Source organism: Coregonus clupeaformis, chromosome 8 (assembly GCF_020615455.1).
Source record: "Coregonus clupeaformis isolate EN_2021a chromosome 8, ASM2061545v1, whole genome shotgun sequence".
Classification (NCBI taxonomy): Eukaryota; Metazoa; Chordata; class Actinopteri; order Salmoniformes; family Salmonidae; genus Coregonus; species Coregonus clupeaformis.
Window position 1 is genome coordinate 20,684,730 of NC_059199.1, and position 144,179 is coordinate 20,828,908.

The window sequence follows — 144,179 nt, forward strand, 5'->3', positions numbered from 1 at the left end:
CGTTCATCTTCAGAAGTTGCTTTCATATCAGCGCATCAAATTTGTTAACATTTCAACTGTATTAAATGAATTTATTTTCAATTCCACAAAAAACACCCATAAAAATAAAGTTATTTTCCTTCGCTTTCTTGTGATGTTAGTGTCGAGACGGTGTGTTAAATTGCTGACGAAGCTTTACCGTTCTTATAGATTCAACGGAAAGCCAATGTATCCCATTGAGCCCATTTGAGCCATTACCAGGGTGTGCTTGACAGGTCATTGCAAACATTTCCGCGGTCGTAATGTTAACGTGAAAAAAATGACAGGCACAAGCAAGAGTATGAGATTCGCAGGAGTAAAATGAAAGCAGTCAATCCAGCAATCCAGCGAGATTACACCCCTCAAACTGAGGAAATAGATGCCTGAAAAAGACAGATCCTCAGGTGGGCGGGGCATGCACGTTGCTATATTAATGTGTTACTGTGATGATTGACCTAAATCCTCGGTCACATAATCTAAAGCCATGCCTTATTATAAATATTCAGACATTGATTAAGAAAACCTTTTATGAGAAACACATTCATTGATTGTAATAATGTGGGGTTAGCGATGCTTTCGATGTGTTGAGTGTTAATGACCTGTGAAAAGAGAAGAGAAACATATATGAGGATCAGGATAGATGAGGATCCCAAATCACCAGATAACTCCTCCTTTACCCCCTCCAATGAGCAATGCAACAGTTTTGTTGAATTTTTTTCAATTCAAAATCAAGGACATCTACTACGCTGTACAATCTACACCTTGCTTCGGACCTGCCTCTGCTTCATACTGAACCTCCCATCTGCAGTTTCAACAAATTCTTATTGACAAACCTCAACATCTGTCTCTGAAATTGTCAAAAATATGAGGTCTACTACCTGCCCCTTGGACCTTATTCCCACAGCACTCATAAAATACAGCCTCACTCTTCTCAGTCCAACCATAGCCATAATCATAAATGACTTAATTCAGGCACTGTGCCTAATTCCCTGAAAACTGCCTCCATTAACTAAACTTGAAAAAACCTGGACTGGACCCCAACACCCTAAGCAATTGCAGACCAATTTCCAACCCGCCCTTTCTATCAAAGGTCCTTGACCGTGTGGTTTCAATACAGCTACAGAACTACCTTCAAACCAATAATCTGCATGAACCCTTCCAGTCCGGCTTCTGTGTATGGCACAGTACAGAGACAGCCCTGGTAAAAGTAACAAATGACTAGTTGATGGCAGCTGATAATCGTGACACCAGCATCCTTTTAATTCTGGACATGACAGTAGCCTTTGACACAGTGAATCATTAGATTCTCATCAGACTTAAGAACTTGCACAGCACTCGAGTGGTTTGGCTCCTATCTGACTGACAGACAAGAATTTGTGACACTTATTATTATTCATTATAAATCTAACCCTGCCACAGTCACTCAAGGGGTCCCATAGGAATCTGTTCTAGGGCCACTCCTGTTCTCTAGTCTATATATAGTGCATTTGGAAAGTATTCAGACCCCTTGACTTTTTCCCCATTTTGTTACGTTACAGTCTTATTCTAAAATTGATTAAATCGTTTTTCCCCACTCATCAATCTACACACAATACCCCATAACGACAAAGCAAAACCAGGTTTTTATAAATGTTTGCACATTAATAAAAAATAGAAAACAGGAATACTTATTTACATTACTATTCAGACCCTTTGCTATGAGACTTGAAATTGAGCTCAGGTGCGTCCTGTTTCCATTGATCATCCTTGAGATTGGAGTCCACCTGTGGTAAATTAAATTGATTGGACATGATTTGGAAAGGCACACACCTGTCTATATAAGGTCCCACAGTTGACAGTGCATGTCAGAGCAAAAACCAAGCCGTGAGGTCGAAGGAATTGTCCGTAGATCTCCGAGACAGGATTGTGTTGAGGCACAGATCTAGGGAAGTGCACCAAAACATTTCTGCAGCATTGAAGGTCCCCAAAAACACATTGCCTCCATCATTCTTAAATGGAAGAAGTTTGGAACCACCAAAACTCTTCCTAGAGCTGGCCGGAGAAGGGCCTTGATCAGGGAGGTGACCAAGAACCTAATGGTCACTCTGACAGAGCTCCAGAGTTCCTCTGTGGAGATGGGAGAACATTCCAGAAGGACAACCATCTCTGCAGCACTCCACCAATCAGACCTTTATGGTAGAGTGGCCAGACGGAAGCCACTCCTCAGTAAAAGGCACATGACAGCCCGCTTGGAGTTTGCCAAAAGGCACCTAAAGACTCTCAGACCATGAGAAACAAGATTCTCTGTTCTGATTAAACCAAGATTGAACTCTTTGGCCTGAATGCCAAGTGTCACGTCTGGAGGAAACCTGGCACCATCCCTACAGTGAAGCATGGTGGTGGCAGCATCATGCTGTGGGATGTTTTTCAGCGGCAGGGACTGGGAGACTAGTCAGGATCGAGGGAAAGATGAACGGAGCAAAGTACAGTGAGATCCTTGATGAAAACCTGCTCCAGAGCGCTCAGGACAGACTGGGGTGAATGTTCGTTTTCCAACAGGACAACGACCCTAAGCACACAGCCAAGAGAATGCAGGAGTTTGCTTTGTCATTATGGGGTATGGTGTGTAGATTGATGAGGGAAAAAAACAATTTAATCCATTTTAGAATAAGGCTGTAACGTAAAACAATTTGGAAAAAGTAAAGGGGTCTGAATACTTTCCGAATGCACTGTACACACTGCCACTTGGTATACTAATCTGAAGATTCTGACTAAACTTTTTTTATTTTTTTATGCTGATGGCAAAAGGGGACACAGACTGTAACAAACAAAATGACTGTCTAGATGCAATCATAAGATGGATGTAGTTGAACTTCCTAAAACTTAATTGCAGCAAAATAGAGATTGTTTTTATTGGCTGTAAGAGTGCACAGAGCAAGATGAGCACATTCTCCATTTCTCTGGATGATGACACCTTCACAGCTTCCCCCACTGCCAGAAACCTTGGTATAATTTTTACTTTAACCTCTCATTTGAAGCACACATCTGCAACTTCAGGAAAGTGTGTAACATCGCTCAAATCAAGTCGTTCTTGTCCACTGCGGCTGCTGAGAAGCTTGCGCATGCCCTGGTAACAACTCGCTTGACTACTGTAATCCCAGTAAGGCTCCTGTCTCAACTCCAGATGATCCAGAACGCAGCTGCCAGGATGCTCTCACAAACTACTGGGAAAAAAACACATCACCCCTGTTTTATTCAACCTCCATTGGCTTCCTGTTCAATACAGGATAAAATGTAAGATTATTCTGCTCACCTTTAATGCCTTCAAGGTGATGCACTAAATACATATGCCAGCTTCTAGAGAACTATTCCCCAGCATGCACACTATGATCATCAGACTCAAACAGCCTGGTCACGCCAGCCACAAACCTGTGCAGCATGGGTGACAGGGCCTTTTCACATGTGGCCCCAGCTCTGGAATGCCCCTACCTACAAATTGTAATTTCCTTGTTTAAAACACAACTAAATACCTAACTATTCAAGCTAGCTTTTTATGTTTGATCGCTTAATCTGATTAAAGTCTATATTTTGTATTAGTAGTAATGTTTTTTTCTACTTTTTGATGTATTGTTGATTAATTATTGTCACGACTCCCTCCGAAGCTGCCACCTCTCCTTGTTCGGGCAGGCTTCGGCATTCGTCGTCACCGGCCTTCTAGACACTGCCGCTCCTCATTTCATCATTCCATTGGTTTGGTCTTGTTCATTACACACACCTGGTTCATATCCCCTCATCAGTACCTGTATAAGTGTTCCCTCTGCCCCTTTGTCTTTGTGTGTGATTGTTTATTGTGAGGATAGTGAAGCTCAGTGGAGCTCCTTGTATTTTGTATTGCCGGGTTATTTTCCCTGTGTGCCTTGTTGGTTCCAGTGCGCCTGTTTTGCACACTGGACTGTTTTGACGCATTACTGCGTAACTCTGTTTTCCGGAATAAATCCTGTTATTTCTGTGATTTACCCTCCTGCGCCTGAGTCCTTCAACTCACCCATCACAGAATCACACACCCGCCATGGAGTCAGCAGGAGAGGAGCACATGCCTGGAGTCTTGGCACGGGTCCGGGAGTATTCGACGATGCTAGCCAGCTTGGGAGAGGAGAGGAGTCCAATGCCTGGAGAGGAGAGGACCCAATCTTTTGGGACCAGCTGGCCGACCGGATCCAGCCACCCACACCCCAGCACCCAGAGGGATCCATATATCCCGACCACCGGATTTCGACGGGACAGCTGCTCTCTGCCAGGGATTCCTCCTACAACTGGAGTTGTACTATTCAAACATCAGCCCGTCTCCATCGGAGCGGGAGAGGTGTCCGCCCTTGTTTCCTGCCTCTCGGGGAAAGCCCTAGAATGGGCCAACGCGGAGTGAAGGAGGAGCCGCGTTGGACAACTACGGGGAGTTCGCTAGCCTCGTTCGGGCCGTCTTCGATCACCCGCCCGAAGGTAGAGAGGTGGCCGAGCGGCTGGTCCACCTGAAGCATGAGACGAGGACCGCGCAGGACTTCGCCCTGGAGTTTCGGACTCTAGCGGTTGGGTCCGGGTGGAACGAGTGGGCCCTCATCGACCACTTCCGGTGCCATCTACAAGAGGACGTCCAAACAGAGCTAGCCTGCCGGGACACGATGTTGTCCTTCAATCAACTGGTGGACATGGTCATCCGGTTGGACAACCTGCTGGCTGCTAGAGGACGTCCTGGAATGGGCCTGCCCATTCCACCCCCTCCCCAACCCGGATCACAAGCTGATGGAGCTGTAGTGGAGCGGCGATCCGGGATAGCGGAGGACGACAGCGCCAGTGTCACTCTAGTTGCACAAGAGGACATTCTCCTCCCCGCTGTCGTCTGCGTTCTTTTGGGTCTGGAGGCGGCAGGCAGGGCACTCTTGCATCACTCCAGGTATCGAACACCCACACTTGTTCAGAGCCCTCTGCTGCGCACTGTACCCTACACATCCACTTTCCTGATTACACAGTAGTTCCCCAGTGTAAGGCGTTGGTCGATTCAGGCGCAGCTGGGAACTTTATGGACAGATCATTTGCACATACAGTTGAAGTCGGAAGTTTGCATACACCTTAGCCAAATACATTTAAACACAGTTTTTCACAATTCCTGACATTTAATCCTAGTAAAGATTCCCTGTCTTTGGTCAGTTAGGATCACCACTTTATTTTAAGAATGTGAAATGTCAGAATAATAGTAGAGAGAATGATTTATTTAAGCTTTTATTTCTTTCATCACATTCCCAGTGGGTCAGAAGTTTACGTACACTCAATTAGTATTTGGTAGCATTGCCTTCAAATTGTTTAACTTGGGTCAAACATTTCAGGTAGCCTTCCACAAGCTTCCCACAATAAGTTGGGTGAATTTTGGCCCATTCCTCCTGACAGAGCTGGTGTAACTGAGTCAGGTTTGTAGGCCTCCTTGCGCGCACACGCTTTTTCAGTTCTGCCCACACATTTTCTATAGGATTGAAGTCAGGGCTTTGTGATGGCCACTCCAATACCTTGACTTTGTTGTCCTTAAGCCATTTTGCCACAACTTTGGAAGTATGCTTGTGGTCATTGTCCATTTGGAAGACCCATTTACGACCAAGCTTTAACTTCCTGACTGATGTCTTGAGATGTTGCTTCAATATATCCACATAAGTTTCCTTCCTCATGATGCCATCTATTTTGTGAATTGCACCAGTCCCTCCTGCAGCAAAGCACCCCCACAGCATGATGCTGCCATCCCTGTGCTTCACAGTTGGGATGGTGTTCTTCGGCTTGCAAGCTTCCCCCTTTTTCCTCCAAACATATCAATGGTCATTATGGCCAAACAGTTCTATTTTTGTTTCATCAGACCAGAGGACATTTCTCCAAAAAGTACGATCTTTGTCCCCATGTGCAGTTGCAAACCGTAGTCTGGATTTTTTATGGCGGTTTTGGAGCAGTGGCTTCTTCCTTAATGAGCGGCCTTTCAGGTTATGTCGATATAGGACTCGTTTTACTGTGGATATAGATACTTTTGTACCTGTTTTCTCCAGCATCTTCACAAGGTCCTTTGCTGTTGTTCTGGGATTTATTTGCACTTTTTGCACCAAAGTACGTTCATCTCTAGGAGACAGAACGCGTCTCCTTCCTAAGTGGTATGACGGCTGCGTGGTACCATGGTGTTTATAATTGCGTACTATTGTTTGTACAGATGAACGTGGTACCTTCAGGCATTTGGAAATTGCACCCAAGGATGAACCAGACTTGTGGAGGTCTACAATTTATTTTCTGAGGTCTTGGCTGATTTCTTTTGATTTTCCCATGATGTCAAGCAAAGTGTCACTGAGTTTGAAGGTAGGCCTTGAAATAGATCCACAGGTACACCTCCAATTGACTCAAATGATGTCAATTAGCCTATCAGAAGCTTCTAAAGCCATGACATCATTTTCTGGAATCTTCCAAGCTGTTTAAAGGCACAGTCAACTTAGTGTATGTAAACTTCTGACCCACTGGAATTGTGATACAGTGAAATAATCTGTCTGTAAACAATTGTTGGAAAAATTACTTGTGTCAACACAAAGTAGATATCCTAACCGACTTGCCAAAACGATAGTTTGTTAACAAGAAATTTGTGGAGTGGTTGAAAAATGAGTTTTAATGACTGCAACCCAAGTGTATGTAAACTTCCGACTTCAACTGGCGTCAGGGGTTCATACGTCCCTCCACTTCGCCCGCCTCCTCAGGTTTATTTTTTGTGAAGAAGAAAGACAGAGGTCTGTGCCCTTGCATTGATTACCGAGCACTGAACAAGGGGACAATACGTTATAGTTATCCTCTACCCGTCATTCCATCTGTGATCGAGTCAATGCATGGTGCGAGCTTCTTCACAAAATTAGATGTCCGGAGTGCGTACAACCTGGTGCGTGACCGAAAAGGGGACGAGTGGAAGACAGCATTCAGCACAGCCACTGGGCGTTACAAATACCTGGTGATGCCGTACGGTTTGATGAATGCTCCATCAGTCTTCCAGTCCTTCATGAACGAGGTGTTTTGGGACATGCTTGGTCGAAGTGTAGTGGTCTACATCGATGACATTCTGGTGTTTTCCGCTACGCACGGCGAGCATGTGTCCCTTGTTCGCAAAGTGCTGGCCCGACTGTTGGAACATGACCTTTATGCCAAGGCAGAAAAGTGTCTGTTTTTCCAACAGTCTGTCTCCTTCCTTGGATACCGCATTACCACATCAGGTGTGGAGATGGAGGGAGATCGCATTTCAGCCGTGCGTAATTGGCCGACTCCAACCATGGTTAAGGAGTTGCAGCACTTTATTGGCTTTGCCATATACTATCGGAGGTTTATCTGGGGCTTTGGCAAGGTCGCAGCTCCCATCACGTCTCTGTTGAAGGATGGGCCGTCCCGGCTCCGCTGGTCTGCTGAGGCTGACAGGGCCTTCAGTAACCTGAGGATTCTGTTCACCTCAGCCCCGGTACTGGCCAATCCCGATCCATCACTACCGTTCGTAGTGGAGGTGGATGCGTCCGAGGTAGGGATAGGCGCTGTCCTGTCTCAATGCTCAGGCACGCCACCGAAGCTCCGCCCCTGTGCCTTCTTCTCCAAGAAGCTCAGCCCGGCAGAGCAGAACTATGACGTTGGTGATCGGAAGCTGTTGGCTGTTATCCGAGCCCTGACCATGTGGAGGCACTGGCTCGAGGGGGCGAAACACCCTTTCCGTAACCTGGAGTACATCCTGGCAGTGAGAAGGCTGAACCCTCGCCAGGCCAGGTGGGCCCTATTCTTCACCCATTTTGATTTTACTCTATCATACATCCCGGGTACGAAGAACGTGAAGGCAGACGCACTGTCACGGCTGTACTACACAGAGTAGAGGCCCATAGACAACACCCCCATACTCCCGGCCTCCTGTATTGTGGTTCCGGTAGTATTTCGTTACACCCACAATAACATCTGCTAAACACGTGTATGTGACAAATAAAATTTGATTTGATTTGAGTAAGGCACCTAGGCACCTCCCAGCAGGTAAGTTACAGCCCTTACCAGTTCCACAACGGCCATGGTCCCACCTTTTGTATTGACTTTCTCACTGATCTTCCCCTCTCTAAGGGTAACACCACCATCCTGGTCGTTGTGGACCGCTTTTCAAAAGCGTGCTGCCTCCTTCCTCTGCCCGGTCTCCCCACGGCCCTGCAGACTGCGGAGGCCCTGTTTACTCACGTCTTCCGGCAAAAGTGTCTGACCGGGGTCCCCAGTTTACATCCAGGGTCTGGAAGGCGTTCACCCCGAGAGTAATGGGCAGGTGGAACGGGTGAATCAGGATGTGGGTAGGTTCCTGCGGACTGGCCGGGGGAGTGGTCAGTGTTCTTGCCATGGGCAGAATATGCCCAGAACTCTCTTCGCCACTCCTCCTCTAACCTATCGCCCTTTCAGTGTGTTTTAGGTTATCAGCCGGTTCTGGCATCAGAGCCAGACCGAGCTCCTTGTATTTTGTATCGCCAGGTTATTTTCCCTGTGTGCCTTGTTGGTTCCAGTGCTCCTGTTTTTCGTAACGTCTGAGATCCCCAGAGATTGCAAAGCTGCCGCGGTCATCCCCCTCTTCAAAGGGGGTGACACTCTAGATCCAAACTGTTACAGACCTATAGCCATCCTGCCCTGCCTTTCAAAAGTTTTTGAAAGCCAAGTTAACAAACAGATCACCGACCATTTCGATTTACACCGTACCTTCTCCGCTATGCAATCCGGTTTCCGAGCTGGTCATGGGTGCACCTCAGCCACGCTCAAGGTCCTAAACGATATTATAACCGCGATCGATAATAGACAGTACTGTGCAGCAGTCTTCATCGACCTGGCCAACGCTTTCGACTCTGTCAACCACCGCATTCTTATTGGCAGACTAAATAGCCTTGGTTTCTCAAATGACTGCCTCGCCTGGTTCACTAACTACTTCTCAGATATAGTTCAATGAGTCAAATTGGAGGGCCTGTTGTCTGGACCTATGGCAGTCTCTATGGGGGTGCCACAGGGTTCAATTCTTGGGCCGACTCTTTTCTCTGTGTATATCAATGATGTTGCTCTTGCTGCTGGTGACTCTCAGATCTACCTCTACGCAGACGACACCATTTTGTTTATATCTGGCCCTTCATTGGACACTGTGTTAACTAACCGCCAAACAAGCTTCAATGCCATTCAACACTCCTTCCGTAGCCTCCAACTGCTCTTAAACACTAGTAAAACTAAATGCATGCTCTTCAATCAAACGCAGCTGGCACCCGCCCACCCGACTAGAATCAGTACTTCGACGGGTCTGACCTAGAGTATGTGGACAACTACAAATACCTAGATGTCTGGTTAGACTTTTAACTCTCCTTCCAGACTCACATTAAGCATCTCCAATCCAAAGTTAAATGTAGAATCGGCTTCCTATTTCGCAACAAAGCCTCCTTCACTCATGCTGCCAAACATGCCCTCGTAAAACTGACTATCCTACCGATCCTTGACTTCGACAATGTCATTTACAAAATAGCCTCCAACACTCTACTCAGCAATTGGATGTAGTCTATCACAGTGCCATCCGTTTTGTCACCAAAGCCCCATATACTACCCACCACTGTGACCTGTACGCTCTTGTTGGCTGGTCCTCACTACATATTCGTCGCCAAACCCACTGGCTACAGGCCATCTATAAATCACTGCTAGGCAAATCCCCACCTTATCTTAGCTCATTGGTCACCATAGCAACACCCACCCTTAGTAAGCGCTCCAGCAGGTATATCTCACTGGTCATCCCCAAAGCCAACACCTCCTTTGGCTGCCATTCCTTCCAGTTCTCTGCTGCCAATGACTGGAACGAACTGCAAAAATCTCTGAAGCTGGAGACTCTTATCTCCCTCACTATTTTTAAGCATCAGTTGTCAGAGCACCTTACCGATCACTGCACCTGTACACAGCCCATCTGAAATTAGCCCACCCAACTACCTCATCCCCATATTGTTATTTATTTTGCTCATTTGCACCCCAGTATCTCTTTGCACATCATCTCTTGCACATCTATCGTTCCAGTGTTAATACTAATTGTAATTATTTTGCACTATGGCCTATTTATTGCCTTACCTCCAGAACTTTCTACATTTGCAAACACTGTATATATATTTTCTGTTGTATTTTTGACTTTATGTTTTGTTTTCCCCCATCTGTGTTGTTGTTTTTATTGCACTGCTTTGCTTTATCTTGGCCAGGTCGCAGTTGTAAATGAGAAATTGTTCTCAACTGGCTTACCTGGTTAAATAAATGTGAAATAAATAAATAAAATAAATAAAAGTGTTGGGAAAAGGGGGAAAAGAGTAGCTTGGTTGTGTCACGTCTTTTCATCTCTACCATTGTCATACTGATGGACGAGTAGATGTCTATTGGGTAAGGTCAACTGCCAGGTTTACCAAAAGTATCTTAAAGACATCCTCCAGTGATTTTCGAACTTTTCCTGTTGAAAAGTGATATCCCAAGTATAAATACACTAAAGTACACCCACTAAAGAGCAAAATAGTGTTTTTTAGACAACTGCAAACTTCAAGGAGTAGGGCATTCAAGAAGTTGGTTTGATGGGAAGTCATGATGCCATCGGCCTCCCCCTTGCTTGAGAATAAATAGAGGAGCAATAGAGAGCAAAAAAGGAAAAGGCCCACCCCCTCACTTGTGCTATGTAATTTACAGTACCTGGACCACCTATTGAGATGTGAATTTTGTTAAGTAAATCAGTTGTTAAATGAGGTGAAAAGACTGGAGTGCCACTTTAAGGCTAAGTTCATCGTTAGAGCCTTCGTAAGAGCATCTTTACATTTCCGAGTCGTTTCCCAACACAGTCTTTATTAATGTTGCACTTGAAATCGCTCTAAATCGAACGCCTGCCACAGAGCACTCTTAGAACAGCTAAGTGCGTCGTTAGATCACTGGTTGCCCACTTTACACTCAGAAAATCTATGCTAAATATAGAATGAAGACGTTTATCTGTCTCTCTGTGACCGCCGAAAACTTAGTTTAAATAGCCTAAAAAGTTTGCAATGTTATAAACAAGCGAAGCAAGGATACATTTTTTTAAATGAAAACTGAAATAATAAAACTGAAGTATTATGAAATATAATCCAGTGCTGTGAAAAAGTATTTGCCACCTTTCAGATTTTCTCTATTTTTGCATATTTTTTATACTGAATGTTATCAGATCTTCAACCAAAACCTAATATTAGATAAAGGGAACCTGAGTTTACTAAAAGAATGTAGCTAGATTATTTATTACTTTCAAGTTGATTTATGTATGCACGCATGACTGTAAGTCGCTTTGGATAAAAGCGTCTGCTAAATAGCATATTATTTATTTACATGTATTTATTTTATATTCCGGACTCCAACATTGCTCATTCTAAAATATTGACCATTCTGATATTTCTTAATTTCTTTCTTTTTACTTTTTGGATGATGTGTGTATTGTTTCATATTGCTAGGTAGGCTATTACTGCACTGTTGGAGCTAGAAACACAAGGATTTCACTACACCTGCGATAACATCTGCAAATCTGTGTACGCGACCAATAAACTTTGATTTGATATACACTACCGGTCAAAATTTTAGAACACCTACTCATTCAAGGTTTTTCTATATTTTTTACATTGTAGAGTAATAGTGAAGACATCAAAACTATAAAATAACACATATGGAATCATGTAGTAACCAAACAAGTGTTAAACAAATCAAAATATATTTTATATTTGAGATTCTTCAAATTTGCCTTGATGACAGCTTTGAACACTCTTGGCATTCTCTCAACCAGCTTCCCCTGGAATGCTTTTCCAACAGCCTTGAAGGAGCTCCCACATATGCTGAGCACTTGTTGGCTGCTTTTCCTTCACTCTGCGGCCTGACACCATGTCAATTTGGTTGAGGTCAGGGGATTGTGGAGGCCAATGGTAAATTTAAAACAGTTACAGAGTTTAATGCTTGTGATATGAGAACTGAGGATGGATCAACAACATTGTATTTACTCCACAATACTAACCTAAATGACAGGGTGAAAATAAGGAAGCCTGTACAGAAAAAAAATATTCCAAAACATGCTCCTGTTTTCAAAAATGAACTTTTTGTCCTCTCTAACCTGGTGGTCCCTGCACGCACGACTCACGTGGAGTTCCAGGTCTCCGGCAGCCTCTGGAACTGCCGCTCTGCGGCCAACAAGGCAGAGTTCATCTCAGCCTATGCTACCCTCCAGTCCCTCGACTTCTTGGCGCTGACGGAAACATGGATTACCACTGAAAACACTGCTACTCCTACTGCTCTCTCCTCGTCTGACCATGTGTTCTCACATACCCGAGAGCATCTGGTCAGCGGGGTGGTGGCACAGGAATCCTCATCTCTCCCAAGTGGACATTCTCTCTTTTTCCCCTGACCCATCTGTCTATCTCCTCATTTGAATTCCATGCTGTCACAGTCACTAGCCCATTCAAGCTTAACATCCTTGTCATTTATCGCCCTCCAGGTTCCCTTGGAGAGTTCATCAATGAGCTTGACGCCTTGATAAGTTCCTTTCCTGAGGATGGCTCACCCCTCACAGTTCTGGGTGACTTTAACCTCCCTACGTCTACCTTTAACTCATTTCTCTCTGCCTCCTTCTTTCCACTCCTCTCCTCTTTTGACCTCACCCTCTCACCGTCCCCCCCTACTCACAAGGCAGGCAATACGCTTGACCTCATCTTTACTAGATGCTGTTCTTCTACTAATCTCACTGCAACTCCCCTCCATGTCTCCGACCACTACTTTGTATCCTTTTCTCTCTCGCTCTCCTCCAACACTACTCACTCTGCCCCTACTCAGATGGTAATGCGCCGTCGCAACCTTCACTCGCTCTCTCCCGCTACTCTCTCCTCTTCCATCATATCATCTCTTCCCTCTGCTAAATCCTTCTCCCTCCAATCTCCTGATTCTGCCTCCTCAACCCTCCTCTCCTCCCTTTCTGCATCCTTTGACTCTCTATGTCCCCTATCCTCCCGGCCGGCTCGGTCCTCCCCTCCTGCTCCGTGGCTTGACGACTCATTGCGAGCTCACAGAACAGGGCTCCGGGCAGCCGAGCGGAAATGGAGGAAAACTAGACTCCCTGCGGACCTGGCATCTTTTCACTCCCTCCTCTCTACATTTTCTTCCTCTATTTCTGCTGCTAAAGCCACTTTCTACCACTCTAAATTCCAAGCATCTGCCTCTAACCCTAGGAAGCTCTTTGCCACCTTATCCTCCCTGCTGAATCCTCCTCTTCCCCCCCTCCTCCCTCTCTGTGGATGACTTCGTCAACCATTTTGAAAAGAAGGTTGACGACATCCGATCCTCGTTTGTTAAGTGAAATGACACCGCTGGTCCTGCTCACTCTGCCCTACCCTATGCTTTGACTTCTTTCTCTCCTCTCTCTCCAGATGAAATCTTGCGACTTGTGACGGCCGGCCACCCAACAACCTGCCCGCTTGGCCCTATCCCCTCCTCTCTTCTCCAGACCATCTCCGGTGACCTTCTCCCTTACCTCACCTCGCTCATCAACTCATCCTTGACCGCTGGCTATGTCCCTTCCGTCTTCAAGAGAGCGAGAGTCGCACCCCTTCTCAAAAAACCTACACTCGATCCCTCCGATGTCAACAACTACAGACCAGTATCCCTTCTTTCTTTTCTCTCCAAAACTCTTGAGCGTGCCGTCTTTAGCCAACTCTGTTGCTATATCTCTCAGAATGACCTTCTTGATCCAAACCAGTCAGGTTTCAAGCCTGGTCATTCAACTGAGACTGCTCTTCTCTATGTCACGGAGGCTCTCTGCACTGCTAAAGCTAACTCTCTCTCCTCTGCTCTTGTCCTTCTAGACCTGTCTGCTGCCTTTGATACTGTGAACCATCAGATACTCCTCTCCGCCCTCTCCGAGTTGGGCATCTCCGGCGCGGCTCACTCTTGGATTGCGTCCTACCTGACCGGTCGCTCCTACCAAGTGGCGTGGCGAGAATCTGTCTCCGCACCACGTGCTCTCACCACTGGTGTCCCCCAGGGCTCAGTTCTAGGCCCTCTCCTATTCTCGCTATACACCAAGTCACTTGGCTCTGTCATATCCTCACATGGCCTCTCCTATCATTGCTACGCAGACGACAAACAACTAATCTTCTCCTTTCCCCCTTCTGATAACCAGGTGGCGAATCGCATCTCTGCATGTCTGGCAGACATATCAGGGTGGATGACGGATCACCACCTCAAGCTGAACCTCGGCAAGACGGAGCTGCTCTTCCTCCCGGGGAAGGACTGCCCGTTCCATGATCTCGCCATCACGGTTGACAACTCCGTTGTGTCCTCCTCCCAGAGTGCAAAGAGCCTTGGCGTGACCCTGGACAACGCCCTGTCGTTCTCCGCTAACATCAAGGCGGTGACCCGATCCTGTAGGTTCATGCTCTACAACATTCGGAGAGTACGACCCTGCCTTACACAGGAAGCGGCACAGGTCCTAATCCATGCACTTGTCATCTCCCGTCTGGATTACTGCAACTCACTGTTGGCTGGGCTCCCTGCCTGTGCCATTAAACCCCTACAACTCATCCAGAATGCCGCAGCCCGTCTGGTGTTCAACCTTCCCAAGTTCTCTCATGTCACCCCGCTCCTCCGCACACTCCACTGGCTTCCAGTTGAAGCTCGCATCTGCTACAAGACCATGGTGCTTGCCTAAGGAGCTGTGAGGGGAACGGCACCTCTGTACCTTCAGGCTCTGATCAGTCCCTACACCCAAACGAGGGCATTGCGCCCCCCTACCTCTGCGGAAGCACAGTTCCCGCTCAGCCCAGTCAAAACTGTTCGCTGCTCTGGCACCCCAATGGTGGAACAATCTCCCTCACGACGCCAGGACAGCGGAGTCACTCACCACCTTCCGGAGACACTTGAAACCCCAGCTCTTTAAGGAATACCTGGGATAGGATAAAGTCATCCTTCTATCCCCCCTTACCCCACCCCAAAGAAAAAATAAAATAAAAGAAATAACATATTGTAAAGTGGTTATCCCACTGGCTATAAGGTGAATGCACCAATTTGTAAGTCGCTCTGGATAAGAGCGTCTGCTAAATGACGTAAATGTAAATGTAAATGTTATGTTGGGGTCAAATCCAACACAACACATCACTGAGTACCAGTCTTCATATTTTCAAACATGGTGGTGGCTGCATCATGTTATGGGTATGCTTGTCATCGGCAAGGACTGGGGAGTTTTTTAGGGTAAAAAGAAATGGAATACAGCCATAAGCACAGGCAAAATCCTAGAGGAAAACGTGATTCAGTCTGCTTTCAGCTGGACAATAACCTAAAACACGTAAAAATATACACTGGCGTACTTACCAAGACAACATTGAATGTTCCTGAGTGGCCTAGTTACAGTTTTGACTTAAATCGGCTTGAAAATCTATGGCAAGACTTGAAAATGGCCGTCTAGCAATGATCAACAATCAACTTGACAGAGCTTGAAGAATTTAAAAAAGAATAATGGGCAAATAATGTACAATCCAGGTGTGCAAAGTTCTTAGAGACTTACCCAAAAAGACTCACAGCTGTAATTTCCGTCAAAGGTGCTTTTATAATGTATTGACTCAGATATTTCTGTATTTCATTTTCAATAAATTTGCAAACATTTCTAAAAACATGTTTTCACTTTGTCATTATGGGGAATTGTCTGTAGATGGGTGAGAAAAAAATCTATGTAGTTAATCCATTTTGAATTCAGACTAACACAATAAAATGTGGAATAAGTCAAGGGGTATGAATACTTTCTGAAGGCACTGTACATAATAGGCTACAGAACATGTATTCTCTTGATGGGAAAACGGTATTGTGTAAAAAAAGGGATTTTTAAAAAGATGACTGAATAACCATGAATCATTTAAAAGCAACAGCGAGCTCTTCAGCCTATATTCTGGAATCATTTTCAGCACGGGACAGCTCCTGTAACGACACAGTTAAGTTTAACTTTGTAACGAGTGCACTGCGTGGTGTTTTGGGAAATGGGTGTGACATCTTCGCCCGTTATTTTTACGATGCATCGTTAAAGCCAGACTCAGTAAGTCCCAAATAAAATATAACTTTTTCTTTGGTTTAATATACAGTGGCTTGCGATAGTATTCACCCCCTTTGGCATTTTTCCTATTTTGTTGCCTTACAACCTGGAATTAAAATTGATTTTTTGGGGGTTTGTATAATTTGATTTACACAACATGCCTACCACTTTGAAGATGCAAAATATTTTTCATTGTGAAACAAACAAGAAATAAGACAAAAAAAAACAGAAAACTTGAGCTTGCATAACTATTCAACTATTTTCATTCAGCAAGGGATTGAGAATATATTTTCCTAGTGCAACACTTGCTAGTTGGACCATATACAGTGAAGGAAAAAAGTATTTGATCCCCTGCTGATTTTGTACGTTTGTCCACTGACAAAGAAATGATCAGTCTATAATTTTAATTGTAGGTTTATTTGAACAGTGAGAGACAGAATAACAACAACAAAATCCAGAAAAACACATGTCAACAATGTTATAAATGGATTTGCATTTTAATTAGGGAAATAAGTATTTGACCCCCTCTCAATCAGAAAGATTTCTGGCTCCCAGGTGTCTTTTATACAGGTAACGAGCTGAGATTAGGAGCACACTCTTAAAGGGAGTGCTCCTAATCTCAGCTTGTTACCTGTATAAAAGACACCTGTCCACAGAAGCAATCAATCAATCAGATTCCAAACTCTCCACCATGGCCAAGACCGAAGAGCTCTCCAAGGATGTCAGGGACAAGATTGTAGACCTACACAAGGCTGGAATGGGCTACAAGACCATCGCCAAGCAGCTTGGTGAGAAGGTGACAACAGTTGGTGCAATTACTCGCAAATGGAAGAAACACAAAATACCTGTCAATCTCCCTCGGCCTGGGGCTCCATGCAAGATCTCACCTCGTGGAGTTGCAATGATCATGAGAACGGTGAGGAATCAGCCCAGAACTACATGGGAGGATCTTGTCAATGATCTCAAGGCAGCTGGGACCATAGTCACCAAGAAAACAATTGGTAACACACTACGCCGTGAAGGACTGAAATCCTGCAGCGCCTGCAAGGTCCCCCTGCTCAAGAAAGCACATATACATGCCCGTCTGAAGTTTGCCAATGAACATCTGAATGATTCAGAGGAGAACTGGGTGAAAGAGTTGTGGTCAGATGAGACCAAAATGGAGCTCTTTGGCATCAACTCAACTCGCCGTGTTTGGAGGAGGAGGAATGCTGCCTATGACTCCAAGAACACCATCCCCACTGTCAAACATGGAGGTGGAAACATTATGCTTTGGGGGTGTTTTTCTGCTAAGGGGACAGGACAACTTCACCGCATCAAAGGGACAATGGACAGGGCCATGTACCGTCAAATCTTGGGTGAGTATTCCAGCATGACAATGACCAAAAACACATGGCCAAGGCAACAAAGGAGTGGCTCAAGAAGAAGCACATTAAGGTCCTGGAGTGGCCTAGCCAGCCTCCAGACCTTAATCCCATAGAAAATCTGTGGAGGGAGCTGAAGGTTCGAGTTCCAAACGTCAGCCTCAAAACCTTAATGACTTGGAGAAGATCTGCAAAGAGGAGTGGGACAAAATCCCTCCTGAGATGTGTGCAAACCTGGTGGCCAACTACAAGAAACGTCTGACCTCTGTGATTTCCAACAAGGGTTTTGCCACCAAGTACTAAGTCATGTTTTGCAGAGGGGTCAAATACTTATTTCCCTCATTAAAATGCAAATCAATTTATAACATTTTTGACATGGATTTTTCTGGATTTTTTTGTAGTTATTCTGTCTCTCACTGTTCAAATAAACCTACCATTAAAATTATAGACTGATAATTTCTTTGTCAGTAGGCAAACGTACAAAATCAGCAGAGGATCAAATACTTTTTTCCCTCACTGTTTGTGTGGAAAACATTTAATCACAGGTAACTAGTTAGCTAACTTGTTTAGTATAGTCTGTTTGTAAGTCCACTCACTACTTGTAGCTGTATAGTCTGTTTGTTTGTGTTGTTGGTCTTGGCTAGCTGAATTTTCCGGTCGGTAGATAGCTAGCGCTCACTTACGTGGCTGCAGCTAGCGCTTCAAGTACTAGTGTTAGTTCACGAAATACAAAAAAAAGGGGTGTGTTGTGGAATTATTTGAGATACTCTTTATAAATTTGATGCAAGTACTCAGGACCGCCATTTCGAGTAGCTAACAGAATTATGGCGTTGCGTTGCGTACGTACGTAAGGTATAAATTCAGATTCAACTTTCCCTCTTGCAGTACTGTCACAATGAATTTTCGGTAATCAAACAACAGCACAGACTTTAGCCCTAGTCAGTTCTACACTGTATCTGTTTGGTAACACTTTGTCATTCACAATAATACAGTGTAACGACTTTTACAGGCCAGGTATTTTTCTGACGTTGAAATTCTTGGGCGGGCCACCTAAGCATTTTTTCGGGTTGCCTAAGTCCAAACTGTAATGTTTTCATTTACATTTTTTAATACATTTTAGGGAAGGAAAAAACCCTTTCACTTAAATGACTTTAAACAAGATATAAAGTATGTAGAAAAGATAATGGAGCTACAGTTGAAGTAAGAAGTATACATACACCTTAGCCAAATACATTTAAACTCAGTTTTTCACAATTCCTGACATTTAATCCTAGTAAAAATTCCCTGTCTTAGTTCAGTTAGGACCTCTTTATTTTAACAATGTGAAATGTCAGAATAATAGTAGAGAGAATGATTTATTTCAGCTTTTATTTCTTTCATCACATTCCCAGTGGGTCGGAAGTTTACATACACTCAATTAGTATATGGTAGCACTGCCTTCAAATTGTTTAACTTGGGTCAAACGTTTCGTGTAGCCTTCCACAAGCTTCCCACAATAAGTTGGGTGAATTTTGGCCCATTCCTCCTGACAGAGCTGGTGTAACTGAGTCAGGTTTGTAGGCCTCCTTGCACGCAAACGCTTTTTCAGTTCTGCCCACAAATGTTCTATAGGTCAGGGCTTTGTGATTGCCACTCCAATACCTTGACTTTGTTGTCCTTAAGCCGTTTTGCCACAACTTTGGAAGTATGCTTGGGGTCATTGTCCATTTGGAAGACCCATTTGTGACCAAGCTTTAACTTCCTGACTGATGTCTTGAGATGTTGCTTCAATATATCCACATAATTTTCCTTCCTCATGATGCCATCTATTTTGTGAAGTGCACCAGTCCCTCCTGCAGCAAAGCACCCCCACAGCATGATGCTGCCACCCCCGTGCTTCACGGTTGGGATGGTGTTCTTCGGCTTGCAAGAACCCCCTTTTTCCTCCAAACATAACGATGGTCATTATGGGCAAACAGTTATATTTTTGTTTCATCAGACCAGAGGACATTTCTCCAAAAAGTATGATCTTTGTCCCCATGTGCAGTTGCAAACCGTAGTCTGGCTTTTTTATGGTGGTTTTGGAGCAGTGGCTTCTTCCTTGCTGAGCGGCCTTTCAGGTTATGTCGATATAGGACTAATTTTACTGTGGATATAGATACTTTTGTACCTGTTTCCTCCAGCATCTTCACAAGGTCCTTTGCTGTTGTTCTGGGGTTTATTTGCACTTTTCGCACCAAAGTACGTTCATCTCTAGGAGAAAAAACGCGTCTCCTTCCTGAGCGGTATGACGGCTGCGTGGTCCCATGGTGTTTATACTTGCGTAGTATTGTTTGTACAGATGAACGTGGTACCTTCAGGCATTTGGAAATTGCTCCCAAGGATGAACCAGACTTGTGGAGGTCTACCATTTTTTTTCTGAGGTCTTGGCTGATTTCTTTTCATTTTCCCATGATGTCAAGCAAAGCGGCACTGCGTTTGAAGGTAGGCCTTGAAATACATCCACAGGTACACCTCCAATTGACTCAAATTATGTCAATTAGCCTATCAGAAGCTTCTGAAGCCATGTCATCCTTTTCTGGATTTTTCCAAGCTGTTTAAAGGTACAGTCAACTTAGTGTATTTAAACTTCTGACCCACTGGAATTGTGATACAGTGAATTATAAGTGAAATAATCTGTCTGTAAACAATTGTTGGAAAAATTACTTGTGTCATGCACAAAGTAGATTTCTTAACCGACTTGCGAAAACTATAGTTTGTTAACAAGAAATTTGTGGAGTGGTTGAAAAACGAGTTTTAAGTGTATGTAAACTTCGGATTTCAACTGTATATGTTTTTTTAATCATCTTTGAGAACTAACAATCACCAAAATAAAAGCTAAACAGTCAGAGAGAATTTCAAATTCCAAAAACAATTAATTTAGTAGTATATATTTTGTTATTATGTTTGAGCAAATGAACACCGGATTAGCCATGGCAAAAAGCCTAGAATTGCAGGAAATTATCTTTAAAACTGCAAATTTTTCTCTCAGCTCTGTGACAGAATATGTAGAATCACATGAAATTTGCTTTAAAATGGCAAAAAAACTCTCACCGCTGCATGGAGACATTTTAGAAAATGTTCTAAAATTCAGCTGCCACGGTGGGCCGACCATGCCCCCTGTCACACCCATCTTCTCCCACTGCCGGCCACTTGGCTTCCTCTCATCACCATATGCTTCACATCCGGTTAAATGAAATATCTGGTTTAGTGTTTAATCTGTGCCACCATGACAGCCATGACTTCTCTCGCGTCCTGTTACGATCATGTGAGACATCACAGCAGTTTCCCAGCCAATCAGATCTCTCCACTGATGTGGATGAGCGCTTGTGAAATTTGCTGATGTAATACGGGCTTTATAAATACATTTTATGACATTATACTGTTTAGACTTCAACGTTTTGTATCACTTTTATATAATCTGTTTTATTGTAGGAGGCTCTCATGACTTCCACACCTTGTATTTAATTACATTAAAACACTCACTATCTATTAGAGTATCAGTGTTGCAGTATCGTATAATTTCCAGCAGGTGGCAGAATTATACAACTAACTGATTGCAAAACTTCAAAGCTAGAGAGTGCGTGCGTGTGTGAGAGAGAGAGTTAAGAAGATTGTGCTGTTGTTATTTTGATGATAAAGATCTGGGGACAAGGTGTGTTGAGTCTGCTGAGAGGAGAGAGATTATGTTAACTGTAGAAAGAATGCGATATTATGTGATACTGCAACACTGAGAGCTTCAAGTTCCTTGGTGACCACATCACCAACAAACTATCATGGTCCAAACACACCAAGACAGTCGTGAAGAGGGCACGACAAAGCCTATTCCCCCTCAGGAGACTGAAAAGATTTGGCATGGGTTCTCAGATCCTCAAAAAGTTCTACAATCCTGACTGGTTGCATCACCGCTTGGTATGGCAACTGCTCGGCCTCCGACCGCAAGGCACTACAGAGGGTAGTGTGTACGGCCCAGTAGATCACTGGGGCCAAGCTTCCTGCCATCCAGGACCTCTATACCAGGCGGTGTCAGGCCCTAAAAATTATCAAAGACTCCAGCCACCCTACTCATAGACTGTTCTCTCTGCTACCGCACGGCAAGCGGTACCGGAGCGCCAAGTCTAGGTCCAAAAGGCTTCTACCCCCAAGCCATAAGACTCCTGAACAGCTAATCAAATGGCTATTTGCATTGACCCCCCCTTTTACGCTGCTGCTACTCTCTGTTTATTATCTATGCATAATCACTTTATCTCTACCTACATGTACATATTACCTCAATTTCATCGACTAACCTGTGCCCCCGCACATTGACTCTGTACCGGTATCCCCTGTATATAGCCTCCCTACTGTTATTTTATTTTACTGCTGCTCTTTAATTATTTGCTATTTTTTATTTTTTACTTAACACTTTTTTTTTTCTTAAACTGCATTGTTGGTTAAGGGCTTGTAAGTAATAATTTCACTGTAATGTCTACACCTGTTGTATTCGGCGCATGTAGCAAATCAAATACAAATACAAATAATTCCTGTGTGACATCTTGGTGAGAGACACAAGCACAAGCCTTAGTCCTTGATCATGACTCTTAGTTCCATTACAATACACATAAGAGTAATTGGACGAAGGTGTTTTCTGTACTGGGGGAGTTGTTTTAAGAGCCCGACACTCGATCTGAACATTAACACACATCGCTTGCGGTACAGTTTTGGAAACATAAGGACCTATCGTTCAATAATTTTCAAGAAACAAAAGGTTACATTGATACACACCTTTATAGGGTTAGGATTAGTGTTCCGACACAGCCATATCTCCAAGTTACAGCGCATGTTTACGGAAGACAGACAGAGGGACCATTTGTGCTAATTAGCTATTTAGCATGCTCCGAACACCTGTGTATAATGGAAACATGTTATCACAAAAAAATTCTGTCAGCTGCCACTGTGATAAAGCTGGTTATAACAGTGCACAGTAAGTGTATGTTTTGCATTTGTGAAATTATTCAGATGTGATTTGAAGGTAAAGGGCTTCAAGTTTCTAGAACTGTATTGCAATTGAGAACTGATTCACATGTGTTTGGCTGTTTTGGCTGCCAGAGCCTCCTTGGACTTCAAGGAGTAACGGTAGGCGTACATCTCGGGCTATGTCTGTCTTTCCAGCAACCTGGGTGGTGGACAATGGCATTTCAACCATGTCAACACATGAAAGATCAATGTAGATCTATTATTTGGAAATGGACTCTGAATTCAAATGCACAAAATATAGCAATGCTATTTTTCTTTTGAAAGAATAAATAAACATAACAAACAAGTCAAATGTGTGTGTGTGGCCCTGCAAGCTAGCAGTTCAATGATGCTGCTGTTGTCCCCATCACTGTCAAACTGAGTGCAAAATGAAAAGAGAGAGAGAGAGAGAGAGAGAGCGAGAGAGCGAGAGAGAGAACAACACAATTAGACCCAACCAAATCATGAGAAAACAGAAAGAGAATTACTTGACACATTGGAAAGAATTAACAAAAAAAAACAGAGCAAACTAGAATGCTATTTGGCCCTAAACAGAGAGTACACAGTGGCAGAATACCTGACCACTGTGACTGACCCAAACTTAAGGAAAGCTTTGACTATGTACAGACTCAGTGAACATAGCCTTGCTATAGAGAAAGGCCGCCGTAGGCACACCTGGCTCTCAAGAGAAGACAGGCTATGTAAACACTGCCCACAAAATGAGGTGGAAACTGAGCTGCACTTCCTAACCTCTTGCCAAATATATGACCATATTAGAGACACATATTTCCCTCCGATTACAGAGATCCACAAAGAATTCGAAAACAATTTAGGTAAACTCCCTTATCTACTGGGTGAAATACCACAGTGTGCCATCACAGCAGCAATATTTGTGACCTGTTGCCACAAGAAAAGGCCAACCAATGAAGAACAAACACCATTGTAAATACAACCCATATTTATGTTAATTTTTTTCCCATTTGTACTTTAACTATTTTCACATTGTTACAACACTGTATATATATACATAATATGACATTTGAAATGTCTTTATTCTTTATTCTTTGGAACTTCTGAGTGTAATGTTTACTGTTAATATTTATTGTTTATTTTACTTTTGTTTACTATCTACTTCACTTGCTTTGGCAATGTTAACATATGTTTCCCATGCCAATAATGCCCTTAAATTGAATTGAATTGAGAGAGAGAGAGAGAGAGAGAGAGAGAGAGATAATTGAATTGAATTGAGAGAGCGAGAGATCATTGAATAGAGAGAGAGAGAGAGAGAGAGATAGATAGAGAGAGAGAGAAAAAGAGAGAGAGAGAGAGAGAGAGAGAGAGAGAGAGAGAGAGAGAGAGAGAGAGAGAGAGAGAGAGAGAGAGAGAGAGAGAGAGAGAGAGAGAGAGAGAGAGAGAGAGAGAGAGAGAGAACAACATAATTAGACCCAACCGAATCATGAGAAAACAAAAAGAGAATTACTTGACACATTGGAAAGAACTAACAAAAAAACAGAGCAAACTAGAATGCTATTTGGCCCTAAACAAAGAGTCACAGTGGCAGAATACCTGAGAGAGAGAGAGAGAGAGAGAGAGAGAGAGAGAGAGAGAGAGAGAGAGAGAGAGAGAGAGAGAGAGAGAGAGAGAGAGAGAGAGGAGAGTCAGGCCGCTCATTATGCACGCTCTTTATGCATGCCAGACTGCGCAAGGACACACGGCACAATGAGGAAGAGGGAGCGGCGGGTGGCGACAAGCGACGGACATTACCGAAACGTTTTCAGAAGTTATAACTTCTTTCGAGACTATCAGATACTTTTTTCGTTTCAAATCTCTCTTAATTGTATTAAACTACTATAAATGACTCGGAACGTTGAGAAAAGCGCATGGCTTGCGGAAGTAAGTAAAGTTGAGTTGAAGGAAGTTCAGACGGAGAATAAAAAATAACCGAAGAATTGACTGCTGTCAAATTCTCGGGACGGGGTCCGAAGTTGGGAGATGGATACCCACGTAAAAGAGGGACAACTTTACGTTCAACACCAGAAATTTGGCAAGGTAAGACGAGAAAATATACTCAACCTATGTAGTTTGAACTTGTCATCATAGCCTATTCTGTTTTTCAAGTTAAAGAGGAAAAATACAGAATGTCCCTGTTTGGAATATATATATATAAAAAAGACGTTAATCGCTGACAATTCCAAGCACGGGGTGGATGGACTACTAGGGACCGTTCTTCCATGTCATTAGAAATAGCTCACATATTAATCCAATTACAGTAAGCTATTGTGGTCCTCTGTAGCTCAGCTGGTAGAGCACGGCGCTTGTAACGCCAAGGTAGTGGGTTCAATCCCCGGGACCACCAATGCACAAAAAAAAATGTATGCACGCATGACAGTAAGTCGCTTTGGATAAAAGCGTCTGCTAAATGGCATATTATTATTTATTGTATCCAGCCGAGTTCAAAGGCCCAACCCGACCATTCTGCAACACTTACAAGTTGTAGCCTCCTTCAGAGATCTTGTTTTGATATTGTGCACAGTCCTATTGTCAAAGAAGTTCCACATCAAGGGGAAGTTGAGAAGGGACCATTTTAGAAGGGACCCTCTGATTTAGCCTATTGCAACTCAGCATCAATGTTTTGACATGCCTACTATGGCCATCAACTATTTTAACTGCAACTGACTGGATGGGTTTAACAGCAGTCTGAACTTGAACTTATAGCAGCCTATCAGTGTTTCTATTCAATCAGTGTTTGAAGTGCAACATAAAAAAAAAATCCTGCAGTATCAGCTGCAAGTTTAGTAGGCCTATCAGTGTGTGTGCGTGCGTGTTTGTGTGTGCACGTGGAAGCCATAACACAATCATATCATCTCTCTCTGTCTCTATGACAGAGGCTGCTGGTTGGTCACATGGTTGGGGCCTACAAAGTTTGTTGTCCTCTGTCTCTGTCTCTCTCTCTCTCTCTGTCTGTCCTACTAGTACACATACCAGTGTCTCTCAAATGGTGGGTCCATTGGTGGACCATGGTCTATTATTTATCGGCTGTGTGGGTTATAACTGGGTTACTCTACCTTTGCCAAACCTTCCACATTAAAGATGGTGTGAAACAGGGTGGATTGTGTAAGCATTAGGTTTGTTTGTGACTAGAAACACACACACACACACACACTTCGGCACTTCCACTTTCAAGGTCGGAAAATGTGACAACTGTGTACTAGCAATAGTCTATGGCCGACCGCAGGTTCCTAAGTTAATTTATGACACTTTCTGAAAACAGCCTATATGTGCAGCCTACAGACCACTGCTCAATTCCCTTCTCAAAAATAAAAGTGATATGCATAGGTATATTTAAACCACCTGTCAAAGACATCCAAATACACTGTACAAGAAACAGAGATGCCTTGTGGTTTTGTCTTGCCAGCTAGGCTTCTATGGATCAATGCATGGTTGTTTAAACTGAGAGACTAGGAAAAGAGTACAGCACAGTATCAAAAACAACACAATCACTCAAAACTATCAACTATTTCATACTTATGCAATCAGATAAGGATGCTATGCTTTGACTTACTGATACAGTTGAAGTCGGAAGTTTACATACACCTAGGTTGGAGTCATTATCCAGGCTCTGTCGCAGCCGGCCGCGACCGGGAGACTCATGGGCGGCGCACAATTGGCCCAGCGTCGTCCAGGGTAGGGGAGGGAATGGCCGGCAGGGATGTAGCTCAGTTGATAGAGCATGGCGTTTGCAACGCCAGGGTTGGGGGTTCGATTCCCACGGGGGGCCAGTATAAAAAAAGAAAAAAGAATAATAATAATATGTATTTACTAACTGTAAGTCGCTCTGGATAAGAGCATCTGCTAAATGACTAAAATGTAAATGTAAAATTAAAACTCGTTTTTCAACCACTCCACAAATTTATTTTTAACAAACTATAGTTTTGGCAAGTCGGTTAGGACATCTACTTTGTGCATGACACAAGTAATTTTTCCAACAATTGTTTACAGACAGATTATTTCACTTATAATTCACTGTATCACAATTCCAGTGGGTCAGAAGTTTACATACACTAAGTTGACTGTGCCTTTAAACAGCTTGGAAAATTCCAGAAAATGATGTCATGGCTTTAGAAGCTTCTGATAGGCTAATTGACATCATTTGAGTCAATTGGAGGTGTACCTGTGGATGTATTTCAAGGCCTACCTTCAAACTCAGTGCCGCTTTGCTTGACATCATGGGAAAATGAAAAGAAATCAGCCAAGACCTCAGAAAAAAAATTGTAGACCTCCACAAGTCTGGTTCATCCTTGGGAGCAATTTCATCCTTGGGAGCAACGCCTGAAGGTACCACGTTCATCTGTACAAACAATAGTACGCAAGTATAAACACCATGGGACCACGCAGCCGTCATACCGCTCAGGAAGGAGACGCGTTCTGTCTGCTAGAGATGAACGTTCTTTGGTGCGAAAAGTGCAAATAAATCACAGAACAACAGCAAAGAACCTTGTGAAGATGCTGGAGGAAACAGGTACAGAAGTATCTATATCCACAGTAAAACGAGTCCTATATCAACATAACCTGAAAGACCGCTCAGCAAGGAAGAAGCCACTGATCCAAAACCGCCATAAAAAAGACGAACTACTGTTTGAAACTGCACATGGGGACAAAGATCGTACTTTTTGGAGAAATGTCCTCTGGTCTGATGAAACAAAAATATAACTGTTTGCCCATAATGACCATCGTTATGTTTGGAGGAAAAAGCGGGGACTTGCAAGCCGAAGAACACCATCCCAACCGTGAAGCACGGGGGTGGCAGCATCATGCTGTGTGGGTGCTTTGCTGCAGGAGGGACTGTTGCACTTCACAAAATAGATGGCATCATGAGGAAGGAAAATTATGTGGATGTATTGAAGCAACATCTCAAGACATCAGTCAGGAAGTTAAAGCTTGGTTGCAAATGGGTCTTCCAAATGGACAACCCCAAGCATACTTCCAAAGTTGTGGCAAAATGGCTTAAGGACAACAAAGTCAAGGTATTGGAGTCGCAATCACAAAGCCCTGACCTCAATTCTGTAGAAAATGTGTGGGCAGAACTGAAAAAGCGTGTGCGAGCAAGGAGGCCTACAAACCTGACTCAGTTACACCAGCTATGTCAGGAGGAATGGGCCAAAATTCACCCAACTTATTGTGGGACGCTTGTGGAAGGCTACCTGAAATGTTTGACCCAAGTTAAACAATTTAAAGGCAATGCTACCAAATACTAATTGAGTGTATGTAAACCTCTGACCCACTGGGAAGGTGATGAAAGAAATAAAAGCTGAAATAAATCATTCTCTCTACTATTGTTCTGACATTTTACATTCCTAAAATAAAGTGGTGATCCTAACTGAACTAAGACAGGGAATTATTACTAGGATTAAATGTCAGGAATTGTGAAAAACTGAGTTTAAATGTATTTGGCTAAGGTGTATGTAAACTTCTTACTTCAACTGTAAGTGAAATAAGAGACAGTGTTGGCTACAACCCAATTTCCTCTTGTTACTCATTGCTTAACATCAATAGAGCATTCAGGCCTAAAACTAGAGAGCGAGAGAGTTGCACAGATATGGGTAGACGGGGAATACAGAAGATAGCCCTATTTGGTAAAAGACCAAGTCCATATTATGTCAAGAACATTTCAAATACGCAAAGAGAAACAACAGTCCATCATTACTTTAAGACATGAAGGTCAGTCAATACGGAAAATGTCAAGAACTTTGAAAGTTTCTTCAAGTGCAGTCGCAAAAACCATCAAGCGCTATGATGAAACTGGCTCTCATGAGGACCGCCACAGGAATGGAAGACCCAGAGTTACCTCTGCTGCAGAGGATAAGTTCATTAGAGTTACCAGCCTTAAAAATTGCAGCCCAAATAAATGCTTCACAGAGTTCAAGTCACAGACACATCTCAACATCAACTGTTCAGAGGGGACTGTGTGAATCAGGTCTTCATGGTTGAATTGCTGCAAAGAAACCACTACTAAAGGACACCAATAATAAGAAGAGACCTGCTTGGGCCAAGAAACATGAGCAATGGACATTAGACCGGTGTCCTTTGGTCTGGAGTCAACATTTTTGATTTTTGGTTCCAACCGTAGTGTCTTTGTGAGACGCGGTGTGGGTGAACGGATGATCTCCACATGTGTAGTTCCCACTGTAAAGCATGGAGGAGGAGGTGTTATGGTGTGGGGGTGCTTTGCTGGTGATACTGTCTGTGATTTATTTAGAATTCAAGGCACACTTAACCAGCATGGCTACCACAGCATTCTGCAGCGATAAACCATCCCATCTGGTTTGAGCTTAGTGGAACTATCATTTGTTTTTCAATAGGACAATGACCCAACACACCTCCAGGCTGTGTAAGGGCTATTTTACAAAGAAGGAGAGTGATGGAGTGCTGCATCTGATGACCTGGCCTCCACAATGCCCCGACCTCAACCCAATTGAGATGGCTTGGGATTAGTCGGACGGTAGAGTAAAGGAAAAGCAGCCAGCAAGTGCTCAGCATATGTGGGAACTCCTTCAAGATTGTTGGAAAAGCATTACAGATGAAGCTGGTTGAGAGAATGCCAAGTGTGTGCAAAGCTGTCATCAAGGCAAAAGGTGGCTTTTTGAAGAATCTCAAATATAAAATATATTTTGATTTGTTTAACACTTTTTTGGTTACTACATGATTCCATATGTGTTATTTCATAGTTTTGATGTCTTCACTATTATTCTAAAATGTTAAAAATACTAAAAATAAAGAAAACCCTTGAATGAGTAGGTGTGTCCAAACTTTTGACTGGTACTGTACATTCTAAGTGATTTCAATGGGTCTCTCTCAATTCTGATTGTTTTATACTGTTCAATTAAATCTCAACCAAAAATAATTTTCTGCACCCATTTCAGATCATTTACACACTGTCACGTAGGGCTGCACAATATGAGCAAAACATCTAGGCCTTATTTTTAAACAAATGTTGCAATAGCTATTTCACTAGTGATTTAGATCAAAACACTTGGGTGAACTGTTGGAATCATGAACAATTATTATTATTCTAATTCTATATAAATTAAGTGGGCACTTTGAATACAGTGTTGTAGGAGTTATTTGGACAGGGTAGGAGCCAAAGTGTTGGTCAGTGTTTACTAGGGGACCCTATAATCTTTGGCTACATCAATTGTTTTCTCTTAGCTACTCCATGTAGATAACATATTCATGCTTTGCCTATCCCTCTTTGATATTTTGCACCCCAATACCTGTCAGACATGCTTTTAAGTTATATAACCAGTTGGTCCCTCAGGTCCTCTGGCACTGGCCTTTTAACCTGAAGTCTAGGACCAAGAGGCATGGAGAGGCAGCCTTTAGTTATTATGTACCTCAGCCTCTGGAATAGCCTGCCAGAGAAACTGGGGGGCTGAAACTGTAGACATATTTGAACGAGATCTTAAAACACATATTTTTTGCTTTGCTTTTCCTTAGGGTGCTTTTTAGTTGTTCAGTTTGTGTCATTCTTTAGTTTTTATCTTATGTTTGTTGTGTAGTAAATACTTCAGCTTTTATGTTCATTGTTTATTATAAAAAAGAAAACACAATCCTGTAAAGCACATTGCATTGCATTTCATGACTGAAATGTGCTTGATTTTATGATTTGATTTCACAAACAACATGTTGATTTAGGCCTACACCATCACTGGTATCAGGCTGAATGGTTAGCAACGTTTTCTCTAACTCAGTACATTTATTAGCTAGCAAGCTAGCTAGCCTGCTAACTAGCGATTAGCATTAGCGGCTAACACGATTTAGCCACAACTTGCTAAGAAAAGACAAACTAGCTGTTTGTAGATGTAAGAAACACAAACTAATAGTGTAATTATAGAACGCTTGTGGATTTATATTAAGATGCAAAGTGAAAACAGCATCATAGTCATCAACATTGTTGCATGTGCTGCATTGACCATGCAGACTGAACGCAAGTGTCTCGTGGTCGAGCAACAACAAATGTGCTCCTTGAATGACCGGGGGCAGGGCAAGGTTTGTGTGGAAAGCGGCATAGAGAGGGAGAGAGAGAGTGGAGAGAGATTACTCAAGTAGCGGAGTAAACTATAAAAATGGATGTTACACACGCCGTATCACATTTAACAAACCAAACATTCAAATACCATTATAACCTCATCAAAAAAAGAAACGTCCTCTCACTGTCAACTGCATTTATTTTCAGCAAACTTAACATGTGTAAATATTTGTATGAACATAACAAGATTCAACAACTGAGACAGAAACTGAACAAGTTCCACAGACGTGACTAACAGAAATGCAATAATGTGTCCCTGAACAAAGGGGGAGGTCAAAATCAAAAGTAACAGTCAGTATCTGGTGTGGCCACCAGCTGCATTAATTACTGCAGTGCATCTCCTCCTCATGGACTGCACCAGATTTGCCAGTTCTTGCTGTGAGATGTTACCCCACTCTTCCACCAAGGCACCTGCAAGTTCCCGGACATTTCTGGGGGGGAATGGCCCTAGCCCTAGGCCTCACCCTCCGATCCAACAGGTCCCAGACGTGCTCAATGGGATTGAGATCTGGGCTCTTCGCTGGCCATGGCAGAACACTGACATTCCTGTCTTGCAGGAAATCACACACAGAAAGAGCAGTATGGCTGGTGTCATTGTCATGCTGGAGGGTCATGTCAGGATGAGCCTGCAGGAAGGGTACCACATGAGGGAGGAGGATGTCTTCCCTGTAACGCACAGCATTGAGATTGCCTACAATGACAACAAGCTCAGTCCGATGATGCTATGACACACCGCCCCAGACCATGACGGACCCTCCACCTCCAAATCCCGCTCCAGATATACGTGGTCTGCCACTGCGAGGACGATCAGCTGTCCGTCCTGTCTCCCTGTAGCGCTGTCTTAGGCGTCTCACAGTACGGACATTGCAATTTATTGCCCTGGCCACATCTGCAGTCCTCATGCCTCCTTGCAGCATGCCTAAGGCACGTTCACGCAGATGAGCAGGGACCCTGGGCATCTTTCTTTTGGTGTTTTTCAGAGTCAGTAGAAAGGCCTCTTTAGTGTCCTAAGTTTCATAGCTGTGACCTTAATTGCCTACTGTCTGTAAGCTGTTGGTGTCTTAATGACCGTTCCACAGGTGCATGTTCATTAATTGTTTATGGTTCGTTGAACAAGCATGGGAAACAGTGTTTAAACCCTTCACAATGAAGATCTGTGAAGTTATTTTGATTTTTACGAATTATCTTTGAAAGACAGGGTCCTGAAAAAGGGAAATTTTTTGCCAAACCGGTCCGTGCATCAATACCGGTATATAGTCAAATACGGTATACCGCCCAGCCCTACTGCTAACATTATGTTATGTTAGCATTTCACGAGTCAGCCAGTTACTATCAACGCCTAGCTTACAGCTACATTAAAGTAAACCAACGTTTTTGAAATACATAACCACACCTAACCAGTTATCAAATAATGTTAAATGCAGTTAACGTTAGTTATTTTAGCTAGCCAGCTAACATTACAACAATGAAGACCAGCGAGCACAGGCAGTAACGCACAGAACATAACTAAAACAAAACGCTCCAGTAGATAAAAAAAGCAAAGAGAGAGCGGAGACAAAAGAATGGCGCCGGAGGAGATGGCTGCCGTTTTACGGGCTCCTAACCAATTGTGCTATTGTGTGTGTTTTTCCGCATTATTTGTAACTTATTTTGTACATAATGTTTCTGCCACCGTCTCTTATGACCGAAAAGAGCTTCTCGGGGACATAGGTCAGGGTGCCTTGTAAGGCTCCGATGGCGAGTGGGTAATCTGCCTCTACCATCAGTCCTAATAGCCAACGTACAATCATTGGATAACAAAATAGACGAACTACGATAACGGATAGCCTACCAACGGGACATTAAAAACTGTAATATCTTATGTTTCACAGAGTCATGGCTGAACGACAACATGGATAACATGCAGCTGGCGGTATAAACGCTGCATCGGTAAGATAGAACAGCTGCCTCTGGTAAGACAAGGGATGGCGGTCTGTGTATATTTGTAAACAACAGCTGGTGCATGAAATCTAATATTAAGGAAGTCTTGAGGTTTTGCTCGCCTGAGGTAGTGTATCTCATGATAAGCTGTAGACCACACTATTTACCAAGAGAGTTTTCATCTATATTTTTCGTAGTTAATTTACCACCACAAACTGATGCTGGCACTAAGACCGCACTCAATGAGCTGTATAAGGCCATAAGCAAACAGGAAAACGCTCATCCAGAGGCGGCACTCCTAGTGGCCGGGGACTTTAATGCAAACTTAAATCTGTTTTACCTCATTTCTGCCAACATGTTAAATGTGCAACCAGAGGAAAAAACACTCTAGACCACCTTTACTCCACACACAGAGATGTGTACAAAGCTCTCCCTCGCCCTCCATTTGGCAAATCTGACCATAACTCTATCCTCCTGATTACTGCTTATAAGCAAAAACTAAAGCAGGAAGCACCAGTGACTCGGTCAATTAAGATTCTTCCGATGGCATTGAGGAGTACACCACATCAGTCACTAGCTTCATCAATAAGTGCATCTGACGTCGTCCCCACCTTGACCGTACGTACATACCCCAACCAGAAGCCATGGATTACAGGCAACATCCGCACTGAGCTACAGGGTAGAGCTGCCACTTTCAAGGAGCGGGACTAGAACCCGAACGCTTATAAGAAATCCCGCTATGCCCTCAGAGGAACCATCAAACAGGCAAAGCGTCAATACAGGACTAACATTGAATCGTACTACACCGGCTCTGCCACACTGATCCTCAACACGGGGGCCCCTCAGGGGTACGTGGTCAATCCCCTCCTGTACTCCCTGTTCACCCATGACTGCATGGCTAGGCCAGGCACGACTCCAACAGTGGTAGGCCTGATCACCCACAACAATGGGACAGCCTATAGAGAGGAGGTCAGAGACCTGGCAGTGTGGTGCCAGGATAACAACCTCTCCCTCAACGTGATCAAGGCAAAGGAGATGATTGTGGACTACACGAAAAAGAGGACAGAGAAAGCCCCCATTCTCATCGACGGGGCTGTAGTGGAGCAGGTTGAGAGCTTAAAGTTCCTTGGTGTCCACATCACCAACAAACTATCATGGTCCAAACACACCAAGACAGTCATGAAGAGGGCATGACAAAGCCTATTTCCCCTCAGGAGACTGAAAAGATATGGCATGGGTCCTCAGATCCTAAAAAAGTTATACAGCTGCACCATCGAGAGCATCCTGACTGGTTGCATCACTGCCTGGTATGGCAACTGCTCTGCCTCCGACCGCAAGGCACTACAGAGGGTAGTGCGTACGGCCCAGTACATCACTGGGGCCAAGCTTCCTGCCATCCAGGACCTCTATACCAGGCGGTGCCAGAGGAAGGCCCTAATAATTGTCAAAGACTCCAGCCACCCTAGTCATAGACTGTTCTCTCTGCTACCGCACGGCAAGCGGTAACGGAGTGCCAAGTCTAGGTCCAAAAGTCTTCTTAATAGCTTCTACCCCCAAGCCATAAGATTCCTGAACAGCTAATCAAATGGCTACCTTGACTATTTGCATTGTTGCCCCTCCACCCCCTCTTTTACTCTGCTGCTACTCTCTGTTTATTATCTATGAATAGTCACTTTAACTCTACCTACATGTGCATACTACCTCAATTACCTCGACTAACCTGTGCCCCCGCACATTGACTCTGTACAGGTACCCCCTGTATATAGCCTCGCTACTGTTATTTTACTGCTGCTCTTTAATGATTTGTTATTTGTATTTTTTAGTTATCTATTTTTTACTTAACACTTATATAAAAGCGAGAGTCAGGGAGAGAAGGACTTCCGATGTGAGAAGCCTAGCTATTTTAGCCAGCTAACTAGCCTTGCCAGCTAGCATATAACTGTAGAGGAAACTTCTGCCAGATATCAAATGTAAAAATGTCAGACAAAAGCAGCGACTCTGACATAGCAGGAACTCTTTTTCCCCTGGGCCTGACCTTTTTACAGAATGTGATGAAGACGAGGTGGTGCTAGAACAAGCAGCTGAGGCAGGGATCATTTTCCCGTTTCGATTTGAGACCGAAGAAAGGCACCAAGAGTGTACTGGTGCTGAACTTGTAGTGCAGGATGTGGCTCCTCATGTGGGGAATGTTGATTGGTAATGTGGCTAGCTACTTTTCTACTGAGAATACACCCTATAATGTCACTTCCTTTGTAACTACGGCTGAACCACGTACAAATAACTTGTTGTAGGTGCTCATGCAGCAGGTGTATTCCCATGCCGACAGCCATGGAGTATGTGTGTACCGGCAGACAACGTCCATGATGACAGAGGAAGGAGTGGGTTGTATAACGCAACATTCTGGCTTCCCCACGGCCTGGGTGTCAATATGCTGCACACGGCCTACAATACCTACCGGCAGGACTACGCCCAGGATGCTGACAGAGTCCATACTAAACACAAGTTAGTTCATCTATAAATATAATCCTTACTAATCAAATGCAATCAAATAATGTTACACCCAGTGTATTCGGAAAGTATTCTGACCCCTTCCCTTTTCCACATTTTGTTATATTACAGCCTAATTCTAAAATTGATTTAATCAATACATTCATTGCGCTATAACGGTGACAAATGGTGTCCACAAACTGTTAGGGCCTACATAATGCTGTCCCAACAGCAGAGCTGGCTATCAGCGGAGCCTTGTCTGACAGCGAAACAGTTCATTCAGCCTCATTTACTTCCTTTTAAAGAAACATAGCTGATATGGCTGACTTCCTTAAACAAATTTGGTTTCTACTGACAATTGAAATGTACAAACTATGGCATAAAGGGACGACGAGCGGATAAGAGGCAATCCGTAATTTCAATTAAGATATTAATGAGCGAGCTAGGATGGATGTAGTCAATATAACTATTTGTTCAGCACTTTTGAAATGTACAGCGACTGAATTCAGAACATGGTGTGGTGACGTGACTTTCATTAATATGATGGCCGTTATTTATCGAATCAACTAACTATGTTTAATTGTTACTCGATTAAATTAATCATGTAACAAATGAACTCATTAGGATTTGGGGCACCAGGGAAGAAGTTGTTTAACGAGTTACCATCTCCCGAATTAAACTCTTAGAAGATATATGTATATATATCACTTATTAATCTTTACCTCTTATCAGTCTCATTCTGAACGTTGCATACTCCTTGATATCTGCAAGAACCCTAACCTTATTGATGAATCAGCAATACACAAATTGGCTTAATTATTTATTTACTAACTAACTAAATAATAACACAGAATACATAAACACACACATACGGTATAGGTTATTGATTACTAAAGTAATACAATGAAAACAGGTCCCTAGTGGACTAACAAAAGCATGACTGCTTCGTTATCAAAAGGGAGGGGTCAGAAAGAGAGAGGAAGAGGGAGAGACAAAGAGAGATTCAAACTTATCGCTTATACATTTGGAAACTACGCTCACAGAAATCAGAATACTTAGCACCCTAACCACTGCCCATTCGGATAAGAAATGCAATGTATACATTTACGTGTAGATGTCTTTGTTCGTCGTCTATCTCTGTTGGACTCGATCGATCCTTCTATGGGAAAGGGATCGATCGAGTTGGCTTTAGTGTCCCTTTTCAGTGTAAGGCTCGGCTTGTCCACGAGAGGTCACAATGTCCTTCTTTGTAGAGCTTCTCAGGTTGTGAAGTGTTTGTTAGAATAGATACTTCAGTTGCACCAATGGTTGTCTGAGATGAGCTTCTCCTTAATTCCCACCTCGTGTCTTCAGTCAAAGTTCGAGACTACTTTACATGTACAGCTGCAGACTGAGATGATAAGGTCTAGTGCATTGTCTTCTTCTTCACCTCGTGTAGAGGTTGAGAGTTTCAGAGTTTCCCACCATTTTACACGCCAGTAGCAACCCGGCAATGTTCTGGTCTGAGAGTTTCAACCATTTGTAACGTTTAGCTCACACCTCACGTCTGCTGGTCTTTCTGGTCTAACCATTTTAAGCCGTGTAGCCACAGCTCCACGCATCCTGGTCTGAGAGTTTCAACCATTTCGTAACGTTCAGCTCCCGCTGCATGTCGGCTGGTCTGTAGAGGTTCAACCATTTGTAACGTGAGCTCGCGCTTCACATCGACTGGTCTAATGTACATTTTTGTTACCAAGGCTTTTATACTCGGGTAAAAAGGGGGCATTCCATCACGACGACACAATGTCTGTGCTCACTTGGGCGGGGTTACTGACTGGGCAAAAGTTTATATAAAACAATTATCTCATTAGAAGAATAAAATCACATTGCTATCTTCACAAAAGTACTCTCATACTTATTCATATATTTTGTACAACATTTAGATGTAAACTTGATAAGTTGAATGTGTACACTTTCAGAGGTACAGTTATTTATTCATACCATCCTTAATGACATCACAAAATAATAAACAATATGAAAGGTTTATTCTTTAGGTCCCCACTGACCATTCCAAACATTTGGATGTCAGAAATAATGTTCCAATGTCCTTTTATTGACGTAAAAGTTTTGGCAGCAAACGTATCTCTGTAACAAATAGATTTCTTTCCCAATACTGCAGGGCAAGAAAGACCTGTTTGCGGCACACAATTTAAGGGTGTTAAGGTGTCAAAACTGGCACAACTCCCCCCTCTCCTCTCCTGTGTGAGAGACGGGGGGTCTGGCTGTCTGTCAGCCATTTGCCAATTTGATCTGGCACCTTTGATCCTCACTGAGGAGAGAGTCTAGACAGTGGGCCATTCTTACATTATTCTCCCTGTACACCAAGTCAGAACCGTAGGATAAATAAAGGGGGCATATAAGCAGACAATGAAAGCTCTTACAATATTCTATGACATTTCTCTAAAACAGGCTATAGGCTACATGTGTACCACCAAGTCAGAACAGTAGACTAAGTTTGGAGGGGGAATGGGACCAAATTATTAGGGTGGGCTATTAACAGCTTACTACACAACATACACTTAGTATTACTTTCTTAGCTACAGTATACATATCTCCCTGGCATATTACATCATTTATGCAGCAGTATAAAATAAATATTTGGACTCACCTTGTTGTGCTGTGCTCACTTGAACAGGAAGGTGGCGCGGCGGTCCTTCGTGGGCAAATTTTGTCATCAAACTTTGTCATCAAAGTCTGGTATTCTCTGGATTTATGGTGCTTTCAAGACAACTGGGAACGTGGAAAAAAACAAGGTTGAATCATGACGTCAGTGAGATTCAGTTCGGAGCTCTAGAAAGAGGCCCAGAGTTCCCAACTTGGAATTCCGAGCTGGATGAACGTACTAAACGTATTTTCCCAGTCGGAACTCGTTTTTTTCCTGAGTTCCCAGTTGTCTTGAACTAACTGAAGTCTGAGATTTCGCAGTTCTGAGTTTCCAGTTGTTTTGAACACGGCAGAAGTCATGCTGGATTGGCAGCATGGCCAATGTATTCAACCTCTTCTGGCCCATCGTGTTGAATGTTTATCCTTTTAAGCTTGGAAACGAGACCCTTAAACCCAGACTTGGACCACACACCCACTCCACTGAATAACAGGTTACTGATTGCTTTGCAATGCTTGCAGTTAGCCACTGATTCCTTCCAAACCACTCATTGTTGAATTTGCGATTTCCAACTTGTTGTGTAATAATTATGTCCAATGGCCGATGAACTCTGCCCCACCTGCCCTGAATGACGTGTCGCCACTGGTTACACCACTCCCATACCAAAAGTAATACACTTTTCCCATTTATTTTTAGAAAGTTCAGACACGTTGCCTACAGGCAGTTCGTCGGCTGAGATTGGGGCTATCTGGGGCGGTACAACCGTGTGTACAATTCCAGCTTGTGCAGTCAGTGGGATAACAAATAGGTTCCCAAATGAGGAGAACCTGTTACCATAAAAATAATTCTAACACTTTTTTAAACCTTTTTATTAAGAGGTATAAAAATATATGTTATACCAATACTGGTACATCACTTTTGTTATGGGTCTTTTTTTATCTGTCACATTCCACTTTGGGGTCACAGTCCCCATAATAATGATAGTTCATAGATGATAACAATAATACAATTTAAAAATACAACAAATAATTATATACATTTGTATATATTTCTTTATGGAGGTTGAGTTCCACTCTGAAATATTGGCTGCAGCAGCAGAGACACGCAGCGCTTGGTGTGAGGAGTGTCAAGGAGCCCAACATCCGATGAACAGAGAACGCGGGCGGGTGTGTAGGTGTGGAGTTAGGCTTGTTACAGGCTCAAAGTGCTGCTTTCACTTATCCAATTATTTCAGCTCAGTCATGGTAAGTGAACAAGGACAGAGGGTACAAGGGAACAACTCTGTGTAACAAAACCCTAATGAACAGTTACAGCTCTACCCTTGCAAACAGACAGAAATCAGCTTAGGGCTGAATGCAGGTGTGTTGATGGCAGCGTGAAATAAGAAGGCTGATGTTGGACTGAGGTGGTATTCAGGTTCCTAGAGGAAGAGGTAGGGAGAAAGAAAGAAACATAAATTAGAATGCTACTCAAGTTACGGCTGGGCGATATATATATCATTAATTTTTGAATTTGTTATAGCGCGATATTCCTGTATCGCAAGAATCATAGTTTTATTAGCATTTTTTTTGTTTTTATGGTTGTTCTGTGTCTTTTTGGTCTCGTCTCCTTCGCTCCTTCTGTGCTGTGTGCACTGTGCACCTTCTCACATGCACAGACACTAAGCCCCTCCCCCTACCACTCACAACAATGAAAGATAACTTATTTCTCTCTGACAACAAGCAGTTTAAAGTCACTATTTGCATTTGAGGTTTGGTCTAACATAATTGGTCATTTGGACATAATTTTACTGTAAAAGACGAGAACTTAACCTTTCTAACAATACCCTTTTTGTCTTAACTCCCAAAATGTAGAACAGAGCAGAACTTACTAAATCAAGAGCATCAATTAACATGATTGTGGAAAATTAATGCTCAGTTTGTCACTCGCTGCATTGTAGCACCATGTACCGCTAGCAGCAGTTTAGCCACAGACAGTTATGTGCTAGCTGTCTAGTCTGTGTTTTATAAATGTGCCATGAGCATGAAAAGACAAATTTATATAAGGAATTGGCAACTTGTTCTCATTCTGAGAAATAAGCATATTCTTATCCAGATAGGCCACTTCATTTCAATATCTAAACAAAGTGAACAGGCTATGTTGTTCAAACAGTTGGAGACAGACAGTAGGTTGTGTTCATAACAGTTCAACTGTTGTACCTTTTTAGCAAGCAAATAGATCCAAGTTGGCTAGACTTTAAATATCAAGATTAGCTGGCTACTCACTAGCACGTGGGCTTGTGTTTGAGAGATTGTTTATATGACCTGTGTTAATTAAGCAATAAGGTGGTTATATGGCCAAAATACCACGGCTAACATGCTGACCAGACTGCGTGCGTCTGCATTTTGATTTTGTCCACCCACCCCAGACATGATCAGGACACGCAGGTTGAAATATCAAAACGAACTCTGAACCAACTATATTAATTTGGGGACTGGTCGAAAAGCATGAAACATTTATGTCAATTTAGCTAGCTAGCTAGCTTGCTGTTGCTAGCTAATTTGTCCTGGGATATAAACATTGGGTTGTTATTTTACCTGAAATGCACAAGGTCCTCTACTCCGACAATTAATCCACAGATAAAAGGGGAAACTGAGTTTGTTTCTAGTAATCTCTCCTCCTTCTTTGGACTTTATGGTGGTTGGCAACCAACTTTAAGGTGCATTACCACCACCAACTGGACTCAAGTTCTCACGTATTGTAAAACATTTAGACTTTGAGTCATATTATGACATAGTATATTACCAGTGAGATAACAACAATACATACTGCTTGAGTACTGTCTCAAGCCAAGACACGAGGAGACCTACCCGCATGTAAAATTGCCCTACACTTACATTTGAGTCATTATCAATAGTGATTTACAGTTAATGCATTCATCTTAAGATATCTATTATATAGCAATTAAGATTACTTTCTAAAAACAAAAAGAAAGTGAAAATTGTTATTACTATTGGTATGGGGGGAGGTGTATTTGTATTTATGATGTATCCCCATTTGCTGCTGCCAAGGCAGCAGCTACTCTTCCTGGGGTCCAGCAACATAAGACAGTTACATACAGTTTAAAATACTACATGACATTACATTTCATAACACCTTACCCAACACATTCAGTGTGTTCCCTCAGTCCACCACTCCACCACTGCATATCAGCAATACAAAATCCATGTGTACGTGTGTGTAGAGTGCATGTCTTATCATGTGTATGTGTGTCTGTTCCTGTGTGTGTCTCTTCACAGTCACCGCTGTTCCATAAGGTGTATTTTTATCTGTTTTTTTTATCCAATTCCACTGCTTGCATCAATTACCTGATGTGGAATAGAGTTCCATGTAGCCATAGCTCTATGTAGTACTGTGCGTCTCCCATAGTCTGTTCTTGACTTGGGGATTGTGAAAAGACCTTTGGTGGCATGTCTTGTGGGGTATGCATGTGTGTCCGAGCTGTGTGCTAGTAGTTTAAACAGACACCTTGATGCATTCAGCATGTCAACACTTCTTACAAAAACAAGTAATGATGAAGTCAATCTCTCTTATATATCTCCACAATATAGCAGGGGGTGTAAAGCCATAACACATGCGTTTTTCAATCAGCAGAATATGATCGATAATGTCAAAAGCCGCACTGAAGTCTAACAAAACAGCTCCGACAATCTTTTTATTATCAATTTCTCTCAGCCAATCATCAGTCATTTGTGTAAGTGCTGTGCTTGTTGAATGTCCTTCCCTATACAGTGGGGGGAAAAAGTATTTAGTCAGCCACCAATTGTGCAAGTTCTCCCACTTAAAAAGATGAGAGAGGCCTGTAATTTTCATCATAGGTACACGTCAACTATGACAGACAAAATGAGGGGAAAAAAATCCAGAAAATCACATTGTAGGATTTTTTATGAATTTATTTGCAAATTATGGTGGAAAATAAGTATTTGGTCAATAACAAAAGTTTCTCAATACTTTGTTATATACCCTTTGTTGGCAATGACACAGGTCAAACGTTTTCTGTAAGTCTTCACAAGGTTTTCACACACTGTTGCTGGTATTTTGGCCAATTCCTCCATGCAGATCTCCTCTAGAGCAGTGATGTTTTGGGGCTGTCGCTGGGCAACACGGACTTTCAACTCCCTCCAAAGATTTTCTATGGGGTTGAGATCTGGAGACTGGCTAGGCCACTCCAGGACCTTGAAATGCTTCTTACGAAGCCACTCCTTCGTTGCCGGGCGGTGTGTTTGGGATCATTGTCATGCTGAAAGACCCAGCCACGTTTCATCTTCAATGCCCTTGCTGATGGAAGGAGGTTTTCACTCAAAATCTCACGATACATGGCCCCATTCATTCTTTCCTTTACACGGATCAGTCGTCCTGGTCCCTTTGCAGAAAAACAGCCCCAAAGCATGATGTTTCCACCCCCATGCTTCACAGTAGGTATGGTGTTCTTTGGATGCAACTCAGCATTCTTTGTCCTCCAAACACGACCAGTTGAGTTTTTACCAAAAAGTTATATTTTGGTTTCATCTGACCATATGACATTCTCCCAATCCTCTTCTGGATCATCCAAATGCACTCTAGCAAACTTCAGACGGGCCTGGACATGTACTGGCTTAAGCAGGGGGACACGTCTGGCACTGCAGGATTTGAGTCCCTGGCGGCATAATGTGTTACTGATGGTAGGCTTTGTTACTTTGGTCCCAGCTCTCTGCAGGTCATTCACTAGGTCCCCCCGTGTGGTTCTGGGATTTTTGCTCACCGTTCTTGTGATCATTTTGACCCCACGGGGTGAGATCTTGCGTGGAGCCCCAGATCGAGGGAGATTATCAGTGGTCTTGTATGTCTTCCATTTCCTAATAATTGCTCCCACAGTTGATTTCTTCAAACCAAGCTGCTTACCCATTGCAGATTCAGTCTTCCCAGCCTGGTGCAGGTCTACAATTTTGTTTATGGTGTCCTTTGACAGCTCTTTGGTCTTGGCCATAGTGGAGTTTGGAGTGTGACTGTTTGAGGTTGTGGACAGGTGTCTTTTATACTGATAACAAGTTCAAACAGGTGCCATTAATACAGGTAACGAGTGGAGGACAGAGGAGCCTCTTAAATAAGAATTTACAGGTCTGTGAGAGCCAGAAATCTTGCTTGTTTGTAGGTGACCAAATACTTATTTTCCACCATAATTTGCAAATAAATTCATAAAAAATCCTACAATGTGATTGCCTGTCATAGTTGACGTGTACCTATGATGAAAATTACAGGCCTCTCTCATCTTTTTAAGTGGGAGAACTTGCACAATTGGTGGCTGATTAAATACTTTTTTCCCCCACTGTAAGTGTGCTGAAAGTCTTATCAATTTGTTTACAGTAAAATAGCATTGTATCTTTTCAAACACAATTTTTTCCAAAAGTTTACTAAGCGTTGGTAACAGGCTGATTACTGGCTCAAATAGCCGACCAAAGGGGGCTTTACTATTCTTGGGTAGCGGAATTACATTTGATTCCCTCCAGGCCTGAGGGCACACACTTTCTAGTAGGCTTAGATTGAAGATATGGCAAATAGGAGTGGCAATATCGTCCGCTATTATATTCAGTAATTTTCCATGAAGTTGTCAGACCCCAGTGGCTTATCATTGTTGATAGACATTAATTCTTTCACTTCTTCCACATTCACTTTACAGAATTCAAAATTACAATGCTTGTCTTTTATCATTTGATCAGCGTTTGTTGTTGGCATGTCATGCCTAAGTTTGCTAATCTTGACAATGAAAAAATCATTAAAGTAGTTAGCAATATCAGTGGGTTTTGTGATGAGTGAGCCATCTGATTCAATGAATGATGGAGCTGAGTTGGCCTTTTTGCCCAAAATGTAATTGAAGGTGCTTCAAAGCTTTTTACTATCATTCTTTGTCATTTATCTTTGTTTCATAGTGTAGTTTCTTCTTCTTTTTATTCAGTTTAGTCACATGATTTCTCAATTTTCAGTACATTTGCTAATCGGTTGTACAGCCAGACTTATTTCCCATTCCTTTTGCCTCATCCCTCTCAACCATAACATTTTTCAATTCCTCATCAGTCCACGGGGATTTAACCGTTTTTACAGTCATTTTCTTAATGGATGCATGCTTATTAGTAACTAGAATAAGCAATTTCATAAATGTGTCAAGTGCAGCGTCTGGTTGCTCCTCATTACATACCAATAAATATTCTTTACATCAACAACATAGGAATCACTACAAAACATATTGTATGACCTCTTATACTCAATGTGACCGACCGCCTCGATTCGGTCTTATTTAGCAAAATTAGATTATTATTTTTTTTTTACATTGGATTAATGTCAAGACATAGAGCTAGAAAATTGTATATCATACACTGCAGTTGAGGAATAATGGGAAAGTAATTCTGCTTAGAAAGTTGATAAACTTGTAACCTCACTTTTTTAGAAAATGGTCCTTGAATGTTTTTGTACACCTACTGGAGAGCTCTGTTTTGTCTACACCCATTCAGCATTGTTCACACCCTCTTAAGCCTTAGCCCACCCATCTCTTGAAAGATTCACATGTGAGGCCATGTGGTTTAAACATGCTATAACTGTCACAGATTCAGCTGAGGCTGCCCCTCCTCCTTGCTCGGGCAGGCTTCGGTGTTCGTCGTCCCAGGAGTACTAGCTGCTACCGATCTATGTTTCTGTGTTTGACTTGATGGGTCTTGATTGTCTACACCTGTTTCCCATTATGTTGTATTGTCTTCCCTATTTAACCCTCTGTCTTTCATTGTGTGTTGTGTTTGATTGTATTTTCGTCATCGGCAGTTGTTAGTATGCAGGTTATTTTCCTCCCCGTGTGGAGGTTGTATGTACTCAGTTTACTTTCTAGTAAAGTACGTTTCCAGTAAGCTCTGTGTCCTGCGTTTGACTTCGCCCACCGCATTTCACTGACGCTTATGACAGAATCACACACCACTGAAATGGAGTCAGCAGGAGCAGAGGTGCCAGCAGGATCAATGGAAGAACGCGTACAACAACAAGCGGCCATGATCCAGGCTCTCGGCACCGCCATGGAACGTGTAGTGAACACCATGGAGCGATGGGAGAGAGGAGTTCTGCCTACACCTCCTCCGATTACACCACCACCATCATCGATACCCATCGCTTCACCTCCAGGGTCCAGTGGGATTCGGCTCTCGCTCCCGAGGGCTTATGATGGCACAGCTGCCGGGTGTCAGGGTTTCCTGCTCCAGGTCGAACTCTACCTGGCAACCATCCACCCGGTCCCCTCGGGATACGAGAGCGTGTCCGCCCTCATCTCCTGTCTTCCGGCAAGGCGCTGGAGTGGGCCAACGCCGAGTGGGGGGGAATAGACGCCGCTACTGTCAACTATGCAGAGTTCACCCGCCGCTTCAGGGTGGTATTCGATCATCCACCAGAAGGAAAAGCGGCGGGTGAGCATCTATTCCACCTCAGACAGGGGAAGAGGAGCACGCAGGAATTCGCATTGGACTTTCGGACTTTGGCTGCTAACGCGGGATGGAATGAGAGGGCCCTCATCGACCACTACCGATGTAGCTTGAGGGAGGACGTGCGTCGGGAATTGGCCTGCAGGGACACCAACATAAGCCTGGACCAACTGGTGGACATGTCGATTCATCTGGATACCCTGTTGGCTACCCGCGGACGTCCGGATCCGGGGCCGTCCATTCCATCCCCCAGCACTTCCGAGCCTACCCCTATGGAGCTCGGAGGTGCTGGTATGAGGGAGACCAGGAGAGGGGCCGTCCCCTGCACCAACTGTGGCCGCAGAGGACACACTGCTGGTCGGTGCTGGGGAGGGTCTCCCAGGAGTCGAGGCAGTAGGCAGCGCACTGATGAGCCATTCCAGGTGAGTAGGCACCCAACTCACCCAGAGCTCCCTGTTGCGCATATGTGTATTAATGTTGTGTTTCCCGAGGTTTCTCCTCATTCCCAGCATAAGGCGCTAGTAGATTCAGGCGCAGCTGGGAACTTTATCGATCGTCAGTTTACCTATAAGTTAGGGATTCCTATTGTTCCAGTTGATGTGCCCTTCCCTATCCATGCCCTAGATAGCCGCCCTTTGGGGTCAGGGTTGATTAGGAAAGTCACAGCGCCTCTCAGGATGAAAACGCAGGAGGGCCATGAGGAGATAATTAGCTTGTATCTGATTGATTCTCCTGCGTTTCCGGTGGTGTTGGGGCTTCCCTGGTTAACTTCTCATGACCCCAATATTTCATGGCAACAGAGGGCTCTCAAGGGATGGTCTGATCAGTGCTTGGGGAGGTGTGTAGGTGTTTCCGTAGGGGCAATGACGGTGGAAAATCCGAACCAAGTTCCCACCATGCACATTCCGCCTGAATATGCCGATTTGGCTCTCGCCTTCTGTAAAAAGAAGGCAACTCAATTACCACCCCATCGACAGGGGGATTGTGCGATAAACCTCCAAGTAGGCGCTGCGCTTCCCCGAAGTCATGTGTATCCTCTGTCTCAGGAGGAGACGGCGGCTATGGAGACATATGTCACCGAATCTCTGAGACAGGGATACATACGGCCGTCCACTTCCCCTGCGTCATCAAGTTTCTTTTTTGTGAAGAAGAAGGATGGTGGTTTACGCCCGTGCATTGACTACCGTGGTCTCAATCAGATCACAATCAAATACAGCTATCCACTCCCTCTGATTGCTAGTATGACAGAGTCATTACACGGGGCGCGCTTCTTCACAAAATTGGATCTCAGGAGCGCGTACAACCTGGTGCGTATTAGGGAGGGAGATGAGTGGAAGACAGCATTTAGTACCACCTCGGTGAGTACCTCGTCATGCCATACGGTTTGATGAATGCTCCTTCAGTCTTCCAATCGTTTGTGGATGAGATTTTCCGGGACCTGCATGGACAGGGTGTAGTGGTGTATATCGATGACATTCTAATATACTCCGCTACACGAGCCGAGCATGTGTCCCTGGTTCGTCGGGTGCTTGGTATACTGTTGGAGCATGACCTGTATGTGAAGGCGGAGAAATGTCTGTTCTTCCAAGAGTCCATCTCCTTCCTGGGACAACGTTTGTCCGCGTCAGGTGTGGAGATGGAGATTGACCGCGTTTCGGCCGTGCGCAATTGGCATACTCCCACCACGGTGAAGGAGGTGCAGCGGTTCTTGGGTTTTGCCAATTACTACCGGAGGTTTATCCGGGGCTTTGGGCAGGTAGCAGCTCCCATTACCTCCCTGCTAAAGGGGGGGCCGGTGCGTCTGCAGTGGTCGGCTGAGGCGGACAGGGCTTTTAGGCATCTGAAGGACCTGTTTACCTCGGCTCCGGTGCTGGCACATCCGGATCCCTCTTTGGCATTCCAAGTTGAGGTGGATGCGTCCGAGGCTGGGATTGGTGCTGTACTGTTTCAGCGCTCGGGTACGCCACCCAAACTCTGTCCCGGTGCTTTCTTCTCTAAGAAGCTCAGTCCGGCGGAGCGCAATTATGATGTGGGGGACAGGGAGCTGTTAGCTGTGGTTCAAGCCCTGAAGGTGTGGAGGCATTGGCTTGAGGCGGCTAAACACCCTTTTCTCATTTTGACTGACCATCGTAACCTGGAGTACATCCGGGCGGCGAGGAGGTTGAACCCTCGTCAGGCAAGGTGGGCTATGTTTTTCACTCGATTTGTGTTTACACTCACCTACAGACCAGGTTCCCAGAATGCTAAGGCAGACGCTTTGTCCCGACTATATGACACAGAGGAGAGGTCCATTGAGCCAACTCCCATACTTCCGGAGTCTTGTCTGGTGGCACCGGTGGTGTGGGAGGTTGATGCGGACATCGAGCTGGTGTCTACGTTTATTTGTCACATGCACAGGATACAGAAGGTGTAAACTGTACACTGAAATGGTTACTTGCAATATCAAAAACAGAAAGTGTCCAGATTAAAATATTTGATAAACATTTTATAATTATTAGATGACGCTTACCCCACACACTTCTCTAAATTGATGGGTCATTTGAAGGAAATGCTATAACCACCCCAAGCCACATCTAGCTAAGTGGATGGGTCACTATTGTCTAGACATTTACACATGTTCATGAAATACAATAGATGGCCGTAATCAGCCCCAGACACACCTGTCTAATTTGATGGGTCATGTAATAATCTGGCCGAAGTGGAGTCTTTTGTTTAGACATGTAGTTAGCTAAGTAGCTAGTGTGATGTCACGAGAGGCTGTGTCCTGGAGGGACGGTACATCCCCCTGAGGTGGCTGCAAACCCAGACAGCTATGGCTCCATCTGCTGGTATGGTCGGGAACTCCAACCCTCTGTGGCCAATCTTCCCACGCAGCTGAAACCAATCAGGGGCTGATAGGCTGGGGTTGTTTTGGAAGGGAAGAGAGACGGTCTGGAGAGTGGGTTTGGAAGAGAAGAGAATTGTGTTATAATTTCGTTAGTTGCCGAAGACCTTGAATAAAAATCCTTGTTTTGGTTGAACCTGGACTCCTTGCACTACTTGGGCAACCCCGCTGGAAGCGGTAGCCTCTCGTGGCATCACAGATGGTGGAGAATACAGGCACGCTCAAGCGTTAATAGTGCATGGCAGAGGAGGATACCGAAGGTTTGATCACCCAGTTTTCCAAGTTGGCCGTAGGCTCCCGCCCGACTGAAATGGAGGACATATTGAAAGCCCTTGTTGCTGGCCAGCACGCCCAGATGCAAGCAAACGTGGCTCTCTTGGAGGAGCAAAAGAAAGCCAACCTTCTGAAGGCAGAGGAATTGCAGTTGCAGAGACAGAGGGTGGTCCAAAATACCCGCCCAATAAAGGCAAGTGACTTTATATCTAAGATGGGAGCTACCGATGACATTGAGGCATACCTGCATGCATTTGAGGCCACGGCCACTAGGGAAGCCTGGCCCAAGCAACAGTGGGTTGGTCTGTTAGCCCCCTTTCTAACCGGGGAAGCGCTGAATGCTGTCCGGGACCTGGGCCCTGACCAGGTTACTGACTATGATGCCCTGAAGTCTGAGATCCTCAGCAGATATGGACTCACAAAATTTGGTATGGCCCAGCGCTTTCACAGTTGGACCTTCCAACCAGACCAACCTCCTCGGGCGCAGATGCATGAACTTGTCCGAATCGCAAGGAAATGGCTGGATCCGCAGAGGAATACAGCAGCGGCGGTGGTGGAGGCCGTTGTGGTGGATCGTTACCTACGCGCCCTGCCTTATGAGGCAAAACGGTTCATCAGTCAACAGGCCTTGACCACGGCTGATCTGACCGTGGAAGCTGTGGAAAAGTACCAGGCCACAGCGGAGATGCTGAATGCTTCCCGAAAAGACCCCAGGAGTGCGGCCCCACCACAAATGGGAAGGACCCGTCCAAAGGACCCCAAGGTCTCGAACCCAGCCACGTCAGAAATTATCCCGGCTCCAGGGGGAGCCAGAAACCAGGCGGGTCCAAGAAGAGTACACCAGGAGGGGGAAACTCGACAGTGTTACCGGTGTGGGGAGATGGGACATATCTCCTGGCAGTGTGGGAAACCAGCCGATGAACCTATGCCCACTGCGGAGTCCTCCAGCTCAGCACCCACACACCGGGTTGCCTCGCTCTTGGGAGTCGTAGATGGCGGCCCAGATCGACCCCCCACCTGCCCGGTAACTGTGAATCACCATGATGTGGAGGCCTTACTGGATTCTGGTAGCCGGGCCACCCTAGTGCGTAAGGATTTGGTGGGCCCAAGGTGTCTGACCCCGGGGAAAGTCCTCCCAGTTTCCTGTGTCCATGGGGACACCAGAGAATACCCCATTACTGAACTTACAATGACCAGCACACGGGGAACCATACACACGACGGCGGGGGTGGTTGATTCCCTCCCCGTCCCTGTCCTAATTGGACGAGACTGCCCAGCCTTTTACCCACTCTGGAGAGAGTCTCAGGAGAGGATAACCCGAGTACCTCGGAAACGGAGAGGCAAGACTCATCCTGGGAAGGCTCCGGTGCAATCCTCCGAGTTACTCACTCCCGCCCGGGCTCTGATAGGGATGGCAGGTGCCCAGACCGACACCGAGACTGGTCCGGATACGGGAGAAGAGAACGCAGCCCAGGAAAGTGCTCCGTTCTCCAGTGAAGAAGACGTCCCAGGCACCCAAGAGCTTCCCCCTCTCACAGGCCAGTATGGTACGGCTCAATTACAAGATCCTACTCTTGCAAATGCCTTAAGAAATGTGCAGGTATTAGAAGGTGTAGTGTTAGGTGATAAGACAACCCCTACTTACCCCCATTTCGCAGTAAACCGGGGGTTAGTATATCAGATAGTCAAGAAAAATGAGGAAGTGCATGAACAGCTCCTCGTGCCACAGCCCTATCGGGCCACAGTACTCAACCTAGCCCACACACACCCGCTAGGGGCCCACTTGGGGGTAGAGAAGACTAAGGAAAGAATCATGCAACGTTTCTTTTGGCCAGGAGTACACAAAGAGATAGAGAACTACTGCCGTAGTTGCCCTGAGTGTCAGCAGGTTGCGCCAAAGCCCACATATAGAAACCCGCTCATTCCCTTGCCCATTATCGAAACTCCTTTTGAGAGGATTGGATTAGACATAGTCGGGCCCTTACCGAAAAGTGCCAGGGGACATCAATACATTCTGGTCATTCTGGACTATGCGTCCCGGTACCCGGAGGCCATTCCGCTGAGGAAGGCTACATCCAGACAAATCGCCAAGGAGCTGTTCCGTCTCTCAACTAGTCTGGGAATCCCAAAAGAGATATTGACGGACCAAGGGACTCCATTCATGTCCAGGGTGATGAAAGAACTCTGTGCTTTACTGAAAATCAAACAGCTGAGAACCTCGGTCTACCACCCCCAGACAGATGGCCTAGTCGAACGTTTTAACAAAACACTAAAATCCATGCTGCGGAAAGCGGTAGGGGAAGATGGGCGCAACTGGGATCAGCTGTTACCATACATATTGTTTGCGGTGAGAGAGGTACCTCAGTCTTCTACTGGTTTTTTCACCCTTTGAGCTCTTGCTTTCCTACAGACCCAGAGGACTGCTCGACATCGCCAAGGAGGCCTGGGAGGAGCAGCCATGCCAACAGCGGACACTGATCGACCATGTAGGGGCTATGAGGGAGAGAATGAAGGCCATCTATCCCATGATGCGGGAACACATGGAGGCCAGTCAGCGGCAACAGCAAGCCTCCTACAACAGATCTGCTCAGCCCAGGGAGTTTAAGCCGGGGGACAGAGTGCTGGTCCTGGTGCCAACCGTTGAGTGCAAATTCCTGGCAACCTGGCAAGGACCATATGAGGTCATTGAACGCATGGGAGAAGTAAACTACAAGGTGAGGCAACCAGATAAGAGGAAAACTGAGCAGATTTATCATGTTAACCTTTTAAAGAAGTGGCACGCCAGAGAGGCGCTGTTTAGCTCTCTACCCCCCACAGAGACCCAGGAACCGGCGCGAGAAGAGGTTCAGCTGGGTCCAAATCTGTCCCCACATCAACGACAGATGGCCCTGGAACTCGTGGAGCAGAACCAGGATGTCTTCTCCTCCCTTCCCGGTCACACAGAGGTGGTCCAACATGAGATCCGCACCATGCCTGGCCGAACGGTAAACCAGCGCCCGTACCGCGTGCCAGAGGCTCGTAAAGTGGTTATACAGAAGGAGGTAAGGAAGATGCGGGAGTTGGGAGTAATCGAAGAGTCCCACAGTGCCTGGGCAAGTCCCATAGTACTAGTTCCCAAGCCAGACGGTTCAGTACGATTTTTGTAATGACTATCGAAAGTTGAATGAAGTGTCTGAATTTGATGCATACCCAATGCCTCGTGTCGATGATTTAATAGACTCCTTGGGGGCATGCTCGTTTCATAACCACTCTTGATCTCACAAAAGGCTACTGGCAGGTGCCCTTGACCCCGGCGTCTAAGGAGAAGACAGCCTTTGCCACCCCGGAGGGGCTCTACCAGTATACCCGACTTCCGTTTGGTCTCCACGGGGCACCTGCCACGTTCCAACGCCTGATGGATCGAGTCCTTGCGCCCCACAAGAGGTACGCAGCGGCTTATTTGGATGATGTGGTTATACAAAGTCAGGATTGGGCCAGCCACCTACCCCGGGTACAAGCGGTGCTGGATTCGCTCAGGGAAGCAGGGCTCACGGCAAACCCGAAGAAGTGCAAGGTGGCCTTCAGTGAGACAAACTACCTGGGGTACACCATTGGGCGGGGGTTGGTCAAACCACAGGAAGCCAAACTGCGGGCCATACAGGACTGGCCGCAGCCCATCAACAAGAAGCAAGTAAGGTCATTTTTGGGCCTCGCTGGCTACTATAGACGCTTTATTGCAGGTTTTGCTACCATAGCGGCACCATTGACGGAGCTGACGACCAAACGCCACTCACGAATGGTGAAGTGGAACCCCTGCGGCGGAGGCGGCTTTCCGCAACCTGAAGCGAGCACTCTGCTCCAGTCCGATCCTGGTGGCACCAGACTTCAAGAAGGAATTCATGGTCCAAGCGGATGCTTCGAGGTGGGTCTGGGTGCTGTCCTCACCCAGGCACATGACGGGGAAGAACATCCCATTCTCTACCTAAGCAGGAAGTTACTTCCAAGAGAGAAGAACTATTCAACGGTGGAGAAGGAATGTCTGGCTGTAGTCTGGGCCCTGGAGTCCCTTCGGTTCTATCTCCTGGGCCGACGTTTCATGGTGGTATCTGATCACGCCCCTCTGCAGTGGATGGCCAAGAACAAGGAATCAAACAGTAGAGTAACCAGATGGTTTTTGAGCTTGCAACCGTTTAACTTTTCGGTTGTCCACAGGGCTGGCAAGCACCACGGAAATGCGGACGCCCTCTCCCGGCGTGATGCCTTCTTCACTGCCTTTACCCCGACGGGGACGTCGGTCCCGAGGAGGGGGGATGTGTGATGTCACGAGAGGCTGTGTCCTGGAGGGACGGTACATCCCCCTGAGGTGGCTGCAAACCCAGACAGCTATGGCTCCATCTGCTGGTATGGTCGGGAACTCCAACCCTCTGTGGCCAATCTTCCCACGCAGCTGAAACCAATCAGGGGCTGATAGGCTGGGGTTGTTTTGGAAGGGAAGAGAGACGGTCTGGAGAGTGGGTTTGGAAGAGAAGAGAATTGTGTTATAATTTCGTTAGTTGCCGAAGACCTTGAATAAAAATCCTTGTTTTGGTTGAACCTGGACTCCTTGCACTACTTGGGCAACCCCGCTGGAAGCGGTAGCCTCTCGTGGCATCACACTAGCTAATCAATTAACCGTCATTATCCCAACTCACACTACTACCAATACAAACATTGTCATAGCTGTAGTATGAATCTGCAGGTAGCTAAAGCTAACAAACTAGGTTCAATGTTAGCTAGCTAACATTAGGCTATAACTAGCAACGGAAATTGATTTTCTGATTCAAATAATATTACTACACAGATCATACACATAATGTTAGCTAACGTGCCAGCAAGGTAACATTCGCTAGCTAACTAACAGTAAGCTTTGACTTGAAATAAAAAATGACTTTCTGACAAAATTAGAAACTTATATCTAAAACAAATGTAGCCAGACTCTTACCCGTATACATGGATGAACGCTTCATGGCAGACTGGAACCATTTAACTCTGTTTTTAGCTACATCTTGTTTGGCCAGCGTTGTATCAAGTCACTCCGGTTCACACTGACGGTGGTGTGTACAGAAAGTAGCCCATCATTTTTTCCAAATGATCTGTCAATAGTGCCTGCTAAATTCAGGGCATCAATGTTGTTGAGAAAAGTAGCACAACTTTTGTAGTTCTCGATGGCTAAGGTTATATTTTTCAAAAATGGTGCGGTAGAAAGGACTATCAAGACATACTGAACAGCTCACATTACAGACAGAAGCATGCTACATGGCAGACCAATCCAAACTCATCTCCCGGTATGTCCAGCCCATTCATTATCTCAGACAATCATGGCTAGTGGGAAGATTCATGTATTTTTCCATGGCTAAACTAACTAGGCTCGTAATTTAACAATTGTATATGTATTTATGTATGGAATACAAGTTTGTTATTAAGGAACATGAAAGTTCACATGTTTCAGAAGGCATTTCTGCCAAAAAACGCATTTTGATAAAAAATTAAAATGTTTACGTTCAAATCCCTCTCCTGTGAAGTAGTGACATGTGACATATGCCTAGTTTCCTGAAACAAGTCACATATTAGGCCCAGCCTTTGGAACTTTGGTTTTCCTAGATATGGCTACTATATTGTGATCACTATATCTGATGGATTTGGATACTGCTTTAAAGCAAATTCCTGAAGCATTAGTAAAGATGTGATCAATACATGTTGATGATTTAATTCCTGTGCTGTTTGTAACTACCTTGGTAGGTTGACTGATAACCTGGTTGCAGGCACTAGTTACAGTTTGAAGCTTTCTCTTGAGTGGGCAGCCTGATGAAACGCAGTTCATATTTAAAATCACCCAGAAAATATACATCTCTGTTGATGTCACATACATTATCAAGCATTTCACACGTTATCCAGATACTGACTGTTAGCACTTGGTGGTCTATATCAGCTTTCCACCAGAATGGGCTTTAGTTGAGGCAGATGAACCTGTAGCCATATTACTTCAACAGTATTTAACATTAGATCCTCTCTAAGCTTTACAGGAATGTGATTCTGAATATAAAACGGCAACACCTCCACATTTGGCATTTCTGTCTGTTCTGTAGATGTTATAACCATGTATTGCTACCACTGTATCATCAAAGGTATTATCAAAGTGAGTTTCAGAGATTGTCAGAATATCAATGTCATCTGTTACTAGTAAATTATTGATTTCATGAACCTTTCTTCTTAAGCTACATATGTTAACGATAACTATTTTTAACAATTTTCTGGGATGCTTGATTGTTTTCATTGCTTTACTGGGAAGCTTAGCAGAAGTAGACATGCTGATGTTATTTATGTTAGTGCATGGTGAGCCGCACACAGTGGACTTCCTACTAGGGCACAGCACCTCAGTGCTAACAGTATAACTTTGGTTCATAGGCACATGATTACTGCATACAATAGCTGTGGGATCAGCAGAGGCATTCAGGGCAGTAAGAGACCGTAAATTATTTGAGAACATTATTTTGATTTCATTATTGCATTCGATTAGTGAGGATTCTATTTATAGATTGACTAAAGCGTGTTGAGAATGGACTCTGTCAGCATTATGGGCGTAGTCCTGCCGGTAGGTATTGTAGGCCGTTCGCAGCACATTGACATCCAGGCAGACAGCAACCCACTCCTTCCTCTGTCATCATGGACGTTGGACAGGGGAGGTGAACAGGATGCTACGGGTCAACTACCATACCAGTTACAGCTGGTATGGTTCACTGTCAATAACAAACATCAACACAATTCACAGAACAGTCAACATTGCCAGCAAGGTCTGCAGTATCAAGTGCCAAAGTATCTCATCACTCCACAAATCCAGAACCATCCACAAAGCCAGACGAATCAATAAAGACATCACACACCCGCTGTACAACTAGGATCAACTGCTACATTCCGTCCGAAGACCAAAAATTCCAGCATGAAAAGTATGAAAGAAATCTATGCACTCACTACTGTAAGTCGGTCTGGATAAATCAAATTGTTTTTGTCACCTGCACCGAATACAACAGGTGTAGACTTTACCATTAAATGCTTACGTACGAGCTCTTTCCCAACAATGCAGAGTTAAAAAGTCTGAAAAATGTGCAGAAAACGAAATAGTAACACAATAACGAGACCATATACAAAGAGTACCGGTACCGAGTCAATGTGCATGAGTACGATGTAGTTGATGTAGTATGTACATGTAGGTAGGGGTAAAAGTGACTAGGCAATCAGGATAGATAATAAACAGAGTAGCAGCAGCATATGTGAAGAGTGTGTGTATTATCTCAATATGCGTGTGTGTGTTTTGTGTGTGTGAGCGTATGTAGTGTGTGTGTGTGTGTGTGTGTGTGTGTGTGTGTGTGTGTGGAGTGTCAGTGTAGTACATGTGAGTGTGTGGGTAAAGTCCAGTGCATAGAGCCGGTGCAAGAGAGTCAGTAAAAATAAAAAGGGGGTCAATGCAAATAGTCAGGGTAGCCGTCTGCATAAGTCTGCAGTCAGCAGTCTTATGGCTTGGATGTAGAAGCTATTCAGGAGCCTTTTGGTCCGAGACTTGGCGCTCCGGTACCACTTGCCATGCGGTAGCAGAGAGAACAGTCTATGACTTGGGTGGCTGGAGTCTTTCACAATGTTTCGGGCCTTTCTTCTGACACCGCCTGGTATAGTTTGCTTTCCCTCCTTCAGTCTATGAGGCTGTAACCAGTGTATAACCACAGAGTGTTCAAACCTTTAGTATACCGTTTTTACCTGTTCTGAAGACATTATAAAATTGAATATTTTCAATTTCCTACTAAACAGCACAGCCAAAAAGTCAAAATTGGTTAAATAGTTAAAATTCATGAAAGTTAGCTTTTTGGTCTTAATTTAAGGATATAGTTAGGCATAAGGCTAGCAGTGTGGTTAGGGTTAGGGTTAAGGAGGGTTAGGTTTAAAATCAGATTTTAAGAAGCTCTAGCAGGGAAGAAATTTGACGAACTGACTTGCTGGAAAGGTGGCATCCTATGATGGTGCCACATTGAAAGTCACTGAGCTCTTCATAAAGACCATTCTACTGCCAATGCTTGTCTATGGAGATTGCATGACTGTGTGCTCGATTTTACACACCTGTCAGCAACAAGTGTAGCTGAAATAGCCGAATCCACTAAATTGAAGTGGTGTGGACATGCTTTTGTATATATAATGTAGTTAGCAGTGCAGCTTTAATGCGGCAACGTAATTTGTTTGCATGCTAGGCAGAGTGTAAACACAGAAAATCACAGATATAATGTGGGATTTTCCCGTAGAGAAGATTTAGTTTAGGAGCATTGCATGGTGTATGTTCCAAGCGCTCTCTGCCTCTGTTACATAACGTGTGTAGATTAAATTGTGTGTGTGTGTGCATTGTTAGTGACCAACTGTGAAACAATGTGAAATAGACACACATGGTGTCTCCTTGTAGTTACCATAGATATATTGTATGTGTTAGTCATTCCTTGTTGTTTGCTGACGTCATCCTACTGTCTTGTTTCCAGCTACAGAGGAAGAGACTCCATGATGTTAGCTGGCAGTGGTACTTCCTCTTGTTATAGATAGCACAATAGGGGGGTCCATTTCCTGAATCGGTCCTCAACCACCTGCTGGAGTGGTTGTGTGTGTGTGTGTGTGTGTGTGTGTGTGTGTGTGCGTGCGTGCATGTACTGTAGATCTGAGGCCTGTGTCTTTCAACTTCCTCCTCTCAAGGCTTCCTTCTAAGGTCTTATGTATTCCCCTCAGGGCCAGGGGCCTTTCCAATATTATCAGACTCACCCCAGTTACCCACTGTCATAGTGTCAGCTCATCTGTGACCTGTGTCTTAGGGCCCTCTCAGAGGAGGCTGGTGGGAGGAGCTATAGGATGACGGGCTCATTGTCATGGCTGGAATGAAATAAATGGAACAGGTTTCCGTATGTTTGATAGCGTTCCATTTATTCCATTCCAGCCATTACAATGAGCCCATCTTCCTATAGCTCCCACCAGCCCCCTGTGTGCCTTCTACTCTTCATACTCAGTAGGTCTCACTTGCATAGAAACATAGAAACAATGTTTTCACAGTATTTATACTGAACAAAAATATAAATGCAACATGTAAAGTGTTGGTCCTATGTTTGTGGTCCTCTGTAGCTCAATTGGTAGAGCATGGCGCTTGTAACGCCAGGGTAGTGGTTTCGATCCCCGGGACCATCCATACGTAAAAATGTATGCACACATGACTGTAAGTCGCTTTGGATAAAAGCGTCTGCTAAATGGCATATTAATGTTTCATGAGCTGACATAAAAGATCCCAGGAATTGTCCATACGCACGAAAAGCTTATTTCTCTCAAATGTTGTACATAAATGTGTTTCCATCCCTGTTGCTGAGCATTTCTCCTCTGCCAAGATAATCCATCCACCTGACAGGTGTGGCATATCAAGAAGCTGATTAAACAGCATGATTATTACACAGGTGCACCTTGTGTTGGGGACAATAAAAGGCCAATCTAAAATGTGCAGTTTTGTCACACAACACAATGCCACAGATGTCTCAAGTTGAAGGAGCGCGCAATTGTTATTCTGACTGCAGGAATGTCCACCAGAGCTGTTACCAGAGAATTGAATGTTCATTTCTCTACCATAAGCCGCCTCCAACGTCGTTTTAGAGAATTTGGCAATACGTCCAACCGGCCTCACAACCGCAGACCACGTGTAACCACGCCAGCCTAGGACCTCCACATCCGGCTTCTTCACCTGCGGGATCGTCTGTGACCAGCCACCCGGACAGCTGATGAAACTGTGGGTTTGCACAACCAAAGAATCCTCACCAGGGTCTTGACCTGACTGCAGGGTCTTGACCTGACTGCTCTTTACGGATGAATCGCTGTTTCAACTGTACCAGGCAGATGGCAGACATGTGGGCGAGTGGTTTGCTGATGTCAACGCTGTGAACAGAGTGCCCCATAGTGGTGGTGGGGTTATGGGAATGGGCAGGCATAAGCTACACAATTGCATTTTATCAATGGCAATTTGAATGCACAGAGATACCGTGATGAGATCCTTAGGCCCATTGTCGTGCCATTCATCCACCGTCATCACCTCATGTTTCAGCATGATAATGCACAGCCCCATGTCGCAAGGATCTGTACACAGTTCCTGGAAGCTGAAAATGTCCCAGTTCTTCCATGGCCTGCATACTGACCAGAAATGTTACCCCTTGAGCATGTTTGGGATGCTTTGGATCGACGTTACGACAGCATGTTCCAGTTCCCGCCAAAATCCAGATACTTCGCACAGCCATTGAAGAGGAGTGGGACAACATTCCACAGGCCACAATCAACAGCCTGATCAACTCTATGCGAAGGAGATGTGTCGCGCTGCATGAGGCAAATAGTGGTCACACCAGATACTGACTGGTTTTCAGACAACGCCCATACTTTTTTTAAAGGTATCTGTGACCAACAGATGCATATCTGTATCCCAGTCATGTGAAATCCATAGATTAGGGCCTAATGCATTTATTTCAATAAGCTGATTTCCTTATATGAACTGTAAATCAGTAAAATCTTAGAAATTGTTGCATGTTGTGTTGCATTTTTGTTCAGTGTAGTTTGAAGGAATCGACCACGACCCATCAGTCACACTTTATACTGTTCGCTACCCAGTGAAAAATTGTTGATTAACTGACCTTCGCTAAAACCAATATCTCACAGTCTCCTCCCCTCTGCTTCATCAGAAATGGAAGAAGAATTGGTTTGTCCTCTACCCGGCCAGTCAGAATGGCATTGCACGACTAGAGTTCTACGACTCTTCTGGGGGAGGGGCCAGCGACAAGCCCAACACCAAGAAACTCGACAAAAAGGTAGGTTCAAATCTTCTTTGTCCTACACCGATGACCACATTATAAATAAGTGTAGTTAATTTATTTCATGTGTAATCTTCTGGGATTCTCTTCTCTCCTCCTCTTCAGATTATTCATCTATCAGAGTGTATCTGTATCCTCCTGCTCTCACTGAGTCTGGTCCAAAAGACAATATGAAATGAATAATAATCTCACTCCATCTCTCTCTCTCTCTCTCTCTCGCTCTCTCCCCCTCCTCTCCTCCTTTTCTTTTCAGATTATTCGTCTATCAGAGTGTATCTCTATCCTCCCCGCCCTCACTGAAGCCTGTCCTAAAGACAATATGTCTGCCTTCTGTGTGGAGACTAATGACAAAACACATGTGTTCGCTGCTGAGAGGAGCGTCAGCACAGAGTGGGTGGAAAAGATGTGTGAGATCACCTTTGGGGTAAGACATAATGTTTGTGTGTGTCATAGTGTGTGTGTGTGTGTGTGTGTGTTTAGTCAGTGCCACTAGATGCTGAGGTCAGTTTCTTAGCCTTCTGGTATTGTAGTGTTCCCACTTGCCCCCTTAGTATACAATGTAGGCTGGATATCAGTTAGAGAGTAGATTTGCTCTCTCTCTCTCGCTGTCTATAAGATTATAAAAAGTGCTGAAAAGCATGATTCTCATGTGAGTCTGAATTATAGCAAAACTGAAGCAATTAATGATCTCTCTCTCTCTCTCTCTCCCTCCCTCTCTCTCAGGGGGGTAGTTGTAGCAGCAGTAGTGTCTCTGACTCCAACAGAGGACAAACTGATCTACAGATGGCTGAGAATCTCATCTATTACACCAGAGAAGAGGGTAAACACACACACACACACACACACTATTCCCCCTTGAATTGTTGAGTGCACTGACCCTGTATAAAAACACTCATGAATAAATGTATTATGGACTGATCATTCATTAGCAACATTCATAGCAACCAGACCCTCTGGAGAAAAGGTGGCCATTTTGCCACGGTTATCTTTCTTAATCAAATGTATACGCAGAAGCTGGGGTAGGATACAGAAGTTATGTATTTGGTCGTTGAGGAAAAAAAGAGGCGTTTGATTTTACCTTTGTACACTGTTCATCGTTATGATGATGCAACAAACTAACTTTCTGTTGAAGGCTGACTGACAAACTAAAATGTCACAGGTAGAAAAAGAAGATGCATTTTAAACCACAAGCTAGACCTGCAATTTTATTTTAATCTAGATTTGTTTTATTCTAAGAGTATTGAAGGCCAGTTTCTACACAATGCTCTTGCTTTCTCAGTCTGTGTTCTTTGTAGGACAGTCCTTGGCATTGGGTTCATCTCTCTTCTAGTGTTAATTCAGTCACTCTCTCTTGAGGAAAGTGGAACGTTTCTTCAGTAGCGTGATGCTCAGACAGAATGTCAATGTAACTGTCCTATTGACCTGCCTAGCACTCCTTTCTCCCTCTGTCCTTTCCTCCTATTCTCTTTATTTTCTCCAGTAAATAAGCATTCAAACTCTTCTCTCTTCACTCTCCCTCTTCTGTGAATGAAGGGTTGTTTCTGGACAGGGCGTACGTCCATCGGAAGAAAGAACTCTCCGGGAAAAATAAAGGTTTAATGATTAATAACTCATGGTGTGATTGTGGTAAATATACAGGAACTCAAGTCCTTTTGTTCTCCCGATCTGGAATACCTCACCATCAAATGCCGACTGCATTACTACCCGAGATAATTAACTTTGGTCATCGTCACTGCCGTGTATATTTCACCCCAAGCCAACACCGCGACGGCTCTCAAGGAACTACACTTGACTATGTGTAAACTGGAAACCGCTTATCATGAAGCCACATTTATTGTAACTGGGGACTTTAATAAAGGAAATCTGAGGAAAACGCTAGCGAAATTCTATCAACTCATCTTCTGTGCTACACGTGCATCGAGGACTCTGGATTATTGCTACTCTCCCTTCTGGGACGGCTACAAGGCCCTTCCCCGCCCTCCCTATGGCAAATCAGATCACACCTCCATTCTGCTTCTCCCCACCTATTAGGCAGAAACTTAAGTAAGAAGCACCTGTGGTAAGGACTGTTCAACGTTGGTCTGACCAATTGGAATCTATGCTTTAAGATTGTTTTGCTCACGAGGACTGAGAAATGTTCCAGGTTACCTCTGAGAATAGTATCGAAGTATACAATGACTCTGTGATTGGGTTCATCAGGAAGTACATAGAGGATGTTGTTTCCACTGTGACAATTAGAACTTATCCAAACCAAAAACTGGATTGATGGCAACATTTGCGCAAACCTGAAAGCACGAACCACCGCATTTAACCATTGCAATGTGACTGGGAACATGGACGTGTACAAACAGACCAGCTCGGGCTCCCGAGTGGCGCAGCGGTCTAAGGCACTGCATCTCAGTGCTTGAGGCGTCACTACAGACCCCCTGGTTCGATTCCAGGCTGTATCACAACCGGCCGTGATTGGGAGTCCCATAGGGCGGTGTACAATTGGCCCAGCGTCGTCCGGGTTTGGCCGGTGTAGGCCGTCATTGTAAATAAGAATTTGTTCTCAACTGACTTGCCTAGTTAAATAAAGGTAAAAAAAAGAATTTTAAAAAAGACATCCGTAAGGCAATCCAAGAGGCAAAACTGCAATACAGGGACAAAGTGGAGTCGCAATTCAACAACTCAGACATGAGACGTATGTGGCAGGGACTCCAGACAATCACGGATTATAAAGGGATAGCTAGCCACGTTGTGGACACCAACGGCACACTCCTGGACAAGCTAAACACCTTCTTTGCCCACTTTGAGGAAAACAACATTGAGCCGCCAACGTGGGCCACCACCACTCACGAGGACAGTGTGCTTTTGTTCTCCGTGGCCGACGTAAGTAATTTAAGCGTGTTAACCCTCGCAAGGCTGCCGGTCCAGACTGCATCCCAAGCCGCGTCCTTAGAGCATGTGCAGACCAGCTGGCTGGAGTGTTTACGGACATATTCAATCTCTCCATATCCCAGTCTGTTGTCCCCACTTGCTTCAAGATGTCCATCATGGTTCCTGTTTTCATAAAAGCGAAGGTAACTGAACTAAATGACTACTGCCCCGTAGCACGTCTGTCATCATGAAGTGCTTGGAGATGCTACTTAAGGATCATATCACCTCCACTTTACCAGACACCCTAGACCCACTACAATTCGTATACCGCCCCAACAGATCCATGGACGACGCAATCGCCATTGCACTCCACACTGCCCTATCCCACCTGGACAAGAGAAATACCTATGTAAGAATGCTGTTCATCGACTACAGCTCAGCCTTCAACACCAAAGTGCCCTCCAAGCTCATCACTAAGCTCAGGACCCTGGGTCTGAACCCCGCCCTGTGCAACTGGGTCCTAGACTTCTGGACGGGCCGACCCAGGTGGGGAAGGTAGGCAACAACACCTCCGCCACTCTGATCCTCAACACATGGACCCCACAGGCGTGCGTGCTCAGCCCCCTCCTGTACTCCCTGTTCACCCATAACTGCGTGGCCGCGCACGTCTCCAACTCAATCATCAAGTTTGCTGACGACACAACAGTGGTAGGCCTGATTACCAACAATGACGGAACAGCCTACAGGAAGAAGGTGAGAGCCCTGGCGGAGTGGTGCCAGGAAAATAACCTCTCCCTCAACGTCAACTAAACGAAGGAGCTGATCCTGGCTACAGGACACAGCAGAGAGTGCATGTCCCCATCCACATCGACAGGGCCGCAGTGGAGAGGGTCAAAAGCTTTAAGTTCTTCGGTGTGCACATCACTGAGGAGCTGAAATGGTCCCTTCACACCGACAGTTTGGTGAAGAAGGTGCAACAGCGCCTCTTCAACATCAGAAGGCTGAGGAAATTTGGCTTAGCCTCTAAAACCCTCACAAACTTCTACAGATGCAACATCGAGAGCAGTCGGTCTGGTTGTATCACCGCCTGGTACGGCAACTGCACCGCCCGCAACCGCAGGGCTCTCCAGAGGGTGGTACGGACAGCCCAACGCATCTCCGGAGGCACACTGCCTGCCCTCCAGGACATCTACAGCACCCGGTGTCACAGGAAGGCCAAGAAGATCATCAAGGATCCCAGCCACCCGAGCCATGGCCTGTTCACCCTGCTACCATCTTGAAAGCGGAGACAGTACAGGTGCATCAAAGCTGGGACCGAGAGACTGATAAACAGCTTCTATCTAAGGCCATCAGACCGTTAAACAGTCACCACTAGCCGGCCTCCGCCCAATAAAACTGCCCTGAACCTTAGTCAATGTTACTATCCGGCTACCACCCGGTACTCTACCCTGCACCTTAGAGACTGCTGCGCTATGTACATAGTCATTGAATACTGGTCACCAAAGAAGTGGACTCAAGTCACATGACTTGGATTCGAGTCTGACTTGAGTCACAAATGTGATGACTTGAGACTCAACTTGGAGCCTCAAGACTCAGGACACGACTTGGACTTGAGACTTGAAATTATCTGGCCAGGTTTTGAAACATTTTGTCACTCATTTTGTGGCACAGAGTCTCCATGGACTACTCTCCGCTCACTCGGCTCTCTGATTGGACCAGCAAACTGTCAATCAATGCAGGTCGGGTGATCTAGCGCAGTGAGAAGGTTTTGGGGGGTTGAGAGTGAAACTGAGAAAAATATATATTTTTTCATACATATTTTAATAGGCTACATACAGTGAGGGAAAAAAGTATTTGATCCCCTGCTGATTTTGTACGTTTGCCCACTGACAAAGACATGATCAGTCTATAATTTTAATGGTAGGTTGATTTGAACAGTGAGAGACAGAATAACAACAAAAAAATCCAGAAAAACCAATGTCAAAAATGTAATAAATTGATTTGCATTTTAATGAGGGAAATAAGTATTTGACCACTCTGCAAAACATGACTTAGTACTTGGTGGCAAAACCCTTGTTGGCAATCACAGAGGTCAGACGTTTCTTGTAGTTGGCCACCAAGTTTTCACACATCTCAGGAGGGATTTTGTTCCACTCCTCTTTGCAGATCTTCTCCAAGTCATTAAGGTTTCGAGGCTGACGTTTGGCAACTCGAACCTTCAGCTCCCTCCACATATTTTCTATGGGATTAAGATCTGGAGACTGGCTAGGCCAGTCCAGGACCTTAATGTGATTCTTCTTGAGCCACTCCTTTGTTGCCTTGGCCGTGTGTTTTGGGTCATTGTCAAGCTGGAGTATCCATCCACGACCCATTTTCAATGCCCTGGCTGAAGGAAGGAGGTTCTCACCCAAGATTTGATGGTACATGGCCCCGTCCATCGTCCCTTTGATGCGGTGAAGTTGTCCTGTCCCCTTAGCAGAAAAACACCCCTAAAGCATAATGTTTACACCTCCATGTTTGACAGTGGGGATGGTGTTCTTGGGGTCATAGGCAGCATTCCTCCTCCTCCAAACGCGGCGAGTTGAGTTGATGCCAAAGAGCTCCATTTTGGTCTCATCTGACCACAACTCTTTCACCCAGTTCTCCTCTGAATCATTCAGATGTTCATTGGCAAACTTCAGACGGCCCTGTATATGTGCTTTCTTGAGCAGGGGGACCTTGCGGGCGCTGCAGGATTTCAGTCCTTCACGGCGTAGTGTGTTACCAATTGTTTTCTTGGTGACTATGGTCCCAGCTGCCTTGAGATCATTGACAAGATCCTCCCGTGTAGTTCTGGGCTGATTCCTCACCGTTCTCATGATCATTGCAACTCCACGAGGTGAGATCTTGCATGGAGCCTCAGGCCGAGGGAGATTGACAGTTCTTTTGTGTTCCTTCCATTTGCGAATAATCGCACCAACTGTTGTCACCTTCTCACCAAGCTGCTTGGCGATGGTCTTGTAGCCCATTCCAGCCTTGTGTTGGTCTACAATCTTGTCTCTGACATCCTTGGAGAGCTCTTTGGTCTTGGCCATAGTGGAGAGTTTGGAATCTGATTGATTGATTGCTTCTGTGGACAGGTGTCTTTTATTCAGGTAACAAGCTGAGATTAGGAACACTCCCTTTAAGAGTGTGCTCCTAATCTCAGCTCGTTACCTGTATAAAAGACACCTGGGAGCCAGAAATCTTTCTGATTGAGAGGGGGTCAAATACTTATTTCCCTCATTAAAATGCAAATAAATTTATAACATTTTTGACATGCGTTTTTCTGGATGTTTTTGTTGTTATTCTGTCTCTCACTCTTCAAATAAACCTACCATTAAAATTATAGACTGATCATTTCTTTGTCAGTGGGCAAACATACAAAATCAGCAGGGGATCAAATACTTTTTTCCCTCACTGTATAGCCTACTATTTGTATTTTATATTTATACCTTTGCTTAATGATCTGGTCACTAAGATAGGCCTACAGCATTGCACCAAATTCTTGTTTCAAAAACATCTAATCTCTGCTTTAGAACCAAAAAGTTATGAGTTTTGACTGTTGGCCATCAGCATTGGTGTGCAGAGTCAGGCGCACATATCCAGATTAGTGAACAGAAAGCACTCGTTTTATTTTCTCCGGTTTTGCCTGGCAAAAACAGAGTAGCCTACCTACAGTTGAAGTCGGAAGTTTACATACACCTTAGCCAAATACATTTAAACTCAGTTTTTCACCATTCCTGACATTTAATCCTAGTAGAAATTCCCTGTCTTAGGTCAGTTAGGATCACCACTTTATTTTAAGAATCTGAAATGTGAACTGAAATGTTTTTCAGTTCTGCCCACAAATGTTCTATAGCATTGAGGTCAGGGCTTTGTGATGGCCACTCCAATACCTTGACTTTGTTGTCCTTAAGCCATTTTGGCACAACTTTGGAAGTATGCTTGAGGTCATTGTCCATTTGGAAGACCAAGCTTTAACTTCCTGACTGATGTCTATAGATGTTGCTTCAATATATCCACATAATTTTCCTTCCTCATGATGCCATCTATTTTGTGAAGTGCACTAGTCCCTCCTGCAGCAAAGCACCCCCACAGCATGATGCTGCCACCCCCGCGCTTCACGATTGGGTTGGTGTTCTTCGGCTTGCAAGCTCCCCCCTTTTTCCTCCAATCATAACGATGGTCATTGTGGGCAAACAGTTCTATTTTTGTTTCATCAGACCAGAGGACATTTCTCCAAAAAGTACGATCTTTGTCCGCATGTGCAGTTGCAAACCGTAGTCTGGCTTTTTTATGGCGGTTTTGGAGCAGTGGCTTCTTCCTTGCTGTGCGGCCGTTCAGGTTATGTCGACATAGGACTCGTTTTACTGTGGATATAGATACTTTTGTACCTGTTTCCTCCAGCATCTTCACAAGGTCCTTTGCTGTTGTTCTGGGATTGATTTGCACTTTTCGCATCAAAGTACATTCATCTCTAGGAGACAGAACGCGTCTCCTTCCTGAGCGGTATGACGGCTGCATGGTCCCATGGTGTTTATACTTGCATACTATTGTTTGTACAGATGGACCTTCAGGCATTTGGAAATTTCTCCCAAGGATGAACCAGACTTGTGGAGGTCTACCATTTTTTTTCTGAGGTCTTAGCTGATTTCTTTTGATTTTCCCATGATGTCAAGCAAAGAGCCACTGCGTTTGAAGGTAGGCCTTGAAATACATCCACAGGTACACCTCCAATTGACTCAAATGATGTCAATTAGCCTGTCAGAAGCTTCTAAAGCCATTACATCATTTTCTGGAATTTTCCAAGCTGTTTAAAGGCACCGTCAACTTAGTGTATGTAAACTTCTGACCCACTGGAATTGTGATACAGTAAATTATAAGTGAAATAATCTGTCTGTAAACAATTGTTGGAAAAATTACTTGTGTCATGCACAAAGTAGATGTCCTAACTGACTTGCCAAAACTATAGTTTGTTAACAAGAAATTTGTGGAGTGGTTGAAAAACAAGTTTTAATGACTCCAACCTAGGTGTATGTAAACTTACGACTTCAACTGTATGTTAATATTATCCATATAAAGTACCCTTTAGCAATCTTCTACAGATGCATCTTTGCCACAACAATTGGCTACCTAGTGATTTCATTTATCATTTTCAGATTTCAGGCTTAATTTGGGTGGGTTATAATTATATAACTCAGTGGTGGTACTGGCTATATGTTTAAAGATAGCTGTAACTTCATACTACCTTCAATACATATAGGATAAAGATATTCTGGCAAATTAATTACAATATTTTTAAACAAGAAAAAGGCTACAGACTGATTCTGCAACCTCTGCTGCATACAGGGAGGCCCTATGATCCTGCTTGCTCTGGACTCCAGATAAGTTACAATGTGACATTATATCCCTAGTTAATATTGACTGCTAACATGAATGACTTTCAGTTCAAAATGCAGGTGTAAAATGCAGTTTATTTCTGTATCTTGCATTTAGAAAATCACAGTTTATGGCTGTAATGACAGCAGCGATTGTGTGCGCGTGTTTGCCCTGGGGGGGTCGCAGGTCAAAAAGTTGGAAAACCACTGAGCTAGCAAACAGATTGCTGATTTACTGTACAGCTATAGGATCGGGTGCAGTGCAAATGTCAAATTGTGGGGAGATCTGGATTGCTGTAAAGTAATATGCAGCTCCACAAATTGTTTGGTGATCAAGAAAATGAACCGTTTACTTTGCAAGCTCACCTGTAATGGGGCATCAAGCAACAATTACTAGCATATATAGGCCTACTGGTCTTTTGGTAAGTCAAAATTGCTAGAAATGTATATATATTTTTTAAGCTTGCATTTGGAATTTGTTGTAACAATTAATTATTACATAATCAAAATGTGTTGTAGACAAAATAATGAAAAGGGCTGTCTGGTAGCATCAATAAATAGACAAAGATTTGTAGTTGAACAAGTCACTGCCTGTATGGATTATGTATATTTTTTTACTTCACTTGAAAAATCTCGATTTGACTTGCTCTTAGAATACACGACTTAGAATTGACTCGAGATCGACCCGTTCTACTTGGGACTTGACTTGAGACTTGCTTGTGACTCTAATAATAGTGACTTGGTCACTTTAATAAATGTTTACATACTGTTTTACCCACTTTACATGTATATACTGTATTCTAGTCATGGCTCATTCTATATAAATACTGCTGTACACACCTTTTCTATTCATATACAGTGCCTTCAGAAATATTCATACTCCTTGACTTATTCCACATTTCGTTGTGTTACTGCCTGAATTCAAAATATATATTTTGTTTCTTCTCACCCATCTACACACAATACCCCATAATGACAGTGATTGTATTGAAAATGAAATACAGAAATATCTAATTTACCTAAGTATTTATACTCCTGAGTCAATACATGTTAGAATCACCTTTGGCAGCGATTACAGCTGTGTGTCTTTCTGTCAAGTTGGTTGTTGATCATTGCTAGATTTAAGTCAAACTAACTTGGCTCAGCGTTCAGGAAAATTCATTGTCGTCTTGGTAAGCAACTCCAGTGTACAGTGCCTCCGGAAAGTATTCAGACCCCTTGACTATTTCCACATTTTGTTACGTTACAGCCTTATTCTAAAATTGATTAGTTTATTTTTTATTTTTTATGTATCTACACACAATAATGACAAAGCAAAAACAGGTTTTTAGAAATAACCATTTACATAAGTTTTCAGACCCTTTACAGCATCGAGTGTTCTTGGGTATGATGCTACAAGCTCAGCACACCTGTATTTGGGGAGTTTCTCCCATTCTTCTCTGCAGATGCTCTCAAGCGCTGTCAGGTTGGATGGGGAGCGTTGCTGCACAGCTATTTTCCGGTCTCTCCAGAGATGTTCGATCGGGTTCAAGTCCGGGCTCTGGCTGGGCCACTCAAGGACTTTCAGAGACTTGTCCCGAAGCCACACCTGTGTTGTCTTGGATGTGTGCTTAGGGTCGTGAACCTTCGCCCCAGTCTGAGGTCCTGAGCACTCTGGAGCAGGGTTTCATCAAGGATCTCTCTGTACTTTGCTCCGTTCATCTTTCCCTCGATCCTGACTAGTCTCCAAGTCCCTGCCGCTGAACAACATCCCCACAGCATGATGCTGCCACCACCATGCTTCACCGTAGGGATGGTGCCAGGTTTCCTCCAGACGTGACGCTTGGCATTCAGGCCAAAGAGTTCAATCTTGGTTTCATCAGACCAGAGAATCTTGTTTCTCATGGTCTGAGAGGCTTTAGGTGACTTTTGGCAAACTCCAAGCGGGCTGTCATGTGCCTTTTACTTAAGTGTGGCTTCCATCTGGCTGCTCTACCATAACGTCCTGTTTGGTGGAGCGCAGCAGAGATGGTTGTCCTTCTGGAAGGTTCTCCCATCTCCACAGAGGAAGTCTAGAGCTCTGTCAGAGTGACCATCAACCCGATGGTCACTGACAGAGCTCTAGAGTTCCTCTGTGGAGATGGGAGAGCCTGTGCTTGGTCACCTCCCTGACCAAGAACCTTCTCCCCCAATTGCTCAGTTTGGCCAGGAGGCCAGCTCTAGGAAGAGTCTTGATGGTTTCAAACTTCTTCCATTTAAGAATGATGGAGGCCACTATGTTCTTGGGGACCTTCAATGCTGCAGAAATTTTTTCATACAATTCCCCAGATCTGTGCCTCGACACAATCCTGTTTCGGAGCTCTACGGACAATTCCTTTGACCTCATGGATTGGTTTTTGCTCTGACATGCACTGTCAACTGTGGGAGCATATATAGACAGGTGTGTGCCTTTCCAAATAATGTCCAATCAGTTGAATTTACCACAGGTGGACTCCAAACAAGTTGTAAAAACATCTCAAGGATGATCAATGGAAACAGGATTCACCTGAGCTCAACTTCGAGTCTCATTGCAAAGGGTCTGAATACTTATATAAATAAGGTATTTCTGTTTTAAATTTTTTATAAATGTGCAAACATTTCTAACGACCTGTTTATGTTTTGTCATTATGGGGTATTGTGTGTACATTGCTGAGGACAATTTCGTATTTCATCCATTTTAGAATAAGGCTGTAACGTAACAAAATGTGGAAAATGTCAAGGGGTCTGAATACTTTCCGAATGCACTGTATATTTGGCCTTGTGTTTTAGGTTATTGTCTTGCTGAAAAGTGAAAGCAGACAACCAGGTTTTCCTCTAGGATTTTGCATGTGCTTAGCTCTATTCCGTTTCTTTTATCCTAAAAAACTCCCTAGTCCTTGCCGATGACAAGCAAAACCATAACATGATGCAGCCAACACCATGCTTGAAAATATGAAGAGTGGTACTCAATGATGTGTTGTGTTGGATTTGCCCCAAACATAACACTTCGTATTCAGGACATAAAGTTAATATGTTTGCCACATTTTTTGCAGTTTTACTTTAGTGCCTTATTGCAAACAGGATGCATGTTTTGGAATATTTATATTCTATACAGGCTTCCTTCTTTTCACTCTGTCATTTAGATTAGTATTCCGGAGTAACTACAATGGTGTTGATCCATCTTCAGTTTTCAAGTATCACAGCAATTAAGCCCCTAGAGTCTATTGACGCAGCGGTGCGTCAATCTAAGTAACATAGTAAAAAAAGTCCCCATAAAAAAAAGTATGTTTAAGCTCGAGATATGTTTTACATGGGCTGCGTCTCAATCCACTACATCCACGTATGATTGCCTTCCGCATCTGCAGTGGAAGGTGGCCGAGCAGCAGCAGTGTTTGTCAGAACATGAGACATCCCGAAAATCGGTCTTCTCACGAAAACGTCTGTATCGTCCAAATGGTTTGGCCTAACAATTATGACCACTCTATGGAAAGGGGGGACTCTCACGAACACGATGGTGTTCTCCGATTTGCTCTTTGACCCCCAGAAGTGTCACGGGACTCGTCTGAAGGTGACAGGTACCGGTTAAAAAAAGGAATGAAAGTATGGAGGTAGTTTTGTGCCTACCCCAAAAAGGGGGGTAAATATGTGTTAAAAAAACTACTATATTTCCTGAGCTTTCTTATATATATATATATATATATATATATATATATATATATATATATATATATATATATATATATATATATATATATATATATATATCATACAGTGGGGAGAACAAGTATTTGATACACTGCCGATTTTGCAGGTTTTCCTACTTACAAAGCGTGTAGAGGTCTGTAATTTTTATCATAGGTACACTTCAACTGTGAGAGACGGAATCTAAAACAAAAATCCAGAAAATCACATTGTATGATTTTTAAGTAATTAATTTGCATTTTATTGCATGACATAAGTATTTGATCACCTACCAACCAGTAAGAATTCTGGCTCTCACAGACCTGTTAGTTTTTCTTTAAGAAGCTCTCCTGTTCTCCACTCATAACCTGTATTAACTGCACCTGTTTGAACTCGTTACCTGTATAAAAGACACCTGTCCACACACTCAATCAAACAGACTCCAACCTCTTCACAATGGCCAAGACCAGAGAGCTGTGTAAGGACATCAGGGATAAAATTGTAGACCTGCACAAGGCTGGGATGGGCTACAGGACAATAGGCAAGCAGCTTGGTGAGAAGGCAACAACTGTTGGCGCAATTATTAGAAAATGGAAGAAGTTCAAGATGACGGTCAATCACCCTCGGTCTGGGGCTCCATGCAAGATCTCACCTCGTGGGGCATCTATGATCATGAGGAAGGTGAGGGATCAGCCCAGAACGACACGGCAGGACCTGGTCAATGACCTGAAGAGAGCTGGGACCACAGTCTCAAAGAAAACCATTAGTAACACACTACGCCGTCATGGATTAAAATCCTGCAGCGCACGCAAGGTCCCCCTGCTCAAGCCAGCGCATGTCCAGGCCCGTCTGAAGTTTGCCAATGACCATCTGGATGATCCAGAGGAGGAATGGGAGAAGGTCATGTGGTCTGATGAGACAAAAATAGAGCTTTTTGGTCTAAACTCCACTCGCCGTGTTTGGAGGAAGAAGAAGGATGAGTACAACCCCAAGAACACCATCCCAACCGTGAAGCATGGAGGTGGAAACATCATTCTTTGGGGATGCTTTTCTGCAAAGGGGACAGGACGACTGCACCGTATTGAGGGGAGGATGGATGGGGCCATGTATCGCGAGATTTTGGCCAACAACCTCCTTCCCTCAGTAAGAGCATTGAAGATAGGTCGTGGCTGGGTCTTCCAGCATGACAAAGACCCAAAACACACAGCCAGGGCAACTAAGGAGTGGCTCCGTATGAAGCATCTCAAGGTCCTGGAGTGGCCTAGCCAGTCTCCAGACCTGAACCCAATAGAAAATCTTTGGAGGGAGCTGAAAGTCCGTATTGCCCAGCGACAGCCCCGAAACCTGAAGGATCTGGGAAGGTCTGTATGGAGGAGTGGGCCAAAATCCCTGCTGCGGTGTGTGCAAACCTGGTCAAGACCTACAGGAAACGTATGATCTCTGTAATTGCAAACAAAGGTTTTTGTACCAAATATTAAGTTCTGCTTTTCTGATGTATCAAATACTTATGTCATGCAATAAAATGCAAATTAATTACTTAAAAATCATACAATGTGATTTTCTGGATTTTTGTTTTAGATTCCGTCTCTCACAGTTGAAGTGTAGCTATGATAAAAATGACAGACCTCTACATGCTTTGTAAGTAGGAAAACCTGCAAAATCGGCAGTGTATCAAATACTTGTTCTCCCCACTGTATGTATATATGTATGTGGACACCCCTTCAAATTAGGGGATTCGGCTATTTCTACCACACCCGTTGCTGACAGGTGTATTAAAAAGAGCACACAGCCATGCAATCTCCATAGACAAACATTGGCAGTGGAATGGCCTTACTGAAAAGCTCAGTGACTTTTCAACATGGCACCGTCATTCAGTAGGATGCCACCTTTCCAGTAAGATAATTCGTCAAATTTCTGCCCTGCTAGAGCTGTAAGTTATGTTATTGTGAAGTGGAAACGTGTAGGAGCAACAATGGCTCAGCCGCAAAGTGGTAGGCCACACAGGTTCACAGAACGTGACCACCGAGTGCTGAGGTGCGTTGCGCGTTAAAATCATCTGTCCTCAGTTGCAACACTCACTACCGAGTTCCAAACGGCCTCGGGAAGCAACGTCAGCACAAGAACTGTTCGTTGGGAGCCTCATGAAATGGGTTTCCATGGCTTAGCAGCCGCACACAAGCCTAAGATCATCATGCGCGATGCCAAGCGTCGGCCGGAGTGGTGTAAAGCTCGCAGCCAATGGACTCTGGAGCAGTGGAAATGCGTTCTCTGAAGTAATGAATCATCAACCATCTGGCAGTCCGATCAACGAATCTGCATTTGGCGGATGCCAGGTGAACGCTACCTGCCCGAATGCATAGTGCCAACTGTAAAGTTTGGTGGAGGAGGAATAATGGTCTGGGGATGTTTTTCATGATTCGGGCTAGGCCCCTTAGTTCCAGTGAAGGGAAATCTTAACGCTACAGCATACAATTACATTCTAGACGATTCTGTGCTTCCAACTTTGTGGCAACAGTTTGGGGAAGGCCCTTTCCTGTTTCAGCATGACAATGCCCCCGTGCACAAAGCGAGGTCCATACAGAAATGGTTTGTCAAGATGTGGAAGAAATTGACTGGCCTGCACAGAGCCCTGACCTCAACCCCATCTAACACCTTTGGGATGAATTGGAACGCCGACTGCGAGCCAGGCCTAATCGCCCAACATCAGTTCCCGGTCTCACTATTGCACTTGTGACTGAATGGAAGCAAGTCCCCGCAGCAACATCCAGTGGAAAGCCTTCCCAGAAGAGTGGAGGCTGTTATAGCAGCAAAGGGTGGACCAACTCCATATTAATGCCCATGATTTTGGAATGAGATGTTCGACGAGCAGGTGTCCACATACACTACATGACCAAAAATAGCTCCTAGATATCGGACAGACACTTCAAAACCTTATTCCTTATGATTTATTTTTGGACTGTCTTTTTTTTACATTTATGAATGCGTTGTTTGTTGCGTTTCTATGTGCTATAATAGTAAAGGCCAAATTCAATATTTTATCAAAGAAATGTAATATGTTTTATTTTTTCTAAATCAAATAGCTAAATTATCCATAGTATGGCCATTTTAAAGGCCATGTTTCACTTAAAAAAATAAATAAAAAATTATGAGTAGTGCATATACACTACCGGTCAAAAGTTTTAGAACACCTACTCATTCAAGGGTTTTTCTTGATTTTTACTATTTTTTACATTGTAGAATAATAGTGAAGACATCAAAACTATGAAATAACACATATGGAATCATGTAGTAACCAGAAAAGTGTTCAACAAATCAAAATGCATCAGATGACCTGGCCTCCACAATCCCCCGACCTCAACCAAATTGAGATGGTTTGGGATGAGTCGTACCGCAGAGTGAAGGAAAAGCAGCCAACAATTGCTCCTTCAAGACTGTTGGAAAAGCATTCCAGGTGACGCTGGTTGAGAGAATGCCAAGAGTGTGCAAAGCTGTCATTAAGGCAACGGCAATTTGAAGAATCTCAAATATAAAATAAATGTTGATTTGTTTAACACTTTTTTGGTTACTACATGATTTCATGTGTTATTTCATAGTTTTGATGTCTTCACTGTTATTCTACAATGTAGAAAATAGTAAAAATATAGAAAAACCCTTGAATGAGTAGGTGTTCTAAAACTTTTGACCGGTAGTGTATGTATGATTTTTCTTTTCAATCCGACATTGTAAATTGGAGATATAATCGATTATATACTTCTGAGCTGCACGCGCACCTTACAAATATTAAATAGAATGTTGTCCAGGCTTGACGTAGATTCAGGTGAATACTTTTGGATCGCTGAGCCATTGACTGTCTGGCTGCACCAGATGGCAGTGTGCGAGTGGATTTCTTTTGACAATGAAGCACTGGACTACAGCCATGTCATTTTGAACCTAGAAGACCTATAGACGGGAGTAGGCAAGAAGGAGTGGCCGAGGTTGGCTAAAGTAATGTCTAGTTGGTCAGAAAAATATGGTAAGTTACAGAGTGAGTGTCTTTGATAACTGCCCAGTTGGTGTAAACACTGTGTTATACACTTAGCTAGCTAGATAAACCAGACAAATACACTTTGAGCTTATGATTTAAAAGGTCTAAAGTAAATGCAAGTCTCATGTCTGGAGTGAATACATTTTTATTAATGTATATCATACTGGTGTCTCAACTAAAATATATCCCAGACAAGATTAAAGAATGGGACAAAGTGAATATAAGTCAGTGCTTGCGTCTGTAGCAGTTTGTATGAATTTGAGTGGTTACATACAATACATGTTTACAGAATGGCTGCGAGACAGAGACTGTTGCTGTACTCCCAGGAAAGACCCCCAGAATTCTGTCAGGAAGCTTTAAGAAATGTGTGTCACCATCCAAGCCCATATCACAGCACGCAGTGGCCTGATAGGGAGATGACAATAAATGCATTATGTACCTTTCATCACCAAAGCCATGTTCACTGCACATGTTGCCGAACACTTCAAACCTTTTGTTAGGGTCATTGATATTGAAATTCACATACAAATATTCAGTTAATTAGCATATACTGTTATACCTCTAGGGTCCTGTGGTGAAAGACTGCTGTGCAAGGTATTGGGCAAAAGCTTTCTTCCCGGGCCCGTATTCACAAAGTGTCTTCAGTGTAGGAATAATGATCTAGGACCAGCTACCCCTTGTAAATGTAATCATTCATTGTGATCCTAAAATCAGTACTCCTACTCTGCGATGCTTTGTGAATACGGGCCCCGGTCTGTCTGCATTCTGCTTTCTAATGATCTAATGCCCTCTTCATCTGAAATGCAACAACACCAAAAACATGAATAAGAATTAGCCTAGTCAGTTATACCACAACAACAGCCTATTTGCAGTGAAATGAAGGAGGGGCATTTTTCTTGCCAACTTTTTCAATCACCAGTGCATCAATAAACAAACAGGGGAACGAAGTAGTTGGACAAAGTGTTCAGGATAGTCAGTATTATAGCTAGAAATAATATAGTTATTTTCTAGAAACCTAGCTACAGTACACTTGGCTAGCTAAGGTGGTGAACTCAGACTGATGGTGGGGAGTTAGCTAACGTTACCTAACTTTTCCCCAGCAGTTTCAATCTAGCTAGCTAGTGGCATTTTTTTAATCAACTTTATAAAAGCATATGGATACCATAGCAAATATAGCTATTCGTTTTCCCCTCACATCTAAAGCTACCTGATACAGCTTTCCAGTTGCAAGCCAGCTAGCAATGCCAAGTTCATGCCTTTTACCAACAAAAATCATGTACGCGTATAAAAGAGACAATTACCATTTTAGTGTTATTCTAGGACTTCAGGCCCGAGGAGTAATAGCTACTTGTTTGTAGAACCGCTATCTTCACCAGATGTTGTCCCCAGTCAGCTCCAGAGTCTTCACCTGAACGAACGTCACAGGCTTCGTCATGCACTTGAGGGGTGCGTTGCTTACTAGCACATCCACAAGGGGTGTTTTGCCATCTACAAGGGGTGTATATCCTATTTATATTGGAAAATGTAACATGCAACAATTCCATATGTCAGTTCAGAACTCCCCACACCCCCCACATTTTTTAGGTCACCATTGTCCTCATGGTGAAATCCCTGAGCGGTTTCCTTCCTCTCCGGCAAATGAGTTAGGACGGAACACCTGTATCTTTGTAGTGACTGTGTGTATTGATACACCATCCAAAGTGTAATTAATAACTTCACCATGCTCAAATGGATATTCAATGTCTACCAATAGGTGCCCTTCTTTGCGAGGCATTGGAAAACCTCCCTGGTCTTTTTGGTTGAATCTGTGATTGAAATTCACTGCTCGACTAAGGGACTTTACAGATAATTGTATGTGTGGGTTACAGAGATGAGGTAGTCATTAAAAAAATTATGTTCAACTCTAATATTGCACTTATGTGACTTAAGCAATTTTTTTCTCCTGAACTTATTTAGGCTTGAATAATAGGGGAATACTAACTTACTTAGGGGTTGAATACTTATTGACTCGAGGCATTTTAAATAATTTGTAAAAATGTCCAAAAACATAATTCCATTTTGATATTATGGGGTATTGTGTGTAGGCCAGTGACACTAAATCTGAATGTAATCAATTTTAAAATTCAGGCTGTAACACAAAAAGTTAAGGGGGTTGAATACTTTCTCAAGGCACCGTACTGTCCATACATACCATATACAGTGCATTCGGAAAGTATTCAGACCCCTTTACTTTTTCCACATTTTGTTACGTTACAGCCTTATTCTAAAATTGATTAAATTGTTTTCCCCCCCTCAATCTACACACAGTACCTCATAAAAACAAAGCGAAAACAGGTTTTTAGAAATTTTTGCAAATGTATTAAAAATAAAGCACAGAAATACCTAGACTCGAAATTGAGCTCAGGTGCATCCTGTTTCCATTGATCATCATTGAGATGTTTCTACAACTTGATTGGAGTCCACCTGTGGTAAATTCAATTGATTGGACATGATTTGGAAAGGCACAACAACACAGTGTACTCCATCATTCTTAAATGGAAGAAGTTTGGAACCATCAAGACTCTTCCTAGAGCTGGCCGCCTGGCCAAACTGAGCAATAGGGGAAGAAGGGTCTTGGTCAGAGACAGAGCTCCAGAGTTCCTCTGTGGAGATGGGAGAACCTTCCAGAAGGACAATCATTTCTGCTACACTCCACCAATCAGGCCTTTATGGTAGAGTGGCCAGACGGAAGCCACTCCTCAATAAAAGGCTCATGACAGCCCGCTTGGAGTTTGCCTAAAGGCACCTAAAAGACTCAGACCATGAGAAACAAGATTCTCTGGTCTGATGAAACCAAGATTGAACTCTTTGGCCTGAATGCCAAGCGTCATGTCTGGAGGAAACCTGGCACCATCCTTACGGTGAAGCATGGTGGTGGCAGCATGATGTGGGGATGTTTTTCAGTGGTGGGGACTGGGTGACTAGTCAGGATCGAGGGAAAGATGAACGGAGCAAAGTATAGAGAGATCCTTGATGAAAACCTGATCCAGAGCGCTCAGGACCTCAGACTGGGGCGAAGGTTCACCTTCCAACAGGACAAAAACCCTAAGCCCTCAGCCAAGACAACGCAGGAGTGGCTTCGGGACAAGTCTCAATGTCCTTGAGTTGCCCAGCCAGAGCCCGGGCTTGAACCCGATCGAACATCTCTGGAGAGACCTGAAAACAGCTGTGCAGTGACGCTCCGCATCCATCCTGACAGAGCTTGAGAGGATCTGCAGAGAAGAATGCGGGAAACTCCCCCAATACAGGTGTGCCAAGCTTGTAGCGTCATACCCAAGAAGACTCGAGGCTGTAATCGCTGCCAAAGGTGCTTCAACAAAGTACTGAGTAAAGGGACTGAATACTTATGTAAATGTGATATTTCAGTTTTTTTATAAATTTGCAAAAATGCTAAAAACCTGTTTTTGCTTTGTCATTATGGGCTATTATGTGTAGATTGATGAAACAATTTAATCCATTTTTTTTATCAGGCTGTAACGTAACAAAACGTGGAAAAAGTCAAGGGGTCTGAATACTTTCTGAATGCACTGTTTGTGAGTGTGTGTGTGTATATATATATATATATATATATATATATATATATAGTTATATACACTACCAGTCAAAAGTTTGGACACCTACTCATTCCAGGGTTTTTCTTTATTTTTACAATTTGTTACATTGTAGAATAATAGTGAAGACATCAAAACTATGAAATAACACATATTGAATCGTGTAGTAACCAAAAAAGTGTTAAACAAATCAAAATATATTTTATATTTGAGATTCTTCAAATAGCCACCCTTTGCCTTGTTGACAGCTCTGCTCACTCTTGGCATTCTCTCAACCAGCTTCACCTTGAATGCTTTTCCAACAGTCTTGAAGGAGTTCCCACGTATGCTGAGCACCTGTTGTCTGCTTTTCCTTCACTATGTGGTCCAACTCATCCCAAACCATCTCAATTGGGTTGAGGTCGGGGGATTGTGGAGGCCAGGTCATATGATACAGCACTCCATTGCTCTCCTTCTTGGTAAAATAGCCCTTACACAGCCTGGAGGTGTGTTGGGTCATTGTCCTGTTGAAAAACAAATGATAGTCCCACTAAGCCCAAACCAGATGGGATGGCGTATCGCTGTAGAATGCTGTGGTAGCCATGCTTTTTAAGTGTGCCTTGAATTCTAAATAAATCACAGACAGTGTCACCAGCAAAGCACCCCTACACCATAACACCTCCTCCTCCTAGCTTTACGGTGGGAAATACACATGCGGAGGTCATCTGTTCACCGACACCGCGTCTCACAAAGACATGGCGGTTGGAACCAAAAATCTCAATTTTGGACTCCAGACCAAAGGACAAATTTCCATCGGTCTAATGTCCATTGCTCGTGTTTCTTGGCCCAAGCAGGTCTCTTCTTCTTACTGGTGTCCTTTAGTAGTGGTTTCTTTGCAGCAATTCGACAATGAAGGCCTGATTCACACAGTCCCCTCTGAACAGTCGATGTTGAGATGTGTCTGTTACTTTAACTCTGTTAAGCATTTATTTGGGCTGCAATTTCTGGGGCTGGTAACTCTAATAAACGTATCCTCTGCCGCAGAGGTAACTCTGGGTCTTCCATTCGTAAGGAGGTCCTCATGGAAAATGTTCCTTATTGACTGACTGAATGATGGACTGTCTTTTCTCTTCGCTTATTTGAGCTGTTCTTGCCATAATATGGACTTGGTCTTTTACCAAATAGGGCTGTCTTCTGTATACCCCCCCACACACACACACAACCACACACACCTTGTCACAACACAGCTGATTGGCTCAAACACGTTAAAAAAGGAAAGAAATTCCACAAATTAACTTTTAACAAGGCACACCTGTTAATTGAAATGCATTCCAGGTGACTAACTCATGAAGCTGGAGAATGCCAAGAGTGTGCAAAGCTGTCATCAAGGCAAAGGGTGGCTATTTGAAGAATCTCAAATATAAAATATATTTGGATTGGTTTAACACTTTTTTGGTTACTACATGCTGTGTTATTTCATACTTTTGATGTCTTCCACTATCTACAATGTAGAAAATAGTAAAAATAAAGAAAAACCCTTGAATGAGTAGGTATGTCCAAACTTTTGACTGGTACTGTATATATTCCAGACACTGTTGGCACTAGAAACACAAGCATTTTGCTGCACAGGCGAAAATCAGCAAATCTGTGTATTCAACCAATAAACTTTGATTTGATTTTGTTAGCATTCTGGTTTTGTCCCTTACGTCCATCTCACCTCTCCTCATCCCTCTACAGGAAATGAGTTTTGGGTGAGTGTGCAGAGGACCGAGGCCTCAGAGCGTTGTGGTCTGTTGGGAACCTACTGGCTGAAGGCTGACAATGACAGTCTCATACTGAAGGAGTCCAAGACGAAGAGTATTCTACTGGTGTGGCCCTACAAACTACTGAGGCGATATGGACGAGATAGGGTGGGTACTTTATATACATGCACACATTCTGTAAAGAGACACACACACACACACACATACGTGCATGGATGCAGGCATGAACACACACACATTCATTTTACACCTACAGCTAGGAAGTGACATTTGTACATTAAGGTTTATAAGACCCTGCAGAGTTTCTCATGCAGGTCTCACTCTCACTGTCTCTGAGAGACACACACTTTCACTCACACGCGCACACACACTCATTCCTTTCACACTTACAGCTAGGAAGTGACATTTGTACATTGATGTTTACAAGACCCTTCATCTGCAGAGTTGCTCACGCAGGTCTCACTCCCACGGTCTCTGAGAGATGCGCACGCTTTCACTCATACACACACGCTCTTACATATGTCACACATACATTCTTAGCTTATGCTAAGACATAGGCCTCTGTGTACAAATGTCACTTCCTAGCTGTAAGTGTGAAAGGAATGAGTGTTTGTGTGTGTGTGGTCACCCTAAACACGTCAGAGATAGAATGAGGTGCTAAACGTCTCGCGCTACGATGGGCCTCATATATACATATAGATACACCCAACGCTACCTGTGGTTATTACTACGTAACCTTGACTATGACCTGCTTTCTGTACAGTCAGTGGCTTTAGAGATGGTGAGGTGTTGACATTTTAAGGAGCTGGGGTCATGTTGTTGGGATGACTCAGGCTGACAGTTCGGTAAAAGTGCTTATATTGTTTAATGTCTTGTCTAATTAATCATATCACAGACAATAACTCTGACTCATTATACATTATTTTCAGACTAAGAGTCAGAATAAAACTATGGCTTGTGTCTTCCTCCTCTCCAGGTGATTGTATATGACATCTAGAATGTACTGTAATACTGTATAACGGGTTTCAAACTTATTTGGCCCCGGGGGCCGCATTTGGTCTTCAAAGAGGTCCGGAGGGCCGCACTGAAAATGTCTTATATTTCCTTGCCACCAAAATGTCCGAAGAAATGGTCCTCTATCCATAATTTTTGGTAATTTCGATGCTCTCCAACCTTCTAGTGATTAGTAGCGAGCTGGACAGTCAATAAACTGTATGAATACAGGTCCATTATCATTTATACAGTTTCGATTTGGTTTTAGTCATTTTTAAGTATTTTTTTTTGTATTTTGTTATTTTATTTTCTTACTCAAACCAACCGCAGGCCAGATTGGACCCCCTCACACATATGGCCTGCATATAACATTGTTGTTTGTTGTTTTCTTCCAGGTGATGTTTTCGTTTGAGGCAGGGCGGCGGTGTGAGTCTGGTCCAGGGAACTTCACCTTCGAGACCAAGCAGGGTAACGAGATCTTCCTGATCGCCGAGCAGGCCATCCAATCACAGAAGGCTTTGGCCGAGGAGCGCTACCCAATGAGCAGCCTCGAATCAGAACCTGGCCCCACCCTCATGCAGCTACGCAACGCCATGGCATCGGGCGGCGGTGGCTTGGTAGTCGAAGGCAACAGCAGTAACCGGGATCCAGATGGGGATTCCAGTTCCGGAGGGAGTATGCCCGGATCGGCCGATGGAGTGTTCGGGAGGAGGGAGGGTGATGGAGGGAAGAGCCAGGGTCAGAACTATAAAGGGAGGAGTTTACCAGAGCCACCACCGTTGGTGATAGGGGTGGGGGGGATGTCCCCGCGCTTGCTCATGTCTAGAGAAGGTTAGTGTCATGATGTTTAGTGTACTTTTATATTCTTGCTAATTTTAATGTGACTTTGGGTGTTTTGAAAAGCGCTTAAAATTAAATGTATTATTATAAGGAGGTAATTATGATCTGATTATATTATTTGGACTGCTGATCGGTCTTTTTCGTGACTACAGTGAGGGAAAAAAGTATTTGATCCCCTGCTGATTTTGTACGTTTGCCCACTGACAAAGACATGATCCGTCTATAATTTTAATGGTAGGTTTATTTGAACAGTGAGAGACAGAATAACAACAAAAAAATCCAGAAAAACGCATGTCAAAAATGTTATAAATTGATTTGCATTTTAATGAGGGAAATAAGTATTCTGCAAAACATGACTTAGTACTTGGTGGCAAAACCCTTGTTGGCAATCACAGAGGTCAGACGTTTCTTGTAGTTGGCCACCAAGTTTGCACACATCTCAGGAGGGATTTTGTTCCACTCCTCTTTGCAGATCTTCTCCAAGTCATTATGGTTTCGAGGCTGACGTTTGGCAACTCGACCCTTCAGCTCCCTCCACAGATTTTCTATGGGATTAAGGTCTGGAGACTGGCTAGGCCACTCCAGGACCTTAATGTGCTTCTTCTTGAGCTACTCCTTTGTTGCCTTGGCCGTGTATTTTGGGTCATTGTCATGCTGGAATACCCATCCACAACCCATTTTCAATGCCCTGGCTGAGGGAAGGAGGTTCTCACCCAAGATTTGACGGTACATGGCCCCGTCCATCGTCCCTTTGATGCGGTGAAGTTGTCCTGTCCCCTTAGCAGAAAAACACCCCCAAAGCACAATGTTTCCACCTCCATGTTTGACGGTGGGGATGGTGTTCTTAGGGTCATAGGCAGCATTCCTCCTCCTCCAAACACGGCTAGTTGAGTTGATGCCAAAGAGCTCGATTTTGGTCTCATCTGACCACAACACTTTCACCCAGTTCTCCTCTGAATCATTCAGATGTTCATTGGCAAACTTCAGACGGCCCTATAAATGTGCTTTCTTGAGCAGGGGGACCTTGCGGGCGCTGCAGGATTTCAGTCCTTCACGGCGTAGTGTGTTACCAATTGTTTTCTTGGTGACTATGGTCCCAGCTGCCTTGAGATCATTGACAAGGTCCTCCCGTGTAGTTCTGGGCTGATTCCTCACTGTTCTCATGATCATTGCAACTACACGAGGTGAGATCTTGCATGGAGCCCCAGTCCGAGGGAGATTGACAGTTATTTTGTGTTTCTTCCATTTGCGAATAATCGCACCAACTGCTTGGTGATGGTCTTGTGTAGGTCTACAATCTTGTCCCTGACATCCTTGGAGAGCTCTTTGGTCTTGGCCATGGTGGAGAGTTTGGAATCTGATTGATTGATTGCTTCTGTGGACAGGTGTCTTTTATACAGGTAACAAGCTGAGATTAGGAGCACTCCCTTTTGAGAACTCTGTTTATTAAGTTTTACACACACACAGACAAGACAAAGCAATATAAATAATATACTCAACTAGAAAAAAAAATACAAATAATACATATAAAAAAAAATCACTTTAAAGATACCATACTTTAGACAAGTTAAACACACCAGGCAGAAGGCTACAAAAGGTTAAAGGGCAATCTATAGAATAGGGACAGAGCAAACACCTCACCATTGTTCCTGTAAACAGTTAAGGGATGGGGTGGAGAAATGCACCCACTCACAGACAGTCAAGGCCACAGACCAATCATCCACTGGACCAAAAATAAAAAGTTTACAATGCTTTAAAAAAAAAATGAATATTGATAATTTTATGTAGGCGTGAACAGAATTAAAAAATAAAAATAACTGGGAAAAACAAGCTCACACCTTAGTCTCTGCCCGGGCGAGATGAACAAGGCATCCGCAGGTCACAATCAATAAGCACATCAACCTTAATGCCCCCCACCCCCACCCCAGAAAAAAACACAGAGAAATGCTCATCCAACCCCTAAGTCACAGGGGGTCAAATACAGACTTATTTTGGTTTTAATAGGAATGCCATCAGAGGATGGACTGTTTAAAGTAAGACCGGAATGGAGCCCAAGCCTCATTAAACAGTTTGGGGTTCCCACGTGAATTTAATTTAATTTTTTCTAGTTTCAGAGAGCACAACACATCTCTCACCCAATATTTATAAGATGGGGGAGCTGCCATCTTCCAGTTCTGTAGTATTAGCCGTCTAGCTAAAAGAGTTGTATAAGCAACAGTGTCCGACTGGATTCTTGACAGGGGGGTGCTTATGGGCAGTACTCCAAAAAGGGCTGTAAGGGGAGAGGGATCTATAACAGTGTTATATATATCAGAGAAACATTTAAATATTAATTCCCAGAAACCTGACAGTTTATGACAGCCCCAGAACATATGCAACAGTGTGGCCGGTTCAATTTTACATCTGACACAGGTAGGATCAAAATCAGAGAATATTCTTCCAAGTCTGGCCCCAGACCAGTGGATACGGTGAACCACCTTGAATTGAATGAGGCTGTGTCTAGTGCTAAAAGAGGACGAATGCACCCTGCGCAGCACAGATTCCCAGGTGTCTTCCCCAAGTTCCTCCCCCAAATCCTTTTCCCATCGAGTTTTTAAAGGCACCAAAGAAGGGTTCTGTAAGTCATGAATGATTGCATATACATCTGAAATTGCGCCCCTAGGAAGCTTGTTCAGCTCCAGGATGCTCTCTATAGCTGTATTCACAGGCCTATGGGGAAATTCAGGTGTGTTAGCTCTGACAAAGTTCCTAGTCTGGAGATAGCGGAAAAAGTGGGATTGGGGGAGGTTGAACGTTTCCTGTAGCTGAGCAAAAGAGGCAAATGTATCATCAAAGAATAATTGGGCTAGTGAGTGCCAGATGTCAAAAGCCCCATCATTCAAAGATGGAGGAAATAAAATGTTCTGATTGATTGGGCCTGATAGAGAAAAGCCTCGAAGGCCAAAGGCTAAGCGGAACTGATTCCAAATTTTAAGAGACTGCTTTACAATTGGGTTGACACACCTTTTGCCTAGGGACACTGGGAGAGACGAGCACAACACAGAAGAAAGTGCAGCAGGTTTACACGATTCAGACTCCATCTGGACCCAGATTGGTCTAGGGCCAGTAGGATCAGTCTGCAGCCAGTACAGAAGGGCTCTGAAATTTGCAGCCCAATAGTATGTCTGAAGATTTGGTAGAGCTAAACCCCCCAATGACTTAGGCTTCTGTAAATGTTTTCTACCAATCCGTGGTACCTTGCCATCCCAAATAAAATGCATGAATGTTTGATCCAGTGAAATAAAAAAAGATTTTGGAATAAAAATGGGTAGACATTGAAATAAATATAGAAATTTGGGCAACACACTCATTTTAATGACATTAATCCTTCCGATAAGAGAAAGAGGTAGCGCATTCCAAAAAGCAAAAGATTGTTTCAAACTGTCTGCTAGAGCAACCAAGTTTTCCTGAAACAGATTTGAATATTTCCTTGTCACTTTAACTCCCAAGTAGGTGAATTGATCCCGGACAATCCTAAACTGAGAACTTGTAAAAGAGCACTTTAAAGCAGCCTTGTTTACAGGAAAAAGCTCACTCTTGCCTAGATTCAGCTTGTACCCTGAGATTGATCCAAACCTTTTAAGAACAGATAAGGCGCGTGGCAATGAGGTATCAGGGTTAGAGATAAACAAAAGGAGGTCATCCGCATATAGCGAGACTTTCTGCTCTGAGCCCATCCGGATTATTCCTTGAATGGCATCATTAGAGCGTAATGCAATGGCGAGAGGTTCGATTGCCAAAGCAAACAACAAGGGGGAGAGTGGACAGCCCTGTCTGGATCCGCGGTGCAAGGGAAAATAGTCAGAGGACAAGTTGTTAGTCCGTACCGAAGCCATGGGGGAAAAAATAAAGAATCTTTATCCACGCAATGAATTTGGGGCCAAAGCCAAATCTATAAAGGGTGGCTGTTAGGTAATCCCACTCAACGCGGTCAAACACTTTTTCTGCATCAAGTGAGACCACCACCTCTGGGTCCTCCGACGCAGGGGAGTACAGTATATTCATAAGGCGCCTAATATTGAAAAACAAATGCCTATTTCTCACAAAGCCAGTCTGGTCAGAGTGTATTACTTGATGCAGCGAGCCTTCCATACGGATGGCTAAAAGCTTGGCTAGGATTTTGTAATCACAGTTTAAAAGCGAGATTGGGCGAAAGGATCCACATTCCAGGGGGTCTTTGTTTTTCTTTAATAGTAATGAAATTGAAGCTTGATAAAGACTAGGCGGTAGCTTTGAGGTATTAAGGCACTCTGCAAATAGTCGAGACAAGAATGGGCAAAGCAGACCAGAAAACGTCCTGTAAAATTCGGTTGGAAAACCATCCGGACCCGGTGATTTACCGCTTTTCATTGCGGACACTGCTGTTGCAATCTCCTCAGGTGTAAATTCTTCTTCTAGATAGTCATGGGTGTCTGTATCAATTGAAGGCATATTCAGGCCATTAAAGAAGGAATCAATCAGCAAAGGGTCTTGAGGGGATTCAGAGGTGTATAGCGCAGAATAAAATTGTTTGAATTGATCATTGATCTCTTTATGTATAACTGTGGTGGCACCAGACGGGGTCCTTATTTGTGGGATTAAACGTGAGGCCTCAGATTTACGGATCTGATGTGCAAGGACTTTACTGGCCTTGTCGCCTTGTTCATACACTCTGTACCGAGCTCGCAAGAGTAACTGTTCAGCTTGCCTGGTAGAAAGCTCATCAAATTCAGATTGGAGTAGTTGGCGCTCTTTATGCAGATCAGAGGAAGGAACCGTGGCATACTTCTCATCCAATGTGGCTATGGATTCGCTCAGGTCCCGAAGTCGCTGAGAGCGAACTCTGTTTTGGTTGGCTGTATAAGAAATAATTTGGCCACGTAGGTATGCTTTGAGAGACTCCCATATGGTAGAGCAGGACATACCTGGTGTTGAATTAGTTTCTAGGAATAAGGTGATTTCAGAAGAAATGAAATTGACAAACTCCTTATCTGAGAGTAAAATGGGGTTAAGACGCCATTGATAACACATAGGAGGTCGCTGGGGAAACTCTAGTTCAAGCACTAATGGTGAATGGTCCGAAATAACAATACTCTTGTAAGTACACTGCCGAAGGTTAGGCAAAAGTTTTTTGTCCAAAAAGAAGTAATCAATCCGGGAGTATGTTTGATGAACATGAGAATAAAAGGAATACTGTCTATCTGTAGGATGTAGGAAACGCCAGGCCTCAAACATGGCATATTTCTGAAGAAAGGCTTGAATAAGTAGGGCACATTTAGATGGGCCTGTAGTTGTTCGTGAGGACTTGTCAAGAACTGGGGACATTTTGCAGTTGAAATCCCCCCTAAAATCAATAAATGAGAATCTAAATTGGGTATAGCAGACAAAAAGGAAGAAATGAAACTTGTGTCATCCCAATTGGGAGCATAAACACTAGCCAAAACAAGAGGGGTAGAAAACAGTTTACCGGTTACTATGACGTATCGTCCCTTAGGATCAGCGATAACCTCAGAAGCTACAAAGGGAGTGACTTTATCAACCAAAATGGCAGCCCCTCTTGATTTACTATGAAAGTTAGAGTGGAACACTTGACCAACCCAGTCCCTACGCATCCTAAAGTGCTCACCAGTCCTCAAGTGAGTCTCTTGTAGAAATGCAACATTTGCATTCAAACCCTTTAAGTGTGTCAACACCCTCTTACGTTTCACTGGGTTATTAACCCCTTTGGTGTTCCACGAAATGTATTTGATCGCATTGTTTCGGCCCCTCTGGGCATTCCCGTTATACAACCCCGTCATTAGAGCATAGAATGGAAAAGCAATGAGCGCCCAGAAACCCCAGAATAACTTGTCTCAGAGTAATAATGTACGGTGGTAGATGTTGAGAAAAAGTACCGAAAAAAAACAAAAAGACAGAATGACAACATTAGAACTGAACAATTCAACCCCTCCCCCCACCCCCCTCCCCCCATCCCAGACAGTACCTCCCCAAACGAGGTACAAGCCTAAATAGAGCATGTTCTCTTCGCACAGTATGTCTGTGAGAGTGCGGTCTTAAACCTAAACCCACAGTCCCGCTCTTTAAAGTCGTGTTTTGTTAGTGGATCAAACAGCAAAAAGAGATAATCATTTTTTAAATAAAAGAAATTAAGGTGAATCCCTTGTGCAGACGAAATTACAAAAGCACCACTTGTAGATGTATATAATTATATTCCCAGTCTTATAACAGGCATTTGAGAGAGAAAATAAAGAAAATAAATAGAATGTGTAAAGGCTCTCAGCCGAAAACCTAATTTGAAGTAAGGAAATCGTAGTAAGACAATCAAAAATGATAACAATTATTATTATTATAATAGTTGTCTAGTTGAATGCTGAGACAGCTTACAACCAAGACCAAAAAACTACGTGTGCGCAACATTTAACGCTTGCTGGGCATAAATGACGCTCAGAACTTTAAAATTTAAGTGAAGACCCCAAAAAAACGTGTCGCCTCGGGAAGCATTTACTGTTTACTGGGTCAATGCAAACCGATGCAGTAAGCAAATAACCAAGAATATTTTGAGTCACTGAGACACTATGTAAACAAACTGAATAGGTGAGCAAGACAGCCTAGAAAACACAGGAGTATAGTAAAACCGCAATACAATGAAATTAAAATGACTGAATGCTTGTAAGGCAAGCACACTAGATGATCAAAACATTAGATCACATCAAATAAGCCTGAATGGGTACGCCAACCCCCCAACTATACAAAATTAGCATGTTGTAGCTAAACATAGTTGTACCACAGGTGGGTTACTTACTATCCACAGTTCGCTAGCAACAGTTGCTGAACTATGAGCAAGTTCAAGACTTCTTGATGTGACGTTGAATGTGAGAGAGAGCCTCATCCGGAGATTCAAATGTGTAGTCTTTACCATCATGAGATAGCCATAAACGGGCCGGGAATCGCAGTCCGTACTTCACACCTGGATGGTCCCGAAGTAGTCGTTTGGCCTGTCCGAAAGCTGCGCGCTGCCTGGAAACAGTGGGGGAGTAGTCCTGGTAGATGGAGAAGCTCTGTCCTTGAAAGCTCAGAGTGGTATTGCGGGCTCGTCGGAGAATCTCCATCTTCTCATGGAAAAAGTGCACTCGAAGAATTATGTCACGGGGCCTCTCCCCATCCCGGGGCTTTGGGCGCAGCGACCGGTGGGCACGATCAATCAGGGGCTTTTCATCTAAGGCTAGAACATCTTTCAGCAGCCCAGAAACGAAATCCGTGGCGCGAGGCATTTCCGCTGACTCTGGGACTGATACAAGTCTCAGGTTATTGCGGCGAGAGAATCCCTCCAAACTTACACAGCTCTCCTTCACCTTTTTCAAATCCGCAGCTAGGCGTTTCACGTCAGCCTCCAGGGATGTAGTTAAGTCGGAGACATTTGTAGCGAAGGTCTCCAGTGCTGCAATCGTTGTAGTGTGTGACTCCATTGTTGTTTTGAGTGATGCGATTGCCGGCACCGTCTCGTTCCGCAGGATGGTTAGATCTGCTTTTAAAGTATCAGAAACCTCCTTTATTCGGGCCTCAATCGTAGCAACCACCTCCGTTTTCATTTCAACTATCTCAGAGCGTAGTAGTTTGATGGCCTCGAGAATGTTCACTTCAGCGCCGCCAGGTCAAGCCGCCCCCGGGTAGAGTATCAGTCCCCGGGTCATCAGGCTCAGGGAGGCGGTGATGAGAGTGTGTCTTGTAGGCCGGGTTTTCTCAAAGTCATGTTTTTGGCCTTATGTTTCGTCGACATGCTGATATTTGGAAGTAAAGTAGTCTTGGTTTTTACGGGAAGGGATCACCAAAATAATATATGAAAATAAATACGGTTTTGCTGCAAAATTCACATAAACTTTAAAAATACCACGGGAGCAAACGGAAAACACGTCAGTCGCACATGGCGTCCCTCCAATCCCCCCAGGAGCACTCCCTTTAAGAGTGTGCTCCTAATCTCAGCTCGTTACCTGTATAAAAGACACCTGGGAGCCAGAAATCTTTCTGATTGAGAGGGGTCAAATACTTATTTCCCTCATTAAAATGCAAATCAATTTATAACATTTTTGACATGCGTTTTTCTGGATTTTTTGTTGTTATTCTGTCTCTCACTGTTCAAATAAACCTACCATTAAAATTATAGACTGATCATTTCTTTGTCAGTGGGCAAACGTACAAAATCAGCAGGGGATCAAATACTTTTTTCCCTCACTGTATGTATACTGAACAAAAATGTACGCAACATGCAACAATTTCAAATACTTTACTGAGTTACAGTTCATATAAGGCAATCAGTCAATTGAAATAAATAAATGAGGCCCTAATCTGTGGATTTCACATGACTGGGAATACAGATATGCATCTGTTGGTCACAGATACCTTTAAAAAAAAAAAAATTGGGGCCACCATTTGTCTCAAGCAGCGCGACACATCTCCTTCGCATAGAGTTGATCAGGCTGTTGATTGTGGCCTGTGGAATGTTGTCCCACTCCTCTTCAATGGCTGTGTGAAGTTGCTGGATATTGGCGGGAACTGAAACACGCTGTCGTACACGTCGATCCAGAGCATCCCACACATGCTCAATGGGTGACATTGGTGAGTATGCAGGCCATGGAAGAACTGGGACATTTTCAGCTTCCAGGAGTTGTGTACAGATTCTTGCGGTATGGGGCCGTGCATTATCATGCTGAAACATGAGGTCAGGGCGGCGGATGAATGGCACGACAATGGGCCTCAGGATCTCGTCACAGTATCTCTCTGCATTCAAATTGCCATCGATAATGCAATTGTGTTTGTTGTCCGTAGCTTATGCCTGCCCATACCATAACCCCCAAATTCTCTAAAACGACATTAACATTACATTCTCTGTCAACATCTCAGGTGGACATTCTTGCAGTCAGCATGCCAATTGCACGCTCCCTTAAAACTTGAGTCATCTGTGGCATTGTTTTGTGTGACAAAACTGCCCATTTTAGAGTGGCCTTTTATTTTCCCCAGCACAAGGTGCAGTTGTGTAATGATCATGCTGTTTAATCAGCTTCTTGATATGTCACACCTGTCATGAGGATGGATTATCTTGGCAAAGCAGAAATGCTCACTAACAGGGATGTAAACAAATTTGTGCAACAAATTTGAGAGAAATACACTTTGTGCGTATGGAAAATTTCTGGGATCTTTTATTTCAGCTCATGAAGCATGGGACCAACAATTTACATGTTGTGTTTATATTTTTTTTCAGTGTACATGATGAACAAAAATCAATTTCCCCTCAGGGATTAATAAAGTATTTATTCTCTTTTTTTATCTTATGTAAAGGAGGAGTAGGAGCGCCCCAGTCTCAAGAAGAACAGGGGAGTGTGTACTCCGAACCAGCTGACTCCGTTCGCCTCCCCCTTCTCTCTACCGGTGACTTTCTCTACTCTGACCCTGTGGATGCTATCAAGACACAGACCCCTAACCCCCTAAACCTCACCCCCATCCCCACCCCCCGACTCCGTCCCCTTTGCGGCGAGGGAGGGGTTACTGGAGTCAGGGGTCGTAACCATAGCAACAACCAGCCCGAACCTCTCTACTCAGACCTTTATGATCGGGTCAGTATGGATTTGATACAGAGGACAGGTGCTTTGGGGTTGGAGGGAGGTGGAGGAGGAGGGGGCAACATGCGCTCGCTAAGGGGGCAGGCGGAAGCTTCATCGTCACATACCAACAGCGAGCACATCTATGATGAACCAGAGGGGAGAGCAGGTGGTGGAGCAATTTCGGGAATAGGAAAGGGAGCTGGGGGGGCGACGACCCTTTCCGTCTGGAGGAACATGGGGGGCGACGACCCTCCTCCTCAGCCCCACGAGGGGCTCTACATCAAGGCTACGGACAGCTACGCAGTCCCCTCCTACGGAAAACAACCACAACCACAGCCTCCACCCATCATCAGAGCACCAGCCGGTGCCAAGTGGCCCCCCAAGCCAGTCACGGCCCCCAAGCTCAACAAGGCTGCTCTTCCTCGCAAGGAACCTGTGCCTCTGCCCCTGGGGAAGGCTGGGCCTGGAGGTCCTACTAACCTTAACAATATTAACAGTAGCGGAGGTTTTGGGATTGGGGGAGGATTTGGGGGAGGAGGAGGGGGATACATGGCTGGGGGTGTAGGTGGGGGAGGAGGGGGAGGCAGCGGTGGACGGAGGAAATGGGAACTCTACAGTAAAGTGTCTCGACATAAGACTCCATCCAATCCCTTGTACCCCCACAGCGGCCTGCAATCACCTGATATCATCTATGACAACCTGGGAGACATTTAAGAAAAGACCCTGAACAAACATAGTGTGACGTTGCCCATAGATGCTGATCTGGGGTCAGTTTTGCATTTTCCTAACTAATGGTTAATGTTAAGATTGGGAGAGGGGAAGCTGATCCTAGATCTGTACCTAGGGGAAAATTAACCCAAGAGAAACAAAGATGGCTGGAGGAAGGTCACCATGTTCTTATTATGTAGGCAACAAATGGAAGAAAACATACTGAAACAGGGAGGACAACCAGGAAACTCAATTTTGAATATGACCCAGGGGTTTCAAAAGGATGGTGGCTTGATCTTCCAAGCCCAATGAAGGACCATCACGTTCTGGGAGGAAGGCCTGGAATCAGGGGGGACTCACATGTCAATGATGGTGGCTTGAGCTCAATCTTCTCCTGTTGCATCTTGGGACATGTAGTTCAGGGCAGAGAGACCACCACTGACAAAGCTATCCAACAGGACATGGCATATGTGTGTCCGTGGAATGTTTGTTCAAACACAAAAGTTAGCCAACAGAAACCTCAGTGTGGTTGACCATAGAGACTCAGTGTGCATCCCAAATGGCACCCTATTCCCTAGTCCAATACTTTTGAGCAGAGCCCTATGGCCTGTAGTCAAAAGGAGTGCACTATAAAGAGAATAGGGTGCCATTTGGGATGCACTCAGAAGTGTGATAATTGCTGAAAGACTTGTGTGGCTTGCAGTAAGTTGAGCGTATTGCATCTCAGTGGGAGATGTGTGTGTGGCTGTGTCCATGTTGACTATGCTAGAATTACTAGAACATGTTTTTGCACTGCTTTGTAAATTGATCTCTGATATAATGCTCATCGCGCATAATCTGTAGCCTTCAAACAGACCATCATGTCTAAACTATGGAAAGACTCAACTGTTTGGGATAGAGGACTTGTGGAATAAAGACCTCCATGCACACAGAATGGGATTGTTTGTCTGTTTCCCAAATGGCACCCTATTCCCTATATAGGTCACTACTTTTGTGGTCCTCTGTAGCTCAGCTGGTAGAGCACGGCGCTTGTAACGCCAAGGTAGTGGGTTCGATCCCCGGGACCACCCATACACAAAAATGTATGCACGCATGACTGTAAGTCCCTTTGGATAAAAGCGTCTGCTAAATGGCATATTATTATTATTATTACTTTTGACTAAAGTCCTATGGGCCCTGTTCAAAAGTAGTGCACTACATACTGTAGGGAATAGGGTGCCATTTGGGATGTACGCTTTGTTAGTTATTGTACAGATCTCCAGTTACTAAACATCAAACTAATGTCATGGTATTTAATGTAAGTGTGTGTTTTTTGTTGGTGTCAAAAGCAGCTGCGCTGTGTTGTAAATATGATAATGATATTAATACAAATTTGAAAAATAACTATAGTTAATGTTTTCAATTTAAAGCTGAATCTTTTCCATGGAGTCCAACTTCTGTATAACCAATTGAAAAGCAGTTGGTTGCTGAATTGAAAGTCACCTTTTACTGGTCAGAAGAAAAACAAACAACAAAATCTGTGTGTGTGGACCATCCCTATACAATAGACAGATAGGGGACTCTCAACGGGACTATATTTCACTTAATTCACAGAGCTGAACTTCGAATGGGACCACAGTGGTTTTTGTAACAAGTTGAACCAGAGTTTAATGAGAAAGACAGAAGTTAGTCTTGTGAATTGTTTTCATGTCTGTTCCCTCGTTTCAAAACTACAGGTTAAACAGTGTGTAATGGCTTCAGTTCCTAAGGTTCTAACCACTTCCTTAGATGTCTTTACAGGCACAGTTCCAATCCGCTTTCCCCATTAACCTCCAAGGATCGGACCCTTTTTTTCAATTTTCGCCTAAAATGACATACCCAAATCTAACTGCCTGTAGCTCAGGACCTGAAGCAAGGATGTGCATATTCGTGATACCATTTGAAAGGAAACACTTTGAAGTTTGTGGAAGGAGAATATAACACATTAGATCTGGTAAAAGATAATACAAACAAAAAAACATGCGTTTTCTATTTTTTGTTTTGTTCCATCATCTTTGAAATGCAACACAGGTAGTTAGTAGCTACTGTAGCTACTGTACTCGAAATGTAGCTAGCTTGTTGATACCTGGATAGCTAACTAAACAACAGCTGGAACGACCTAGCTGTAATGTTTACAAGTAACGTTATCCCCACAAGCTGGCTACTAGATGACCAATAGAACAGTTGGTCCTAATTTGGAATTAATCTAAAACAATTATAGATAACTAACTAGCTAGTTGGCTTGGTAAGATATTTGTTTGTATTAACCGGGCTTCTGTGTTTGGAGACGCTTTCTCTCCATTGGGACAGACGCGAACTAGCTAAATTGATTCAGTGGCTAGCTTTACACTTAACTAGCTAACAGTAGCTACTAAGGGTAAGTTTATAACCTAAGCTTATTTTTTATTTAATTTTTACATACTGGTAACCAGAGTTGTTTAAAAGGAATTCAAGACATGTGACTAGTTAACGTTAGCTTGGCTTTCTCTGTGTGTTTCATACCGTGGGAGGGGTTGGTTCGTTGACAGAGACCGATGGCTAGCTAATATGCTAACTATTCTAGCTAGCTAACTAACTGGCTGAATAAGTTGACGACGTACTCACTCAAACTGTCAAAACTAACCCAAAACTTTACACAACGTTAGACACGGACACGAATGATCTGTTTAGTGTGTTAACACACTATTCGTAGTTTGTTGTAACCGAGTATTGGTGCTAAACCGTGTGCTATTGGAAGCTAGCATGCTAGTCAGCTATGGCGTTTTCACGGAAGAATACTGTACCAAGTTAGCTAGCTGAATAAACTAAGTTAGAGTCTATTCCTAGAAAACATTGAACCGCTGTAGTTTACAACAATTATAATTTCTAAAGTGGAAGTTGGGAGAGTTATATTTGAGTGTTTCAGTGAAAGGTAAGTGAGGGAGGCCCCGCTCTCTCGCTTCCCCAGATGTTTAGTTAATTTTATTCCGATCTCTTTTGCATTATTGTAGGCTTTTCTGTAGCCTGTCAACTATGTGTCTGTCTATCCCTGTTCTCTCCTCTCTGCACAGGCCTTACAAACGCTGCACACTGCGTGGCTGCTGCCACCCTAATCTAGTGGTCCCTGCGTGCACGACCCACGTGGAGTTCCAGGTCTCAGGCAGCCTCTGGAACTGCCGTTCTGCGGCCAACAAGGCAGAGTTCATCTCAGACTATGCTACCCTCCAGTCCCTCGACTTCTTGGCGCTGACGGAAACATGGATTACCACAGAAAACACTGCTACTCCTACAGCTCTTTCCTCGTCTGACCATGTGTTCTCGCGTACCCCAAGAGCATCTGGTCAGCGCGGTGGTGGCACAGGAATCCTCATCTCTCCCAAGTGGACATTCTCTCTTTTCTCAAGCTTAACATCCTTATCATTTATCGCCCTCCAGGTTCCCTTGGAGAGTTCATCAATGAGCTTGACGCCTTGATAAGTTCCTTTCCTGAGGATGGCTCACCCCTCACAGTTCTGGGTGACTTTAACCTCCCTACGTCTGCCTTTGACTCATTTCTCTCTGCCTCCTTCTTTCCACTCTCTGCCTCCTTCTTTCCACCCTCTCACTGTCCCCCCCTACTCACAAGGCAGGCAATACGCTTGACCTCATCTTTACTAGATGCTGTTCTTCTACTAATCTCACTGCAACTCCCCTCCAAGTCTCCGACCACTACTTTGTATCCTTTTCTCTCTCGCTCTCCTCCAACACTACTCACTCTGCCCCTACTCAGATGGTAATGTGCCGTCGCAACCTTCGCTCTCTCTCTCCTGCTACTCTCTCCTCTTCCATCCTATCATCTCTACCCTCTGCTAAATCCTTCTCCCGCCAATCTCCTGATTCTGCCTCCTCAACCCTCCTCTCCTCCCTTTCTGCATCTTTTGACTCTCTATGTCCCCTATCCTCCCGGCCGGCTCGGTCCTCCCCTCCTGCTCCGTGGCTTGACGACTCATTGCGAGCTCACAGAACAGGGCTCCGGGCAGCCGAGCGGAAATGGAGGAAAACTAGACTCCCTGCAGACCTGTCATCTTTTCTCTCCTCTCTACATTTTCTTCCTCTGTTTCTGCTGCTAAAGCCACTTTCTACCACTCCAAATGTCAAGCCTCTGCCTCTAACCCTAGGAAGCTCTTTGCCACCTTATCCTCCCTGCGGAATCCTCCTCCTCCTCCCCCTCCCTCCTCCCTCTCTGTGGATGACTTAGTCAACCATTTTTAAAAGAAGGTTGACGACATCCGATCCTCATTTATTAAGTCAAATGACACCGCTGGTCCTGCTCACACTGCCCTACCCTATGCTTTGACTTCTTTCTCCCCTCTCTCTCCAGATGAAATCTTGGGACTTGTGACGGCCGGCCGCCCAACAACCTGCCCGCTTGACCTTATCCCCTCCTCTCTTCTCCAGACCATTTCCGGAGACCTTCTCCCTTACCTCACCTCGCTCATCAACTCATCCTTGACCGCTGGCTATGTCCCTTCTGTCTTCAAGAGAGCGAGAGTTGCACCCCTCCTCAAAAAACCTACACTCGATCCCTCCGATGTCAACAACACAGACCAGTATCCCTTCTTTCTTTTCTCTCCAAAACTCTTGAGCGTGCCGTCTCTAGCCAACTCTCCTGCTATCTCTCTCAGAATGACCTTCTTGATCCAAACCAGTCAGGTTTCAAGACTGGTCATTCAACTGAGACTGCTCTTCTCTGTGTCACGGAGGCTCTCCGCACTGCTAAAGCTAACTCTCTCCTCTGCTCTTATCCTTCTAGACCTATCTGCTGCCTTTGATACTGTGAACCATCAGATCCTCCTCTCCACCCTCCGAGTTGGGCATCTCCGGCGCTGCTCACTCTTGGATTGCGTCCTACCTGACAGGTCGCTCCTACCAGGTGGCGTGGCGAGAATCTGTCTCCGCACCACGTGCTCTCACCACTGGTGTCCCCCAGGGCTCAGTTCTAGGCCCTCTCCTATTCTCTCTATACACCAAGTCACTTGGCTCTGTCATATCCTCACATGGTCTCTCATATCATTGCTACGTAGACAACACACAATTAATTTTCTCCTTTGCCCCTTCTGATAACCAGGTGGCGAATCGCATCTCTGCATGTCTGGCAGACATATCAGTGTGGATGTCGGATCACCACCTCAAGCTGAACCTCGGCAAGACAGAGCTGCTCTTCCTCCCGGGGAAGGACTGCCCGCTCCATGATCTCGCCATCACGGTTGACAACTCCATTGTGTCCTCCTCCCAGAGTGCAAAGAACCTTGGCGTGACCCTGGACAACACCCTGTCGTTCTCTGCTAACATCAAAGCGGTGACCCGATCCTGCAGGTTCATGCTCTACAACATTCGCAGAGTACGACCCTACCTTACACAGAAAGCGGCACAGGTCCTAATCCAGGCACTTGTCATCTCCCATCTGGATTACTGCAACTCGCTGTTGGCTGGGCTCCCTGCCTGTGCCATTAAACCCCTACAACTTATCCAGAACGCTGCAGCCTGTCTGGTGTTCAACCTTCCCAAGTACTACCAGGAATGTCATACATGATGGATCATTAGCTTATACACTAACTTTCTAGACGGCCGGGCGGGGTGGGTGTGGAGCCACAGACAGCAGAGGTTCAAACTGTAGAACCCAGTTCCTACATTTGAATATAAAAATTGATTTTATCAAAGAAAACTATGCTACATTTTATCTCTGAATGTAAGTACATTATTAACCTTCAGAGGTGAATGTATCAAAACAGGTGCCGTGATACGTTTTTTGTTGTTGTGCACTCTCCTCAAACAATAGCATGGTATTTGGTCACTGTAATAGCTACTGTAAATTGGACAGTGCAGTAAGATTAATAAGCATTTAAGCATTCTGCCCATATAAGACATGTCTATGTCCTGGAAAGTTTGCTGTTACTTACAACAGTCATGCTAATCAAATTAGCGCACGTTAGCTCAACCGTCCCATATATGGGACACCGATCCCGTAGAGCAGGGTTCTTCAATTCCGGTCCTGGAGGGCCGAAACACCTCTGTTTTTCATCCTCTCCTTCTAATCGGGCTAATTCAGACCTGGGACACCAGGTGAGTGCAATTAACTACCAGGTAGAAATAAAAAACAGAAGTGTTTCGGCCCTCCAGGACCGGAATTGAAGAACCCTGCCGTAGAGGTTAAAAGACTTGTTGCAGTTGATTATATTTATTATTCACAATGATTGTCCAGGTTATCACACAGTTCCAAAGGTTGATGAGTGGTACAAAAAGCTGTTGAAAACTGTAATTCCTTGGCGTCTTCTATTCAGGTGCGAACACCTGTTCCAATTTTCTACATTGATGCCATCTTAGGTTTAACCCTTTAAATGCAATTCTAAAGGTAAACCACAGGGTGCCCACCAGGTGTCACAATAGCATAGAAGGATTTCCATAATACAGAGAATAACAGTTTCCAATATTTCTATACATACACTACATGACCAAAAATATGTGGACACGTGCTGGTCGAACGACTCATTCCAAAATCATGGGCATTAATACGGAGTTGGTCCCCCCTTTGCTGCTATAACAGCCTCCACTCTTCTGGGAAGGCTTTCCACAAGATGTTGGAACATTGCTGCGGGGACTTGCCACAAGAGTGTTAGTGAGGTCGGGCACTGATGTTGGGCGATTAGGCCTGGCTCGCAGTCGGCGTTCCAATTCATCCCAAAGGCTGTGTGATGGGGTTGAGGTCAGGGCTTTGTGCAGGCCAGTCAAGTTCTTCCACACCAATCTCGACAAACGATTTCTGTATGGACCTCGCTTTGTGCACGGAGGCATTGTCATGCTGAAACAGGAAAGGACCTTCCCCAAACTGTTGCCACAAAGTTGGAAGCACAGAATCGTCTAGAATGTCATTGTATGCTGTAGCGTTAAGATTTCCCTTCACTGGAACTAAGGGGTCTAGCCCAAACCATTAAAAACAGCCACAGACCATTATTCCTCCTCCACCAAACTTTACAGTTGGCACTATGCATTGGGGCAGGTAGAGTTCTCCTGGCATCCGCCAAACGTGATTCATCACTCCAGAGAACATGTTTCCAATGCTCCAGAGTTCAATGGCGGCGAGCTTTACACCACTCCAGCCGACGCTTGGCATCGCGCATGGTGATCTTAGGCTTGTATGCGGCTGCTCGGCCATGGAAACCCATTTAATGAAGCTCACAACGAACAGTTCTTGTGCTGACGTTGCTTCCAGAGGCAGTTTGGAACTCAATATTGAGTGTTGCAACCGAGGACAGACAATTTTTACGTGCTTCAGCACTCGGTGGTCACGTTCTGTGAGCTTGTGTGGCCTACCACTTCGTGGCTGAGCTGTTGTTGCTCCTTGACGTTTCCACTTCACTATAACAGCACTTAAAGTTGACCGGGGCAGCTTTAGCAGGGCAGAAATTTGACAAACTGACTTGTTGGAAAGGTGGCATCCTATGACGGTGCCACATTGAAATTCACTGAGCTCTTCAGTAAGGCCATTCTGCTACCAATGTTTGTCTATGGAGATTGCATGGCAGTGTGCTCGATTTTATACACCTGTCAGTAATGGGTGTGGCGGAATTAGCCAAATCCACTAATTTGTGGGTGTGTGTGTGTATTGAAAGGGAGGAGAGCATTGTGATGAACAGATCAGGGATTTGGAAAGATGGAGGGTGGAGGTGTATCTAAAAAAAACATCCAGATGGAAAGAGGGGGAGCGAGGGGGAAAGAGAGAAGAGAAAATAAAGAAAGTTTGGTAAGACAAGAGAGGGAGAGAAATCAAGTCAGGGAAAGGTGAAGAGAGAGTGAGGAAGAAGATCTTGAAAAAAGGGATGGGGAAGAAAGAGAGGAGAAGAAAAAGAGGGTGACAGATACAGACAGACAGACAGACAGATAGGTAAAAGGCCTAGAACTGTGTGTACCTGCTACCAGAGCCAACCAGACACTTCGTTAAGTTAGCCAGTATTCATCAACATACCAATTGAGTTATTTTTTCTCTTTCTCTCACTCGTTTTTTCTGAGAGGTCTTGGTTGAGATTCACTGCATGTCAGAGCTAGGGCTGGCGTCCCTGGAACGTTGCTAACGACAACCAGACAACAGAACACCACGGTGGAAAAAAAGGAAGGAATCTTTCAGGTCAATTTCACGGCCACGGTACCAGTTGGTCGTTAGGAATTGACTAAAAACAACAACAAAACAATACTGGGATTGTAGAAAGATGTCATAATGCTATCATTGAGAGCATATCACCTCCACCTTACCTGACAACCTATACCCACTTCAATTTGCATACCTCCCCAATAGATCCACAGACGAGGCAATCGCCATCACACTGCACACTGCCCTATCCCATCTGGACAAGAGGAATACCTATGTAAGAATGCTGTTCATTGACTATAGCTCAGCCTTCAACAAATCAAATCACATTTTATTTGTCACATGTGCCGAATACAACAGGTGTAGACCTTACAGTGAAATGCTTACTTACAAGCCCTTAACCAACAATGCAGTTTTAAGAAAGAATACCATAAATAAAATAAAAAAATAAAAAAACAATATAAAATAATACGAAATAAAAGTAACAAATAATTAAAGAGCAGCAGTAAAAATAACAATAGCGAGGCTATATACAGGGGGTACCGGTACCGAGTCAATGTGCGGGGGCACCGGTTAGTCGAGGTAATTGGGGTAATATGTACATGTAGGTAGAGTTATTAAAGTGACTAAAAGATAATAAACAGAGAGTAGCAGCAGCGTAAAACACCATAGTACCCTCCAAGCTCATCATTAAGCTCGGGCCCTGGGTCTGAACCCCGCCCTGTTCAACTGGGTCCTGGACTTGCTGACGGGGTGCCCCCAGGTGGTGAAGGAAGGAAACAACACCTCCACTACGCTGATCCTCAACACAGGGGCCCCACAAGGGTGCGTGCTCAGCCCCCTCCTGTACTCCCTGTTCACCCATGACTGCGTGGCCACGCACACCTCCAACTCAATCGTCAAGTTTGCAGACGACACAACAGCAGTAGGCCTGATTACCAACAATAACGAGACAGCCTACAGGGAGGAGGTGAGGGCCCTAGCGGAGTGGTGCCAGGAAAATAACCTCTCCCTCTCCCTCAACGTCAACAAAAATAAGAAGCTAATCGTGGACTTCAGGATACAGCAGAGCCCCTATCCACATCGACGGGACCGCAATGGAGGTGAAAAGCTTCAATTCACTGACAATTTGAAATAGTCCACCAACACAGACCGTGTGGTGAAGATGCCTCTTCAACATTTTACATTTTAGTCATTTAGCAGACGCTCTTATCCAGAGCAACTTACAGTTAGTGAGTGCATACATTTTTCATACTGGCCCCTCGTGGGAATTGAACCCACAACCCTGGCGTTGCAAGTGCCATGCTCTACCAACTGAGCTACAGGAAACCTAAGGAGGTTGAAGAAATTTGGCTTGGCCCTTAAGACCCTCACAAACTTTTACAGATGCACAACTGAGAGCATCCTGTCAGGCTGTATCAACGCCTGGTACTGCAACTGCACCACCCGCAACCGCAGGGCTCTCCAGAGGGTGGTGCGGTCTGCCCAACGCATCACCGGGGGCACACTGCCTGCCCTCCATGACACCTACAGCACCCGCTGTCACAGGAAGGCCAAAAAGATAATCAAGGACATCAACCACCTGAGCCATGGCCTGTTCACCCCACTATCATCAAGAAAGCGAGGTCAGTACAGGTGCATTAAAGCTGGGACCGAGAGACTGAAAAAGTTTCTATCTCAAGGCCATCAGACTGATAAATAGCCATCACTAGCCGGCTACCACCTGGTTACTCAACCTTGCACCTTAGAGGCTACTGTCCTATGTACATAGACATGGAATCATTGGTCACTTTAATAATGGAACACTAGTCACTTTAATAATGTTTACGTACTGTTTTACTCATTTCATATGTACAGTGCATTCAGAAAGTATTCAGACCCCTTGAATCTTTCCACATTTTGTTACATTACAGCCTTATTCTAGCGAGTGGCGCAGTGGTCTAAGGCACTGCATCGCAGTGCTAGCTGTGCCACTAGAGATCCTGGTTCGAATCCAGGCTTTGTCGTAGCCGGCCGCGACCAGGAGACCCATGGGGCGGCGCACAATTGGCTCAGCGTCGTCCAGGGTAGGGGAGGGAATGGCCGGCAGGGATGTAGCTCAGTTGGTAGAGCATGGTGTTTGCAACGCTAGGGTTGTGGGTTCGATTCCCACGGGGGGCCAGTATGAAAAAAATAAAAATAATAATGTATGCACTAACTGTAAGTCGCTCTGGATAAGAGCGTCTGCTAAATGACTGTAATGTAAAATGGATTAAATTGTTTTTTCCCCTAATCAATTTACACACAATACCCCATGATGACAAAGCAAAAACAGGTTTTTAGAAATGTTTGCTAATTTATAAAAAATAAAAAACTGAAATAACATTTACATAAGTATTCAGACCCTTTACTCAGTACTTTGTTGAAGCACCCTTGGCAGTGATTACAGCCTCAATTCTTCTTGGGTATGGCTTTACAAGCTTGGCACACCTGTAGTTGGGGAGTTTCTCCCATTCTTCTCTGCAGATCCTCTCAAACTCTGACAGGTTGGATGGGGAGCGTCACTGCACAGCTATTTTCAGGTCTCTCCAGAGATGTTCGATCGGGTTCAAGTCCGGGCTCTGGCTGGGCCACTCAAGGACATTCAGAGACTTGTCTCGAAGGCACTCCTGCGTCGTCTTGGCTGTGTGCTTAGGGTCGTTGTCCTGTTGGAGCCTGAGGTCCTGAGCACTCTGGATCAGGCTTTCATCAAGGATCAGTTTTGCCGGGCGGCCAGCTCTAGGAAGAGTCTTGATGCTTCCAAACTTTTTCCATTTAAGAATGATGGAGAGGAAGGAAACCACTCTGGGATTTTACCATGAGGCCAATGGTGACTTTAACAGTAGTTACTCCATAATACCAAGCTAAATGACAGAGTGAAAAGAAGGAAGCCTGTACAGAATAAAAATATTCATTGCATCCTGTTTGCAATAAGGCACTAAAGTAAAATTGGAAAAAAAATTGCCAGACAGTTTTATCAACCAGCAGGTCTTTATATTAGCCTCTCTCCCACATGTGTGTGTGTCTGTCTGACTGTGTGTGTGTGTGTGTGTGTGTGTGTGTGTGTGTGTGTGTGTGTGTGTGTGTGTGTGTGTGTGTGTGTGTGTGTGTGAGAGAGAGTGTGTGTCTGACTCCCACGTGTCTGTGTGCCTTGCTCTGTGTGTGTCTGTGCTTAGCTCTCTCTGTGTGTGTGTGTGTCTCACTCTGCATGTGTGTGTGTCTGTCGCACTGTGTGTGTGTGTGTGTGTGTGTTACAGCTGTTATCGATCTCCCACATGTCAGCTATCAAGTCACTGGAGACGCTGAGTAACTCAAATCTCTTTAATCTCTATGTTTGAGCCCAGAATGGCACCCTATTCACTATGGGGGAATTCAGACCCAAGTTACGTGCGTGTAAATGGAACTTTATTCCCTTTTTATGCACTTTTCTCTCTAAGTGTATTCTGACTTTGAACTTAAGCATGAGGAAACGGCAGTGCGAGCAAGGTACACGTTTGGCGTGGAGATCATTGAAATTGAGATTTGGCAGAGGAGTGTTTACAGATACGCCGTATTCTGACCCTGACTTAATTCCCTAATAATTCCACCACCTTCACATGCGAGGAAACCTGCCGGTTCCAAGTGGAAAAAGGAGTACTTTTCCCCGATAGAAATAACAGCATTCTCCATGCACTATAATCTATAAATGGATAAGAACTAGGTAAATGAGTAATCCATTTTGTTAAGGGGATTGTAAATATATATTTTACCTTATGATTGTTGGAGATGAATGTGAAACCAGTCATATGGCAGGAAACTGAAAAGCATATCAAGATGGCAGGTAGCCTAGTTATGCCTTTCCTTCAATTTGTAGGCTATTTGTTAAATATTATTAGCCACTATCGGGTACCATGTATATTTAACAGTCAATTTAGTGTTCGTTCCGTTCCCTACAGTCATATGATTCCATTCCACTGTTTGTAATCTATAAACGCTGTCACTTCCTTGTGGTTGAGGGTCAAGTAATAGTGGATACTATTTAATGAAGGCCAAATGCAAATAGTAGTAAAACTAAAAACATTGGGACAAGTAGGCTTATTAAATCATTACGGAGCTCAAACTGCACGGCCGAAGACTTGGCACTTGTCATCACACGATCAATGCGGACAATTAGAGTATATTTATTATATCACACTATAGTATACTATTATCCATATTATAATGAATTATATTGTAGGCTACACTACTTCCAATGTTACTACTAATGAACTGAATGTGGAAACTTTCAGAATGAATCAAAACAACTTTTTTTTGTTTGTGTGTAAAGGCTCTATTTTAGGATTCAGGATTATTCCCTAAACGTAAATAATGTGTAAAATCATTGTTTTTATATCTAACCCCCCATGGGTTCTGAAACGGAGACAAATATGCATATGTTTTAATGGCTATCCTTCTATATTCTGAATGCATTCTCCATAGTCTACATTCAAGTCTTGTGCCAGTCAAATTCTAATTAATAGGTACACATTATTTAAAGGTGGTTGCTTTAGATAAATTAACAGAAAAACAAATTGAACAAAAACTCCCTGATCAAATTGGTAGGTCACCAGTGTGTGTTTTCTGGGGTTGAATTAAATGTAGGTCGTGTTCCCCTGCTTAGGCACCAGATTGCTAGAACATAAGATGTGGTTAGTTTATACGTAAACTACCTATCCAGGTGTTGTACAATCTGGCATGCATCAGCAATGTATTAGGGCTGGAACGCACTCTTATTCATTGCGCGCAAAATAACCATAACTGCAAACCTCGATTCGCGCCTCCATCAGGTAAGTCTGTATACCAACTACTGTGAAGTGGTAGGAAAGGTTTCTAAGTCTGAATTGGCCCTGGCCAAAGGTAGTGCACTATAGAGGGAAATAGGGTGCCATTTGGAAACTCACCCTTGTTTGAAGAAGCTTTAGTTTATCCCTCTTTGGTGTATTTATTTTCCTTTATCTCTTATTGGAAGATGTATTTTTACTTATGTTTAAAATGACATCTCCTCACCTGTGTAGTTAGAAATAGAAAAAAAATATGCTGCCAAGGTATATTAATAGATTTGGCATACATTGCTAAACTACTTCTATGGCGGATCCAGGGTAGTAGCAACACGATTGCTTCTTGTGCGTGTGTGTACTGTGTTCCGTTTCCGTGTCCTCTCGTCTATAAAAATAATAATTAAATTGTCCTCTCAGTCACACACATACACAACTGAAACTGGAACGGTTGTAAAAAGAGGAAGTCCAGTAAAAGGGTACAGAGGCCCTCTGAACTAACATGACCACTTGTGTTTTAGGGTGTGTGTGTGTGTGTGTGTGTGTGTGTGTGTGTGTGTGTGTGTCTGTACTGCAATGTTGAGAGCTTGCAAGTAAGCATTTCACTGTACTGTTTAAACTTGCTGTATCCTGTGACAAATAAACGTTGATTTAATGTGTGTGTGTGTGTACTGTGTGTGTGTGTGTGTACTGTATGTGTGTGTGTGTAGGCTATGTTTAAGGTGCCACTATTTGGCCATGCTAGAGAGGACAGGATGAAAAGGGACCTCTAGCCTAAGCACTGAAAACTGCTGTTCGCAACTGAAACAGACTTGTACTGTACCACACTATGGCTAAATGTAGGTTTTGGTGGCTTAAAGAAGCCTTAATATAGAAAGAGGAACCAAGGCGTGTTCTTTTATATTGTAAATACTATACTGAACAAAAATATTTACAGTTACAGTTCATAAAAGGAAATCAGTCAATTGAAATAAATGTATTAGGTCCTAATCTATGGATTTCACATGATTGGTTAGGGGCGCAGCCATGGGTGGGCCAGGGAGGGTATAGGCCCACCCACTTGGGAGCCAGGCTACCACTGGGGAGTCAGGCCCAGCCAGTCAGGTGAAGAAGCCGGATGTGGAGGTCCTGGGCTGGCGTGGTTACACGTGGTCTGCGGTTTTGAGGCCGGTTGGACGTACTGCCAAATTCTCTAAAACGACGTTGGAGGCGGCTTATGGTAGAGAAATGAACATTAAATTCTCTGGCAACAGCTCTGGTGGACATTCCTGCAGTCAGCATGCCAATTGCATGCTCCCTCAAAACTTGAGACATCTGTGGCATTGTGTTGTGTGACAAAACTGCACATTTTAGAGTGGCACTAGGTGCACCTGTGTAAAGATCATGCCGTTCAATCAGCTTCTTGATATGCCATACCTGTCAGGTGGATGGATTATCTTGACAAAATATAAAATGCTCACTAACAGGGATGTAAACAAATTTGTGCACAGAATTTGAGATAAATAAGCTTTTGTGCATATGGAACATTTCTGTGATCTTCTATTTCAGCTCATGAAAATTGGGACCAGCACTTTACATGTTGTGTTTATATTTTTGTTCAGTGTAGATTGTAGAAGTTCTAAAATTCCAGAAGTTATTTTGGGTTGACCCTTAGCAGATTATAATAACAGCAGTCTGCAAACACAGAGGATGTTTTTTTTTAAAAATATGCTTTAAACTGTACAGTTCAAGTTAAATACAATAAAAAGCATCAGAGCATGGCTTCAGAATGAACATATGTACACCAATGTCCATCATGTATATTGCAAGCAATACCTTACATTTAAAAGGGATCAGGTCAACAAACAAACAGGATAAGGGAAGCCATATCTGCTGGGAGGAGAAGGGGATGGAGGGAGGAGATAGAGAGAGTGCAGAGTAAGTTCCTGTGTACTGTCTGGGAAGGAGGTAGAGGAAGACTGGCAAATTTGATATAAAGGGAGGGGAGAGAGAAAGAGTGAAGTAGACAATGCAGAAAGAGAGAGATGGAGAAAAGGAAAAAAGATGGGAGGCAAGAGGGAGGGAGCTGAGATAAAGATAAGGGAGAGGGTGGAGTAAAGAAAGCAGTGAGTGAGTGAATGACTGTACACTATGTCACATTACATGGTCTATTTGCATTGCAGGATACCTTATCAGAGATTACTCATATAGCTAACCATTACACACACACACACGCGCGTTCACGCACACACAGAACAGGTCAGAGTGACAGGGTCCCAGAGTTTTTTCAAGCCAAACATGACAATGAATGACAAGGAGTTAGCATGATAGCACACATAGACTGTCACTCAGGTAACAAAAATAAAGTGTTATTTATTTTCTTTTTAAGAGCACACCAGTACTGTTGTGACTATGATTTCATCTTTGGAACACAGAGGAGCCTCCGCAGTAACAGGGAACGGGTGACAGTTCCAGGCTGCGTCCCAAATTGCCCTCTATTCTCTACGTAGTGCACTACTATTGACCGGATCAACTTGCTCCGGACCACACATGCCAATTCTACATGCTACATAGACTAACTATGGGCCCTGGTCAAAAGTAGTGTACTTTAAAGGGAATAGGGTGCCATTTGGGACGTAACCTTGCTCTCTCTCTCATCTCTTTGACCTAGATCGAAACAAGGTGATTCGATTTGGTGAATCACTCCTCTAATAATGTGAAATCACCGCAGAGAAGGAATGTGTGTGTATGTGTGACATACTTTTAGAAATGGCTCAAAAGTCAATAAGTGAATACTGCCATCTAGCGGATAGTGTAAGAAACACATCTTAAAATTCAACTGTGTTTTTTGTTAGTTTTTAAAAATGTATATTGTGTTAATGTTAGCACACTGCAATTAAGTTGAACAGAATGTAAACTGCTAAAGTATATCCCTGTATGACCTTTTCCCCGTCATAGGTTGAAGTAATCATTTACCAGGACTAGGAGCACTTCATAAACACTCCTAGATGATAATACTGATATGAAACAGTCCAATGGTCAGTGACCTCTCCACTACATTGTGTAGTGGAATCTCAACCATATGATATTGTTTTCACCTATCCAATCCTTTCAGATCATCACACAAACCCCGGGCAAATCTGAAAAGATGGTGATGTTCCACCTAGCCTTCCAGTGGGGTCAGGCAGCCAGGGGTAGGGGTCGTATGGGCAAGTAGTAGACTAAACAGGGACAAACAAACCTGTCTTGGCTGTCGAGTGTGTGTTGTTGCGGGGCCCTCTGCTGGCCGTGGTTGGTCCCTGCGGGGTGTCTGCTGGGGTCTGTAGGGGAAATGATTGATCAACTATTGTATTGTAAGTACCATGACTAAATTCATACTCACGAGGTGTCATAGATCAGGCACAACCATCATCATCATCATCATCCTCCTCCTCCTCCTCCTCCTCCTCCTCCTCCTCCTCCTCCTCTTCCAGCTCCTAATCATCATAACCTTATTTCTTCATTAATGGCATCTCTTCCACCCTCTCTCTACCTGTATAAATATGAGGGTCTGGACAGCAGTCCTCTGGTCAACAAAACAAACACACACACACAGACTACCTGTAGGGATATGAGGGTTCCTGGTAGAGGTTACTCCTCAGACACCTCCTATAGCTGATCCACACAACTCTGAAACACATTTGTAATTGCAATATGTTTAATCTCTACTAAAAACAGCCTCAGTGTGTGTGTGTGTGTACCTGTATGGTGCTGAATGCGTCTGGCGGGGGGGTCCTGATTTGACACAGGCAGTTGGCAGGACAGCAGCAGCTCTCTGTTGGCCACAGGTTTCAAGAGGAGGGAGAGGGAGGCAGAGGGTTGGAGCAAGTAGTGGCAACACACACCACCAGTTGAGTCACCTGTAGCAGGCTCTGAACGTACCAGTAGGAACCAGTCCCAAGCATGAGAAAGAAAGAAAACAAAGAGAAAGAGGCCGTTGGCTGGAGTGGATAGTGGTAACACACACCAGAACCAATAGAATTGGAACCAATAGAACCAGAACTAGGCTCAGAACACTCCAACAGTAACCAGTCACAAGCCTGGAAACACACGTGTGATCTCATCAAAACACGTGCATGTGGCACGCGCACACACAAACAGGCACGCACTCCAAACACCCTCTCTCTCTCTCTCCCCCCTTCTCTCTCCCTCACCCTCCATCTCTTTTCATCATCCCTCTGTTTCTCTTTCCCTCACTCTCACCCCCCTGCTGACCCTGAGTGTGTGACAGAGAGCGTGGAAGAGGGGATGGTTGCTCTCCATTTCATCAGTTGCCAACAGGTTGTAAGCCTGAGGATCATATCAAACGAGTTAAGTTATATTTAAAATCACAACACACTTCATTGTAAACAATAAAATGAAAAGAACTAAAAGCAAACAAGAAGGGATAAATAAAAGAAGAGAACACAAAGGATGTCCAAAATAGGCTAAAAATGCGATTTAAAAACCTCAATGGTGTCTGTCCATCTTACTTGATAAAGAGGGGGTAGGCCGTACAACACACTCTCACACACACACCATCTGCACGCAGCGCCCTGCAACACACACACACAATACTGTACACACACACAGTTTCCCAGTCTAGTTTCCTCCATAGTTGTTTTGCATTTCAAAGGACTACACAGCCTCTTATACTCAACTTGGAACTGTGTGTGTGTGTGTGTGTCTGTGTGTTTTTGTGGACAATACACCCTCATGCAGCTCACCTTGGACAGCAAGGGACAGTTAAGAAGTTACTTACTAACTGTAAGTTGCTCTAGATAAGAGCGTCTGCTAAATGACTAAAATGTAATGTAAAAATGTTAAGAGATGACGTCATTCTCTCATTACTTATCTTTCTCTCTCCCTCATCTCTCGCTACACCCCCACACTCTCTTTCTTCCCCTCTCTCTTTCTCCATCTCTTCCTCTCTCTCCATTTCCTTCCCCCCCTTTCTCGCTCTCCCTTCTTACCCTCTCTCTCTAGGTTTCTCTCCCCACCTCTCCTAGTTTCATTCATCTTCATGATGCAAGGTAATTTGGTTCAACTGTCCGACTGTCTATGTAAGCAATGTGTGTGTGTGGCGTATGCGTGTTCTATGTGAGCAATGAGCATGGCTCCTCATAACTCCTCATAACATTCCAAAGCCACTACGAATTAGGCAAAATTAAAAAGCTTTTATTACATTGCCCTAAATACAAGGATTTCAAAAGTGTAAAAGTGTGTGTGAGCCATGTGTGTGTGTGGTGCGTGTCCCCACAGCCCTAGGCCATGTATGTGGGTGTGTGTTTCAATAAAACCATGTCTGGTTATGGTTATGAATGAGTCCATTCTATGTAGTTCTGGAATGTCCAGGCCGACCAGTTACATCAAAGTCTGCTTTGTTCTGAAGATACAGTGAGATGTGTTACTCTCTATGTTTAAAGGGGACAAAAATGCTCACTTAAACATGTCTGTGTGTCATGCTTTTAAACTGGAACACACAGACAGACGGGGGGGTACAGGCCCTGGTATTACAGTACCTGGACTAGGTCTCTGTCCATGACTAGGTGTAGTAGTCCCCCCCTGGCCAGGTAGCAGTAACAAGTGGAAGTGTTCTCTGTCTCTGCCCTGGTCGTGTAGCCACGCCTTCAGAACCATTTCCATGGCGACCACATTGTTCTCCACTTGCTGCAGGTCGATCTCCGTACCCAGCATCAGACTGTCTGGGGGGGAGAGAGCGAGAGAGGGAGAGCGAGAGAGTGGGATGAATAGATTGATAAATAGAGGGATGGATAGACGAGCCTTCAGAAAGTATTCACACCCCTTGACTTTTTCCCCATTTTGTTGTGTTTGTCATTTCACATTTATTCAACTGAGATGTTGTGTCACTGGCCTACACACAATACCCCATAATGTCAAAGTGGAATTATGTTTTTAGATGTTCTTTTACAAATTAATTAAAAATGAAAGCTGAAATGTCTTGAGTCAATAAGTATTCAACCCCTTTGTCATGGCTAGCCTAAATAAGTTCAGGTGTAAGAATTTTCTTAACAAGTCACATAAGTTACATGGACTCACTCTGTGTGCAATAATAGTGTTTAACATTATCTTTGAATGACTTCCTCATCTCTGTAACCCACACATACAATTATCTGTAAGGTCCCTCAGTTGAGCAGTGAATTTCAGACACAGATTCAACCACAAAGACCAGGGAGGTTTTCCAATGCCTCACAAAGAAGGTTACTTATTGGTTGATGGGTAAACATTTAAAAAGCAGACATTGAATATCGCTTTGAGCATGGTGTAGTTATTAATCACACTTTCGATAGTGTATCAATACACAGAGTCACTACAAAGATACAGGCTCCCTTCCTAACCTAGTTGCCAGAGAGGAAAGAAACAGCTCAGGGATTTCACCATGAGGCTAATGGTGACTTTAAAACAGTTACAGAGTTTAACGGCTGTGATAAGAGAAAACGGAGAATGGATCAACAACATTGTAGTTACTCCACAATACTAACCTAAATGACAGTGAAAAGAAGGAAGCCTGTACAGAATAAAAAATATTGCAAAACATCCATCATGTTTGCAATAAGGCGCTAAAATAAAACGGCAAAAAATGTGGCAAAGAAATTAACTTTACGTCCTGAATATAAAGTGTTGTGATTGGGGCAAATCCAACACAACACATCACTGAGTACCACTCTTCATATTTTCAAGCATGGTGGTGGTTACATCATGTTATGGGAATGCTTGTCATTGGCAAGGACTAGGGAGTTTTTTATTTTTATAAAAAGAAACAGAAATGAGCTAAGCACAGGCAAAATCCTAGAGGAAAACCTGGCTCAGTCTGCTTTCCAGCAGACACTGGGAGACAAATTCACCTTTCAGCAGGACTATAACCTAAAACACAAGGCAAAATATACACTGGAGTTGCTTACCAAGACGACATTGAATGTTCCTAAGTGGCCTAGTTACATTTACATTTACATTAAATTTACGTCATTTAGCAGATGCTCTTATCCAGAGCGACTTACAAATTGGTGCATTCACCTTATAGCCAGTGGGATAACCACTTTACAATATGTATTTATTTTTTTATTTTTTGGGGGGGTGGGGTAAGGGGGGGTAGAAGGATTACTTTATCCTATCCCAGGTATTTCTTAGTTACTGTACTGTTTTGACTTAAATCGTTTTGAAAATCTATGGCAAGACTTTAAAATGGCTATCTAGCAATGATCAACAACCAACTTGACAGAGCTTGAAGAATTTAAAAAATAACAATGTGAAAATATTGTACAATCCAGGTGTGCAAAGCTCTTAGAGACTGCCAAAGGTGATTCTAACATCAATTGACTCAGGGGTGATTTTCTGCGTTTCATTTTCAATACATTTGAAAAATGTCTACAAACATAAAATCGATTTAATCCATTTGACACAAAATGTGTTATAAGTCAAGGGGTATGAATACTTTTCTGAAGGCACTATTTTTCAGGGCTCTGTTAAAGCAGGTTTAGCACTTACGTCGCCTAACCACTAGAGGGCAGTAAAGCCCAGCCATTGCAGCCCAACAGAAGCCATTCAGCCTTTTTTGTTATTATAATTTTTATTTTATTAATATTTTATTCTTTCTTTTAAAACTTTTTTATTTTCAATTTTTTATCTTTATTTTTTTGGTCATTTAACAGACACTCTTATCCAGAGCGACTTACAGGCGCAATTAGGGTTAAGTGCTTGCTCAAGGGCACTTCGACAGATTTTTCACCTAGTCGGCTCGGGGATTAGAACCAGCGACCTTTCGGTTACTGGCACAACGCTCTTAACCACTAAGCTAACTGACAGACCCATGGAGCATAGACGGGTTGGTTGTTTAGCAACACAACTGACACGTGCGCAAACTATGGAGCAAAACAGAGGGGGTTGGCTTAGATTAATGACAACATGTAAACTAGATTGTCTCCAATGTTTATTGAAAACAAATATATTTGCACAATGAGCACTTGTTGTCTCTCAAATACATCGTTACAGTTGTTGTTTAGCTAGCTAGCAAATTTAAGCCATTTTGGTATAGATGTGACAATCAAAACACCTCAAAACAACACCTCAAAACAAGACATGGTATCAAGAACAAGATAAAACTAGCTTAAACATGCCGCATACGATTCCCCACATGGCAGCTTCTTGTCATTGTTGCTAGCCATCTGGCCATCCAGAATCATAACAACACACGGCCTTCTGCCCTAAAATGTCTATTCTAGTGTTTGTCTATCAGAACCTCACGTAGCAGGCGTAAAAGAAACGCCTGAGCGTGATTTTTCTTGTCCTGTCAGGATGGTTCTCTTCTGCACTGTTGAACCAATCCAGTAAATGTGAAGGAGTTAAGATGGAGTGTCGCCTTGTTAACGTCCAAAAGTGGAAGGCTTTCCATTTCCCCTGAAAACGGATGCATGCAGTTGTTTTTCCGACCCCGCAGAGGGTGATCAGAGCCCTATGTGAGTACATCCCAAATGGCACTCTATTCCCTATATAATGTACTACACTTGACCAGAGCCGTATATGTCTCTGGCTAAAAGTAGCGCACTCTATAGGATGCCATTTGAGACACACTATGTCATTGACCCTCCCCACTGATTTACAAGTCAAATAGGCTTCTAAACTGTCTGCGTGTCTCTTCTAGTGTTTGTCTACCAGGATTGACTGTGACAGAGGTAGTCACTGGATGCATGTTTTACGTTATATGTCTGGTGAGAATGGGTCTGTGTCCCAAATGGCACCCTATTACCCATGTAGTGCACTACTTTGAACACAGCCTTATGGGCCTTGGTCAAAAGAAGTGCACTACATAGGAAATAGACTGCCATTTGGGACACAACCCAGGAATCAAATTACTAGTTTGCCTCTGTTTGATCTTTAGGGGTTAAAGGGGTTGTGCCCAGATTGCTGATATTCGTGAAATGGGCTATTAAAATTGATTGTTTGCGGCGTTATTTCTTCCCAAACAAAAAACAAAACAAATATGCTAACAAATTACTAGCGAATCCCCATAGCGGACGCTAGCTAAATGCTCAAAAGTGCAAGCGAACAACCTAAATGTAAGGACAGACAACCCAGTTCATAAAGTTATACAACTATCTCAAAAGGCTACTCACAGTTTGCTGCACGCACCCCAAAAAATATTAGACAACAGGGATCTTGATCCAAGAGGGGATTGATTGTCTCTGCTGAAACCAAAAAGCTTGATTTTGCAAGGTAGCCACTTAGCTAGCACACCAAATGCATAGCTAGAGCCCTGAGCTGGAGGTAATTTATTTAGCACATCTTGGATAGTTAATGTATAGTTAAAATATAATTAGCTGGAAAACATAAGTATTGAATTTCAAGTTTAACTTGATCACCTCTCTTGCGCTGCACAACGGATCAGAGAATGAACCTAGTATTACGAATGTGTGATTTAGAAGCTTGACGAGTTGGTGGCATTGTTGGATAGATTGAGATATTAAGATAGTGATAGTAGAGCATTTTTAGGATATTATTCCATTCAAATTAGTTTCTTCAAACTACAGGAGATGGAGGAGGTAGATAGGTCTGTGTATTCAAACTGCACAACACAACTTGAAGGTAAGAATAAACAGGGATATTTTCAAGCAGCTTATCACCACTACTGCATATTTGGGCATGCAAGAGTTGGCTTTTAGGGGACACGATGAGAGGGACAATTCCGCTAACGAGGGCAACTACAAGGAGCTCACAGAGGTAATTGCACGTTACGACGCTTTACTTGATGAGCTTTTTTTATTTTTATTTCACCTTTATTTAACCAGGTAAGCCAGTTGAGAACAGGTTCTCATTTACAACTGCGACCTGGCCAAGATAAAGCAAAGTAGTGCAATAAAAACAACACAGAGTTACATATGGGGTAAAAAACATAAAGTCAGAAATACAACAGAAAATATATATACAGTGTGTAAATGTAGCAAGTTATGGAGGTAAGGCAATAAATAGGCTATAGTGCAGAATAATTACAATAGTATTAACACTGGAATGCTAGATGTGCAAGAGATTATGTGCAAATAGAGATACTGGGGTGCAAAAGAGCAAAATAAATAACAATATAGGGATGAGGTAGTTGGGTGGGCTAATTTCAGATGGGCTGTGTACAGGTGCAGTGATCGGTAAGGTGCTCTGACAACTGATGCTTAAAGTTATTGAGGGAGATAAGAGTCTCCAGCTTCAGAGATTTTTGCAATTCGTTCCAGTCATTGGCAGCAGAGAACTGGAAGGAATGGCGGCCAAAGGAGGTGTTGGCTTTGGGAATGACCAGTGAGATATACCTGCTGGAGCGCAGACTACGGGTGGGTGCTGCTATGGTGACCAATGAGCTAAGATAAGGCGGGGATTTGCCTAGCAGTGATTTATAGATGGCCTGGAGCCAGTGGGTTTGACGACGAACATGTAGTGAGGACCAGCCAACAAGAGCGTACAGGTCACAGTGGTGGGTAGTGTATGGGGCTTATGGATGTTTCTACTGTCTTCTCTGGAATGTCGAAATCAATTCATAATTAATTGATAGCTTCCATCGAATCATCCATTAAAATTGCTTCGTCCCGCAACAAGACATTGTTTACAGATCAGTTGTCAGTTATCGTCAGGTATTTGGATGATCAGGGCTTTATTCAGGAACATTTCTTGGGCCACTTTGATGTGTCAGGTGGGTGAGATGCGCAGTCTGTTTGATTTGTGAATTCTGAGATGTCTGTGTTTAACTTCATTGAGAAACTTGTTGCCCAAACCTAGGAAAGCCTTGCTGTAATGGAATGTATCTGCTATTTGTATTTACATCTAAGTCTCCTCCTGTTCCCTGTTTAAGTGGTGATGATGACCACTCCACTACAAGTGTCAAGCCCTGTCAATTGTCTCTCATTACTGTATGTAGAGTCAATCACATACTCAATCACATTATTACACATCAACATTATTTTAATCTTTTAACTCTTTCTTAGCTTTTTTGTCTAACTGCTGTGTTATTGTTTTTTGTCTTCCCAGTCAAATCCTTTCCACAGTGGAAGAGTTGAGCTCTTTTCCAACACCATCCATCCATGATGAGCATGTCCTGCACTGAAGCCTCTGAACCCCTCAATACCCTCATTCAATCACTGCCGTGATGCATTCCCAACACTGTAAGTAGCACTCATTCCCATTCCCCATAATATGTTACTATAAAATGTCTTTATTAAATGTTTTAGGTTAAAATAATTTCTCCGACGAACACCAGAGTTCATACACGTTTTGACAAATGGAATTTCATGACTTTTCACCAAATTTTCATGACCAACAATTGGCGGCGTCTCTATGTATGTATAAAAAAGGAAGAGTAATGTGGTATCGACACTGGAAGGCTGCTCTCTGATCCCATGTACCATCTCCTGTCATTGTGCGAGGCACTTAACCCCACAAAATATAACACCTGTTAGGCAACTGCATAAAACGCATGTGGTCAACCCTCAGTCTGGAAAGCTACTGCGTGTGCAGGCTTTTGATCAAGCCCTGCTGAAACACACCAGAGACAGTTTATCAAGGTCCGATTGAGCAGCTGATGTCTAAAATGTGGTTTGTTAGAGGGGGACTGGAATAAAAGCCTGCACACCCATTAGCTCTCCTGGAGGATGGTTGACCACTCTTGATGTATAACATTGCAACCAAATATATTTTATGCCTTTTGAAATAATTTGCTCATTCAATATATCAAAGATCAAATGGCTATGGTAGGCTACAAATCTTTTTATTCAGCTGAAGCCCACACATTTTCTTCACAAATGTACCTTTTCTAGTTTAGTCATATTTATCTTAGCTACCTTAGAAGTGTATACTTTGCAGGCTGACTATCATCTATTGAGTTGCAATGTCCCATACATTGGATGCCCAAATCAACTGAAAGTATCTACAAAACAAGTTTTGAAGCCACATAATCCAAAAGAAAGGCTACATGTAATATTTTTTCCTAAAATGAATGTTATTTTGATTCACATGATTCACTGTGATTGAACCGAATCCCAACTAATACAATATCAAAAAGAATAGTTTAAATGAATCATATGAATCGTTCAAAAAAGTAAATCAACTTTGTATGGTCTTATTCGCGAGTGTGGAATTTTTTTTGGGACATGACGAAAACATGAATACATGCTAATAATAGCTAAACCGTTAACTAGACAACAATGGGAGGTGTAAGTGAAAAACCAGAAACAGGTGGTGCAATACAGAGGAATGTCCACTGATTGGTCCACCTCAGCAATCAGCAGCCAAACGGATGTCGGACAGGGGGGACACCCCAACGACCACCAATCAGGAACATAACGGACACCTGTGATTAGGGCAGAAGGAGAGGAACAACACAAAAACACACACAGGATACCTGTATCCGTAACAGGGTGCAATAATATGTTTTGAATTGGCTAACTAGTTAATCTGTTCTCTTTCATATTTTATAGGCCTACCTGCTGTTGCAATGCCCGATTGTCTCTCTCTCCTTGAGCAACGGCCCACTCTTCTCGCACTATGCAAACAGATGTGCTAGTGTCATTCTGATCCTGGCTGATATGTCGATTTTTATTTGATTGATAAAATATTAAAAAACTGTGCCTAAATAAATTACATTAACAGAAATGTATTCCCATGACTTTTACAAAACTTTCCGGATTTTATCATTTTCCAAATCTTTTCCAGGCCTGGAAAACACCATTTAAAAATGTCATGACCTTTACAGGATTTTCATGACTGTATGAACCCTGTCTATTGTCACACCCTTTATGCACAACTCCAGTTAAGGTTTAGGTCTTACATGCTGACTACACCGGGCGCACGAGCGTGCGTGCGCCATCGCACACATGTTGATTTTGTACACCCACACCAGACGCGATCAGGACACACAGGTTGAAATATCAAAACGAACTCTGAACCAACTATATTAATTTGGGGACAGGTTGAAAAGCATTCAACATGTATGGCAATTTAGCTAGCTAGCTTGCTGTTGTTAGCTAATTTGTCCTGGGATATAAATATTGGGTTGTTATGCACAAGGGTCCTCTACTCCGACAATAAATCCACAGATAAAAGGGGAAACTGAGTTTGTTTCTAGTAATCTCTCCTCCTTTAGGCTTCTGCTTCTTCTTCTTCTTCTTTGGACTTTATATGGCGGTTGGTAACCAACTTTAAGGTGCATTACCACCACCAACAGGACTGGAGTGTGGACCTCAGTTCACCTCAGTTCATCTTTCAATCACCCACGTGGGTATATGCTCCTAAAAACCAATGAAGAGATGGGACAGGCGGGACTTGCAGCACGTCAAGCATCACAAATAGAACCAAGTTCTATTTTAGTGTCTGGCTACGCAGACGCTCTTGACACGCGCGAGCAGTGTGGATGCAATGATTGAATAACATGTATGTGTACCTTTATTTTGCAACGCTAGAGCCTGCGATGCGGGCGGTGTGGTCAGCATGTTAGAGAATGTTTTGAACCAAATATACAATGCTTTTAGTTTTAGATGTAATTAAGACCAGTTTACTATTAAATCACCCATTCTGATACTGACTCATCGGAGTTGAGTGCCCTTCTCTATATTCATGCTGAAAATTAGTAGTTAACTACTAACTTTGGTCAAACACAATTCTCTCCATCAGTTTACTAAGAACAGGCAGAAAACTGATTTGGCAGCTTTTAGAGCCAGCAAAGGGTGTTTTACTATTTTTAGGCAGTGGAATTACTTTAGCTTCCTTCCACGCCTGTGGACATACTCTCCTTTAGGCTTTGGTTGAAGATATAGCAAATAGGGGTGGCAAATACAGTTTGCTACCATTCTCAATAGTTTCCCCATCAAGCTTGTCTATACCTGGTGTCTTATCATTATTGATGGATAACAGTTTTTCTCCTCTCCCACACTAACTTGACCAAATTCAAAACATCAATCCTTCTCTTTCATTATTCAATATTTTATACAAAAATGTGATGGCTCACTATTCAATGTTGTCATTTCACTTTGAGTTTTTCCACTTTACTAGTGAAATAGTAATTGAAATGATTGGCAATATCGAAAGGTTTTGTTATAAATGACCCATTAACTTCAATGAACGATGGAGATTAATTGGGTTTTCTGCCCATGATATCATTTAAGGTATACCAAAGTCATTTTCCATTGTGTTTTGTGTCATTTATCTTGGTTTGGTAATATCATTTATTGTTATTTTTGTTGTTTAGTCACAATTTCTCAATATACAGTATGTCAACCAATCAGCTGATCAGCCTGACTTGTTTGCCACCTCTTTTGCATCATTTCTTTGAACCATATAATCTTTCAATTTGTCATCAACCAGGGGGCTCTAACACTTCTCACAGTTAATTTCTTAAAATCCTTAAGAGTCTATAAGAGTCTACCGGTGCGTCAATCTAAGTAACATAATAAAAAAATCCCCATCCAAATCCGTCAGTTTAAACTAGAGATATCGGGTTTTCTGCATGGGCTAAGTTTCAATCCACATCTGCGGTGGAAGGTGGCAGAGCTACAGCAGTGTTTGTCAGACCATGACACATCCCGAAAATCGGTCTTCTCACGAAAACGTCTGTACCTTCCAAAAGATGAGACTCCTGAAAACGATGGTGTTCTCCGTTTTGCTCTGTGACCCCCACAAGCCCCACAGGACTCGTCTGAAGTCGGTAATGCTGATGTGCCAATTTCTGTATGTAGCTTCTGAACCGTTTGGGCTATAAACTAATATGACCCCACTGTGGAAAGGAGAGACTCACGAACACAATGGTGTTCTCCGTTTTGCTCCATGACCCCCACAAGTGTCACGGGACTTATCTGAAGGTAACCCATACAAATGAATGGAAGTGTGGAGGTCGTTTTGTGCCAACAAAAATAAGGTGTTAAATGTCAACAACAACAAAAATATCTCTTAGATATAGGACAGACACTTCAAAACCTTATTCCTTACTTTTATGGGCTATAGTAGTAAAGGCCAAATTCAAGACACCTCACCTCTCTTAGAGGCTTTTATTTACAATATTAACAGGTACAGGACGAATTGGCCAAGAAACTTTGTATAGAAAATAACAAACAGGACATTGATAAATACTTTTTTCAGTATAAACTATTCCCGGCAACAACTCTTTGCTATAACAAAACTCAGGTATGGCTGTCCTCTAGCCAACCTGTTACCTGCCCAGCCTGCTCTCCCCCAGGCAAAGGCCAACTGAGCACCGAAGTACTCTTTCCAGGAACTCCCTTCCGTTAGGAATGTTCCATCATGCCCCAAAACACATTTCTACCATAAATGCATAATTTCACATGGACAAATAACATCATAAAAAACAGTTTTACATAAACCCACACTTCAATAGCTTGTGCCATAACTTATTTAAGTCACACAATACACATTCATGAAGTAATTCACCCCTGGGATAATTCATCACTTTTGTTATTCCCATCAACTAATAAATGCACCTCAATGACTCGCAGACTAATTTGAGTCTTGCATAATGCACACCGGCACTTCAACAAAAAAACAGTGCAGAGTTTCAAACATTCACATCAGGTAGGTTCAATTATATGATTATTTTCTACCAACTCTTCAATCATTATTCTAATAATTTATTTCACTTTGCTAGAGCATGTACGTTTAAATGGGCAGCTTTATACACGCTATAAACGGAAAGTATTCAGACCCCTTGACTTTTTCCACATTTGGTTACGTTACAGCCTTATTCTAAAATTGATTTCTTTTTAAAAATCCTCATCAATCTACACACAGTACCCCATAATGACAAAGCGAAAACAGGTTTTTAGACATTTTTGCAAATGTATTAAAAATAAAAAACATGCATATCTTATTTACATAAGTATTCAGACCATTTGCTATGAGACTCGAAATTAAGCTCAGGTGCATCCTGTTTCCATTGATCATCCTTGAGATGTTTCTACAACTTGATTGGAGTCCACCTGTGGTAAATTCAATTGATTGGACATGATTTGGAAAGGCACACACCTGTCTATATAAGGTCCCACAGTTGACAGTACATGTCAGAGCAAAAACCAAGCAATGAGGTCGAAGGACTTGTCCGTAGAACTCCGAGACAGGATTGTGTCGAGGCACAGATCTGGAGAAGGGTACCAAAACATTTCTGCAGCTTTGAAGGTCCCCAAGAACACAGTGGCCTCCATCATTCTTAAATGGAAGAGGTTTGGAACCACCAAGACTTCCTAGAGCTGGCTACCCAGCCAAACTGAGCAATCGGGGGAGAAGAGCCTTGGTCAGGGAGGTGACCAAGAACCCGATGGTCACTCTGACAGAGCACCAGAGTTCCTCTGTGGAGATGGGAGAACCTTCCAGAAGGACAACCATCTCTGCAGCACTCCACCAATCAGGCCGTTATGGTAGAGTGGCCAGATGGAAGCCACTCCTCTGTAAAAGGCACATGACAGCCCATTTGGAGTTTGCCAAAAGGCACCTAAAGGACTCTCAGACCATGAGAAACAAGATTCTATGGTCTGATGAAACCAAGATTGAACTCTTTGGCCTGAATGCCAAGCGTCACGTCTTGAAGAAACCTGGCACCATCCCTACGGTGATGCATGGTGGTGGCAGCATCATGCTGTTGGGGACTGGGAGACTAGTCAGGATCAAGGGAAATATGAACGGAGCAAAGTACAGAGAGATCCTTGATGAAACCCTGCTCCGGAGTGCTCAGGACCTCCGACTGGGGTGAAGATTCACCTTCCAACAGGACAACGACCCTAAGCACACAGCCAAGACAACGCAGGAGTGTCTTCGGGACATGTCTCTGAATATCCTTGAGTGGCCCAGCCAGAGCCCAGGCTTGAACCCGATCGAACATCTGGGTATTGTGTGTAGATTGATGAGGGGGAATTTTAGAATAAGGCTGTAACGTAACAAAATGTTGAAAAAGTCATTGTTTGGCTAATAGAGTCAGTCAATCAGGCAGTGAGTGTGTGATGTTGGGCTGAAGCTACTGACCCGGAAGCTTGGCTCTGTCAGTCCTCGCAGGCCTTTGGGAGGGAGGTTGGACAATAAGCTTGTCGTAGCGGATGTAAGCCATGTCCCCACGCTCTCTGGCAGCTTTCGTAGCTGGGATAAGTTATTTCCGCCTCTTGTGCACAGCTTCAGAAAAGTATTTGTTGAGGAAGATGTTGGTTCATCTCAAGTTCTTGGCTCTCTCCAGAACAGACATATTGTCCTTAAACATTAGGACCTTGACCACTATAAAGCCTACGCCTGTCACCTGGGCTGGTTACAGGTTTTCCTGACTTGTGGGCGCACTCCCCCTCAATCTACCCATGATCCATCTGCAGTTTTTCGGAGATACTTTTCTCACTTTCTCCTCAGACTCACATGTGGAGTCTCTGGTATGCCATCCACAACAAGGTTATTCCTCTAGACAGTCTGTTTCCCAGTCATCTGTATTAATGATTCACAGACAGTGCTGATGTCATCTCACGTGGACTTACAGTTTGTTGTCATCATCTTAAGGACCACTCTGGTCAGATAATCTATTATTTTGTTAGTTGAGTCCACCAGTATTTGACCAAAGCTCTTGAAGCTATTTTCCTGTTGCTGTAACAATTGCTTGTAGACATGTTTCTGTTGATTTAAAAGATGACATACCTGTGATAGCGAAACACTGTCCTCCCCATTACTCCAACCTTCTTCAACATGATGGTCGCTGCGTAGGCTAATGCTGGTTCTCCACGCAATTCCAACCAGCACAGCTCGCATGGCTGATGGAAACAGCAACAAGCATCAGGGACTTAAACAGCCCGGGACTATCCGCGGTCCCAGCCACAAGGGCTAACCGCGTCGCAGGCTGTTTTCAAACTGTCAAAGAAACCTGGCTAGCTTGATAGCTAGCAGCTAGGCTAGCTGCTTTGCCAAGCAGCAGCTCTTCAGACTTTAGGGTTTGGCAGTATCCCAGGAAAGATAGTAGCGGTTCTGGCAACTGAGGCTAACCTCATTGTGGGATCCAAATTAAAACAGGTAGGCTAGTAAACAAAAATGTTTTCAAAAAAATTCTATAAAAAACCTTCAAAACAACGAACCGATGCTCTCTCTCGTTCTGCATTCAGCATGTGTCATGATCTGATGATGTGTCTCCCATCCTCCTCAATCTCCCATCCTCCAAAATGTTTCAAGTCACTGGCCTCCACCATTGTGTTTGTGGGAGAGGGAGAGAGTGAGTGAGTGTGCGTGTACTGTATTGATGTGTTTGAATGTGTGTTAGTGTTCCCCATCACCATTCATCTACCACATCCTGTTTCTGTCAATGAGTTACCGATTACTACATAATCACATAATGGCTACTATACTGACTCTTCTCTCACCCTCTCTTTATATTAGTCTCTTTACATTCTATATGTGTGTACATGGGACTCGTTTCAGGAAACTAGGTGTATGTCGCACGTCACCACTTCACAGGAGAGGCATTTGAACGTAAAACTTTATTTTTTATCAAAATGCTTTTATTTTGGCCGAAATGCCAAATGTGCCTTAATAACAAACTTGTATGCCATCTGTAAATACGAATACAATTGTTAAATTACGAGCCTTGTTGGTTTAGCCACGGAAAAAGACAGGAACATTCCCGCTAGCTATGATTGGCTGAGATAATGGATGGGCTGGACATGCCGAGAGATGAGTTGGGATTAGTCTGCCATGTGTCATGCTTCTATCCTATAACATGAGCTGCTCAGTATGTGTACATAATCCTTTCTACTGCGGCATTTTTGAAAGATATCATGAAGAACTGCAAAAATGTTGCTACTGCTCTCCACTTTCTGGAGGACGATCGTGCCATGCTGACTCTCTCTGACTGAAAATGAATCAGACGATGAGGAAATCCCTGATTTAGGTAAAAACATTTTAATTGAACCATTCATTGTAGTGTCTGCTGATGACAGTGATGGTGAAGAAATGGCGATCAAAAGCATTGTTGTCACGGAAGAAGTTGACCGAGTTTTCAAATCAGTGGAATGCCCAGTGGAAGCAGAGTCTGATAGCTGAGGAGATGAAGAAAATTCTGGCGTTTGATTGCAAATATGCAGAGGGAGTCAAAAAGAGAACACAGAAGGCTGTTGTATAAAACACCTGTCTCCGGATTACATCTTCAAATTAAGGGCAACCATGGCATCCGTGACAGAGAGGGAGAAGTGTTCATCCATGTATACGGGTAAGAGTCTAGCTAGCTACATTTTCAGATATTATACATTTCTAATTCTTTCAGAAAGTAGTTTTCATTGTAAGTGTATTGTTAGCTAGCTAGCTAATGTTAGCTGGCTGGCTAGCTCGTTAGCTGACATTACATGTATGATCTGTGTAGTAATATTATTAGTATGTCAGAAATCCATTTGCATTGCTAGTTATAGCCTAATGTTATCTAGCTAGCTAACATTGAACCTAGTTGGTTAGCTTTAGCTACCTGCAGATGCATGCATGGTGGCTAGCTATGACAATAAGTGTGGGTTGGGATTATCTGCATGTGACAAATAAACTTTGGTTTTATTTGATATAGTGTGTGTTTACCAGAGATGGTAATGTGAAGAACAACATGACCTGCACCAAAGTCAGATTAGGATATAGGTCAAGGACTAGATAAAGTGTATTATTGCTACTACTTTCACCACTTTTAGTCTTTAAATCTTTGGTTGTTTACTATACTACCTTACTCACTCTGTTTAGCACATGGTCTCACATGTGAATCCTTAAAGAGATGGGTGGGGTTAAGGCTTAAGAGAGTGTGAACGGTGCTGAACGGGTGTAGACAAAGAAGAGCTCTCCAGGAGGTGTACCAAAACATTCAAGGGCCATTTTCTCAAAAGTGGGGTTACTAGTTTATCAACTTTCAAAGCAGAATTACTTTCCCATTGTTCCTCAACTGCAGTGTATAATATACAATTTTCTAGCTCTGAGTCTTTACTTTTATCAAATGTAAAAAAACAAAAAAAACAAATCTTGCTACGAGCCAGTCGGTCACATATGACTGCTAGTGTGTGTGTACTCTGTGTACTGTGTGTATGTGTGCGTGTGTATGGATGTACTGTCACCAATTACTAAATAATCACATAATGGCTACCGTTCTGACTCTTCTCTCTCTCTGTACATGAATATGTCTTTCTCGCCCAGTCTCGTTTTAAATCTATTTTTGGATGTATAAACTAATGTACCCATTGATTCTTGAAGAATATATCTTCTAAATTTACATTTACATTTACATTTACGTCATTTAGCAGACGCTCTTATCCAGAGCGACTTACAAATTGGTCCATTCACCTTATAGCCAGTGGGATAACCACTTTACAATTATTATTATTATTATTATTTTTTTTTTTTTTTGGGGGGGTAGAAGGATTACTTTATCCTATCCCAGGTATTCCTTAAAGAGGTGGGGTTTCAAGGTGGTGAGTGACTCCGCTGTCCTGGCGTCGTGAGGGAGCTTGTTCCACCATTGGGGTGCCAGAGCAGCGAACAGTTTTGACTGGGCTGAGCGGGAACTATGCTTCCGCAGAGGAAGGGGAGCCAGCAGGCCAGAGGTGGATGAACGCAATGCCCTCGTTTGGGTGTAGGGACTGATCAGAGCCTGAAGGTACGGAGGTGCCGTTCCCCTCACAGCTCCATAGGCAAGCACCATGGTCTTGTAACAGATGCGAGCTCAACTGGAAGCCAGTGGAGTGTGCGGAGGAGCGGGGTGACGTGAGAGAACTTGGGAAGGTTGAACACCAGACGGGCTGCGGCATTCTGGATGAGTTGTAGGGGTTTAATGGCACAGGCAGGGAGCCCAGCCAACAGCGAGTTGCAGTAATCCAGACGGGAGATGACAAGTGCCTGGATTAGGACCTGTGCCGCTTCCTGTGTAAGGCAGGGTCGTACTCTCCGAATGTTGTAGAGCATGAACCTACAGGATCGGGTCACCGCCTTGATGTTAGCGGAGAACGACAGGGTGTTGTCCAGGGTCACGCCAAGGCTCTTCGCACTCTGGGAGGAGGACACAACGGAGTTGTCAACCGTGATGGCGAGATCATGGAACGGGCAGTCCTTCCCCGGGAGGAAGAGCAGCTCCGTCTTGCCAAGGTTCAGCTTGAGGTGGTGATCCGTCATACATACTGATATGTCTGCCAGACATGCAGAGATGCGATTCGCCACCTGGTTATCAGAAGGGGGAAAGGAGAAGATTAGTTGTGTATCGTCAGCGTAGCAATGATAGGAGAGGCCATGTGAGGATATGACAGAGCCAAGTGACTTGGTGTATAGCGAGAATAGGAGAGGGCCTAGAACTGAGCCCTTGGGGACACCAGTGGTGAGAGCACGTGGTGCGGAGACAGCTTCTCGCCACGCCACTTGGTAGGAGCGACCGGTCAGGTAGGACGCAATCCAAGAGTGAGCCGCGCCGGAGATGCCCGGCTCGGAGAGGGTGGAGAGGAGGATCTGATGGTTCACAGTATCAAAGGCAGCAGACAGGTCTAGAAGGACAAGAGCAGAGGAGAGAGAGTTAGCTTTAGCAGTGCGGAGAGCCTCCGTGACACAGAGAAGAGCAGTCTCAGTTGAATGACCAGTCTTGAAACCTGACTGGTTTGGATCAAGAAGGTCATTCTGAGAGAGATAGCAAGAGAGTTGGCTAAAGACGGCACGCTCAATAGTTTTGGAAAGAAAAGAAAGAAGGGATACTGGTCTGTAGTTGTTGACATCAGAGGGATCGAGTGTTGGTTTTTTGAGAAGGGGTGCAACTCTCGCTCTCTTGAAGACGGAAGGGACATAGCCAGCAGTCAAGGATGAGTTGATCAGCGAGGGGAGCTTAGTTCAACTGTCATACCCCATCATAACCCAAAATATAAGCTTTTTTACACCAATGTTTGTAAACAAAGTAAATGTAAACAAACGATATAGCCTCAAAACATGGTTAAAACTATAATTTTTATATTATGGATGGTCAGTCCTCGCATCCATAGTTCTATCTATGAATTTGAGAGTGGTTACATTTCTCCAGCCCCATCACTCAGCTGTTTACCGAAACAGGGGCGGATTTGTTACGGTTGCAACTACTGATTGCCGCTTTAAATACGTTTTTAATTCTCTTCCTCTCCATCTTTTCTGCATTGGTATAGTTATCTCTTGTCTGCATTAGTGTCTCTACCTCCCTCCCTTATTTTAGACTCTTTCCCTCTATTTGTTCTGCATTAGTCTGGTATCTCTGTCCCTTCATCTCTCTCTCATATTACTCTTTCCCTCTCACGGTATGTCCACCAGATGCGCATGCGTTTTGCCGTATGTTATTTTTGCCGGATGTCTAGTCCGCATTTTCTGTACTTGACACACGTGCGAAAGTGCTTCGCAAGGTTGCAGAAAGGTTTGGAGCATGGAGGAGGTCATTTTCGCTGTCTCTGGGTTCCCTGCCCTGTTCGACCAAAGCGCTGATTGCTACCGGGTCTTCCATGCTAAAAATGCTGCATGGAGACACATTGCCAATACTATTTGATTACCTGGTCAGTTGAATGTGAAATAATTAGCTGTAAAGTAGAAGCTAGGTGCTGGCAATTTTTTAGCTAAGCCATCTAGCAAAGTGGTTAGCTTTGTAGTTAAATCGCTAGCTAACTGGCTTGACTGTTACATGAAGGAGAAAAAATGCTGAAAAGGATACGCACAGGAGTGGGGCAGCAGCAAGTCAACACCGTCCCTGGTGGTACAGTCATATTATGGCTTTTTTAAACCTCTTCTTTGTCACACCCTAATCTGTTTCACATGTCTTTGTGATTGTCTCCACCCCCCTCCAGGTGTCACCCATCTTCCCCATTATCCCCAGTGTATTTATATCTGTGTTCTCTGTTTGTCTGTTGCCAGTTTGTTTTGTTTCGTCAAGCTTACCAGCGGTTTCCCCCATGCGCCTGTCTTTCTCAAGTGCCTGGTTTCTAGTTTTGACCATTCTGCCTGCCCTGAGCCTGCCTGCCGTTCTGTACCTTGTCACACCACCCTGGATTATTGACCTCTGCCTACCCTGACCCTGAGACTGCCTGCCATTTGGTACCTTTTGGACTCTGATCTGGATTACTGACCTCCGCCTGCCCTTGACCTGTCATTTGCCTGCCCCCTTTTTTTGTAATTAACTTTTGTTACTTCGACACTGTCTGCATCTGGGTCTTCTCCTGAAACGTGATATTCATAGTCTCGTCCCACAAGTGGTAACATGCCAGGGGAGCCATCTGTTTCAGCCAGCCAGAGTGAGAACCTTGAGAGTCAGGTGGAAGGTCAGATAAAACAGGAGAGCCAGGCCGAGAATGACAGCAGCAATTCTGGAGACCAGAAAGAGAGCAGCATACCTCTAGGAAAGCCGTTGGATGACGATAAGGTGATACTTGAACTTGCGCAGATCGAGGAAGAGGCTCCAGTCAACCAGGCAAATACCCAGCTGACTGAAGACATCCCCATACCCCCTGCAAAGATTTGAAGAAAGTACCAGGCTCATGCCTCCTCAAGCCCCATATCAACCTTTGAACGCAGGCTTGTAACAGTTATTGAAGCAGATGTTGAGGCAAGTCATCCTCCTGCCACACCACCTGCACCAACACAGCCAGAAGATCAGGATAACCTGTTTGCTCAGAGCATCGTGCCAGCCCTACAGAGGCTCCCTCCACACCAAAAAGCTTCAGTAAAGATAAAGATTCAGCAGGTGCTCCTTGAGGCCGAATTCAATTGTGAGTTCTTGCACATCAACTGAAGCTATTCAAAATACACAATAGAATAATACTCATACACAGTATACAAATTTGGGGCTAGTTATGGTTAAGACTGTTTGAGTGTGGGTCTGTTTAGAACAATGTAAGACTAACCTTTCCTTTTTGTCTTTCTCTATTCTCTTTTACAGAGACGTCACTGACTCCTTTTTTGTTCCGTGGGTCAACTGTTCCATGACTTGGTCACCTGTTCTGTAATTTGGATTGCATATGTAAGTGTTTAGATTCACACCCATCACACACACCCTACAACTGAACTACCACCCACACTAATACCAGCCTCTTCCAACCTCTCGTGAACAGGTGTGAGGCCAGGCTAACCTTTCCTTTTCTCTCTCTATGTTGTGTTTTACAGAGACATCACTGCCCAACAGTCATATGACTTCGATTTCAAATGTAAGTCAGACATTCACATCATACACCCTACAAATTGACCACCACGATTGGATTCATCTTCAATCAATCATAACAACGAGTGATTATAGCCTCGCATATCCACATCTGTTAAAAGATGAGTGGAGAAAAAAAATGATGGGAGGTTCTTATGTTTGTCAAATCACAATGGGGACGGAGTGCCAAGGTGAAATATACATCCTATACATCATATCACAGTGGAGCACAGGTGGAAGTAGACTAGCCTTTCATTTTCTCTCTATATATGTTGTATTTTACATAGACATCACTGCCTCCTTATGGTCCAAAGGTCAGATGTTCCATGACTTGGATTTAAAAAGTATGTTATACTGTATATTCACACTTACAGAGATGGAGTCATGACCAGAACTCTCGAATCCCAAAACACAACCCCTTTTATTTGTCATCGAGTGGTCTTGAGACCAAGACCCCAACACCAAGACGCCATACCTAACACAATACACACAGACATAAACAACCAAAAAGGTCTTCCTATGGTCTGCTGTCAGCCTGGTTAACCAGACAGACCGCTGAGCTCACATTACATTTCACTGTACTTGTTAGTCTGTGCTTGAAACTGTAAGAAGAGCCTTGGGGCCTTGTCAAAATTCAAATCACAGACCATTGGATCCACCTTCAAACAATATAAATTATATGACATACAGTGAGGGGAAAAAAGTATTTGATCCCCTGCTGATTTTTTTGTATGTTTGCCCACTGAAAAAATAAATGATCAGTCTATAATTTTAATGGTAGGTTTATTTGAACAGTGAGAGACAGAATAACAACAACAAAATCCAGAAAAACGCATGTCAAAAATGTTATAAATTGATTTGCATTTTAATGAGGGAAATAAGTATTTGACCCCCTCTCAATCAGAAAGATTTCTGGCTCCCTGGTGTCTTTTATACAGGTAACGAGCTGAGATTAGGAGCACACTCTTAAAGGGAGTGCTCCTAATCTCAGCTTGTTACCTGTATAAAAGGCACCTGTCCACAGAAGCAATCAATCAATCAGATTCCAAACTCTCCACCATGGCCAAGACCAAAGAGCTCTCCAAGGATGTCAGGGACAAGATTGTAGACCTACACAAGGCTGGAATGGGCTACAAGACCATCGCCAAGCAGCTTGGTGAGAAGGTGACAACAGTTGGTGCGATTATTCGCAAATGGAAGAAACACAAAATAACTGTCATTCTCCCTCGGCCTGGGGCTCCATGCAAGAAGTGAGGAATCAGCCCAGAACTAAACGGGAGGATCTTGTCACTGATCTCAAGGCAGCTGGGACCATAGTCACCAAGAAAACAATTGGTAACACACTACGCCGTGAAGGACTGAAATCCTGCAGCGCCCGCAAGGTCCCCCTGCTCAAGAAAGCACATACACAGGGCCGTCTGAAGTTTGCCAATGAACATCTGAGTGATTCAGAGGAGAACTGGGTGAAAGTGTTGTGGTCAGATGAGACCAAAATCGAGCTCTTTGGCATCAACTCAACTCGCTGTGTTTGGAGGAGGAGGAATGCTGCCTATGACCCCAAGAACACCATCTCCACCGTCAAACATGGAGGTGGAAACATTATGCTTTGGGGTGTTTTTCTGCTAAGGGGACAGGACAACTTCACCACATCAAAGGGACGATGGACGGGGCCATGTACCGTCAAATCTTGGGTGAGAACTTCCTTCCCTCAGCCAGGGCATTGAAAATGGGTCGTGGATGGGTATTCCAGCATGACAATGACCCAAAACACACGGCCAAGGCAACAAAGGAGTTGCTCAAGAAGTAGCACATTAAGGTCCTGTAGTGGCCTAGCCAGTCTCCAGACCTTAATCCCATAAAAATTATGTGGAGGGAGCTGAAGGTTTGAGTTGCCAAATGTCAGCCTCGAAACCTTAATGACTTGGAGAAGATCTGCAAAGAGGAGGGGAACAAAATCCCTCCTCTTGATTTTTTTGTTATCCTGTCTCTCACTGTTCAAATAAACCTACCATTAAAATTATAGACTGATCATTTCTTTGTCTGTGGGCAAACGTACAAAATCAGCAGGGGATCAAATACTTTTTTCCCTCACTGTAAACCCCATGTCTGTTGTCAATTCCATTACTTTTCTAACTGTTGTCAGTCATGTAGACAAACCCCATAGGATATCAGAGCACACTGATTGGCCTGCCCATGGCAGAGCCTGTTCCAACCTCTTATGAACAGGTGTGAGGCCAACTGATTTCCTGATTTCCTAGAGGTATCCCCATGTCCCCTTCCTCTTACACTGCATTCACATAGCCTGGCTGAACACCCACATCTGTTAAAGATGAGTGGGAAACAACTTGATGGGAAGTTCTTACATGTTCGACAAATCCCAATGGGGAAGGACTGCCAAGGTAAAATATACATAATATAACAGTGGAGCACAGGTGGAAGTAGACTAACCTTTCCTTTTCTCTCTGTTGTATTTTACAGAGACATCACTGCCTCTTTATGTTCCAAGGGATCAATTGTTCAATGACTTGGTCAACTTTTATGATTTGTAATTCAAATGTAAGTGTTAATTCCACACACATGCACAACATACCCTACCACTGAACTACAGAGTATTTGCCAGAGCACATGTTTCTTGCAACACATCACACCATACTATCCAGCACACCCCTACACTTTACGCCAGGGCTGTCCAATCCTCCTCCTGGATGCCAGTGTAGTTTTTCACTCCAACACAAACCCAAACATATCAACCTACTTAGAATGCTGCATCTACGACTGAAGGAACATGACAGACACTTAACTACCACTTATCTTGTTAATGACATCAGCATGCTCTGCTATGGCTAGCATCAGATTGTTTGAAGTTCCCTGTGTTAGTGTTAACCATTACTCTATTCTGCATTTCTCAGATTCGCAGAGAGAACACCTTCACCTGTTCCAGGGCATTGAATTCCCAGTCAACAAAGAATACAAATACAATATTGTGGTAGCATGGAAGTCTCTGAGGGTTAAGTGGAAGAGGACCTGTGTGTGTCATTTTGAATAAGTCAGATAGCAGACAAATTAAGTAGAAATAGCAATTTTCCATTTGTGGATGGCTCTTAAAAGAGCCTTTGGGTTTAAGGTGGCAATGATAACAGCTTTTGGGGTATTGATTGTGGATCACTCAACCGTGTTCTGCCACTCAACAGCTCCAGCTGTCAGTGTCTCCCTCACTCGCAGTGCCCCTCTCCCAGCATTGTTAGGGCCTGCCCGAGCGATGTTGACCATTGTGCCATTTGGAGGGTCCCACTCCATCTGTGCTGGTCCCGAGAATGTCCTCTTAATGTAGTTATGGAGGACACAAGTGGCCTTCACACAAGCATCCATGTTTTCCGGCATCAGCCCAATCACTCATCTGTACATTCTCCACCTGGAAGATAGGATGCCACCACCATCCTAGCTCGTGACAGATGGCAGTTGAAGATGTGGCGATGTTAGATTTGGCCTCAGGGGAAAGGCCTTATCTGCCACAAATGCATGAGGGACTGGGCCGAGGTCTGCCCCGGGGAGTGGTGCGTCCTGTGCTAGGCCTAGGGTGTCTCCTTGAAGAGCCTGCCCAAAGGCAGAGTTGCTCAGGGTCCCTCACTAGCCTTGCCATAGGCACCTACATCAATCACACGGAAGAGGTAGTTTGCATCCACCACGGCAAGGAGAACAATGGAAAAGGACCCCTTGTAATTGTGGTACATTGAGCCTGAGCAGGGTGGTGCCTGGGTGACGACATGCTTGCCGTCGATGGCCCCGACACAGTTGGGGAAATTCCACCTCTCCCTGAACTCTCCAGTCATCCTCTTTTGGAACAGGCATGTATTCCTCAACCAGACTTTCCCAGATGGCTGTTGCCACTGAGGAGACAATTCTCCCCACGGTGCAGTGATCTACATGGTAGTTGTATGAGATGGTCTTGAAGGAATCGCCTGTTGCAAGGAATCTACAACGTAGGCAAACATTTACTAGCATTATCAACAACAAAAATAATTATAACAGATGAAAAGTTCTCCTATCAACCTACTGGCTTCATAGGCTGGCAGAGCTGCCAACAGGCTGACGTGCACAAGGGTGCACTACAACAATTAATCTAGTTGGTTTCTATTCTTCTGTCACATTCATCTCTAGCAATATCAAGACATTTAACTGGTTGTTCCCATATAGAGTACTGATTTCAAATCACTAGCTTGCCCTGCACAAAACTACCCAACAGAATGGCATGCTAAATTACGTACAGAACAGTTCTGTGCGTAATTCTCCACACCATTCTGCTGGCTGGTTTCATGAAAAGTGTGTAGTTATGAATTGTCCCAGTGTCATAACTTACCGGAGACAAATTGTCAGTCCTTCAGGAGGGGATATGGGCTCCCTGTAATTTGTCTCCATCTTCCGAACGTGCGGCACGATCTTCAGAAGCAGATCCTCAAATCGGCACTGGTCGATCTGAAAGTAGGATCTGAACTCATTGCCATACAGTCGTAGCTCTCATACCAAGTGGTGGAACTCCCTGTGCTTTTTTCGGGACCTGAGTAGGTTGTGCATCCAAACCTTCTTCTCCCTCTGCCCAGTCTCCAGTACAGTAAAGCAGCCACAACAAGTTTCCACCATGAGACCAAGGTTGAAGAATGACCAGAACTTTCCCTCTCAGCTATTTGTTTGAAATTTTCCCGCACAAATGGTTACATTTTGGAGGTAGCATTTGGACCCTCCTCCCTCCAAATAATCACGTAGGCCTCTATAGCGACTGACATATGACAAAACACAGGACAGATTACATTTTATAGATTTATTTTCTGCCAAGGCAGAAATCATATTCACAAAATGTATCAGTTCATCAGTTTTCAAAGATAGACTAGGCACATTATAAACTGAGTGGTTCGCGCCCTGAATGCTGATTGGTATGACACGGGTATGAAAGATATTCATTTTTACTGTTCTAATTACGTTGGTAACCAGTTTATAATAGCAAGAAGGCACCTCGGGGGTTTGTGGTATATCAAATCAAATCAAATGTATTGGTCACATAGACATGGTTAGCAGATGTTATTGCGAGTGTTGCGAAATGCTTGTGCTTCTAGTTCCGACAGTGCAGCAATATCTAGCAAGTAATATCTAACAGTTCCACAACAAATACCTAATACACACAAATCTAAGGAATGGAATAAGAATATATAAATATATGGATGAGCAATGTCATTATCAGAGTGGCATAGGCTAAGATGCAATAGATAGTATAGAATACAGTATATCCATATGAGATGGGTAATGCAAGATATGTAAACATTATTAAAGTGGCATTATTAAAGTGACTAGTGTTCCATTTATTAAAGTGGCCAGTGATTTTCAAGTCTGTATGTAGGCAGCAGCCTCTCTGTGCTAGTGATGGCTGTTTAACAGTCTGATGGCCTTGAGATAGAAGCTGTTTTTCAGTCTCTTGGTCCCAGCTTTGATGCACCTGTACTGACCCCGCCTTCTGGATGATAGCGGAGTGAACAGGCAGTGGCTGTCACGCTCTGGCTCCGGGACTTTGTATTTTGAGCCAGGGTGTGTTCGTTTTGTTGTGTTTTGGTTGGTTGTCTTTGGTTGTGTTTTCTTGGTTGATCGAGTGACTCCCAATCAGAGGTAACGAGTGTCAGCTGTCGGCTCGTTATCTCTGATTGGGAGCCATATTTAAACTGTCTGTGTTCACCTTGTGTTTGTGGGTTTTTGTTCCTTGTCAGTCATTGTCACTGTGGACTTTACGATCGTGTTTTGTTTTGTTTCGTGTACTTTACCAATTAAAGTCATGTTCGTATCGCACGCTGCGCCTTGGTCCACTCATTTCGTAGACGATCGTGACAGAAAAACCCACCGTAAAAGGACCAAGCAGCGTGTCCAGGAGCAAGGAGGCTGGACATGGGAGGAAGCGCCGGGTAAGGAGATAGAGAGGCTGGCGATGGCCCAGGTGGGCAAATCGTGGTCCTGGGAGGACATGCTCGGGGGCAAGGGACCTTGGGGTAGGATCAAGGCCCTGGCGAGAGAGGAGCAACGGCGTCAGCAGGGCCATCGTCGGAAGGACGAGAGGCAACCCCAAGACATTTTTGGGGGGGGGCACATGGCTTGGGCGGCTGGGCAGCAGGAGGCTGCCACAGGGCAATTTGGAGAGGAGGCCACCGGGTTTTGGGGGCCAGAAGGCAGGTTGGCGAGGCCGGGATGGAGAGCGGAACCAACTTCCCGTACTCAGGCATGGCAGCATGGGACGGGACAGGTTCCGCGGTATGCGGAGCAGCGTACGGTGCCACGAGTGGTCCGGCACAGTCCTGTACGTCCTGTGCAAGCACCCCGCACGTGTCGTGCGAAGGGGGGTATGCAGCCAGGACGGAGTGTGCCGGCTCAACGCTCGTGGTCTCCTGTGCCTCTCCGCGGTCCCGGATATCCTGCTCCAGTATCACGTGCTGTCATGTTGGTACGGGTACGCAGCCCTGTACGTCCTGTGCGGATGCCTCACACAGAGTGTGTGAGGGTAGGCATTCAGCCGGGACGGGTTGTGGCCGCTCTTCATTCCAGGTCTCCTATCCGTCTCCACAGTCCGGTGAGGCCTGTCCCTGCTCCACGCACTAAGTTAATGGTGCGCGTCGCCAGCCCGGCCTATCCCTGCTCCACGCACCAAGCCTACGGGGTGCGTTGCCAGCCCAGCCCGGCCTGTCCCTGCTCTACGCACAAAGCCTACGGTGTGCGTCGCCAGCCCAGCCCGGCCTGTTCCTGCTCTACGCACAAAGCCTACGGTGTGCGTTGCCAGCCCAGCCCGGCCTGTCCCTGCTCTACGCACAAAGCCTACGGTGTGCGTCGCCAGCCCAGCCCGGCCTGTTCCTGCTCCACGCACAAGGCCTACGGTGTGCGTCGCCAGCCCAGCCCGGCCTGTTCCTGCTCCACGCACAGAGCCTACGGTGTGCGTCGCCAGCCCAGCCCGGCCTGTTCCTGCTACTCGCACCAAGCCAAGGGTGCGAGTCGTCAGCCTGGTCCAGCCCGTTCCTGCTACTCGCACCAAGCCAAGGGTGCGAGTCGTCAGCCTGGTTCAGCCCGTTCCTGCTACTCGCACCAAGCCAGGGGTACGAGTCGTCGGCCTGGTCCAGCCCGTTCCTGCTACTCGCACCAAGCCAAGGGTGCGAGTCGTCAGCCTGGTTCAGCTCGCCCCTGCTACTCGCACCAAGCCAAGGGTGCGAGCCGTCAGCCTGATCCAGCCCATTCCTGCTACTCGCACCAAGCCAGGGATGCGAGTCGTCAGCCTGGTGAGGCCCGTTCCGAATCCACGCATCAAGCCTAGGGTGCGTATCGTCGGCCAGGTCCGGTCCGTTCCTGCCTCACGCGCCAAGCCAGGGGGTGCGCGTCGTCAGTCCAGATCCTACCAGCTGGGTCAGATCGGACCGGGGCGCTACGGGGGATTGAAGAAGGGTGGTGGTCAAGCCCGAGCCGGAGCCGCCTCCGAGGAGCAACACCCACCCAGCCCTCCCCTATTTGGGGTTTTGAGGCGCGCGCAGTCCGCGCCTTTAGGGGGTACTGTCACGCTCTGGCTCCGGGACTTTGTATTTTGAGCCAGGGTGTGTTCGTTTTGTTGTGTTTTGGTTGGTTGTCTTTGGTTGTGTTTTCTTGGTTGATCGAGTGACTCCCAATCAGAGGTAACGAGTGTCAGCTGTCGGCTCGTTATCTCTGATTGGGAGCCATATTTAAACTGTCTGTGTTCACCTTGTGTTTGTGGGTTTTTGTTCCTTGTCAGTCATTGTCACTGTGGACTTTACGATCGTGTTTTGTTTTGTTTCGTGTACTTTACCAATTAAAGTCATGTTCGTATCGCACGCTGCGCCTTGGTCCACTCATTTCGTAGACGATCGTGACAGTGGCTCGGGTGGTAGTTGTCGTTGATTATCTTTTTGGCCTTCCTGTGACATCGGGTGCTGTAGGTGTCCTGGAGGGCAGGTAGTTTGCCCCCGGTGATGCGTTGTGCAGACCGCACCTCCCTCTGGAGAGCCCTGCGGTTGTGGGCGGTGCAGTTGCTGTACCAGGCGGTGATACAGCCCGACAGGATGCTCTCAGTTGTGCATCTGTAAAAGTTTGTGAGGGTTTTAGGTGACAGGCCAAATTTATTCAGCCTCCGGAGGTTGAAGAGACCCTGTTGCGCCTTCTTCACCACACTGTCTGTGTGGGTGGACCATTTCACTTTGTCAGTGATATGTACGCCGAGGAACTTAAAACGTTCCACCTTCTCCACTGCTGTCCCGTCGATGTGGATAGGGGGGTACTCCCTCCACGATCGTCTCCTTTGTTTTGTTGACGTTGAGTGAGAGGTTATTTTCCTGACACCACACTCCGAGAGCCCTCACCTCCTCCCTGTAGGCTGTCTCATCATTGTTGGTAATCAAGCCTACTACTGATGTGTCGTCTGCAAACTTGATGATTGAGTTGGAGGCGTGCATGGCTACGCAGTCATGGGTGAACAGGGAGTACAGAAGGGGGCTGAGCACACACCCTTGTAGGGCCCCAGTGTTGAGGATCAGCGAAGTGGAGATGTTGTTTCCTACCTTCACCACCTGGGGGCGGCCCATTACGAAGTCCAGGACCCAATTGCACATGGCGAAGTTGAGACCTAGGACCTCAAGCTTAATGATGAGCTTGAAAGGTACTATGGTGTTGAAGGCTGAGCTATAGTCAATGAACAGCATTCTTACATAGGTATTCCTCTTGTCCAAATGGGTTAGGGCAGTGTGCAGTGTGATGGCGATTGCATCGTCTGTGGACCTATTGGGGCAGTAAGCAAATTGAAGTGGGTCTAGGGTGACAGGTAAGGTGGACATGATCCTTGACTAGTCTCTCAAAGCACTTCATGATGACAAAAGTGAGTGCGACGTCATTTAGTTCAGTTACTTTTGCATTCTTGGGTACAGGAACAATGGTGGCCATCTTGAAGCATGTGGGGACAGTAGACTGGGATAGCCTACGCATGCTCTGAGGACACGGCTAGGAATGCCGTCTGGGCCGGCAGCATTGCAAGGGTTAACATGTTTAAATGTCTTTCTCACGTCGTCCATGCGTTAGTAATTGCCAGCTACTGCGCTCATAATTACGGCTGTGTAAATAGCAAAACTATTTCTGACTCACCCTCGGACCTATAGTGCTACCGCCAGTGCTTAGATTTACCAATGTGTTAGGTTTGTTAAAAGAGAGCCCTGTGTGTGTGTGTGTATTTTTGTGAAACTTCCTACACAGGTTATGATGGAACTGTGACAAGTTCTATCAGATTAAAGTAAGGCTGACGAGTATTCTATGAACTGTCAAGCCTCATCTTATGTGTGTGTGAGAGCATGTCATGAAAGCAGGAAGGGGGACACTCCTTATTCTCCCCCACAACAGATATAGCCACAGAGAAGGGATTACTAACGCGCTGTGTCAGACAGACACATTGTTGAATGATTCTGACTACCAAGAGACTACACACTCACTAAGTCAGTCAATTTCTGACAACGCGAAGAAATTATACTGAGAAATACTTAAGCGAATATCATTGAATAACGGCTTAGGGAAGGGATTTCCAATGTGTTAAAATGCATGAGTTGTATATGAATGTCAGTCAATTTTAGCCTTTCAAGAAGACTGTACTATGGGAGAGGGATTTCATATTCAAAGAAGGATTTAGAGATAAGATAAAATTGGGACAAAAGTTTGTCACATACAATACATTAGTTGCAACTTCCCTTTCCACACCAGTCAAATTCTGACTGCAAAATGTTTTACTTTCATTTAAGGTTTATTTACATTTAGAGACTTTATAGTGTGCATGTCACATACATTAGTAGAAAAAATATGAAATTGCTGCCCTACATTTCATGCAACTTGCGTCACCGAGATTTTAATTTCAAGCTGGACTCCAAAAGTTAAGCTTTTTCGGGAATTTAAGCTTTCTGATTGCTGGTCACACTTGATTTTATGCAGTAGGAGAAAGATGGGGAAAGCCTTAAAACAGTTTGGGTGTATTTTGGGAACAGTTTGATCAAAGTCTCTAACAGTATTTACAGTTTTTCTCGATTGCTAAGACACATTTCTTGAAAGCTGCTCTCCTTTTCTCTTAACTGTGAACACAAAACCCAATTTTCAAGCTACATTCACAAAACCTCAGACTCTTTTTGCAAAACCAAACTTTCACCTCAAAACAGTTCAATCTGTGCTCAAAACTGAACTATGTTGTCAAATCGTGCCCCGAGTCAATCAAAATAAAAAACACTACTGAACAGTCATTAAAACTACGTAGAAAAATAGAAAACACAATGCTCAGGACATGAAGCTGGAGAAATAAATGTTTATTGTTCACTGTAGGCTAAATGCATGTTGCAAAACAAAAAAAACTGTGCATTTAGCACTTGTACAAAAAGACAAAACAGAAATTTTGTGCATTTACATGTAGCACTTGTAAAAACAAACAGAAATCTTATGCGTTTGCCACTTGTGTACAGTAAGCCCATGTAAAAATAAAGTACAAAAATATACAAATAAGTGCATTACACAGCCACAGCATCATGTCTCCGTACTGGGTCAGGCCACAGGACTTCATCCACATCACAGGCCACATTTTGTCTGGCCAGGCAACGGGGGAAAAAACCCCTGGCATGCCGTATCCAGGCTTGGCATGCCTCCACACCTATGTCACCACAGGCAAGTCCCATGGCTTGCAGGAGATTTACCCTGGTGTAAGGTTGGCATTCATATACCTTCCACCGCCATGAGGAGAATAATTCCTCAATGGGGTTTAGGAAAGGGGAGTACGGTGGAAGGCAAAGATTGATAAAACCTTGGTTCATATTGTACCACTCTCTAACCTGGAGGGCTCTGTGAAAACTCACATTGTCCCAAACAACAACATAGATGGGATGCTCATCCTGCTGCCCTAACAAAGCATCTCGCATGTGATTGAGGAAAATGAGGAGCTGGTGAGTGTTGTAGGGCCCCAGGTTGGCATGATGGTGGACAACCCCATGATTGCTGATGGCAGCACATAATGTGACATTGCCACCACGCTGCCCAGGAACACCAACAATGGCCCGATGGCCAATCACATTACGGCCTCTCCTTCTCCTTTTGGTGAGATTAAACCCAGCTTCATCCATGTAGATGTATTGATGGGGTCTTTCCATTGCATCCAGTTGAAAAACCCTCTGTAGAAATAGATATAGTTTTGTAAGTGATACGGAAAAAGTGATTTAGGCCACTACAGTAAATCACTACTTAGAGTAATCAACATTGAATGTGTCTGGATATATGCCAACCTGTACATACTGGAATCTTTGCTCTTTGACTCTGTCTGAGTTGCGATCAAAGGGCACTCTGTATAGCTGTTTCATGCACAGTCTGTTGCCCTTGAGGACACGATCAACAGTAGAGAGGCTGACACTGTTGATACCCTCAAAATGTAAATGGTCCTCAATGATCTTCTGCTGAATTTCGCTCAGTTTAATGGCATTGTTCTCACGGACCATATCAACAATTAGGGTCTCTTGGTGTGGGGAGAACATACCTGTCCTCCCACCCCCATGTGGCAGTCTTTCAATTCTACAAAAAGAGAACATGGAGTTACAAAGAATATACATGGAATACTAGGCCTACAAACAGTTAGAACAACCCTCCATTACAATACTACAGTACATTGGTACAGTGATGTACTGAAACATATATTTACTTACAGTATACTGTGGTACAGTATATAGTATGTCATACAGTAATTGCTGTCAACATTTACATACTGTACTATAATGTCAAAAAAAGGTAATTACCTGTTCTCTTCTCTAAATCTTCGGATTATGGTGGACACAGTGAATCTACTGATGTTTGGTTGTACCCTTTGTCCAGCCTCCCTCATGCTCATACCATGGACAAGAACATGGTCAATCACAGTAGCTCTGATTTCATCAGATATTACTGTTCTTTGTCTTCGCTGACCACCTCGACCACCTCGACCTCCTCTCACACGAACTCTTCCTCTCAGATTTCTATCCATTGTAGGGCCTCACAAACCAGTGCTCTCTGAACTGGCTTACTGTATATGTTCCCTCACATCATTAGCCACAAGTGTGATCAATTTTGAGTTGTTGTGTTCAAGTGGTGACACCTGTGCTCTAATTGTGTTTGACTTTTGTCACCTGTGCTCACCATTATGCAGCACGGGTGCATCACAATGAAAATGTGTTGGCAAGTTATGTCTAAACAGGTGAAAAGTGCTTATGGTTTTGCCAAAAGAGTGATTGATTCAATCAGTGGGTTCAGGCAACTGAGCATTTGGTTCAGACAATAGGGTTTAGTGTTTTAGCAATTGAGAAAAACTGTAATTAGTAATGGTAGGATCAGATGGGGTGGAAGAGATAAGGAGAAAGAGAGAGAGAGAGAGAGAGAGAGGGAGAGGGAAATATAGAGATAGGTTGAGAAAGAGGGTGAGAGAGAAAGAGTGAGGGAAATAGCGATAGGGAGAGAGAGAGAGAAAGAGGGTGAGAGAGAAAGAGTGAGGGAAAGAGTGATAGGGAGAGAGAGAGAGAGAGAGCAAGAGAGAGAGAAAGAGGGTGAGAGAGAAAGAGTAAGGGAGAGAGAGAGAGAGAGAGAGAGAGAGAGAGAGAGAGAGAGAGAGAGAGAGAGAGAGAGAGAGAGAGAGAGAGATGGTGTTGTTTACTCCTCTTTAAGTAAGACAGTGAGATATGGGTCTCATAATGTGTGTAAATTGCATTTTGGAACCAGGCATCTGTCTTTTACTACAACCCTTTCTTATTCTCCCTCTGTCTCTTCCCCTCCTGCTATTTTGGGATTTGTATACCACGCACCATCTCTTTTTTCTCTCCCCTTTTCACCTCTTTAAAGTGAAAATAGGAAGTGTGCTATACATCTAATATCTATTTTTTATCGTCACCGACCACTCTAAACACAATACACTTTTCAACTGTGAACTAAAACACTTTCTTCTAGTTGCCTATCTCTTCAACTCAAAATTCCAAACTAGTGATAAGGAAAATAATAATGTCCTTATCCTAAAAGTCAGATAAGATTTGTCGAAGTCTCCGAAGATAAGAAAGTTGCCTAGCATTGATTTAATTCACCAAAAAACTAAAGGTTGGGTATGAGGAAGTCCCAGGGAGAGGCTGTGTGGGCCTAATATTGAACACCTCATCACTGACCCTTGACTGCTAACCTCTCTACATCATTGGACAGACACAGAAAGAGCCTGACTGTTCTAAATATGTTTTATGAGTGGTGCATTAACCTAGGATGGCAACAAATGAGACAGAGAGAGACAGAGAGAGAGACACAGTGAGAGAGAGCGAGAGAGAGAGAGAGGGGTATTCATCAGAGCTCTAGGGGAGACAGTCAGACAGGAGCTATCCATCACTGTGTGTGTGTCTGTCTGTGTGTGTCCTCTCCTCACTAAAACCAGAACTACTCTCAAGTCTTTCTAAGACTCTCAGTTATAAAACAAACTGAACACACCCCAGACAGATACTTGTGTTTAGAAACCTTAAATTTGTCAGAGGAATCTATAAAAATGTATCCTGTCTGTCTGTCTGGGTTCCTAAGTGACGTGTGCGCACACATGTGTAGATTTATGGTAGTGAGTTAGTGGGATTCAGTGATAAGAGTTTGGCTTGAAAAAGTGGCTTGAGGCCTAGATGTTTGGATTTAGGCTGTGGAGAGGAATAAAATGATAACCAGGGCCCATTAGACTACGGAGTACATACACACAAACCAGCCATTAGCACAATTGAGAATTTAGGGTTTCACTAATTTGAAGACCAGGTTGGCTGCCAACTTTTTGTACGCCTGGCTACTGATTTCTTGTGTGTGTGTCCTCTCTACCCTTGCCAACCAGTGAAATATTACCAGTCATCCGGCCTTTTCACATCACCATGTTACCCCCGGCAACTCCCTCCATGCAGCCGGTCTCCTTGACAACCCCACTCAGGCCAAGAAGACGAAGACTACGAAGAATGAGCGCGAGAGGAGAGAGAGGGAGGGAGAGGAGAGGGAGAAGGAGAGAGAGAGATGGGGGAGGGAGAAGGGGGGAGGGAGAGAGGGCCGGGAGAAAAAAAGCCACAGGCGTCAGTCTACACAACCCCCTGCCAGCCCTAAATCTAACACCCTACAACACCCCTCTAAATCTACCTACAAACACAATACCATGAAATTAAAACCGCTCTAAGCACTAACTCTAAATCTGCCAACCATGAGGTGGTAGGTAAAAACCATGACATTCTGCTGGCCTAGACATCAATTGCGAAAATAATGGAAATAGAGAGTTATCTGTGTTTCTAATGAGCAACATGGAGGATAGAAGAGGAGGGGGGAGGTAAGGTTTCCATAAATTACCATCATTCCACACTAGGGCCACACTAGGCCTGGGCGACATCATATCACAATATTTTTCACCTTTTTGATGGTATGACATAGGGCTGGGACGATAGGAAAGGA

The 144,179-nt window shown here is 44.1% G+C and overlaps 1 protein-coding gene across 1 annotated transcript; it reads left to right on the forward strand.

Moving 5' to 3' along the window:
- Window positions 1-24,259: 24,259 nt before the first annotated feature.
- On the forward strand, window positions 24,260-92,599 carry LOC121572449 (docking protein 1-like). Its single transcript, XM_041884522.1, has 7 exons — window positions 24,260-24,558; window positions 59,018-59,143; window positions 59,400-59,570; window positions 59,870-59,966; window positions 80,413-80,585; window positions 81,827-82,262; window positions 91,623-92,599. Exons 1-7 carry the CDS (start codon window positions 24,502-24,504, stop codon window positions 92,597-92,599), a joined length of 2,037 nt encoding a protein of 678 aa, XP_041740456.1. The 5' UTR covers window positions 24,260-24,501.
- The last annotated feature ends 51,580 nt before the right edge of the window (window positions 92,600-144,179 follow it).

Bases quoted from the DNA above. Each gene is read 5' to 3' on its own strand.
- LOC121572449 (XM_041884522.1), top strand. From the start codon at position 24,502: ATGGATACCCACGTAAAAGAGGGACAACTTTACGTTCAACACCAGAAA. The intron at 59,967-80,412 runs GTAAACACACAC...ATCCCTCTACAG, and splicing joins CTATTACACCAGAGAAGAGG to GAAATGAGTTTTGGGTGAGT. The intron at 82,263-91,622 runs GTTAGTGTCATG...TCTTATGTAAAG, and splicing joins CTTGCTCATGTCTAGAGAAG to GAGGAGTAGGAGCGCCCCAG.